General features: G+C 38.9%; 1 protein-coding gene across 1 annotated transcript; it reads right to left on the bottom strand.

Moving 5' to 3' along the window:
- Positions 1–371: 371 nt before the first annotated feature.
- Positions 372–99,906, bottom strand: COBLL1 (cordon-bleu WH2 repeat protein like 1). The gene is made up of 13 exons (XM_068407726.1): positions 99,788–99,906; positions 37,249–37,428; positions 29,945–30,146; positions 28,803–29,031; positions 26,079–26,173; positions 25,711–25,950; positions 16,811–16,955; positions 16,151–16,219; positions 10,535–10,793; positions 7,886–7,971; positions 4,849–6,473; positions 4,040–4,222; positions 372–529 (listed from the first exon to the last, which is right to left on the bottom strand). The coding sequence occupies exons 1-13, from the start codon at positions 99,829–99,831 to the stop codon at positions 443–445; spliced, it is 3,444 nt and encodes a 1,147-aa protein (XP_068263827.1). The 5' UTR covers positions 99,832–99,906; the 3' UTR covers positions 372–442.
- Between the last annotated feature and the right edge of the window lie 21,990 nt (positions 99,907–121,896).

Here is a 121,896-nt window from a genome sequence, read left to right as displayed (position 1 = left end):
ACAAAGTAATATGGAGGCAGCATGTGGTAGATTTAAATTCATACAATCTGTTAAAGTAATACACAATTGAAAATTAATGATCTAAAATTCTTAGATTGCTTTAAATATGTAATTTCAGCATAGTGCTACATATTGTTCAGTCTTGAAGGCTAAAACCAAGAATTTTTGAATCTCATTCTAACATAAGCAAAGCTCATCTGCACCTTCTCTTAAACCTTTTTAGCAGCATAGTCAGCTTTATAAAGAGAAAAAGGCAAAATATTACCATAATTTACATATTCTAATAATCTTTCCAAGGCATCAAAAGACCCATCTTGAAATTCCTATAACAATTGTCAAAAATATATTAACATATACTTGCATTTACACTTTCAAAAATTTGTAGTTAGTATTAAGTTGGCCTATGAAGCAGTAGTAAAGTGCAAAATATTTGGTATAGTATCTAGTGATTAGCTTTTGCTTCTGTGGAATACAAATGAGTAAACCTGGCTCTTCCATTGACAGATATGGTGTTCGATGGAGGACCAACCTGGAGGCAGAGGAAAAAAAGAGGAAAAAAAAAAAAAGAAATATTAACCTAACTTTTCAGATTCTTCTCTCTGTAGTGTGTTACACAGTATTACTTCAAGGAAACAGAAATACTGTTACTTCAGTTAGCATTTTTCTCATCGCAATGAAGGACCTCCTACATGATTTCTGAACAAAGCACATATGCTACAGAAGTGGAAATACAAGAAATTACTTAAAAACATATTTTATCCTATCTAAAAATTCCATGTATAACTATTCAAAACACGCATAATTTTTAGTCCTTCTCCAGACCTGGTTGCAAAGAAATACTTGAAAACACATCACTAAACCAAACACTTTTTATTAAATATTGAAGAGAGCTGATTTCTAACAAAATCTTCTATCACTCCCTTATACCATGGCAATGTTTCTTTTATTAGGAGCAAACTATAACTTCTAGGATAGATAGCAAAGACCTGATTTTCAGGGGAGCTGCATAAACCAACAACTCCAACTGGAGTTAATGGGAGCCGTGGATGCTCCACAGCCATGCGAACCACACACCACAGCACACAGTTTACTAAACACTATGAAAACATTCTGAAGAGAAAAACAGTTAAAAAGAAACCTCACTTGACCCATTTTAGGTTAGTAATTACTGCTGGCCCTATTGAACAGAAAAGACTGCCAACACAAAAGGCCCCAGATCTCAGCATTGCGTACTCATGACATACTAAGTAAAATAGGGGAAAAGATAAAGAATTTCTCTAGTGGTGCCAGCATTTTGGGTTTTTTTAATGATTCTCTCACAGAGCTGAAAGAAGGGAGAGTATGGTAAGAGGTAAAAAGAGAAGCAAGCACCTGACAGACCTCTTTCACAATTCAAATGGATCAGGTTATTACTCCTTTCACTGAGTACAGCACGATAGTGGAAGCTATGAGGTGAATGCATTTCAAAAGTCCTTTCAATACTGGAAATCACTTTTGGGTGCTAGTAAGTTATTGATACAAAAAGCTTCATTTCTGTTCGTCCTACTACTGCCAGTTCTCCATGTCAAACATAAAATGAGACCATGTTTTTATTAAATTTGCCATAGGCCAAAAATCCTCTCTTTCTGCTGTCAGACATACCTGTACCACAGCATACGTGCTCTAGGTAAGAGTGAGAAGAACAGCATGTACAATTTTATGTTTGGCAAAATTTCAGTAGGTTCTTCACTGCATTTTGTGTGTGTATGTTTGAGATTTTTTTGAAGCCTGTTTCAGGTTCCTGTGTTGGAGAATGCTTTTCTTCATCTTACAGCATCTTTGTGTTATAATTTCTCCTTAAAAAGTATATCCCTCTCCTCACGCCCAGCCTCAACAGATCCTATACTGAGAAAGAACATCTCCCACCCACAGAAAAGAAAGGGAGGGGGAAAAAGGACTTCAATCATCATCTCTTTCTTCTTCCCCATGCCATTCATGTACCTAGACTGATAAAGACTATATGGGTCAAACCTACCCTAAGAACATTTCTATTAGAAAATAATGAATAACCACATAATGAAGTTTTTCTTTGTTTCTTTCTAGTAGAAACAGACTTCTTGAATTTTGAAAAGCACAATCTGAACTTTATTTTTTAAAACAGTTACATGCCACTGTGCCAACAGCCATGCGTGTGCATATTTCCCACAGAATCATAAAACAAAGTTCACACACTATGAAAAATAAATAAAGTTCAGTATTATTCAGAATGTAATATGCATTGGAGGAAAAAAAAAAGCCCCTTAATAAAAATATATGCAAACAAAATCCAAACGATATTTCTGGTAGAACAGATAGATTTGACCTTTATGTGACTCTGAACAATACAGCATTTGTTTAATCTTATCCTGTTTTTAAAGTGGCTCTGGTTAGTGACATGTAGTTAGAAGTAATGCTACAGTGTATTATGTACTACTTGCACTGACTAGAGGTCAAAAGCTACTTGAGCATGCTTGTAACCTTTCCAGGAAACTGCATCTTCCTATTCGGTGTAGAAATGATGGGAGGTCTACAAGTCTCAGAGAGGCTGTTGCATGCTACACTGAAACAAAACCTTACATATGAAATGGATTGTTCTAATATCTGACCATCCGCTGAGATTGACCCTAGGGAATCAAAGACTTCCATAAAACCAAAAAAAACCACCTCACATCCACCCACCATGCATCATTTGTTTCTTTCAAGTTTCAAGTGGGAAAGGGAAGAGAAGCGAAAACTACTGAACTTCTTTAACCTTCTGCAGTAAGAAATTATTCCTCTATACAGAACGCAAAATACTAATGCTGGGTCAAGAAAGCTTTGTGTGAGACTGTCATTAAATTGTCTGGTTACAAATTTAAAACAATACAGATTTTTAAAGTGCGCAATGTTTTACCCGAGAGAAGTATAGGTGAATTTCAGGAGAAAGAAAAGTTAAGCCACAGTTTTAGCCTGAGGGGGTGGAGGAAGATGGTCCTACCAAAACTGTTGACAAAACATTGAGAAATATCTTACTAATGATACCAAACAGCAGCAGGAGGCTTGAAGTACATTTAAGAATTAAGGACCTGACAGAGTCTAATAAATAGAAAAATACAATCTTCAGAACTTTCTGTGTGTTATCTGCTTGCAAAAGACTGCAGCTACTTCAGGGTCTAGGGTGAAGCTGCTTAGCATGTGTCTAAAACCGTATCACTTCAAACCATATAAGCACAAACAAATAATTGAATATTATAGAATCATAGAATAGTTTGGGTTGGAAGGGACCTTTAAAGATCATCTAGTCCACCCCCCTGCAATGAGCAGGGACATCTTCAACTAGATCAGGTTGCTCAGAGCCCCATACAACCTAACCTTGAATGTTTCCAGGGATGGGGCATCTACCAGCTCTCGGGGCAACCTGTTCCAGGGTTTCACCATCCTCAACGTAAAAAATTTCTTCCTTATATCTAGTCTGAATCTACCCTCTTTTAGTTTAAAACCATTACCCCTTGTCCTATTGCAACAGTCCCTGCTAAAAAGTTTGCCCCCATCGTTCTTTATAGGTGCCCTTTAAGTACTGAAAAGCCACAATCGGATCTCCCCAGAGCCTTTCTTCTCCAGGCTGAACAACCCCAACTCTCTCAGCTTGTCTTCATAGGAGAGGTGTTCCATCCCTCTGACCATTTTTGTGGCTCTCCTCTGGACCCGTTCCAACTGATCCATGTCTTTCCTGTGCTGAATATGTTCCTGATTTTATGAAAGAAATACTTAATTGATAACTTAAAGATTTCTAACTATTTCAGGAGGATTGCTGATTGGAGTTGTACTTTTTGAAAATATGGACATAAGAACCTTTGCATGTGCGTTCACCAGTTTATTCTACAAAACTGAACTCTTTTCCCCACCTCCCTTCCCATTGTTAAGAGACCTCCTGGCAGCACTTTGTGCCAAAGCTAACTGCTTTTAGTGTCAGGCATTAATATGGTAATTTTGAAGAAAGTACCATGAGTTCATTGTTATGGAGGCAATGATGAAAACTCACCCTTTTCAATTTGGCAGCAGCTTCTCCAGAGCGGATTGCAGCCAGCAAGCTCTGGTGGATCTGTTCTGGGTCAGAGCGCTGAAACATCATTGCAGTTTGTCTCTTAGTGACAGGGGGTGGGTGGTCAGCAGAAGCACCTGACTGCGCCTCACTCTTCTGCTCACTATTCACATTGCTGGCTTTCTATAAAGGGAGGAAGTGGGAGGAAAAACAAAAACCTTTAATCTGAATTAGTCATAATTAGTCATAAATGGAAAACTAAGTCACCCTGGCACAAGGCTGCATATCAAACTGCCACCATTCTGGTGTTCGCTTCATTCAAGATTTCAGAGATCAGCCACATTTCCACTACAGCACATAGTTTCTCCCTCAGAAAATTAGCCAGCAAAATTTTATACCCCTCTTCAAGTGTGTTTGTGCCATGATCACTTGAAGCCAAACCGATCACACTACTCAGAATTAAATTTAAGAAATCAACACACAGAACCATAAAGAACAAATCATAGGCACTCTGAACATAAAAATAGGTATACACAGTATAAATGATTCTAATTAATTTACTGTTCTTTGAAGTAGGGGATGCAAATTATGGCATGAAATAATTATTTCCAATAATCTGAATGAGGTTGTTTTCACTTCAACATTCCCTGTATTCCTGTATTTCATTATGATGCTGTGCTACTGCTAGATACCACACGGTGTTTACACTGTATGAATACAGCACTTTCTATATCAGGAAGCAGTTCAGAGACCAGTCACACTAGGTGACAGTGGATCAACAGTCAACCAATATTAGAAATAAAGTTTACCTTATCCGTTAGACTATTTTGTGACCCCCCTGTCATGGTCTCTAAGGAAGGGTTTTTCACTTGAGGCACGGAGATAGCTGAGGAGAATTCAGCTGCCGAAGCAGCAGAGGAGAGTTCAACGGGAAATTCCTCTCTTGGTGCCTGGCTAGTGATTGTACGTGTCTTATTGAACGATTGTGACCTTTTGACTGCAGATGAGACAGCAAGAGCAAAAGGGGATGGTCTTGAACTGGAGTATGGTATTGGAACTGCAAAAGTTCTTAGAGTTCTTAGGTTCAACGGTGCTGGTGGACAGGAGGAAAAACTTGAAGGTTTATTGCTTTTAACAGGAGAAGTGGAGGATTCAATTTTTTTTCCATCATCAACTTTTTCTTCATCTGCTGGAAGAGAGGAAGTACTTGTTTTATGTAAAGACAGAGAAGCTGGATCAGGTGATGAGATTTTTTTTCCCATCTCTGTATTTTTAGCTTCATTTTGAATGGAATTAGGAGCACAAACAGTAGTTCTGGCAATTGCAGATGTCACATAATGACCTGAAGCCCTTCGCAGCATCTGCAGATAAAAAGAACTAGGCTTTGTTGTAGGACTTAATGCATTTGACTTGTCCTGAGTCTCAGAAGAAGCATTTGTATTATCCAAGCTTAGCATCAGTGGGAGACGCTGTTTGGAAGACTCCATTTCCGTCCAGCTGCTCTCAGTAGTAATCTCAGCTCCAGACATCACAACATGTTCAGAAATGCTGTTCACTCTGTGCAGCAGATCACTTGCTGCTGCACGTTCATTTTGCAAACCAATCTGTAAATGACCCACACTTTTTGGAAGATGAGGAATTTCAGCTTGCTCTATGAACTGTTTGGGGTCTTCATGATTCAGAGAGTTTTCCAAAGGAGTTACTTCTTGATCCTCATAATCTGATGGAATTTCTGAGTCCCAGCTCTTCATTATTTCTAAGGATTTTGGAGGCACTATTTTATAAGTAGTCATTCCAGTTTTTGGTATGTAATCTCTTGTAATTTCATTAGCGGGCTTGGGTTTAGGTTTGGTGTCTGGTCTATAAAGAGGGTAACCTTTTCCAGGAGGGCCATCTGGAGCTTTTGCAGTTGTTTCTGATGAAGCAAAATTACTGCCATTTATACAAATGTGACTCTGATCTTTTATGGGAATTACTTTGCCACGAGTAACTTCTTGTCTCTCAGGATTTTGTTCTGTTGAAGTATCTTTATCCTCTTGTATTCCATGCATCACCTGAAGAAGAGGGTCGTTTGTATCTGTGTTGTGTTGAGCAACCAGTCCTCTGAATGTGGATGATTCACAACCTTGAGGAACAATAATTTCTTTCTGTGTAGTCCTTCCCAAACTGCTATCCGATGGACCTGTCTGGATTGCAACATCCTGAGTTTTTACTGTGTCCAAGCTGGCTTGATTTGTTTTCTGATCTTGCTTTTCTGGAATCCATTCAGGATAATTCCTATGACTTACAGAGATGTCATTTTTACACGCCTGGCAGTTTGATAGTCTGTCAGCTTCAAGCTTGTTATTTTCTCTAAGATCTACTGTTTTAATTTCAGCTGCCTGAAGTTCTTTCCGTTCTTCTGTTGTTGGAAGGAGTTTTGTATCACTGGGATCTTTAAGTTAAAGAGACATTCCAAAATTAATACAAACACCAAAAAGAGTTAACCTTCCCCCTTACATCATGAAGCCCCACACCCAATGTATTTAACTACAAGAACTAGCTCCTCACTGACACTAACATTTTCCTTAACACTTACTTTTAAAGGCTATTTAAAGATACACTTATCTTTGACCAATACTGCCAAATAATAGTATTCTAACTCAGGTATTCTTTCTCAATTACGAGGCTACTGGTGCCATGCATCCACTTAACAGAAAAATCTATTCTCAAATCATTTAAAAAGTGCTAATGAATTTCAGTTGATTATATAGGCATCAGTGACTCAAGAGCTCAAGGACTATTCAATATTAAGTTAGATGCAATTTTTATTTGGTTCCACATTTTTGTGGCTTCTGTTCTTTAGTTTTAACATTACATATTTGTCAACCACACCTTATGTATTTGTACAAGGGAACAATTGGAAAACATATGGACAAAAGCAATCTTCCAACTCTAGTTTTCCAACTGTTTAGCAGGTCTGATAATTCAATTTTCCATCCATGTGGACTAAACACATGTAGCCCTCCCCAAAACACAAGAATATTTGGGTCAAATTGTTTCAAATACAATATTAGGAAAAATTAAATTCTTTAGGAATAATCATTTGGGGTGGTATTTTGCAAAAATAAAAAAGTCTCTCCTCATTTCAAGTAAAAGTCTTTCCTCTTTCAAGTATGTTATAAAATAGTAGTTAAAACTTATGTCACATATAAACAGGACTCATGCAGTATGTTGTTATGATTTATAAACAGTGGTGTAATGAATATAAGATGACTACGGAAGGCCTAATATAGAAATCTGCAAATCAGTGTCACAAAGGGGTTAAAAAAAAAAAAAAAAAAGATCAGTTAGGTCACTAAATCCACAGAAAAAATTTATGATCCGATGTCGTAATTTCTTTTCAAAACACCATGTCACTTTGTTCTATTTGTGTTTAAAAATATTTGCATTTTCATGCAGAAAACTCATGCTAATTTCATAAGCAAAGAATAACTGATGGCCTCTCCTTCCCCGCTGCGGTGCAGTGCCCACGTCACACTACAGGCCAGGATAACCTCTGTGTCCAGCCTTCCCTCTCCTCAGCACAACTCCACCCATACTACCCTACAACAGCACGATGCAGCTTTGACTACTGCTATAGGAAGTAATAAAAAAATATTAAAAATAAAAACCAAAAAAAACCCCAAAACTGCAGACAATTCTTGTCACCTAATCTCAAAGAGGATACACCAGAGCTAGAGAAAGCACGAAGAAAATCCGATTATAGCAATTCAAGAGTTGACTGTATTGTCATTTTTTCAAAGGAATAGAAAAGTTCTCTTCAACCTTGTTTTGAAGTATTAAGAATGAGTGGAAACTACTCACCATCGGTTTTATTTTGATCCAAAATGCTAAGCTTCCCATCTTTTTCAAATGCAGCTTGCTCACTGCTTATCTTAATCTGTAGTCCTCTGCAAAGCACAACAGTACATTAAATATGCTGGTATCATTCATTTCAGTAAACACAAGAAACGATGCAAGAGAACTGGCAATATTCTCCAAACACAGATGGACAAAATAGAATCATTCTGCCAAACACTGGAGTACTCAACAGAGTAGATTATTTTCTTTTTTTTTTTTTTTAAAACAAGAGGAAATGCTGCTATGATATTTTACCAAAATGACATGCAGATTCACTCGCTTCTGTGTAAGCAGATGAACAGTTTTCCTTTCCCTTCCCTTTTTCCCCTCATGCAGTTTGAACAAGCCCCTTTTCGGTAACAACTCAGTTTCAGTGAAGCCACAAAGGTGATGGTTTATGATCCATATAACAGTGTTCTTAGTGTGAAGACTTCTGACATCCCCAACATTTAAAATGTGTCCTTGATTTTGTCCCCGACACGATACACAGGAAGCTGCATGAGACACTGGCTGCATATGAACATATGAACTGTGCAGTACAGACTTTTCAAAATAGTAATGAAAAATTTCCTGTCCCTTTCAAGAAATATCTTGAGAACAACAAAGAAATAGGCATCAAACATGTTACTTGCATACTAAACATTTTGCAAATGCATACAATTTCTGTCCTCAGATCACGGTGGCCAAGAGAACTGCAAAAATGCTAGAAAAAACCCTCCTCTTTGGGGGGAAATATTAAGTACTTGACTTAAAAAGGTAAATGAAAAAGGCCAAAATACTTCAAATTTCTCTTAAAAAATTATTAGAACTTCAAACTTGCATCTCTGTTTAAGACACTTTTATTTTCTGTAGTTAAAAATACTGGCATTATGAAGTTTCCAATTCATTTGCCACATCAAATGTATTAGTTGTCAGGATCCAGTGCCTTGAACAGAAACATCTGCTTTGAATTATTTAAAATGGTAAATTCCTCATATTGCTTGTACAGTCCAAAATATACTGTAAGTGTCCAACAAACCACTAAACAGGAGCGCACACTCTCAAAATTATTGTTGGAAGAAAGTTAAAGCTCAGTCCTGCACTCCATACTCTTGCTTATCTCCATTCCCTTGAAAACAGCTGAGGGACTGACCTACAAGTATTCACAACAGGCTGAACTGTTAAAACAAAAAAAAAAAAACAAAACAAAACAAAAAAAAAACCAACAAAAACCACCAAAACTCAAGAGCCACAGAACACCACAGAGTATCATTACAGAAATCAGTGGTTTTGACTGGAATATTACATGTATCCCTGGTTTGATAAAAAAAACAGTTCTTCAAAGTAACTAGATCTTTTATAAAATATCTGAATTATCAAAAGGTTTCCAGATATATGATGTCAGAGAAACCCTAGACCTCATTCTGGAATCCCTGTGATATTTCAGGAAAGAAAGGATTGCCAGACTCTAAAGTTAGAGCGCAGTGCATGCTAGATGATACTCACCAGGATTATAGGCCATGAAAGGCTATTACAAGTTAGTGGGGGAAAAGAAACATCCCCAGGACAATTGGCCTAACTGGCCCAATAACACAGGTCTGGTAATTTGCTAGTTCAAGACAACTTCAAAATAAAATTTGGATGATCCTCCTCCTCACAGATCCCCATAGAGCAGAAACACCCAAGCAACTGGCACAATTTTTGTCAGGACAGGGCACCAAAGATGTCTGCAAAGCCCCACTTGGCCCTGACCTGACAAAACAGACACCTGAAATACAAGTCAAAGCTCTCCCATGCTACCTTGAAAGTTCTTGGCTATGAGAGCATTCGCACGTTTTGGCTTCAGTACAATAACTGAAATAGTTCTTTCAATTTAAATTGGGAACAGTAGCCAGTTTAGTTGCCCCAGGGAACAGAGAAATAGTGAATTACATTAACACAATGGGACTTCTCTGGACAATCAACATTTATTTCACACAGGCACTAACTCATGTTGGAAACCTGCTGAGTCAGGTAGTTTAACAAACATGCTGAAGGGCAAACATACAGAAGGTAAAAAAGCGGTTAAGAAAAGTAATGTGTGTATTCTTTAAAAAGGAAGCAATAACATGTTTTCCTGAGAGCAGATGGATCGAGACAGGTCAAGACAACTGGCTAACAGATAAGGAAAAGACAAAAGAAAAATTAAAACCAAAACAAGTATGCAAACAATAGATAACTGTGCCCAGAAGAACAGAAATGGCCAATCTACCTGTTTTTCCCCAACTGTAAGAATGAATTTGTAAATTCTCATTTAACTAATCAATCCAAATTTTTTCACAGGATGCTGCTCTAGTAAATACGCTGTGTATTTTAGAGGCAGGTTCAGCTTTTCTGGGGTTTGGCTGTTTGAGTAGTAAGGAAAGGGAGGCTTAAACAGAATAGCCTGCAGAACACTTCATTTGTCATTTTTGTTGAAAAGCTTCATGAATTACTGTGCACAGAAAAGTTCTACAATGAAAGCTAAGCACATTAAGCTCATTCCTCTCTCACAATTCTCTATTCTGTACTCCACAATGAAACAGCACTCTACATTTTATTTGCCTCCCCCATTCCCTCCCCAATGCTCCTTTCTTTGTCACAAAACGTACTTACTTGCCATCTGTGCTCATATTTTCTTGGGTTTCTTCCTTGAAGCTTTGTGAGTTGTCTACAGAAACACTGCCAGGAACTGGAGCTGATGAAGCAGGATCATTTTTTTCAGTTTCCACTGGTACCTCAGCAGAGCTGAAGGCTGCAGTAACCTCTCCTATCCCAAGAGAGGTATTTGTACTTTCACCGTCCTCTCTCTGTTGCACACTGATCTCTTCCCTTTCATCAATTTCTTCCAGATTGTATTCTGAGCCCCTTATACCTACACTCACAGAAAGAAAAAAAAAAACAAAAACACAAAAAAACCCACAACTCTCAGTGCAGGGTGTAGATACAAAGGAACTGGTCAATTCAGCCTAAGTAGTTTGAAGAAGGAAAACTGAGACTTCTCTTCATAATTCAGGTCAAAAAAAAAAAAAAAAGACACTCAATTCAGACTTTTAACTTCACAGTATTTTCTGGTTCTTTCCAATTCTCTCTTTTACATGTGAGAATATGTTCATTGCCATGCTGCTGTCCGTCTGTTTCTGCATCTGTAACTACTACATAACATTTTCCTTGTTTAACCCAAGTACTGGATTAGGATAGATCAAAATATATTTAACAATATCATAATCCCAAATTTCATGGAGGTAGACAATTTATTTCACCCATATTTCTTAATACTTCTATTAGCTCTCCAATGAGGTTTAAAATACAGTTTCTTTATATCAGAGTAGGTATATTAGAGAACTAAAGAGCAAACCAAATCTCAGTTTTGCCCATGGTTTGAACAAGTTTACTCACCACTATAAAAATTCCCCATAATTATCTTAAGTGTATTAAAACATAGTTAGAAGTGTCTTGTGCAGTGCCCTGTACGGTAGAAGTGCACAAAAATAAAGTACACAGAAAAGTGTTAATCCATAAAAATAATTAAGTTTTCAGCTAGAGCATAGTTAAGCTAAAAGGTTTAGTTACTGGATTAGGACACACATAAGTCAGTGTACCTGGAGTTAAACTAGTAAATCCACCTATTTTGATTTCCAGAGGGACTAACCATCTCTAGCTTCACTTCCCTGCCAGGAATCTTCCTACAAGAAGATGATGATTCACATTTTTCAAATATTAGTAAGTAGACAGTACAATTAACCTCTTGGCTGTGCAACTTGTATTCTATAACACCAAGAAAATACTAATTCCATCTATATAGTGCAATATGGTGCCATGGAAAGCTACTGGCAACAACTGAGCAATACAAGCAGTGCACTCTGCCTGACCTGACCAGGGTATTCCTGTCAGCTCTGCATGCACCAATACCTGTTAGGTACAGGTCTTGCACTTGGGCAATTAGGTTTCAGACTTTTCTAAGTTGTATCAGTACACTTCCAAGTGTAAACCAAGGCTAACGATGAAAACAAAATACTGGCTTAAACCAAGCAATGCTGGAAAGTAGCAAGTCCCAGAGTATGAAAAATCTTAGACTGACCTTTTTTGTACAGACTGGTATCCTACAGTGCTTCCAGTACTTCTCTAGAAGTACACAGTTATAGAAATGTAATAGAGGACTATATATATTGGAGAAAATCTCAGTACAGAACAGAAACTTTGATTTTTTCTATAGGGTCATTAGTTAGAGTTCAGTAATACCAAAGTTACTCATTCACAGTTACAGAGCCACTACAAAAGCCAAACATTTTACTATTTAATTCTAGGTTTTTTTATTGTAATAATGCTTTGTAGTTACACGTTAAGCAATGGGATCAACACGTGTCATGGCGTTGAATGCAGGGGTAATTTAGATTCCCAGGGAAAGAGGGAAAAGGCTGCAAAGTGGTGCAGGTGAGCTCCTTCCATGTGATTTAAGCACAGGTACATCCCAATATGCCACACTGGTATTAAAGGGGGTCCTTAAGAATTTAGTATTATTAAGGGCCTTCTTTTCCTTTCCCCCCCTCCCCCGCCAAACCCTTTCATCTCCATCTAGGGAAGAGTCATGCCAGCAACCTAATACTCTGGGAGATGATTTTAGTGATAGCAGTACAATTTTATGCGTGCAAAGATAAATATATGTCACAAGGCACAAACAAAGCATAACAGAATGTGGGCAAACATCAAACCTGCTGAGACTATTCCACAGACCATAACCAGCTCTCAAGAACACTGTCTCCTTCACCAATGAGAACTATTATGCCATGCACCTGAGCTATCAACAGCCACAGGAACAAAGACTAAGACCTTCAGTCTAAATACTCTGTGGAAACCTGAATTATACAACAAAGCACAGCCAGGACTTCTAACAAGACAAATGGAAGTATTCTGGAGTTGCTATGGCTTCACGCCCAGCCCCTACTGTCATCTCTGTCACTTTTACTCTGGAGAGAAGTATAACCAAGCCTGAGTTGTATCTACACTGATGGGATGGAAACTTAGCTTGGGTTCGTAGGAGACATTGCTGACATTCATGCTACGTGAAAGTCTGTCCTTTGCTGTGTTAGGAACACTTGCAGGCTTTGGAGTGGACTAACCTGACCTACAAATGTATAATACCAAACAAAAACAACCCTCACACTTTTTCCGAAGTGCTCTACTTCATTTGTCAGCATAATATCAGCCTTGCTTGGAGTTAATTTCAGTTTGTGGTTTTTCATCTGTTACTAGATCTCGTTCCAGGCCTGGGCCACCACTGCTGCAGCAGAATAAAGCCTGAATACATTTGATACATAAACAACATTTAACAGCCATCCTTCATGTACATCATGTAGTTAACTCCCTAGAAGAACAGTTCAGATTTTATGACTTGTTTCCAAACCCTCAGTTTAGAGTTTTTATATGCAACATATCGCTAGGAAGTATTTATGGCAATACTGGCTAAATACTGTTGACTTATTGCTTATATACTCTATATGTAAGTACATATATAATATAAATTGCATTTTTGTCTGTGTATAATTTCTTCTCTATGAACTTTAGCCATTGAGTTTTAATTAGCCCTATGAGAATATTGTTAAAACCTACAGGATGGTGTTGTGAAGACATACCTGGTAAGATGACTGACAGACCAACTGCAAGTCTCCTTTGAGTCACTAAGAATGCTCTTTGCACAACAGAGAACAGGCTGACACTGCTCTGTGAGCCGTTCTGCTTGTAAGCACCAAAGCCGGAAAGCCTGACTACATCATGCAAATCTGCCAGTGTTTTTGCTCTTGACTCTACAGTCCTTAAAAAGGTTCTTATGAGATACTGTAACCAAGAAGATTATATCAAGAGATTTGTTTGATGTGAAATTATTTTAAAATCTGTAATTTTTTAGTTATTTTCTTTTAAAATACCATTTCACCCTCTTCCCTAGAAAAAAAGACTGAGCATTAATTAAGCTTTGGGAAGGGGAACAAAAATCATAATTGAGAAAAAAAAATGTTGTTTATAATCCCAAATGTTCAAACTAATTCTCTCTAAATGTTTATTCTAGTAGATGTATGCCTTCAAACTAGGGCATTTATTGAACATTTGCAATGGTTCATTGTAGGGCAGAAGGTAACCCTAGATTTGCTAAAGTAGCAATGAGTAACAGAACTCCTTTGGGAATGCCAGTCACAGCTGAACAAAAACTCACAATGCTTCCAGAAGCCTGACAATCAAAGCAGTATTAGTCCAAATGGAAGGAACTACTGAGTTTATGTAAAGTTAAAATTATGTCCAACTTAGCAATTAAAGAGATATTGAACTATTTTATCTATTTAAAACAATACCCAAATGCGCATAATTTTCAGATTAGGAATAGGACAAGTGTACTGCAATTGATTTTGCTGCAGGTGAACATTGGTTCTCACAGCATGATGGGCTTTACTAAAAGGGCCCTTTTAAATAGGCCTCAGGACAGTTTCAGAGGTGCCACCAGAGAGCAGCAGTATCCCATGAGAAAAAGAAAAAAAGGCAGTGTAGCTGTGCTATGTGACTTGTCTCTACATTTTAAAAAATGCATTAAGTCTTCAGCAAAGGACATTGCATGATGACATCAGCAGCAGAACTAGAGAACGAACTGTCACTAACAGCAGAGGTAAATGCCAAGGCTCAACACAGACTGTTCTAAGCCCAGTGAAGATGATTACATTTTTCTATTTCTTTCCATTACAGCTTAAATTAAAATATTTAATTACAAAACTCAAATGCCACAAGCAGAGGTTCCTAAATCTATGGAAGAGTAAACAAGCCATTTGTGTGAAGTTCAGGGCTGTTTATCTATGCAGCACTCAGACATTACAATGATGGGAAATGCAGAAATTCTAGCATGGATCTACAATCTTAAGATAGAAACAAGGTCAAGAAAACAAAAAACCTTGATTTTAAATCATAGTATGATAACTTTGCTCATCATTTTAGACCCATCACATGTAGATAAACAAAGTTTTCAACACAGAAAATTAAGTACTAATAAACATCATTAAGAGCCATTCACTTAGAAGTGACTACACTCCTTCATCTGCTACACCAACTAGGAAAAGGAAAGGTTACAGCTTCATGACACCTTCAACCTCAGGCTGCACAGTATAGGTTCATACTTCCCATTTACTAAGTTACATATTATTTCTATTAAAGGTCTTTTCTGACAATTTACATAAATTGCCCTAAACCAAGGGCAATAAACCAAGCCCAAATTTACTGGTTGTTGATAGTTTTTTTTTCCGCTTTGCCAGAGACTTAGGATGGCAGGTGACTTTTTCAGTTCTTGTTGTGGTACATTTGTGTTTTACCACTCCAACCAAGTTGACCAGCATCCCGAATAAAATAGCTGGAAAATTACTTCCTGTCAACTAGCACAGAAACTGAGTGTTTAGCCTCATATAATGCCAGTGTCACTCCGCATGCTTAGTGTTTATGTATTCCATTCTTAGTGAAATATATTGAAGAGTGATTTTTCCAGACTGCACTGAGTATTCTAAAAGCTTTTACAAATTTTACAAGACTCCTAGATGCCGTATCTTGTATCTGAACCCTACAGTCTGATGCTTACAAACAACAGTACTTAACAGGACAAACTGAATAAATTAAAAAGTATTATGTTCAGCAGCTAAAGAATTGTATTTTAAACAGCTTTACTTTTATATATCACATTTTTTCCACAGCACCCAACAAATGATTTAATGTATAAACAACTATTTATGCATACAGTTAATATTTACAACTTATGTTTTCACAGGCTGTTCAGATGCAAACCAAAAGGCAGGCACAGATTTGCTCCTACCCCTAGGTTATGCAGGTCAAGGGCAGCACAAGGTGGGGTTCTGAAAACAAGACTGGGATTTAGCTTTTGAAAGGCTTGTTCTGAGGTGTACAAAAAACACAGAAGTTCTGGCTTGTCTACAACTTGTGAGGGAGAAGGCAAAACAGGGATAATGTTTAATTTATTAAACATAAAGCACAGACCAGTACAAAATATATTGTATGTGTTTCTGTAGACAGTAAAACATCTTTATTTTAGAAAGCCATATTTGTACTTTAAAGGAAGAGTTAATTAATCTGAATAGTTAAAATTAGTTCTATGCTTAGGACACGTCCATAGTTTAGTAATTTACTAATACAAATTATCATAGCTTCTATGAAGTAGACTTTATCAATGTGTTTGGAAAAAGAACCAACCTGTTTCAGACTGCACTTCGGTGGCTCTTTCCTCCACTTTAGTAGGGGCTGATTCTGTTGACTCTGTTACTGCAAAAAGTCAAGTAACAAAACAAGCTTTTTTACTGCCTCTCAATTTCTGCACCAACAAAAGTTATAGATAAAATGTTAAATTGTGTTCTTACAGATTGGTGAGTTCTTCAAAAAATGCACCTTCTCTTAAGCAACCAGTGCTCGTTGTCACATTTCCCAGACATTTTAATCTCAGCTTTGAGGTATTTTTGAACCAAAGACAATTGAATTTTTTTTCAAACAGAAGAATTACAAAAGATCAATACAAAACTTTCTCTAAAATTATTCTTCTCAGTCCATTTCCTATTAAACTTCCTGTGATCCAGAGAAGGTAATCCTTTCTCCCCACCCCAAGCTGTCCATCTGATTAACACAAACACAATTGCTACAGTTAAACCTAACTATAATTAATTTGGTATTGTCTGCTTTTTTGTGATCTGCATGCCCTAAAACCTGCCTACTTTCTCACACCGCTCCTTACAATCTGAAGATGTTTGGCACTCATACTTTCACTTGAAGTTCTTATCTCATAAGGTGGTATTTCTTTAATGTTTAGCCAAATTGCCATACTTTCTGTGGCCTCCCAATTAAACAGCATAAAAAGATTACCAGTCTTATTACTGCTTTTACTTTGATCTTCTGGTGCTTTAGAGGGTGGTGAGGGTGCTTTGCGCTTCATCCTCCGTAGAGAGGAGTTCATAGAAGTGGTGTCACTGAGTGGCAGAGAACCTTTCCGTACTAATCCCAGAGGGGCCTAAGAAGGGAGACAGGGGAGGAAGAAGATCATTTCCAAAAAAAAAGAAAAACAGCAAAATAGCTCTAGTAATTATTCTCCAAAGGTAATTATAATATACATTTGGGAAGGAGAGAGTATATACCTATTACCAAATGTATTATGTTTCTCATCTTAATTCTTCCAAGGAGTAGTTTTCCAAAAAAAAAAAAAGAGGTATAAGATACAGCAGTAAAAAAAAAAAACAAACAAAAAAACAGTTGTTACATATAGTATAAAACACAATTTGAACTCTTTTATGCCCAAAGGCTATTCTACAAACCCCAAATAATTCTTTTGTAAAAGTAGCTACAAATCATTCTGGAAAGAAGCTTCAAGTACACCCCACTACAATGACATGACACGTTTCCTTCTCCGTTCCTTCAACGGCAGTCCTAATGGGGCTATATACATAATTATTAGGATTTTGTTTCTCTACTTGAAATTTTATAGAAATTTTTTGAATGCCAGCTTTCAAAAGTTATTTTGTAAAGTACAACTGTCTTATAATCATAATACTTACTGAAGAGAAAATTGTAATAAGTTGTAATAGCAACAATTATAATACCTACTGATGTTAAATTATATCTTCAGTATTGTAGCAAAAGACAAAAAGTTTTCTTAATTCACAAATAATCAAAACCATTTAAAAAATGGACAAAGGCTATCTACTGAAGACTTTATTATGATATAGCAGTCCAATTGCATTTTAAATTGTTTTTAAAATACATTCTGTGTCTCAAAAAGACAGCGGCTATAAATTTGCCTGTCACTCTTAACTGCAGTTTGCCTTATGCTGAAGAAACCTCGTATTTCCACATCTGTTAGAACGATAACATTCAGGATCCCAGCAGTAAAGGAGTGTATTTTGGGATTAGACACAGCTGCCTATTTCTGTAGTAGTTCTGATCCCTATCAATTGTCTACTCGACAATATAATAAAATCCAGCAGTGACATTCATTTCGGGCTAGAAGGGTCCACATAGCAACTGGATGTGGGGTCATCTTCAGAGAACTTCTCTGTGCCTCAATTAACCAGCCCACTCACAAAGCAGAATATCAAGAAACAGAAATGTCATAAATACACTTAGTAATTTTTGTTTCACTGACAATCCTTTCAAAAACATCACTGACAACAGAATTGTTGACCGTGTCAATATACATGGAATAAGATGCTTATCATTTAGAAAGCTACCACCAAACAAATACATATCCTACAATAAGGGGGATAATTAAAGACCAAAAGCTAGAGTATTTGGTCGCACAGAATCAAAACTATGAAGAAAATTACTCACAAGATAAAAGATACTGGCACAAGATGTCTGTGAAGCAGTGTTTGGCAGCTCCTGTTAGATCTCAATAGAATACCTGAATGAATGAACTGGGACGGTGAAAACCATCCTCTGAGCTACCCTGGGCACACTCACGTCTTCTGTTTTGTCCCACCTTGATGTCAGGTATGACAGATCCCTTAGATACTTCACTGTGCTGTAAGGAGCAACACTGTCCAAAACGTTCGCATAATTCTTCCACCAATCACTTTAATGCCAAAACAAGCAATACAAACCTTTTACAGTAAAGCAGGAGTCAGAGTTTTAAAGACAAAAAACAAAGCACAAGGTGAAATGTTCCTTCAAGAACAGCAGAGGATATAGGCATAGCACTCTACTCCTAATTAAAAATACTTGCGTGCTTGAATAGTTTTTAAACAAGTCAGTTTCTAGATTAAAATGTCACACAACAAAAATCACTTTACACTGTTATAGTTTCTTATTCACAGTTCCCAGATAAAAAAAAAAAACAAAACAAAAGAAAGAATAGTATTCAGCATCTGAATTTATGCAGGAGGGGATGTCAAATATAATCTTATTTCCCCAAATGAGGCTTTTTTAATTGTTAAATCATTTTCCTCCTTCCTGTTGGGCAGTTCTATTTTTCTCTTCTTTGGTAGCTGCTCGCCAGGCTGCAGCCCTTCCGTTCTGCATACAGACACTGTTTTCTCTGTTCAAAGGTCTGTGCCCTCATCTGCTTTGCACAGGCTCCCTCAGCTGACTTGGCTGGCACAGAGCTCTGCGCATACTCACTCAGCTAAACAGATGTCACCAGAGTTCCCTCCTGCACAGAAAGAGTAGGTGTGTAGGGGGGAAATAACGTTCTCAGCATAAGAGCACAAATGCTACTAGAAGATTTTTATAAGCCTTTCTGCTGCCCTTTGCATCCAAAGAAACAAACAATTTGCAAAGAGAGATTTCGAGAAAGTAATAAATGTTCCAGTAAAGGTTCAAGTGCTGAACAGATTTTCTCAGGAATTATTCAACATATGAATATTAAGAACTTTCAAATCCCAACAAAGGCTATAATGTGAAAATAGTACTTTAAACAGATGGGAAAAAAAATAACGTTATTAAGACATATCCGACAACGTTTTGGAATATACATCTGGGTGCTCATGTGTCATACCAACTGCCAATGATAACCAGTGCTTTATCAGTTACACTTAAATTAAAAATCATGTTAGAATCACTAATTAACCATGCTTGTGCAAAAACACCAGTGAACTCTGTCATAACTTGCACAACGTATGCAGGAGTTGCACTTTTAACACTGTCCTCTTCATCCTGGACCAAGCAAGGGTGGATATGAAGCTTTTTAGCCTCAAATGTGCACAGACAAATTTGGCACCAAATCCCACACCACCTCAAGCAGACACTTGTAGAGGCCAGTGCTTCCCAAGTTCTAGCCTCTGTAAGCAGTGGTAAACATGCTGCCTGGCCCTTCTTATCATTTCAAAAAGCAAAGGAAAGGTAACTAAGCCACAGTAATTTTGCAGCTGGAATGGAAGGCAGAAAAAAAAAAGTACTTGGGAAAGAATGTAGTGGTAGTGAAGCTTTTCAGCGTGCTGGAAAGCTCATCTCACACCAAGGGTCACTACACATGCATTTTCATACCACCAGTACCTACTTCTTTTGCTCCATAGATAACTAGGTTCAATAGAAGATATACAGGTGACTGGGATATCAAAGCACATAGCTAGCCATATTGCTAGTATTTCTTTCTTCGCTTTGTACAAGTATGCAGACAAATGTATGTCCAAGGAGTAACAGGGAAAAAAAAGTATTTGCTCTTACAATGATTAATGCACTCAATTTCTATTACATGACTTAAGCTTCCCAAAATACTTAAACTTAGCCAAAGTACTACAGAGAAAGTAATATACCTCTGGCCTATTGGAAAGAAAGGACATACAGAATATATTTGGAGAAACTCAGCTGATGTTATTCTGTCCAGACACCCAATATTACTATTCTCTCCTATGATTTATCTACATACTTGCTGGTACAGAAGTAAATACAATAAGGGGATAAAATTATGCATTTGGTATACTGAAAAGTGGATGCATGCAATGTTCACCACGAATTGTGAATCATATCAGAATCACATCAAATGATCTTCATGCAAACTTCAGCGAAAGCAAACAGGTAGTCCTGAGCATTGTCTTCTCCCAGGTAACACTGGTTCTGTTCAAGACCTCCCTGATGTTCATAGTGCTCTCTGCATCATTGCCCAACTTCTTTAAAGGGCTGACCATCAAGTTTCCAGCAACTGAGCCTCCGTTGTAACTTCTTAAGCGTGGAACTCATCCTTCCCAGAAATCTTAACTAAGTTGTTCCGTGACAGTGGCTAATAAATCTTTTCAGAAATACTTCATTGTTTGGTTGCATCCCACTCTTCTCCCATTCTCCCTTCTCTTTCTTTTCTAAGGGGAAGACTGGAGATTTAAATTTCTTTAGGAGTTAGAGATGTGTAAATAAAAGCAAGCTACAGTTCTACAGTTGAGAAGTTCTATCCATCATTTAAGACTGTAAATGTTTTGACTAAAAATCTCAACTTAATTGTTCCTACCCAAGCACAGTTTACGTATGCTCCTTTGCAATAACTGAAAACAGTGTAAGGAGACAAACATTCATGGGATAAAGATATCACAATCTAGTTTTTATAAATAAAGCATTAGGAATAAAATCAGCAATGGCATTTTGGAGATAATCAAATGCTTTTCTTTTAAAAGAAATTTTCTTTTGAAGAAATGTTATTACTAGAAAATTGCATCCACTTTTATGAAAACTGTGAAGATACATATACTGTGTTATACAACAGCACTTTGCAAAAACCCTTGAGAGTTCTCCCTACATGCAAGTGTATTTAAACTTGCTAGTTCTAAACTACTTCTGTCAAGAGCCACCTTGCCCAAAATTAGAACTGACAAATAAGTGAGGTATTTCAATATTAGAGACTAACATGCTCATTTCCAATCTGATTTAACATAGAAATTTGCTGGACAAACATTAACTGTTTAAGCTGTACTAGTCATCTTCTGAGTCTCATTAAGAATGAGCAAATCACGCTATGTAATAACTTGTAAAAGCTACCCTTACATCCATTGTACTAACTTCTCCCCTAAAAACAGGAACGTATCTCCAAAGACTAATTCTATAACCACTCTGAAATCGAGGCAGAAAAAATTCCAACCCTTGTACCAGAACGTAACTGCTCATATAAAGAGAAAGCAGTTTCTTTTTTAAGGGAAAAGAAGTGGAGAAGCTGTAGGAGGTAAACATTAAAACCCTTTTTCATACTGTGAGAAACTGGACTACAATACACCGTGAATTTGAAGAAAGACAACAGTAAGAACACTGTTCCCTTAAAGTTGGCTCATTTCACTGTTGTCTGATGTTACTGCTTTGGCATGTTTCTATCCAAACCAGGCAAACAGTTTATCCAGGCAAAACTAACATTTCACTTTGTCTTCCTTGTGGATGTTACAGAAGAGACTTTTCCATAATAAGGCACATGCAGAAGGTCATCCTGGTCCATAGAAGAAATAAAGTATGTATCCAGTCTGCCAAATAAACTGAAGGGCAGGCTTCAGAACTTAAGCAGTCTTAAAAGCAATACGACTTGCAAGGAAACGCTTCTTGTAAGGCAAAAGCGGATAAAAAGCAACCCTTAAAAAAAAAAAAAAAAAAAGATATATCCTAAGTTTTGTAAATTAACTTAGTGGGACACTGCAATAACAGTGAAACTCCCAGATGTACTAAATAGCCCAGCAAACACACCAATCAGCCTGGTGAGCAACCCGAAAGAGACTTTAAATCCTTCCAGCAAGACACACATTTTCAACAGTGGGGAATATGAGACCAAATTCTTATATTGTTTACAATGAAATAATTGTGGTCTAGTGTGACCACTGTACTTGCCTCATTACTGAGAACTGAGTTAGATTAAATGAGTACAAATTGGTCACTTTGGATTGAGAAAACATTAATGCACACGATACAGATGAAGAAATGCTGTGCAACCATCAAAATTCACTTTATTCTACAATGCTTATACGTTTCATTTCAAATTCCATATTTAGGATGTCAGTCCTTGGAATAAAGGCTGATTCTTACTATGAGTTTAAATAGTGCCCATTTTCATTTATAAAGTTGCAAATCCTGTAAATGACATTTTAATTTAAATAACATTACTTTACATTGTCCCTCGCCTAACACCTTCTGTTTTTAAGGGAACTGTCCTTTATTTTACATTTAAGTGAAACCAGAGTCTCAATAGCTAGAGATACCTTTTTGTTTCTTTTAGAGACTTCAGTGGAAGCTCTGAGAAACAAGCTTCCAAATCTTCCCCTTGCCAGCATTACTCAAGCAGTGCTTGATCTCACAGCAAAAACAAGTATTTGTTGGTTTCTGTTAGTGACGGAGCCCTATTATATTTTTTTCTGTTCTAATTATGTGCATACAGTTTTGAAAATCAAGAGTCTGATTCACCTATGTGAAATAGGAAAGTCTAAGTTGGAAGGGATCTTTGGACATCATCTGGTCCAACCTTCTGTTGAACACAAGGTCTTAGATTAGATTATCACAGAGGCCTGTCAATGCATGTCTTGAATATTTCTGGTGAGGGAGCATCTAGCACTTGAAATCTTGAGTGACCTATTCCAATGTTCAGTTCTCACAGTGACAAGTTTTCTTCTTGTATCTGAATGGAATTTCCTCTGAAGCAACTAGTGCCCATTGGTCCTCATCCTGTCACCATGCATCCTTGTGAAGAGTATACCTCTACTTTCCCTGTAACACCTTCTAGGTATCAGAAGAATGCAATTAGATCCCATTGCTTAGACTCTTGCCTGTTTTTAATCTCCATCTTGAACTGCAGGAACAAAATCTGGACATAGTAGTACAGGTGTGGCCTAAAAGGTATTAAGTACACTGGATTCAAGGTGGATCACATAGCCAGACCCCAGCCTGTACTGGTGCTTGGGATTACTCCATTCCAGATAGAGAATTTCACGTGCATCTTTTTTAAACCTCATGCAGTTCCAGCCTGCCATTGTCTCCCTGAATGGTGGCTCTTCTGATATACTTACCGCTCTGCCCAGTTTGGTGTCAACTTCAAGTTTTTTTGAGAGTGCATTCAATTCCATCATCTAGGTTGTTTATAAAGATATTTAACAGTATTGGCCATACTACTAACTCCTCAGGAACTGCACCTGACAACGAGTCTGACTTTGAGCCATTAACCATTACCATTTCAGTTGTTTAGCCAGTTTTTGTCCTATCTTGTGGTTCACCTGTCTAGTCCGTACCTTACTATCTTTTCAACAAGAAATGTAGACTATGACCAAAACCTTGCTAAAATAAAGGTAGATGACCTCATCCTTCATCTTTGGACTTCTGCTTGCAAAAAAAAAAAAAACCCACAAAAAAACAAACAAACAAAAAACCCAAAAAAACCCAAACAAACAAACAAAAAAAACCCTACAAAAGCCTTTCTTGTTACCCTTGACGTCTCCTGCCACTTTAAGCTCCAGGGCTTGCTTTTGCATTCCTAACTGCATCTCTGCATATCCAAGAAGTAGCTCTGTATTTCTTTTTGGGAATTGCACTGTCCCCTTTCCATCCCTCACATGCTTATTTTTGCACTTGAGCTCTCTCAGTAGCACATTTAAATGGGACTGTTTATTTTTATGCCTACTCCTTTTCCCACTTAGGGAAATGGACCACTCTTGTGCTCTAGGAAGGCTGCCTCTGAAAATATCTCAGCACTCTTCCAAGGAGCAGCTTTATCATCCAAGGAAGTCTCTCATAAGATCCCTCCGAAGAGTTCCCTGATCAACTTGAGCAATATGTACTATGCAGTCCAAATTCATTCATTAGATGATATTTATGGGAAAGTAGATACTAAAAAGACAAAATATTTTACATGAATTAATAAAATTCAAAGCACAGAGCAAATATTTACCCACATTTAAGTCTTAAGCTCCATATTATCTGATAAATCACTATGCAATCAAATCAGAATGAAACAGAAGTCATCTTAAAAAACCACATGCCAAAGGCTTCCAAGTTCTAAGGAGCTGCACAAAGTAGTACAAAACAGAAAATACACATAAAAATATAACTTCATGTGGACTTCTGTCCTTTCCTCATGAGCTATTCGACTTCAGTCGAATCACTTTAGATGAATAAGAAATGTCAGTACAAAATAATAAATCAAAGCAATTTTGTTGAGTGACATACCTTAGCCCAGCAGTCATACATTACTGGTAGACATAGTAGGATATTAATCATTTAAAGCACGTTGACATTAATAAATTATTTTCCAAAAATTTGAATCCAATTAAAAGACAAACATGATGAGGTAAAAAAAAAAAAAAAAAATCATGATTTTTTTTTCCCCCTAAAGTTCCTTTTATTAAAATACAGAAAGAAACCTTTGTCTTCAAATGATAAAGCTTTTCAGCAGGACACAATACACAAATTCAGAACTTCTGTTAAACAGTGCTCTCTTGTGGTTCTGTGCATCAACGAAAGAGTAAATCATTGTATAAAGAAAGTCACAGTTTGAAATTTCTTGTCTCTGAGTAACACAAAATTAATCCCTCAGACTTGTATTTCATTTAGTGCTACATTTTATTTTTCTAGCATGCTAATAACCTCATTTATTAAATACCACCTTTAGATACTGCTTTCAAAGCAAAGTATGAAATTAAAAAAAAATTATAATGACAATTTCAGTCTTCATCTTTAATTGGAATTCACAATTGACAATATGTGCAATACCAGGATAATACTTAATGCCTCAATTCTCCCAAATTCTGCTGGTAGACATTCTGCATTGCATGGGATATATAGATTACTTAAATATGTAGCCCACATCTCAGAGCTTCATTTAAATACATCCCTATTTGATTAAAATAAAACCTTACTTTAACTTGCTGGGAACACAGGAATGTTAAGACTACTTCCCAAGATTTCCACCTTTTTCTAGTAATGTCATGTAAAGAACAAACTACTCTTTATCACATGCAACTAAAACATTAAAAATGACTGGAAATATCAAACATCAATTACTAGCTATAATAAAGTGAGACAATGTTCTCACATTTAAATATATAAAATATTCACCAAAAAGAACAAAAGTGTGCTCACTATACCAACTTATATAAGAAGTTGGTTTTGCCTTTTCAAAATACAGCAGCTACTTTGGACACAGGATATAAAGTTTAAAAGGAACACATCTTTCGATTTCTGTAGTTATATTCAAACTAAATTTTTAAAAGCAAGTACTACACTTCTATTTCCCATTTATTTCAAGCCTTAGCAGATATTAACAGGGTTATCAGGATTATTATGTCTAAACTTCTTGATTTAGGAGAAGTGAACCAAATGTAACCAACCTGTTCATTCCTATCAAAGTTGTTAGATTTCACAATATCAGCTGCCGGTCTGACCTGGGCTTGGGCAAGCTCCTGAGGAGCACTCTGAGAATTTGGCATAGGCGGTAAAGGAGCTCTCCGTTTCTTCGGCATTTCAGATGGCAGAGTGTTTGAATCATACTGCTTGCTAACAGTGTTAGATCTCATGATAAATGTTGGCCTTGGCTTGCTCATCAATGGAGTTGCTGGGGCACTGGCAGCCTTGGGGTGTAGGGGGAAGAAAAAAAAAATCCAGGTTACTTAACACTCTCTGGAAAACAATCAACAGTACTGATTGCTCAATATGAATACGTTTCTACAAGTTTCGCTTATACAAAGTTAGATCTCACTTGTTCTCTTTTCTTCTTGCTTCGTTGAAAAAAGCTGAAAAATCCTTTGTTTTCTTTCTCTTTCAGAACATCTAAGTTTTCAGATTGGTAGGAGTCTAAAATAGAAAACAATTGTTCTAGATGTTATTTATTGCACAGATTATTTCTCCTGCATTCTTACTATTTCACTGTCTGTCATAAGCCTCCTGGAAGGATATACAAAACTCACCATAAATCACGTATATTAATAGTTTTTCTAAATGCTGCAAAATGAACAGGTTTCCTACCATCCATGTTCTTCCCATCTTTCTCAGAACTTGGAATAGATGAGTTTCAGGTGCTACTAATACCCCCAGCACTTAATCTAGCCCACCCCACTTGTCATTTGTTGTGGTTCATATCACAAAGGCTGTAAAAGGGAAAAAGAGCATCAGAGTCTCCAGCTCTCAATTCCTAACAGCTTAAATTCATGGCAAAGTGTGAAGTGAGACAAGTCAAGCACAAGCCTGCACATGGTATGACTATGGAGAAAGATCACTGAAACACCTGATCGGTGCTGAAGACGTAACTGCATGGCAGTCACAGTAAAGACAGTCAAGTCCATTCTGGTATCTTGCAGAATTTATCCTCCTTACATAGTCTTATTCATGCAGATGGTTTGTAAATCCAAAGGTTGTCTCTTTTTAATTTTTACTAGATTTGACTTTCTTAAAGAAATCCCACTGAGTGCAAATGCAATAAGCAACAAAAATCAGCAAGGCCACTGCGGGCTCTCGGTACAAGTATCAATATAAACGTGACTGTAGATTTAATCAATCAATCTAGGGTAAAACCATACAGAAATACTTCATATATAGCTGGGTATATCCACTTCTGTATTATCTTTTTAAATATGTATTTATGACAGGACAGAGATAATTACTCATGTCACAATTAAGCGGATGGTAATGTCACTAAAGTGCTACAGTTTCACCGCCTATTGCAGTAAATCGTACCTTGCAAAGATGGTAAATTTAAATCAACTGGTGATGTGGCTACAGAAAGACAAAAAGAAAGACAGAAAATGTGAATTTGAATGAAGGATGCAGTTATAAGTTACAAACACAGAAAGCCAAGCTGAATCTTCAATGTTAGGAAGAAGTAACTGGGTATTTTCCTGAAGTAAAAGGATGTGTATCTTTACTACCTAATGCTATATGCTATTTAAGAACTTGAGCCTAAAGACATGCAACACAGGCTGGAATCTTGTAACTAAGGAGAGAGCATCCACTTATATTTCTGAAGGAAGGGGGAAATCTAGTACATAGAATACTTTGCTCTCTAAGTTATGTATTGTCAGGCAGTCCAAACTTGGAAAACAAAGAGGAATGTATAATTAAAATATAATCTGAATAAAATAAGATTTTAATTTAAATTCTGTTAAGTAAAGGTACACCTCACCATTTACTTTCATAAAGGAAGCTGAAAATTCAGAGCTTTGAAGCTGTCTGCAAAACTATAATGTTGAACTACATTGTGTCAAGAGAACTGAAGTACATCTAAATTTCCTAGCGGGGCACTGCCTTGTAGAAAGTGTATATGCCCTTGAATTCTCCCCTAAGGATTTTTGGCTGTGGATTTAAATGAAGCACACACCATACTATGCAAAAGGTAGGTCTGCCAGTCTGTAGCTGAAAGCAGTAGCCAGACAACAAAAAAGACAACGCACTATAGGCACATGTAGTCCAAGTAGCATGTTTAGGCAAGTAAAAATATGTTGTTTTCCAGTGAAGAAGAGAAAGATATTTCATTTTTGTTTTCCCAATGGGAAAAGGACATGTTTTCCAAATCTGTCATTCTCCTGTTGTTCAAGATAACTGGCCTTTGGGAAGTAATTGCGAGAACTCTTGAAACTGTAACCACCAAACAATAAGGTTACCATATTTAGGTAGAAGGGGGGAAAAGACACAAACAAAAAACTCAACAAAAAGCCCCAAGTTTTAGAGCAGAAAGAAAAAGCAGCAAACAGAACAGTGGTCAAGAACAGGAGTGAGCCAATATTACTGCATTCTATATTGAGGAAAAATTACGTGTGAGAAATGTCTGAAACAGAACAAACCACAGTGTATAGAATTTTTAATCACAGTACAATAAACCCTTAATGAAAAAGACAGGCTTACAGCTAAAGTTAAAACCAGGCAGAGGAATGTCTGTATAAATATAGGGAAGTTAGTTCATAGTGCCCCTGTTGGGCCACAATTAAGAGAATTATTATTCCTTCACAATCTATAAAAGTAGCAAACAGCACTCAAAAATATATATAAACACTATCAGAACACTCTAACACTTTTTAAATTTTAAATAATTTTAAAACAAAACTAAATTTCTCTAATGTTTCTGTTCTTTTCAGCTCATCATCATTCTACGTCTTTTCTATGAGCCAAGGGAAATACAGTGGTGTTGGTCTTTTCGGGGAAGGGCTGGGGGAAGGAAAGGAAGGGGTTGCTCTAAGTAATGATTTGTACTTAGCCACTTTTGCTGGTATCTAACACTTTGTTAGAAAATAAAATCTTTATATAGCACTTCTCAAACACAAGTACAGGTAAACTTGTCCCAGTTTCAATTTTGTGGAAGATTGATGAAATACATACTAAATTGCCAGAAATTTATTTCTTCATATGTAAAAAACCCCAACGAAACGTATACATTATTGAAATACTAAATAATTATCTTTTCTATAATGGTAATCTACAAAAGTTATCTTACCTTGACTGATATCCATGGCATATAATTCTCTTAGTCCAAGGTCATTAAGAGATTTTGTCACATCAAGGGGTTCTTGAGACTGGTAATTCTTCAACAGCAGAGTGTGTGAAGGATCAAACTCACATTTAGTACAGATAATTGGTATGAGTTCTTGAAGGGGTGAATGCGGACTAACTCTTACTACTGTCTTCTGTGTCTTCTTGTAGTTTATCACTACCCTTACTGTTTGCTAAAGAGAAGAAAATTCCAATAAATACCAGCACAATTCTGAAGCAACCGGCATTTTCATAACAGCCTTATAGTAATCACAGGACTTCCCCTTAGGGCCAACTTCAGCAATGTTATAGATTCAGAAACATTACAAGAGAAACCAGGAACTATTTTGTGATTCCCTTCTACTCAAGAAAACAGTCTACTCCTCCTTTAGCATCTGCCGTTTGCCAGTCCAGCAGGGTACATGCCTGGAGCGAGATGCCCTACCAGGTTACATTAGGTAGCTGTAGAAGTCAGCCAACAAGCCATGAATGCACGTGCACACGCGTAGGAGGAAGGTAAAGGGCAGTGGAAGAGCTCTCCTGGCCTTGTGTAAATGCTTTAGAAAAATTAAAAAACAGTGTTGTTCTATACAGCAGAAGGACAAAGGCAGAAGGGAAGATTTAGGCAACACCCAGAAGTTGCTTTAGTACTTCTAAAAGCTCCTGCCTTCTTAAGGGTATATAAAAAAAAGTTGAGGAACAACAAAAAAAGTACCATATGTATTAAAGGAAAATGAACATATAATCAGAAGGGCATATAAATCACAGCATGACAGATGGTACGAGTTACTGATTTTCAGTTTGTGGAAGGCTGTATTCAGCCACACTTCATCTGCAGAATTTGTCAAAAGGACAGTAAGGCGTGGAATTTCAAATAATATTGTAACATTCCCTTCTTTCGGCAGCAAAGATGTTTGCTGCAACAAACTGAGATATATTTTACCTAAGAAGTTATCAAGAACACGTAGCCAAGCATTTCACAGGGGTGCATGGTAAGAGGATGACAGACAACAGGAATAGCCGAAACAAGAGCCTGAGCTACCAGCTAAACTTGTTGAATACAACAGTGATTCTAATTTCTCAACACGCTTTAATTTTAGTTCTCACCTCTGGTATAACTGGAGCAGGTTTCTTCTTATCCATTTGTTTTGGCTTTACAATCACCTTTTCCACTTCAAGCATTCCTATTGGTGTGTTGGGTTTGAATTTAATCTGACTATTTTCTGCTGATACCAACTCTATAGTATAATTTGATGGATTTAAATGATACTGTGCACAGAGAAAGATCAGCAAGTCCATCATGGGCTTCCTGTAAAAGACAAATGGAACTGTCACAACAGATGACAATTAAGCAGGCTATAACAAAACGTGCTGCTAAACATTTAACCCAAGTCATCCTTTCCCTTCCATGAATAAGTAATTACTGCCAGGCACCACCTTTAAATGTCTTCAACATTAAGAAAAAAAAAAAAAAGCCCCCAAAAACACCACTAAAAAGAATATGAAACCAGCTTGCACAAAAGTATGCCAAGTGCTGGAGCAAAGGGGGAAATTTTTGCTTGTGTCAAGTAATGCTTTTCCTTAGGTCAGCAGGGAGATGTGGATTAGCCACCTCATTTGACATTCAATGCCAACTGTAGCAGTGGTGATAAATGCCCTGCTATTCATTAAGAACAGTTTCCTTCCAAAGCTTGAAATTTTTATATGCAGTCTGAGGTTACAAGGGACTTTATTTTCAGAAATTCTGAGCATGAGCCATTTGCAGGAAGCAGGAGAAATTAAGTTAGAAGAAGTCACCTTTTAAGCAGGTCTTGCATTAGGGATTCCAAAATGAGAGCCGAGTGTTTAATACAGACGGAGGGAAACAGGCTAAATGACAATATAGTAGTTGAATGCCATTTCTTGAGAAGCTCTGTGTGATGCAACAGATGTCCTTTTCACAATGAAGTATGGCAAACTGAATTTTTCATAAGTAGTCACTAACTGTATGTCCTTGTTCTCTCAGTGCTCAATGAAGAATATGCAGAACAGCATATTAAGATAGGCTGAACATTCCCAGTTGCTACTGGAATAGATTTATTAAAGCTGTACTTTAACCAGAAGTGTCATAGAAGTTTAAATAGACCAAAGGTAAGGAGAGTATCCTAACTTTGCATGTTACAGCAACTGAATAAGGTTACACTACTATCAGGTCACTGGAACTGGTCATTCCTCAGTAATTTTTAGAGTTGGGTAATCATCTGTAAGGAGCATTTCATTTTGACACCCTCTGCATCTCTCAGTTACAGCTACAAACAGAGAAATCTATCACCAGCTCTGTCTCACAAGCACAATATGAAAGTAATTTAAAAGTCTGTGCAGCAATCGAATGCTATGTTGAAAAGAACACTGAAGTGTCTAAGAGAAAATTAGTACAGGGTTTGGCTGGTATGGCTTTATCAGAAATCTTAAATTCTAGAGGTAATCTCATACCAGATGCAAGTATTCTGGTAGCATAGCCAAATGTGAAAATAATAGCTTCTACAAAGAGCCATCAAACTAAGCAGAATTCTAGATAATATAAAGATGGTGAATACATTTATTAAGTAGGAAGTTAAAATAGACTTTTCCTATGATACGGTTCTGTAAAAAGAATTAAGAATGACCCAATGTTAGAAATTACTGTGAACATTGTTTTTCCCCCCCTTTAATTAGCCCTAGAATATCATTCCTGGTTTCATTTGGTCTGAAGACAGCAAACTCTCTTCTGATTTCTAGAAGCAGGGCTGGACTCTCTGGTGCACATGCTGCACTTCCAGAAGATGGAAACAGTGTGAAAGCTGACAGATACAGTTACTGCAGACCTGGTATGGTTTTTTTCCCCCAGAGGAAAGTTTCTGCGTGCTTAAGTGCAGGAGAATACTTGCTTCAGGAGATAAAGGCAGGAGGAACGATAAAATGAAAAAATATGCAGAAATGATGCTCCAAAGTGTCAGAAAGCAGCTATTGGATGGTCTGAAGAGGTATAGAAGAATGTAATATACTCCCATGCCTTCATCTAGATGACATACATCAGACTCAGGAATACCATGAGAAATGCACTCAGCACTGCAGAAAAATAACTCTACCTCCCTTTTCACAAAGCTAAACCAGAGAGTTTATTGCAATTATTCTCTTGTATATATCACAACCTGCTCTGGTTAGAACTACCGTATTTCTTATACTTCTAACCCATAATAGAACAAGTACATCCATCTCACCCTAGTGAGAAGAGAGTTGCAAATGCAAATCATGTCATTTCCCCATTTCACTGGGGGCAGGGCAGGGGAGGGGAGGATGGAACCACAGGAGACAACAGACACTACTGCTGTAGGGACCTTTCTGGTTATCAGCCTATCCAATAAGTTACCCATTACTTTTTTCCTGGTACATTTTTATACACTGACTGGCTTTAAAAGCTGCCCTTCCTCTGAACTTCAGTTGTTGGAGAAGGGTAAGAACACCGAAGATGACCAGGATGAGAATTCACAAGCAAAGTTCGCAAAAAGACGTCCTGTGGAAGTGCACCACGGTGACAGGAGCAAGCCCTCATGTTAACCAGAGTCACAGGAAGTGACAGAATGGTGAGAAACGTAGCTGCTCACAAACAATAGACAGGTACGTGCCAATTAGCACATGAAAACAGTGATTCAGTGCAAATTCGCTTTCCATTGGTACTTCCAGAAATGTCCTGCTTGACTGGAAGATGCTAGACCTTAAGTCCCCTCCTCCACTGGAAACCAAGACACCTTCAACAACTGCTTCAGACAGATATTCCTACAGTGATAAAAAAAGTAATTTTTTTTGTAATCACATCCTCCAAAATGTGTAAAACTATTGTTTACTAAAGCCTTCAAGGATTGCAGTTAGAGGAACACATATCACAGTAAATTTAACAGCTTCCATAAATAATATTTAGTAAAACTCCAAGAAGTGGCCATCAGCTGTCTCAGAGTACATCACCTGCTTGTCCTCCTTTACCTAATGTCTGTAAAACCTTTATTTGCAATTTATTTAACTTCTTTACGTTACTTAGTTTTCTGGAAATCTCTGATCATTAATTTATTTACATATACCTGCACGCCTTCACCTCTCATCTGTTTTCCTCAGGTTATCCCTACCTGACTAAATAACAATAAAAAGTGGCTAATAGCAGCCTCTCATTACATCACATAACTGATAGTTAAACGATGACCTTCACGAGGGCTAGAAAGTTGCCGCTTTAAAAAAAAAAAAAAAACAAACAAACACGGTTGAGGTTCTTATATGATCAAACTTTAGGAACAAGGTCTTCCCATCATGAGACTCACAGTAAGCACCACTGAACAAATAAAACTCTGTCAGTAACCACCAAAAGTATTGGGGGGAAAAAAAGGGGGGGGGGAAAAAAAGGGGGGGGAAAAAAAGGGGGGGGGAAAAAAGGGGGGGGGGAAAAAAGGGGGGGGGGAAAAAAGGGGGGGGAAAAAAGGGGGGGGGAAAAGGGGGGGGGGGAAAAAAGGGGGGGGGGAAAAAGGGGGGGGGGAAAAAGGGGGGGGGGAAAAGGGGGGGGGAAAAAAGGGGGGGAAAAAAAAGGGGGGGAAAAAAAGGGGGGGAAAAAAAGGGGGGGAAAACAAGGGGGGGGGGAAAAGGGGGGGGAAAAAGGGGGGGGGAAAAGGGGGGGGGAAAGGGGGGGGGAAAAGGGGGGGGGGAAAGGGGGGGGGAAAAGGGGGGGGAAAAGGGGGGGGAAAAGGGGGGGGGAAAAGGGGGGGGGAAAAGGGGGGGGAAAAGGGGGGGGAAAAAAGGGGGGGGGGAAAAAAAGGGGGGGGAAAAAGGGGGGGTGAAAAAAGGGGGGTGAAAAAGGTGGGGTGAAAAAAGGGGGGGGAAAAAGGGGGGGGAAAAGGGGGGGGAAAAAAGGGGGGAAAGGGGGGGGACAAGGGGGGGGGAAAAAGGGGGGGGAAAAAAAGGGGGGAAAGGGGGGGGAAGGGGGGGGAAAGGGGGGGGAAAGGGGGGGAAAGGGGGGGAAGGGGGGGGAAAGGGGGGAAAAGGGGGGGAAAAGGGGGGGAAAAGGGGGGGAAAAGGGGGGGGGGAAAGGGGGGGGAAAGGGGGGGGAAAGGGGGGGGGAAAAGGGGGGGGAAAAGGGGGGGAAAAGGGGGGGGAAAAGGGGGGGGAAAGGGGGGGAAAGGGGGGGAAAAAAGGGGGGGAAAAAAAGGGGGGGAAAAAAGGGGGGGAAAAAAAGGGGGGGAAAAAAGGGGGGGGAAAAAAAGGGGGGGAAAAAAAGGGGGACATACATACAGTTTGGCTTTCTATAGATCTGTGATTACTTAAGCCTATGACTCCATGGCCTTCCTTGCAAAAATATTTACTAATGCTATTCTCTAAAGAGAAAAGGACATTTGTTTTAATGGAGAACAACAAAAAAAAAAACCACCAAAAACCCCAAAATTTGTTACTAACAAACGTTAAGTACAATGGGTTTTGAAAAGTAGGGCAACACTACAAAGCTTGTTATTCACTAGCTAGCTATACGGAGTAAACCAAGTTTATTAAGAATACCCTAATGACTGAAAATACTCAAGAACGGATCAAATGGAGACTCACAAAGGACTCTAAGAAAACAAGTTCAGCAAAGCTAAGGTCTCTCTGAAAGGCATCTGGAACTGAAGCCCTAAACATGCTACCCTGCAAAACTATTTGTTTGACACACCATTTCCAAATAAAATGCATGTCACTATGATACTGGCCCTTGAAATCTCTAAGTTAATTTACTGATGCATACAACTGAAACTCATTATTCAATTTCAAGAAAACTTTCTCAAACTCTGCATTTCTTCTTTGTGGGAGAAGAAAAAACACACTTAAAATAATCAGGCTGCTAAATAAAATAGTTCAAGTTATTTTTTTTCTTCTTTGGCTTCAGAAAATTCTTCAGTCCTATGCTGTATTTAGAACCAGTGGAGAAGATTCAGAAACTTCACTCTGAAAAACATTCCAATAAAAAAAAAAAAAAAGCAGCCCAAACCACAAAAGCTTCATTTATTCCTTCCCCTGAACAGTGTACCTTCACTGCCTACCACTCATTGCTCTTACCATCTTTTTGGGGGTTTTGTTTGTTTGTTTGTTTTTAAATAGCTGTTTGCCTGGACCACCCCTGCAGGAACCCTAGTGATAAGAACGCGCAAATGCCACCATCTGATTCTGTACAGATGAACTGAATCACCGTCACCAACTACTACAAAATACAAATTGGCATCTAGGCTTAAATAAGAGAATCCACCCCTGCCTGAAGTTTCAGAACAAGGAATGAGCTATTTCAGTCCTCCTTCCTTTCCTCAGTCTCTCAGTTTTTTGCTTTAGTTGCCCATAAAACAACTCAAGGATCAAAAATTATTCTCTCTTGTGATCTTTTTCTCTAAAACCCCTTTTGGATTTCATTCTCATCCTCTTCTGCCTACTTCTACTCACTCATGATATTTATCTATACAACACCTTGCTTTGTTCTACATAGTTCTTGCTATCCACTATGCCCTTTGGTGAGCAAACCAACGCAGATTCATCTGAGAACAGTAGGGAAGTTTCTTCTAGTGGACTATGGCATTTGAGCACTTGGGTCTACAAACACAGTTTTGCTTTTCCTAGTATGAGACTTAAAAGGTATTCTCTCCTCGGGAGCTTTGAAACGGCTTATCTCTGATTATGAACAGGAAAGAGACAAATTAGCAATTTACCTGTTTAAGTAATTTCTAGAGGATCCTGCCTATTTGTCCACAAAATATGACTATCAAGACAGAGCAAAACTAGAATAAAAGGTAGTTTAGAGGAGGTTTCACAGTGGACTGCAGGTCCTGCACAGCATCTCCCCTCATTCTGAGTGAGCCCAACAGTGCTAACAGAGGTTCTTGTTTGTGAGAGAGCCATTTACGAAATCAATCACGTACAGTATCTTGATTGAAAAGAAAAAACAGTGACTGTGGGATAACAAAACTGATTGGGAAATATGTGTGCTTCCTGGTAAGCCTGTGAGGCCTGTCTTGAACACTGAGTAATTATACACAATGTAACTTGACCGAATGAAGATACATGCAACATTCCTTTCTGGCATTTTGTTCTGAGCAAAGCAAGACAGAGGGCACACGGTACTCACATGTGTGGACAAAGGGAGCAAAAAGAACAGACAGAAGTGCCTGACCGTGTACACACAGAGTCTCACCTTTAAGAAATTTTAAAAACAGAGGAAGGCATCGCATTTACAGACAGCAACATTCCTTGCTGTAAACACACTAGCAAGAACACCATAAAGCATCATAGTAGTCACCAATTATTTCAGAAAATTCCTTCTGAGGAATATAACCTCAGATGTAAGTTATCCTGAAAGGGGAGGCAGCAGGGGAAGAAATCCACAGAAGTTCATCCACGGCAGCTCTGGTGAACAAGCTGCTATTCGATGTCTAAGCAATGACCTCAGGAACTCTAGCAAATAACAAAGTGTGCAAACAGACTCGAGGCACGAAAGTCTCTATCTCTCATCAAGAAGTGAAGTAGGCTCAACTACAGATTTACATTACTTGGTTTAAATAAATAAATCCACTTGCTTGCTTTCCATAGCGAAGACGCTGGCAATACACTAACACAAGCACAATATACAAATAGTTTATTTCAGCTTAGGATGGCAACAAACTGGCATCCTAATTGCTCTGATCCATACAAGGCCTTGCATAGGAGCCTTCTTAGTAGACCTGCTATGATAATTAATGTAACCATTTTATGTCCCAGAATGTATGATTTCGACTCACCAGTCAATGTTCAGGTCTTTCTGAACTAAAGGTGACTTGAGAGTTATACACACACTCTATACTACCAATTAGCAGACTAAAATATGTATTTCAAATTAAAACCAGCTTAAGCAAAATATATTTTATTCTAAAAAAAAAAAAGTTTTCCAAAGCAGTAGCTAGAAACTATTTCTTTGAAGCATTATAGATTTTGTCTGAAGCAATGACAATTTTTTTTTAGGACTGCTAGTAGTCTATAGATAGTAGTGCTGAGAAAGTGCTGAGCACATGACTTTCTACCCAAACAGGATGCAGGAACTCATCTTTAGGTCTAACAAGGAAAAATTATGTGGGAAAATTCAGTGACTCACACAAACCAGTATTTTTCTAGAGGTCTGCAGTGACTAGAAAGAACAAGAGGTATGGCTACACATCCTGATAGGTGCCGTACAGAATTTCTAAATCTCAAATAACAGTCTTCCCAAAAGGCAGGTAAATGTATAAAGTATATGTTTCCACACCTACCCAAAAATGTTCAGGCTTACACAACTCATGTATTTGACTGAGTGATTAAAACCTGTATGATTGAAGTAAACTAGAGCAAGAAAATAAAATTAAACAAAAATGTAATTTTGAGTAACTTACCTCCCGTTAACTGTAGTATACTTGACCACATCTCCTGGCAGGACCACCGATAGTTCAATGTCTTTATCGATTACATTCTCTTTCTGTTCCATGATGACGTTGGCTGATTCTGTGTCATCAAATGGAGAAACAGCAATGGGTTTTGTTTCAGATGGAGGAGGCGGTGCTTTAGATTTTCTTCTGAAATAAATGGATAAAAATTAAAAGTCAAGTATGTATTTATACATATGATTCCATACTGGCAACATAAGTCTCAGAACAGGAATGAACCACACTTAATTCTTTTCACCCAGACTGTGTAAGTATGTGCAAGGAAGGCATGAGAGAATATTTTAAACATATGATCAGTGATGATAGAAGATACAACAGGCTAAGGTATCTATCATTTAAAAAAAAAAAAACCCAAACCAATAAACATCAAGCCCAAAACAAAAAGGGATTTTTAAATATACATTAAAAAGAGTAAATTAATTACCTTTTTCCTCTCTTGGGTTACACGAAGAACCCTATTTTTGCATTCTCCAAACAGATTTACTGGGTTAGTATAAACAGAGATACTGTACTATGCAGTACGAAGCCAAATTGCACTGACAGTATGTTTAATATATAGGATAGATAGGCAAGGGAATAATCACACTTTTCCTCTCCAAATTTTTCTTTTGATGATCGAAATCATTCAAACAAATCCTACCAGCTCTAGTTTATTTACTTCTATACAATAATAAGATAGCAGTATAATGAGTACTACTGTGTTGTAATATTTCTTGACATTTCAGTCACAACACGCTTTCATGGTTTCCCCTCACCTATGCTGATTTTCTATTTTAATTTTCTCGTTGTCCCTTCCCATCTTACTGACAAGGCAGTGTACTCTTGAATGCAAAGAGTGATCACTAAATAAGTCTCACTTATTTCACTTTTTAAAATATCCAAAATGGTATAAAAGGAAAACTCTCTACATCTCAATATATTTATGTTACAGTAAATTCTGAAGGCAGGACTCTCATGTCCTACAACATATAGTCTAGTATCCCCTTTTATTCAAATAACTTCCCACGATTCACCAATACTGTCACAAGGAAAAGGCAGTATTATTAAGAATTTCACCATTAGAAACAAAACCGAAACACACTGCGGAGACGCATTACCTCATGAGAACTTTTTCATTTCTTATAAACATTCTTTTAAAAAGCTTGAATGGAGTCACATTCACAGAAAGTTAAAATACATTTAAAACATAATACACAAAGGTTCCAAAAATACGCTTGCGATTAAGATTCTGGAGCAGTACCAAAGTTTGTTTACTTTAAACACAACCAAAGAAATTAACGTCTATAACTGTCCTATAGAATTAAAACAAAATATCTAGCATACAACAATTAGAAACACACATCTTTCTTGGGAAAGCGAAGTTTAAAGTCACTCACAAGGAAGAGCAAACAAGGTCCAGAGCAGCACTGCAAGAGACGACTGTGCAATGAGACTTCACATGACCGATCTGTTGCTGAAAGTGCTTAAGAGTTTTGAACTTCAGAACTCCGTGCTGAATAATTAACTATTCACAGCCTCTCAGAGCTAATCAGGAGTACTCACAGCCCTCCAAACACGCTCCATGAGGATTCGTCACCAAAATTTATACCTCCTTTCTGTTAATGTTTTAAATTAGTTTTGGCATCCTCCACATACAATTTGAGACGTGTTAGCTGTAAATTTAACTTCAGTCTCTGCAGCAACTTGCCTGGGTTGTTTCTGAGTTATGTGAACATTGCAAAATGTATGAATCAAACTTTTTATTCCTCCTTCACTTTTTTTTTTTTTTTGGCATGATTTTTAGCTTTCATATAACTGTCAGAAAGAAATTATTAGCCAATACAGAACATCAATACAACTATTTCATAAAAAAAAACCCAACACAACAAAAACCTCACCCTATGACATGTTATTAATACCAAAAAAAACCCCAAACCCAAAGTGAAGCAGTACTTCTTTTCATTTTCTATACTCATTCTTACAACTTTAAGTGACTTCAAATGACCGTTAAATGATATTTGTCGCAACTGAACTCAGAATTTTATCCTTGAAGACTACATGCCACAGAATGATTGGTTTGCAAATGCTAGTGGATTCTACTTTCCATTAAGCAGACAAATGCAATTGCATAGCTGGAACTCTGCTATCACTAGAGAGTGCTTAATCACACACAGCAATAAATGCACGGTTCACATCAGTAAAATGCGGCTTTATTTATACAGTGTCTAACTTACACTGCAGAGAGCTAGAAGTGATAAAATACTCTTGTCAAACCTTGTGTGTAATAGCTATACAGATCAAGTTGCATGTATTTATAAAGAACACACACACATGTGGGGTCAGGCGGTCTAACAAGGTCAGCTGAATCTCCACTTACACCACCGCAGAGCTAGGTACCCTACCCATCTCCAGCACACCTTCATGTTCTTTATGGTTAGTTATGCTTACGCTTCCTACCCCACAGAAAGGAGGAAAAATCTCCAAGCATACTTTCTGAGAAGTTATGCTGAGTTTTTGGCAACCTCTTATTAAAGAACAGAGACCCCAATACTTTCATTTTCTGTTTCTAGATGCCATCTCTCTTTTTTCCCTTCATTTTTCACCTATTCTCTCATCTGTCATTCTTAGCCCAAAGTATTTACATTTGGTCTTACAGCTTTTTCTTCTCTTGAGTTTGTGTCTCTGCCTTGCCCTGGGAGAGGCTGCCTGCCTGACAGGTACCAGACACCCTGCACTCCCAGCACCCCACAGCTCATATTGGGCAGCAAGAACAAGTCAAGTTACTGTGATTACATCTATAGGTGCAAATCAAGTGCAGCAAGTGACAAGATGGTGGAAATACACTTGCAGGGGTAGTTTTAATCTACAAACCCTCCTCTCTTCTTTTGCACTATGGGGCCTCCAAGAAGCTGACACAGGGGTTTTCTCTCCCAAAGGCATCATCCTCCACACACCATTTTAGTCAAGCACTAAAAAGTAAAACCAGCATTATTCAAGTAACTCCAAGTCTACGCCATCATTTCCAACACTTATCCATCATAAAAAAACAAACAAAAGCCCAGTTCTCTCATGCCTCTTCACCTCTACCAGGTACTCAGCAAACTGGGAGAGCTGCTGGTTTTTAATGAATTTGCTAAAAAGACAGAGAGAATGGTTAAGGTAGTTTCTTCTCCTGAAAAGAAGAAAATGCTTGATTTTTAGTAAGACAAAATGCAACCATAACAAAGAGAATAAATTCCCAAACATACAAAACCAACACTTTAGGTCAGAAAAAAGGTGTTCAGTAAATGGTCTCACTCACAGCACCTTTCATGTTCAGCTGGCTTCCAGATGCGCCAGGAGCTAAGCAGATCGGCTCTAATTTTCAAAGTAAACATTAGAAGGAGTTAGAACAATCAAAAACATACTCTTTATTTTCATGGCTATTATAGAACTAAAGGAAAGCTGTAGGAAGGATCAAAGCACAGCTTATTTAGCTATGACAGGGAGTTAAAAGAGAAATTTTAACAAAATAAGGCCACAATTCATAATAAAAACTCCTCTGGAAATTGTACTGCAGTATCCTACACAATGCAAGTCCTCACTCCTTCCTTGTCTCCATAGGTCCCAGCCCCATCAACTGACCAACTTTCACTACACCACACATTAAAACTGCCAATCTCAACTCACCTGAAGGGATGTGCTCCCCACTGTTTATCACCAAATAAACAATTCCAACTACCTATTATGCTGCAACAGCTTGAATGTCATCTTCTGTTTAATCAATTGCTTAAGACAAAGTAGAAAAAAACCCAACCAAACAAACAAACTTTCTTCTCTGATTCTTCCCAGCCCTGGAACAGGCAGCCAGAGGGACACTCACAATGCTCTCCCCAGCTTTCTCCAAACAGCCTCGTGCCACTTGGGCAGAGTTTGTATCTGCCTTGTTACCAGTGCACCTGGAGCCCACTGCTTATGCCAAGTCTTTCAGCTAGCCCTCATCTTGTGAGATTATATTGTTCCCAAGAGAATTTGTTCATATCTCTTTTAGAAATTTAAATTTCTGAAGTCCCACCTGACCAGCCTTTGTGACAGAGTACAGCTCCTGTAAAGACATTAAAGAATTCTTTCAGCAAAATGCAGATAGAAGATTTCATCATTTTGTTAAGAAAAACAGTGTCTTTTAAAATCAAGTACAAGGCCACAAAGTCAACATTTTATGTGTTTCAGATCCCTCTTCTACAAAATAAAGCGTCACTGCTGTATCTCAACCTATTTCCTCCTTGCCAAAAAAAAATACTAGTGTCAATAATCTGAATGTGCAGAAGCCCTTTTCAAAAACAAATAAATAAATACATAAAGCATCTATTTATTTGATGTTACCTTTTTAAAAACCAATAAGCTTTCAATTCCTGTTAGAAAGGTACAAGCAATATATTTTTAACTATCAGTAACTAGAGAATGGCACTTAAAATAATGAGAAATACTTGAACTCAGAGTGACCTGGATATTCCAGTTATCACTAGCATTTCCTCTTGATAAGCATCACTTTCCCCCAAAAAAATGGAGGAAAAAAGAGGAAATCTAACTGCTAGATTTGTATACAACCAAAGGCTACAGCATAAACAATCCAAATCTTGATATCAAGGAATATTAATGTTTATAGCACTTCACTTCCCATCTTGAACACAATTACATGAGACACTATACAAAGCTTGACAGCTGAACTTATTTTGGATCTTGCCTCCAACATCAGAACCATCTCTCAAGTTTTCTATAGCAATCACCTAAGACAGGAAAGGTCATAAGGGACCTCACCTGCAAATCAGTCATCTCCCAGGTACATTAAACATAGTACAATAAAAGTTTTCTACTATACAACAGATAGACTTAAGTTTGTTAATTTGACTTATGGCACCATGAAGAATACTGGTTTATACAAAGAGCAACTACACACTTTTTTATATCAAACTTTACAAAATTATATATGCGAAAAGTACAAGCAGCACTTCATTTTATTTTCACTCAAAGTCAGAAAAAGATCTGTCTCTATTAAGATCATGTTATAAGAAGAAAAAAGCCACTGAAATAAAGCTTCTCCTAGAGCTTTTCTTACCTTTGACCTCTCAACCCAAGCAATTATTATAATGCTTTCTTGATCATGACAATAATGCTGCTCCACTGCTCCACTGCAGTAGGAGATAGCCGAAACCTTGCACGTCATCTGCTCAACCAAGGAACGGTTGAACAAGAGTTCAGGCCTACAGTAAGTACATCAGTTTGTTTTGTTTACAATGCTACATCAGTTTTGGCCAACAGGTATACAAAATATTTAAGCCACTAATTTTGGCTACAAGCATTCCCAGCCCAATACTCATCTTTAATACTCACAGAACAAATTTGTCTTCTACACTAAGTAAAGACCATGAAAGTACCAACTTTCCTCCTGTTTATCCCATTCCCTCTTCAGGGATTATGGTTTCACAGCATCACCACCGCACATCTTCAAGATCAAACACTACTTGCTAGGAAAAAGCCTGGAGACAACTGCAGCCTTACTATCTGACCTGCTCATCATAGTCCAGCAAATGACTGAAGTTATCGATGAAAGTCACTCCAACAATCACTGCTATATGTTTCAAGGCATATATATAGATAACCTTTTTTAAAAAAAAAAAAAAGGAGGGGAAGTATTTCATAAGACATAAGTGTTCAGTAATCCACATTTTAAGTTAGTTTGCAAGTCTGAGCTCCCAAATTGGGACTTGATAATTACATAATCAAACACATGAAAAACGGAGTATTTTACAATAGCGTCTATTGTCCATGCGCCAGTCTGAAAGGCCAGTTTCATCTGCAGTATAATTATGGATGGTATTTTTGTTTTCTTTCTTTTAGTGAAAAGCAGGTCGATTTTCATTTTTATTGTTCTTAATCTGAATGCCAACAATCGCATTGACAGATCTATTCCACATGGAGTATTTTTCTTTTAGCCTGAGAACTGGAATACGTGGCTTTTCTTGTTATAGTAGCTACAGAGATGTTGTAAAGACACTCTGCATAACCTTGCATAACCAAAAGCATCACAACCACTCCCAGCTTTGACTTATCTTTTTATAATACATGAAATAGGTATAGAATGATTAGACTCAGCACAAATCTTTACCTTTACTTAAGATGTATGGCTATATGTATACACCATCAAACTTCATTTTTCCTCCCTTCTTCCATAAAGCAGTCTCTAAATTTTTCTTATGCAAGGAAATTAAACACTGAAGGTAGTCTTGAATGGCACATTCAACTTTTGCTTTCAATTCCAACACTGCTTGCCAAGCATCTCAGATAAAAAGGTCACCAAATTGATAATATTGTGTCTTCCTCCGGACATTGATCACTTTGTTTTCACATAACTGCATTTGGATCGCAGAAAAGAGACTCCTCAGCAGTACACTGAATTCTTCTCTAATGCTGCAATACATTGTCCACATTCATCTTTTAATGAAAGTCTTAAAACAATATAGTTTTGTTAATCACAATCCTTAAAACCATACAACTTCTGCTGCATGACAGAAAAGCTATTCCAAAACACTAAGCTTTATTCTGCATATTAGAAGACTTACAATTTTGGTTTTAAAGTATCAGCAGACCATAATGAGCAGTTTCTAAAGTGGAAACACTTCTTCTCACCCTCTCACTGAAGGTCTGAACTTCCTGCTTAGCTCTGTGGCTGATGTTTTGTAAGGATAGAGACCCACACGGGACTGTAAACGTAAAATTCATCCAAGAACTATTCTCATTTCATTCTTAATGGAGCTTTTTCACTATGTCTGGCATTCTCGCACTAAGATTAACCTGAAAACATTTAACATTTTTCTGAAGACTTCCACAGAGTCTCTAACTTGCCATCACCTCTACTTCTACCTAAGGTTTTTAAGGTTTAGTAGGCCTACTGATTTTTGATCCCAGCTCAATAAATGAGCATTTAGATAGAATTTATTTCCCTACAGCTCCTGAAAATTACTAGGTTTTTAATTTTAGAGCTAACTGGATATATAACAAGGTAATGTTTAAAAATCATGCTCAAAGAACAGTTTGCTGTTGCTCATGAAAAGCACCTCTCTTTTTGGTTGAACTTAAAATAGTAATTTTAAACTGGAGTTTGGCTAGTTGAAATGTCACATTTTATTCATCTTAAGTTACTACCAGGCACACAGGTTTCTACGCAAAATTTGTGTTGCCAGAAGTGCTGCAAAAAAGGTTACTTTTAAGTTAGTTTTAACATACTGTAGTATTCTAATATTTTTCCTTAACATTAAGCAGCCCAAGTATTTGCTGTACCAGCCTCATAGCATCTATATAACATGCTTATCAGCCTTGATACTAGGCTTCCATCTCTAGATCAATATCACTGTTTGATACACAGTCTGTCTCTTTATTTCTACTGTAAAAGCACCAGCTGGATGTTAAGATCAAGGTATGGATCAATGAGAGTCAAGCACTGTCCATTCTTAGGTTATCCCTTCAAGCCAGGCTTATGATACATGTAGGACAGAATAAAGGAAAAATATTTGCTGTACCTGCTCCATAGAGAAATATGAGCTTTCAGGTTCTAAACTCATCTGCTCAGTTATTTGCGGAAGATTCTGAGATTGTATTGTATGGATATTGTGTCTAGCAGGTGGGTCAACAGGTACCAAAAAAAAACAAAGTTCAAAACCACATTTTAAATTCAATTTCCAGGTAGAGGAACAAACATGAACGATTTGTAAATCTTTTGTGATAATGGGGTATTTCACAGTGCACCACGCTATACAGATTGCCAAGGCTGAAAGGAGACTGATATTTTAAAAATACTACATAAGAACAGGATGGTACTAGAAATGAAGCACTGGGTAAATAGCTCTCCCAACACAAAAACATGTTGTGCAACTGATACACCAACTGACATGGCAGTAGTAATGCTACGAGTAATAAGATTATTAATAAACTGATCTTTGAAGATTATCCCTATGGGTTTACTCAGTGAGGTTCCAGCAAACAACAAATCATCTGCAGATGTTCTCTTACTTATGCCTATATTCAGATGATTGCTACAACAAAAGCAAAAAATGTAAAATACCTATGCTTCCACTCTCTTTCCATAGATAAATTGGATCCAGACAAAAAGGCATCCCTGGAATCAAAACATGTTTTCAAAGCTCTTTCTAGGGAAAAGTTTTTCCTAGTCAATGGGATGTGTGGAACACCCCCCCACCCCCGTAACTAGCCTCATAGCTATGAAGAAAAGAATTTTTCAAAAAAAGTCTTATCCTAGAGAGAAATAAGTCACAGGACTGGGACGGTAACCATGACAGTAAGGTGAAAGCTTAATGGAATCTTCAGACGTCTGGTTCACACTAAAAGCAAGAAACAGCGAATGAACTCTCCAGTTCCCCTCAGACCATTTGGAACAGACACTTGCCCATCTGATTGTCTGTCCCCATGGCAGTGGCAGTCTTGAAAACAGAAGAGGCTGTATTCAAGCCATAATTCATGCAATGTTTTCTCTTATTACAAGGAAAAAGGGGAGATTCAGAGGCAACGTAAACACAAATCTCTATGGTATGGGCATGTTTTTCATTGTGCCCCTCTTAGCATTAAAGGGGCACCAACTCCAGTATAAGTTTATGTTAAAGTAATTAAGTCAAGTATGAATTTAAAACTTTTCTTAAAAAATGATTCATTCATTGCCCTTCAAAGTCAAATCATAACTATTATTACGATGACCTTTTCAAGCTCACTTAAAACATATGAAAGACTACCCAACTCCTGAGCATAGACAGCCACTGACTTAGTGTTGTCTTACACCATCCAAAAAAACAGTTAGCTCCTCTCTAGGCATAAGAATTGCCTCGCTGTTAGGAAGACAGCCAATAGCTCAGAACTCCAGCAGAGGATAAAAAAGACTTTAGGCTATAAATTAGCATAACATTTATTATTATTACTGAGGAATTATAGATAAGTGTTCTGATTCAAAAGTTCCTTTACAGCACATTCTGTTGTGCCAAAAGAAATATTTTTCTCCTAAAAAAAAATATTTTTTTTTAAAAAAAAGAGGTGTAATGGAAAATTAGTTCAACGGAGTTACTTCTAAGGAGGTTAAGAACTTAGACTTCTGAAGTAAATAGGGCTAAACTAAGTACAAATACAAACTGGGCATATCCATGTGCAACATACCTGTGCAGTAAGCAGACACTTGTATTTGCAACCTCTTCACAAAGTATCAAATGCAAAAAATAACCCAGATTTACTACCAAAAGAAAGTACAAAAAACTTGAATGACATTTAAAACTTCATATGACTCACTTAGCCTTTATTATATTTACAGTTATGAAAACAGCCTGACAGAAATGAAGGAGAGCAGGGAAGAGAAAGCAGTAAATCTGTAACAGTAATTGAGTAATATGTAACTGGCTGAATAAACAGGAAAAGAAAACAAAGAGCAGCTTGAACTGAAAGGGGGAGCTTAACCTTTGATACACTAATAAATCTAACAAATGCTTAAAACTCAAGCAAACGTATGTTACCGTCACCAGGAACAAACCCTCAAATCTTTTTTCAAGAACTGCTACATAAGGATGCTCATACAGATGTTTTTCTCCCATGACCAGTAAGAACAGTTCAATTAAGGGCTCTCAAATAGAGCAAAACCTGAATCTGCCCTTCTGGCCATTATCTCCTAGTCATGAAATCAGGTATAACACCACTGTCTTTTCAAAGCCTGCAGATGAAACACCTGGCTCTGCTCATGGCTTTTTCAGCTGCTATTCTGAACATCAATAGAGGCAAGAACTGTCAATTTATCTGAGCTTTCCTCCTGCTGCTTTTCTCTCCTGTTCAAAATCATGTTTTAGAAGTAACACTGGAGGCAGGCACTGGATGGATTTAGAGGCTGGAAAAGGTAAGGAAAAGAAAAGCATCACCACACACTATCACAGCAGCCAGGAAAGAGGCTAATACAGACCCTTCCCTTTTTCCTCACATACACACATGCCTCAAATATAGGTACGTGGGTGTAGGTGTGTAAAAGATAAAATAATGCACAACATCAGCTAGGAAGCTCTGCAGTAACAACAGGGAAGACAAACTTTACTCCCTCTTTCTTTTAACTGCTATAGAATGTTGGGTTCAACTGTGACAGTCTCATTTCCCATCTGAAGGTTCAGATACAGGAAAAACAATTGAGCCAAGCACAGCGATGTGACTTTGAAAAGCACTGCAGCTAATTTCTGGTTTTTATGCAGGTGTTTGGAACAGAACAAGCTTTCTCCCTTGTAGAAAGCTCTTCAGCCATCAGGAGCCTTCTCTTAGCAGTTATGTCCTTTAGCTACCTAAGTTTGGTAAAACTCCAAAATGCTTTGTACATTTGCATAACCAAGAAATAGGAGGGTTTAGTAAATTGGAGAGCAGACATGATATTAAGCATTGGAAGAAAATGGGAAACAGAGAGTTTCCTATCCTGAGCAAGAGGTTAAAAAAAAAAGAGAGAGATACATACACACACACACAGATGCTATGTGACACATGAAGCCTGGACCAAGAGCTCCTACACAGACAACCATGTCAGCAAACAAGGCACCCTAGTTCATTACAGGAGAGAAAATGAAAGAGAAAAAAGTTAAACTCAGGCTAAGAAATTGTATTAAAACAAGCATTTCCTTTACTAGATTGCAAGAGAAACATCTTGGCAGTGAATTATCCTGAAAGCTAGGATGTAATAAAGAGGTTTCTCCCAAAGTATGAACAACGTAGCTTTAGTTCCCCCAACAGAAGCACCGAGCATCTCGGGCTAACACTCCTCGCAAAACTAAGAAATGCCTGGAGTACCCACCAGCCACCAGATTCTTCATCTTTCACAGCTTCTTCCTCAACACTCACTCCCCTCCCCGCATCCTCCTCAGAAAGCAAGTGGGAAACCCTCTTACCTTCAGGAACAAGGTCGCATTTACTGCCTCCTCAAACATCAGTGCTGCTGCTGGAGCCCAAGCCTGATCTCACATGCACTGTGTGAGGGAAGATGGATGGTACGAAGCACAGCCAGAAGTCCTGTCCCAGCTCTCTTCACAGGGTAAGCCCAACCAGCAGTTTTCACAGCCACCTTTGCTGCTGCTGACAGCAACAGCTCCCTCCCCTTTGCCCTACTTTAAGTTAAACTCCCCCATTGGTTGGCAATTCTGAGCCCCAAATGAATGCTGTTATTTCCTCCCACAAACTCATCCCCATCTACAGACAAGAGCTGTCATTAGGCCCCTTCTCCTCTTTCTTCTGCACATTCAAAATCCCCCAGATCCATTTCTTACTGGATTCTTGCAACAGGCAAGGAAGTAAGAAGGTATTTTTTCAAAGAAAGCTGGCGCCCTGCATGATGGTGCTAACACCAGAGCTGTTTTGGATGCCCCAACTACTTCCATTAGAAAGCCTCTGCTCTTTCTGAAAAAGAGTACAGGGCTTCAGCATTAACTATAAAGTAGAAAAAAATTCTTTAGGAAAGGGAGAAGCACACTTCTTACTAACATTTACAATGATTATAATCATCAGCAGCAGTCTGCTCTGGGGAATGTAGAGAAACTTTCCTATACAACTATGCTGATGAATAATTTGCTGTAACTACTGTGCTTCACTCCTGTATCCACCCCCTCATCCTTTTCAACTTTCAATATCACAAGTTTACACCCAAGTTCAACTCAACAAGATTTCTCAAATTCTTTCTTTGTTGCTGTAAGCAAAGTGCGTCTTGGCATTGTGCAGTTATTTAGGTATTTAGTCTATTTAGGTATTACAAAATTGCATTAATGCTATCCATGGTAAGTGAAAGTGATTTATAGCATTCAAGGAATACACAGAATACACAGCAAGGGCTCTACTATATTAAACACTAAAGGCATTGACTTTTACAAGTTATTACAAACAAGTGTTTTTCTTCCAAACAAAATTTTAGATCAAAATCAGATGAAAGACAAAGTCAGAAAAGTCTTACAGTCTGCATGAAATAACAACATTCCTCATTTAAAATAATCTCAATAACCTCACTTCAACTTCTAGGACCCAATCATCAACTTAAAATAAAACACGGAACAGTTTCTATACCAAAAATGCATCACTGAAATTTCAGCAGTCCATCCACACGGATAAATTTACAGGTCTTCATACACGCTCGTCTTTGAGCCAGAAGTGGGATAAAAAAAAAGCGCCTTTGTACCTTGGACTGGAAGAATTACATACTTTCACTGAAAACAGGACAAAAGACATAAATAATTCATTCTTTTTACAGGCCTGTGTTTGAGTTCTGGCAATTTATGTACTTCTCTATACCTGACTCTGCCTTCCCTCAAAGAGCAATGACTTAAATGCTGCTGCAGATATATAATTATTGGTAAATATTTTTTCCTCACAGCAGGTGTTAGGAAAGTTTGGCTAAGTTTAACCAAACAAGCAAGGAAATGCTGTGTAAATACCAAAATTTGCATCCTTAGTCTTGCAAAATATGTGTCACTTTACATCAACAAACACTTCCAGAATTCCCACTTACATCAACCAGAACAGTTCTGTGGGTCAAAGTTTTATCCGTGTACAGCAAGCAAAATTATTGTTACTATAATACTCCCCAGTAAGATAATACAAGTATGACTTTGAAGCCATTCTGCTGATCAGCTGAACAAGGAGAGGGAAGAAGAATAGCTAAAATTGATTAAACTACTTTTCTGCTTACCTCCAAGGTAACACAGGTTTTTCTTCTCCATTAAAATCAAGTGAATTTCTTTCAATAGTGTACGTAGGTAGAAGGGACGGAGTGTGTGTGTGCATGGCAAGCTCACTGTTGTTCCTGGTGTCATCAGTAAGCCTACCTATTTATAATCCCACCACCTGACCAAAGAGCCTACAGAGTACAGCTAGAGATTTGTATAGCCATTAATCCTGACGCATCTACTTCAGCCAATTCAAAACAGGGTATTAAGTAGCTTTGTTATGTCTTCTGTGGCTTTATACCATAAAAAGAATCCAATCCTGTTTTCCGTGCCCCTTTTATTTTACCAAGACAAGTTTAATGGGAAGTTTTAGAATTAGGACGCTTCCTTCCCTCCACGCTTTTTAGCCTTCCCTATTTCTCTGTAAGATACCTGACTAAACAGCTCAGGTGAGCAAATTTTAGTCGATCAGTGGAATACTTAGGCAGCAGAGGCAAATACCCATATATATCCAGTTAATTTGATCATCAGTACTACCTACAAAATTACTGAAGCTGAGGATCCCGGCGAATCAATGTCATGAACAAAAGTACAATATTTATGCTATCAGGAAAGGAAAAAACAACTTTGCAGTGTTTGAAGTGGGATAATTTACAGTCAGATCAATTGCTGGTTGTGTTTCAAGGCAACTGCACTACACAACCAAACTTCAAGAGTTAACAATATGAAGAACAGAAATCCTTTGAAGCAATTTTAATTGCTTTGAAAATCTCGTGGACAGCGATAATGCAGACACAGCCAGACTTGCAGGTCTAGACCATCAGTAGTAAGAGTTTCAGTGCAAACAGGGTATCAATATTGTCTAAAATACCAATGCATTCTCTATGGCTAGTATGCTCTATACAGTACAAAACATTTGGGAATTCCACTTGGAGGCATTAATTACTATCTGGGTCTAAGGGCTGTAGCTAGAAATATTCAATCAATATTCACAATAATAAAATATCTGAATTTTTTTTTTTAATCCTACTGGTATCTTGCGGTCCTAAATTTTACTTACTGTTTATCTACTTAGCAATTCCCTTATGACTTTGACATATTAAGCAGTAAATTTATCACTGTTGAAAAATCATGTGGTTTTCATTCAGGGAGTCACCAAGGGAACTTAGTACTATCGACCATGATAAGCAAGTGCCCAGGATATCAGATCACCTGAAAGAGAAGAAAGGAAAGGTTTTCCATTTCTACAAGTATGTGCCTGGCTATTTCCCCTGCATCTCACAGAGGTTACTTTTCCTTTTTCCCCCACTGATATCACTCAGCATAGGCTACTAGTAATTTTTTTTGTAAGTTCTTAGAACACTTGTGAAAGGTAAAGTGTTCAGAATTTTAAAAGACAGGGTGGGAGAAGAGGTATTTTTGACAGGGTATTTTTGAGAAAAAACAAAACAAAACAAAACAAAACATCTAAGGGAATGGAATTAAAATGTTTTGTTAGAATTTCTTTAGAATTAGAATTTTAAAGTGCTTCTCATTTTTCCATAAAGCGTCTACTTCAACTATGCATCTTAGCATTGCTGTATTAGCAAACATTCCCTAAAAATGAAACATCAGCTGACTAGTATCAGCAGCAAAAGGGAATGCACATGAATGGATCCTAAACATGGAATTTATTTTATATCTTGTGTGTGTGCTTTAAAGGAAGTAAACAATCTAATTTTGCTAAATGCAATGACACTATAGTGCTAAAGACACAACACTTTCTAAAGAGGTCCCTGTATAGGTCACATTTTTAGTACAGATGTTTCATGCTCTTTAATCCACAGAATTGTTTCCAAGACCAAAAAGATATGAAGACTTGCATATACTACTAAGGGCAGTAAAACAAAAGCTTCCCAATATTCGTGTGTAGATCTTTAATATCTTCAGATTCACTTGTCTGTAATTACTCAGAGTACTGAATATTTCTGCAGTGGATGAAAAAAAACCAAACAAACAAACAAAAAAACCAACAGGCTGTTAGAACCCAACGGATCTGTATCATTTATCTGCATATGGAAAAGTTGGTCAGAATTATTATCTGTTTTTTAAAAATCCCCAACAGGGATATATCTGTGAAGCTGGGAGCTCTTTGAACCTATTGTCTCTATTGTTACAAACAAAAGACTGTTTTTTAAAACTATCTGATATTTCATCTAACCCTGAAATAGTAATGATTATTTTTTTTAAATAATATCCATGAGAAACTAAAGTCTGAAAGCAGCAAGAATAGCAGGAAACCTGGATTACTAGGCTAAGAATAGGCATTCTTCCAGATGAAATTCCTGCTTTATTAAATACACTATTTCTTCATTTGCTTTGTACCTACTGAGATGACATTGCATCTGTGATGGATCAACACAGTCAAGTCTCCAGGGAAAGGCAAATAGTTTTGTTCTATCAAAAAGAACTGGAGAAGAGAGCATAGACAAGAGGTTTCCAAATGGCTTGGAAGCAGACCAAGAACTTGTTTTTCTTATGCAAGTCACACATCAACAAGGAAAGTTGATTATAGATTGTATAACAACATTAAGGGGGACTCAATTATTTTTCCATTATTAACATTTGGTTTAAGGATTTTATGCAGCAACATTAGACAATTCTGTTGCATGTTCTCTTTTCACTTACTTGGAACAGTTAGAACGCAAAAAATTTGTACATCTACAAATGGTAAACATAAGAACGCGAGAGCAGAAAGACCACATAGAATCACACAGAATCACAGAATCAATCAGGTTGGAAGAGACCTCTGGGATCATCGAGTCCAACCACTGCCCTGACACCACCATGTCAACTAGACCATGGCACTAAGTGCCATGTCCAGTCTTTTCTTAAACACATCCAGAGACGAATTATATGAAAGCCATATCATACCTTTGACCATCCCTGTTGATCCTCTCTGAACCTTCTTCAGTTCTACTATATCCTTTTGGAGATGACAGAAACCAGAACTATGCACGATATTGTCATTATAGATTTATACAGTAGCATATTCATGTCTTCTCTTTTCATCTCTATTCCTTTACTAATACACATGGCAAACTGATTTATATTATATTTATCTAAAGAGAATTTAATCTAATTTTATTATCCATTTATTTTTGTAAAAATCCTTCTGCAAGTCTTGAGTCATGTCTCCTCTCATTACTACAAATAATAGCTTTTTACTGCCACCAAACTGCTATCTCACTATTCAGTCACTTTTCTACATTATTAACATGTTGAACTAAAAGTTCCAGCACAGATCCCTGTGGAAGTCCAAGGTAGCCTCCCTTCACCTTCATAGTAGACTATTCCCATACCTCTGTTCTTATTTTTGAGCAAATTATTTAGCCATGCAAAGCCTACTGTCTTATGCCATGTTTGTTTAGTTTTCCTAAAAGGCTTTAGGTTAGAGACTAGCAGAAGCCTTTTGAAAGACCAGAAAGACGACATCAGCTGGCTTCTCCTCAACCATTTGGTCAGCACAGCACTTCGATTCTTTTTATATTTTTCAGCATTAAGACGTTTACATTGTAGACATACTACTATAGCGAAGAGTTCCTCATTTTATCCTGTGCTTGTTGCATCACAGTCTGCAGAGAAACAGATTTTGTTTGTATGTTCAGCCACCAAATTTATAGTTTGTCTTGAATATTAAGGCAGTACTTAAGAGCCCTCACCAAAGCTGTGCTAGCTGCTGTGTAAATTCCGGACAAAAAGAGAGTGCCTACTCAGAAAACTGTTGGGGACAAAAGGACAAACCCATATTTTGGGCTGCCTGTCCACAGCGTGACTTGCCTTAAACTGGTGTGTGACCCTTCCACCTCTCTATCTCAGTTACAACCTTTTATCCTCATTTTTGCATTATAGATCACTCTTCTCTTTACTCAGCACAAAAGGTAATATGCAAACATTAGCACATTTTATAACCTTACTGAATCATATTTCATCTCAGCTGCTAAGGATCTGCCTCACTATCCCACAGTTGTTCTAGTATTTTCTTCTGTGCCAAATCTCTTCCTGAGAGCCATTTTTGTAACTTTTTCCATGGGACCACCACCTCCCTCTCACCTACAGCTCTACTTACATTACACCTACAAACATCTGACAATTAAGAATCCATAATATTTCTTGGTAAGTGTGTGGTAATACATTACAACTTTCCTCCTTTTTAAGGTCAAAGGGACCTGGGAAATCAAGGGACTTGGGACAGTTTGTATGGATGAAGCTCTATAGAAGAACACAAGGAAATACTGGAGAAAAAGACCGGTAAAAAAAGAGCATACAAGGGTTAGGGTAAAAGGGGCAGCAAAACCCCCAGCATCTAATGACAGCAAAATGTTTCAATTCATGCTCACTATTCAGAGAAAGAGAGAATACTAATAAATGTTATTCAGAAATGTTTATTTACTTCAAACCTGTAAATTGTAAGACAATCCCCAGCTTCTGAGTTTTGGTGATTCAGACATATTTGAGAGAATATAACACTGAAATTGAGGGGTCATTAATTGCCCAGAAATTACTATTTCGGAAAGTCAGCACCTCTTCCTCACCAAATATTGAAGTTATAATATAGAAATTGTAAACTAAACAAAATACATTATTTAAGGCATAAATGACACATTACTACAGTAGTGGTAGCGCCATGGCACTAGCGGTTGCCACAAATAAAATATAAGAAATAAGACAAAACTAGGGTTGCAAATTTGGAATATTTTTTCTAATATTTTTCACGTCAACTTGATATGGCTAGGCAACAGATGGTATATTCTGGTTTTCCTGCTTTGACACAATTTAAAAACAAGCTACAGATGGCTATAATGAAATCCTCATTAACACACTTATACTTTCACAGTTTAGTATAGCAATAATGAAACTTTCAGGTCTGGAATTTCCTGTTGGTTAATTGGTGGTTAGGTTGATAGCCTGAGGAAGTGCACAACCCAAAAAGTTTCCTTATTGTTTAATCATATAATCACTATATTCATATTTCTGGGAAAGCTCTCAAGACAGATTTAATGTCACAGTAAAGCTACCTTTATAACCTTCCCTCTGTTTGTGAAACAACTGCATTTTATTTAGTAGAGTGTGTAGGCAGGAAAGCCATGAAGAGGCCTAATTCAGCTGCCTCTGGGAAGTTTCAGCTTTTTTTTTATTTCAGAGATACCAACTTACACTTACAGAATCCTTCAAATACACACTACACCAAACACTCAACTCTTGGTCTATTGCTACAATGTTACCATAAGATTGTTGATTAACAAATAATTCCCTTTTTTTAAAAATCTCAGTTCATAATCCTCCACAAAAGCTTGAAATACGATATACACTTTGTAGCACACCAAGATATCACTAAATCAGGGATCTAGAAAGAGGAAAAAAAAAGAATGACCACAAATCTTGTACTCAGGTTATTTCCATAAACGAAGCTGTTGCTGTAACACAAACAGGCAGAACACTAGCTGTAAGTTAAACAATATGATTAATATAGTAGTGCAGGATGTGGTAATCACAGCTAAACGCCCTCTGGGGTTTAGTAATCCACACACCGGTTACTCACTGATGGCAGTGCGCCTTCATTACCGCATTACTTAGGCTACCAGATGAAAGCTTCAGCGAACAGCCATACCCACACCCCAGCCATGCCTTCCCTGGGCGGTACAGGCGCATCCCCAAATAACCGATACCTGCGCTGCTGCAATGGCACAAGAAAACTGGTAGCTTGGCAGAACCAGGTCCCACAATATTATTGACTGCTGTTGTTGGGTTTTTTTTGGTTTTTTTTTTTTTTTGAACTGCCATCACCAAAAATCTACACTGAGAAAAATGCAGCACTCCTGGACAAGCAGTAACATACTGAGTTACGAGGCAAACACCAACGGAAAAAAACGTTCCGCTTTTTGAAGTGCTAGAGGTTCAAAAGAGGATAGGTACTGCCAAGCCATCATAAAAGGAACATAATGTGGAAAACTTGACTTGTGACTGACGTTACATAGTTAAAAAGAGACAGTATCCAACTACTTAAAAGTTGTAATGCTAAAAATATCTTTTAAGACCTCAAACTCACTTATGACAGAGAACTGCAGGGAAAGAGAATTTGGATTTTCTAAGAAACACCTTATTATTTAACAAACACATTATTATTATGACTATTCTGTAAGATTCTGGAGCCCTCCCATTTCTTCACAATTTATTTAGGCAACATTAAGGAGAACTGAAACAGTATTATCTTCCTTAACCAGCAGAAGCAGTTACACACACAACAAAGTCTTTCTGGAACACAAAATGTCACTATGGGATTCAATAATCAAATGTACCCAAAACCAAACAACTGAAAAAAGCCCACAGTGTTTTTTGAGATCTGAGAATTACAGCTCCAAACAGAGTTACTGTGCTTCCTTAAATCACTCTCAGAGGCCTCGAAAGTTAATCAAAAAATGACAGACAAAATAAAGCTCCCACAGTGATTTTCTTCCGGAAAATTCCATGCTTTAATTCAGAAACTTTCAGATCCAGTTTCACATACCAGCTTTCATAATCATATCCATTCCTTGACAGAATAGTCTGTACTTCGATAGATCTTTTTATGGCACTATTACTGTAAGGAATTTAGATGTAGCTTTAATAAGAAGTTGAACAAGTTTCTTGTTCTGAATGTTTACATGTAGTATAATGCTGTTTTTAAAAGCCTGGACCTCTTGTCAAGTTTAGTAACACTCACTCTTCTCCTCCCAAAACAAAAAGGTAAAAATAATTGCAATGTTTCAATGCAGTCTGTGAAGCAAGGACACCTTGTGTTTGCTTCATCCAGCACTCACTCACTCAGTTCTTCAGAACTGCCTATCTGGTGGTGTTGTCTTAAATCTTTTGAGTTCCTGTGCTTATCAGATGCTAAATTAGAAAGAAAGAAAAAAAGAAAAAAAAAAAAAGAACAAAAGCAAACATTATACTACAGTCATAAACTTTGTCAGGTTTCAGATACTTCCTCAAAGTGACGTAAACAGGAGACAATGGAAAGATTACACACTTAATCACACTGGGATCAGTACTACAATTTGTAATGAAAAGCCCTCCTCTTTTTAATGACAACATCAAATAATTCAGATCAGAGTTTGCTTTACAGGAGCTGAAACTGATTTACAGGAGGGCCCTCATTCAAAAGGGGTAAGAAGCCATCTGGGGAGCAAAAGCCCACAGTTGCAAAGATGGCACGTGGGAAGGCAGGTTCCCTGCTACCCGTAAGACAGGAATGAGGAAGAAAAATACAGTGTTCCTTCTTACTTAATATGCACACACACAAGCTCCTTGATTCAGATAAACGTGTATCTTTGGAATCAGTATCACGACACCTAAACTGTGAGTGTACCACGCCAGCTTCTGGAAGGGGCAGCTAGTCATGCTTGGGGATTCTCTCTAGCATTCAAAAGAAGAAAGCTCAAGTCAACAAAGTTGGAAAAAAGAGAAGAAAATAGGCCTTCCAAAATACTGACTTCATTCTAGATATAGTAGAGATGGTATGGAACCATTAACAAAACAGTTTAAAATATCTCCAAGAAGATCAAACAGGTTAGCACTCTGAAAGTGCTATTTGCATCATTATTATTTACAATCTAAACAAGCAAGTCCTTCAGTCATACTCAATCTCTATGACATGTTACAGTACTGGGAAATTTACTTTTTTATTTTGTTTTTAGAAAACCTACAGTATTATCCTAGAAAAATGCTCCTGCCATGAGCTATCATGTTTGGGAGGCGGGGGGGAAAGTATTTTACATTGACAAAAGTTGACAGCGCTCCTCCTGACAGCACAGCTTCTCCTGGCACCCCGATTACCAGTACTAGGCTGGATGTTCAAGGGTAAGGTTCCTACTACTCATCATGCAACTGATGCTACATGGAGTAAATGGATTGCATTAATTACACAGAGGGCTCGAATAGGAAACCCTAATCGCCCAGGAATCTTAGAAGTGATCATGGACTGGCCAGAAGGCAAAGACTTCGGAATGCCACCAGAAAAGGAGGTGACACGTGCTGAAGAAGCCCCACCATATAATGAACTACCAGAGGATGAGAAGCAGTATGTCCTGTTCACCGATGCATCCTGCCGTCTTGTAGGAAAGCATCGGAAGTGGAAAGCTGCTGTATGGAGTCCCATACGACGAATCACAGAAGCCACAGAAGGACAAGGTGAATCAAGTCAATTCGCAGAGGTAAAAGCCATCCAGCTGGCTTTAGACATTGCTGAACGAGAAAAGTGGCCAAGGCTGTATCTTTATACTGACTCATGGATGGTGGCAAATGCCTTGTGGGGGTGGTTAAAACAGTGGAAGCAAAGCAACTGGCAGCGTAAAGGTAAACCTATTTGGGCTGTTGAACTGTGGCAAGATATTGCTGCTCGGCTAGAGAAACTAGTCGTGAAGGTACGTCATGTAGATGCTCACGTACCTAAAAGTCGGGCAACTGAGGAACATCAAAACAACCAACAAGCAGATCAGGCTGCTAAAGTGTTCCAAATAAATTTGGACTGGGAACATAAAGGTGAACTATTTTTAGCTCGGTGGGCTCATGACACTTCAGGTCATCAAGGGAGAGATGCAACATACAGATGGGTTCGTGACCGAGGGGTGGACTTAACTATGGACTCTATTGCACAGGTTATCCATGATTGTGAAACATGCGCCGCAATTAAGCAAGCCAAACGGTTAAAACCTTTGTGGTATGGGGGACGGTGGTTGAAATATAAATATGGGGAGGCCTGGCAAATTGACTACATCACACTCCCTCAAACCCGCCAGGGTAAACGTTATGTGCTTACCATGGTGGAGGCGACCACCGGATGGCTGGAAACATACTCTGTGCCCCATGCCACTGCCCGGAACACTATTCTGGGCCTTGAAAAGCAAATTTTGTGGCGACATGGCACACCAGAGAGAATTGAGTCGGACAATGGTACTCATTTCAAAAACAGTCTCATAGATAACTGGGCCAAAGAGCATGGCATCGAATGGGTATATCACATCCCCTATCATGCACCAGCATCTGGGAAAATTGAACGGTATAATGGGCTGTTAAAAACTACCCTGAAAGCAATGGGGGGTGGAACCTTTAAAAACTGGGATAAGCATTTGGCACAAGCTACCTGGCTAGTCAACACCAGAGGATCTATCAACCGAGCTGGCCCTGCTCAGTCAGACCTTCTACATACAGTAGAAGGGGATAAAGTCCCTGTGGTGCATGAAAGGAATCTGTTGGGAAAAACTGTCTGGGTTCTTCCTGCTACGGGCAAAGGTAAACCCATTCATGGGATTGCTTTTGCTCAAGGACCTGGATGTACTTGGTGGGTGATGCTGCAGGATGGTGGAGTCCGATGTGTCCCTGAAGGTGATCTGATCTTGGGTGAGAATACTTAATTCTGAACTGCATGATGTTAATTGCTGCATAATACTAACAGTGTTCATAAGTGTCTTTCAGGTTGAAGCAGTGGTGATGAGACCGGAGCTAGCTGCAGGTGGCGTCCAGTAACCTCCTCGAGACTGACATCTTTAACCTGCAACCCGTGGGCACGAACTGTGACAAAGCTCATATCATCTCTCCTACCCTGGGAGACTCCTAGCCAGATGGAAACCCACAATCCTGAACTAAATGAACTTGATGAACTTTTTTCTTCTGTATAGAGATGAATCATAAACTAATGTTATCTGTATATATTTTAAAATGAAAAGTTAGTGGTGATCTGAGTATGACGTGAATGGTATGGAATAAGGGGTGGAATGTCCTGGTTTGGCCTAAACCAGGCCGATTTTCCTTTCAGTGATTTTTGCTTTCAGCTAAGTCTCCTCTAAGTAACTGCATGTTTGCAGACAGTGTCTGCCTCCAAGACTGATAACGCCCGAAGTTTGTAGTTATCGCTGAGGCACCGGTAGGGATGTTGTGCAGTAAGGCTCTTGCTGTACTTATTCTTAGAGAAACCAAGGTCACTGATGAATTCCTCACTGCTTACAAGTGAAAAGCCGAAGGGGGGGGTCGCAGCTGCAGGGGGGAGCAGACAGGGCAGGTGACCCAAAATTGACCAACGAGGGTATTCCATTCCACACACGTCATTCTCGGTATAAAGGGGGGGGATCACGAGGGTCGCGCCCTTTTTTCTGCTATGGCCGGTGTCCAAGGAGGACTCCGTCTGTTTTCCTGCTGCCCCCGATCCCGATCCGTGCATCCCTGAATCCAGCTCTCGACCGTTGCTAGGCCCAGCCTGGGCCTTCCCGGAGCCTGCCCTGCAGTGCCGGTGGTGACGTGGCTGACTTCAGGGGAGCTCAATCTTGGTTTTGTATATATATTTGTATATATTTGATTATTTCTATTATTATTTTTTTTTTTTTTTTTTAATTATTATAGTTTATTAAAACTGTTTTAACTTTCCAACCCGGAAGCCTCTCTCCCTTTTCCCTTTCCCTTTCCCTCTGGGGGGAGGGGGGGGGGGGATAACAGAGGGCATCTGCCACAGGTTTAATAACTGGCCCAGCTTTAAACCGTGACACTACTAGATAAACAAGATAGTCTAGAAACTAGGTACAACACCCTATATTGCATAGGCGTACAGCTCATCACACAGTGCTATACTACTTGTGCAGACTGTCTCCTCTGTGCAATAGTACAAAACAGACGCTTAAGAAAACTTTGTATGTTAAAACATCACAAGTTCTTATAAGCTCTTCACAGTGCAGGACTGTCAGCTTGATTTTCTACCTACTCAGAAAAGATTAAAAAAAAAAAAGTGATATAAGCATTCAAACACTTATTTTTGTGTGGAGTACAAATACTGAAATCCTATCAAATGAAAAGGCTTACAAGAAACAACATGAATGAAAGCAGAAGGAAAGAAGAAAAGCAAACAGTACACAGTTAGATGAAGCTGAGTTCTGCTGGACAACAGAAAAAAAAAAAAAACACAACAAAAATAACCCCCAAAAAAAACAGAGAGAGAAAAAGAAAAATATTTACTCATCCAGTCACAGTAAGTTCACAAATGTTTCTAGGTGTCTTGTCTTGATGTGCTGCTGAAAAAAATTGCACTATTGTAGAGTGATACACCAGCCACAGAACACTTGGTCTGCTTACCTGATATTATCTACTTAAACTTAGGCACACAATACACAATTTTATGATTCAGTGTTTTACTTTCACCTTGTAAATTTTGCAAACCTTCAACAGAAAGGCAAACAGTTATGGTAGGTGGCTATTTCTGGCAAATTTTTTCTATCAAACATCAAACAGTCCAGACACAGCATATCACAGAACTGAAGGAACAGCATGTATAAACACTGGTTTGTTGTTGTGGTGTTTTTTTTCTTGTGGACTATTTCTAAAACAAAAAAAACATCTTTTCATAAAGGTTCCTAAAGACAGAGCGTTTTATAGATGAGCTCATGTGACAATTTTTTAAATTTTATTTTAAAGAAAGATATTTTTAAAAAAAGGTATCTATTAAAAAAATATGGACAGGCAGACAGCACAGTCATGAATGCCACTTTCACAACAGCTAGCACAGATTTTCCTTCCCAATGAAATAAGGTGCCATCAAAGACACTAACAGGCTTTTATTCACAATGCTGAAGTTTTACCACAACTTGGATCACACAGTATACAAATTTTTAAATGTATTTTCTTAAAATATAACTGCAGCCTTTTTGTGATCTAGAGTATGAAATCTTGCTAGCCCAGATTTCTAATACAGGAAGGACTCAAGCCAGGACCTGTGATACACAAGAATGTACCTGCATGTGTGCATTTCAATATTCTGTTTCAAGAAAGAGCAATCAGAATTCTCCATGACTTACATTTGAGTCATTTGCAAGTCATCCGTTGAACAAAAAACAAGATCTAAAGTACAATGAAGTTGTTCCTTACGTTGCAACTTATAGCAGCCCAAAGAGATTCTGCAATAACTCCCTTAAATCACAGACTCTAGTTTACACATCCCCAATACTGCAGAAGCATGATGTGTGGTAGAAAGAGCGAACAACCTTCCTAAACGAAAACAAGTAATCAAAAAGTTCTCCATGACTTTACTTCACATCCACTTCTTCTACCTTTGGTTGTTACTACCTGGAAATCCAGGCTTCCAAAAGGATGTATTTAACAGCAAGTACTAAACTACTCAAAATAGTTTTATGAAAGTAAAGTACAGTCTTTTAACTGTTTCTTTTTAAGCCTTTTGTTCATCATTTTTCTTAGCTACACACTGCATTTATATTAAACATATTTTTTTAAAAATGCTACACTTCTTGTAAAGGAATGGAAATCCTTCTGCCAACACTAGAAGAAGAAAACTCTGCATTTTTAATTATCACTATTTAAGACTTTCCAACTCCACATAACAAACAGTACAACCTACAGGTACGGACTGTAGTATCAGGTATTTCTACTGCTAGCTTTAAGATTCTGCAAGAACTCAGACACTACATTCACACACCTCTACCTACAGTTTACAAGTAAGATATGTGAATTCAGAACAAGAAACATTTGCTTTCCAGAAGAGGTAAAGTATAATTAGGACACAAATGTGAATGTAAGCACCTGCTTATCAGAGAAAGCCTATACACATTAAATATACAGTGTGATACTTACCATGCTCTCGCATTTTACATTTCTGTTACAGAAAAACACAAAGCCCTCAATTAGGATGCTGAAGCCCAGAGGTGTCTGAATAACACATGCCAAGGCTTTGCTAGCCCAGGCTCAATCTGTCCCCTTAGTCACTCGTCCTGCCTCTGCACAGCGCGAGTAGCTCTGGGGCAGGCAGCGAGCACCCTGTGAAAGCAAGGAAACTGAGGCAGAGCCATCAGGCCAACAGCAGAGCAATGCAAGCATGGGAAGTTCATTTCATTAAAATAAGTGATTACCTTTGTAGCAAGAAAATACTGAAAGTACATTCAAAGCATTACAATAAAACCTCTTACAACATTGTTCCCTGCCAGAATGGCAGGAAGAAAATACAGATAGGTAAAAGCCTGCCTTTCATCCCGAGATCACAGTAGGACTAAGCTGGCTGTGAGAAAGAAAACCGGTTCTGCTCTCCGAGGCAGGCCAGGCAGGTGAAGTGCTGAAAAGTTCCTTCCTATATGCTTGCTTGGTGTAAAATATCCTCAACATTGTATTACTTCCTATACATCAAAACAACAGTCTTAAATCTGCAGGTACTTACCCCACCAAGATTTGAGCGACTCTTTAAAATGGTGCAAGGCAAAGTACAACGTATCCCTCAAAGCATAATGCTGCTTTTAAGAACAAAGTCTCTCTGACATTCCTCAATTAAAGTCAACAAAAATGCAGATGTCTTGAATGCAAAATAATATCAACTATCTCCATAAGAAATGCTCTGACTACCTAGACAATCTAATTCTAAAATGGAACCATCTTCCTAGAAAACTGACTACCTGGAAATAAACTATATGCATACATAGCATTGCTGGAACAGGTGAGACCAATTAACATGCTCCTTCAAGTTTTTGCTGTGAATTGACACAGGTTTTGCTTTCCAGCTCCAATGTGATCTTTCCTTTTCAATGACGAAACCAGCCATTGCTTAGCAATTTGATGCGGTATGTGAATGAACCGATATTGCTCAGAAATCCTCTTTTCTGGTTCTCCATCTAAGGAGGTTTCAGCAGGGACAAATCATGCTGCCTCACAGAAGTCAGGCAAAGAAATGTGCTGTACTATCCTGGTTAGACCACGTCTGCAGCCAGGAATACAGACATTTTAGAAGTTTACAAGTAATCTTCCTGCTGGGGATGAGGGAACAGAAACTGGTTAGTTTAAAGAGAGGCCATGAAAAAAAAAGCCACAGGGTGGCACTGCAGGTAGGCTGTATTTTGAAACTACTTGGCTTGTTGCTCTTTTCTAGACAAATCAGAGCATATATAACCCCATCTGTATAAAACAGACGACTGGTTCATCAGTTTTTCTTCAAGCATCGTATTGTCCAGCAACAAATATCCCTAGAATATAAATCACATCTTAAAAGAGGTATCTACAGCAGCTATATCAGGGTATTTTACAAATTCATTAAATGGTGCTTAAGAGCATAACACACGAATGCTATTATAAATATACTCTAAGAATCAATACATATTCTGGGTTTGTCAGTTCATTTTGAAATAATTTAAGAAAAAAACTTCATAAAGCATGTGCACTTTCATACAAAGAATTTTCTTCATACCGTAACTTTTTATCAATATTGAGATGGCAAAATCTCTAAACAGTTCTCTCTTCCTCTAAAAGGAAGGACAGTATTAACTTCTGAGAAAGTGAATGAAAGTCTGGGAAAAGTCTCAATACAGTATTCAACACTATCACATCCTTTTAAAACATTTTCCTTCTCATGTATAAAAGAATCATACATCATTTCATCCAAAATAGAAGACTTAGGTACAGAAGTATTTCAAAGCTAGACTTAGGAGTCTATTTAATCTGCTTTGTTGGCTGCTTCTCCCCCAAATTTCAAATCCCTGCCATTTGAGTTAACAGCCAAAAGATTTGCAAGAAAAGCTATTCCTCTTCGTTTAGTGAAGAAACTGATTTTCAAAGGAGATCTGGAGGTCATCCAGGATCACAACAGTTACTTTCCACTCTATAAAACAAGAGGTTCCTTCAAGGTATAAACCTGATATTTCAGTAGATTCGAAACTAACAGATATGACTATGCACAACCATTTTAGTCACCTGAAGTTCTAGATCATTTTAAGTTTTCCGTTTGAAAGTATGATCAGCAGCAGCAGTCTTCCTTGCCAATGTTTCTAGTAATAAATGAAAATAAGCAAAAAGCTGTAGTATAGTTCAGTTGCATCATATTATAAACTAAAACACCAATTCATCTGCTGTCATTTTGCTCACCCCAGAGAGCAAGAATTCTGAAAAACAGAAAAGTTTTATTCCCTCAGACAGAAGCTCAAGAGCGGACTGGTAATTGTTTCAACTGCCAAGTAACTATAAACCATTCTTTCTGCTACAAGATTGCTCCTTGTATTTCTTAAACTGTTTGTATACAGAGATTATTTTGCTATTAGTTAACATGACATTAATATATTGGCAAAGAAATACGTCAGTATAGCAGTGACTTTAATATTGGTTAAGGCAGATGATTATGTAACAGTATTGATTTCTGAAGCTATGGAAGTTTGATTTGAGCATATTATTTACCCGTTTCACTGATGCTTATACTAAAGCACTCTACATTGTAATAAACAGTTTCAGAACATGTGCCTGATAAATACTAAATTAACGAGTTAGTGACCTGGTAAAATAACTTGATTTTGGTACCAAAAACTCAGGGCCTGGAGTCAGTATTTCTTAAAAAACATATTTAATAGAAAAGTATTTAAGACCCCCCCCAAAAAACCCCACCAACCAACAAGAAAACACAAAGGAAAATACTTATTACTGAAAAGCTCTAGCTATTATTATTTCCTCTTCTTGGGTTTGCAGAGCAAGGGCTTCTGCTGAAGTGTTTGCCTGTAGACACTGAGTAACTACACTTACAACACTTCATACAATAACTTCCCAGTTCATCAATTACGTAAACTATAATATTGTTTACATATAACACAGCAAGGTCATGTGCTGATGCAATTAATGGAAGTGAGCTCCATTAATTCTAAATAAAATAAACTGTTTAAGCTAAAAATAGACACACTGGATGCAATCTAATAATGCTTCAAACAGGTTTCCTGTCCACCTCTATTGCCACCTATACCTTTATTAATAGAAAGCAAAATGGAACTGTACAAATTTGGGAAGTAGGTACTTTGCTCATCAAGGCTGTACCCTTAAAAGTATGGGCTCTGAGAAAGCTGTGAATGAGATACATGGGGGAAGTAACTAGCATGTCTTCTGTTCAAGTTTTGTTTTCTTCTGCTTTTTATTTTCCTTACTTAAGGCAGAGAAGTGTTCACAGTTAATTTGTACGTATTATGCACAGGTTTGGAATAATGCCTCAGGATGGCACTAGGAACCCTATGCAATGAAATTGCTAATTTTGCTAATCATATTCCTAATAATCAAATTGCTAATCATAATTTCAAAACTAGCCAATGCACTAAGCTTCCATAGTTGGTCATTAGTAACTTGAACAGCATTTGGTCTATGAGATGGCATTACAGAACTTTTCCATTCTAGATGAGAGGTTACACACACACTCACCCCCCAAGGAAAAAAAAAAAAAATAAAATCAAATACTAAAATTTTAACTGACAAAAATCAAATACCAAAAAAAGTATTCTGCCAATCCTGGTCCTGTCTCACACACTTTAGAACAAAAAAAAAAAAAAAAAGAAGCTATGTTTTCACGTCTCAGGTATCCGAGAACTTCATATCTATTTATTTATGCAGATGACTAAGAAGTTCCCTTCATTTTTTCAAATATCCTAGAAGAGAAGTATTTGTTCAAGAACATAAAGAACAGAAATTAAATGACTGCATACCTTTTGTCACTGCAACGCAAAACATTTATGTCCAATTCTTAACAACTGCAGTATCACACAATTTTACTCACTTCCTCAAAAGTGCAATCAAAACATAGCCCAAACTTCTATACAACCCACAGGTATTTAGATATAAGAAAACAAATTTAACAAAGAAAAACAAACACACACACACCACCTCCCTCAACTATTCCTAGCCAGCACTGTGAGACACATTCTTACATTCCCATGGAAAGCTACCAGTACAAGGAGCACGGCCACACGTTCCCTTGAGGCCAGGCACAACTGAACTATTGGACAAAGAACAAGTTCTGGTCCCCATCACTTGCACATACACGTAGATCATGGGAACTCATTTTCTCTGGGTCACTTGGCTACACAGCATTGTGTGTGTCATTTGTTTTCAGAACACAAATGTCTTCCTTTAAAGGAACAACCAATTACTGCAAGATCAAAAAAAAAAAATCCAGAAAAGACAAAAATATCTGTATTGCTAGTGTGGTATGCTTGACAGCATAAGCTAAAAACATATGCAAAGCTCTTATTTCACTGAACAGTACAAGAGCATCTTATGAGCACAAATTCTGCCAAATTAAAAAACTTAACAGTTTAGACAAGTGACTATTATCATCAGATCACTCCCAGAAGGAGTCCAAAAACTACATTGCACAAGCCCCATCACACTATGACAATCTTGTCTCTGTCTCTTGCTGACATATGACTAAAACTTATGCTAACTTTCTGCATTTTTCTAGGAGAAATAAATTTATTTTATCATCTACTTAAAAGAGAGATCAATAACAGCTATCAAGATTATCTAATGGCACAAAAAGGTATTTCCACTCCTGGATTTCTACTCAGTTTTAAAATGTAGCCTGCATACATGAAGATTTCTTTAACAATTTCAGTAGAACTGGGGAGTGAATGTGCATGAAAAACAGATATAATCATGTAACTGCAGCTACCATAATACATAAGTGGTTTTGTATTGAAAGTGCTGGGACAGCCACAAATTAAGTTTGTTAGACAAAGTTGGTCTAGTATTGACTCACACATACAGATAGGGATCAGAAAAACAGGCCACAGTTTTATTTGTCACTTCAAATATGTACAGAGGACCAAACAAGCTGCAACTTACTGCTAGGAGATACCAGAATTTACCTGTCAAATTAGAGATTATAGCAGGTAAAGACAGAGGAAACCATCTGTGTGACTCTGGATGCCTTCACCCTCCTCCTCCTCTTCATAAGATCCACCAACCTTTCACCATCTTCTATATCTAAGGACCTGCCATTGGCTACAAACAGTCACTGGATCCCACTGCTAATCACAGTATGAATAACTACACCACATCTTCTAACTACTCACCAACAGCCTGGCTGAATCTCTTTTCTAAACAAAAAAGAAAACTTAACATGGCTAATTGTCTCCATTTAGCCTGCACCCAAGGCTAAACAATTACCAGTTGTTCTATCACCCAAGACTCCTCCCCAGCTGAGAAAGGGAATTGGAAAAAGGAGGGAGACTCATGGATTGAAATTTAAACAGATTTAATAAAACAAGAAAACCAATATCGATACTAATACAAAAGACACAAAATTACACTTAGCTCACAGAGTGGTGGCAAGTCCCTCCAGGGATAGTAACTGTTGAGAGGAGAAGGAGAAATAGGGAGAACAGAGCAGAGCAAAGAGTCCCCCCCATCCCCAGCAGCTTTCCCATTTATAGTGAACCTGACGTTAATGTTACAGAATATACCTGTGGGCCAGCCTGGGTCAGCTGCCCTGGCCCTCACTGCTAATGGCCTTGATCACCGTACCACAGCTGGCCACAAACTGAAACAAAATGTAACAGAAAAGCAATTCTACATATTTTATCCCCATGAAGCCAGGACACTAATAATGGTTGTTCATAAAACACCTCGCACCAGTGCGCTATTTCTGTGTGTCCAGTCACATGGTTTCTCAAGCATCACCATCAACTTTTAGTCTCATAATTCTATTTTCTGAATATTTGCTGATGTGAAACAACAGGGATGAATGGGGGATACATCTGTCACAGTAACACTGCAGACTACACGATACACTTTTTTAGACTGGAAGTTTAGATATGATGCAGCAGCATTTAAAAATATCTATACCTTTAGCTTTCTGGGGTCAAAGGTGGCTAATAAGGGTACCAGGTGGCTGTCAAAAGCAAAGAATCATAACAATGACGTAAGCTTCTGAGAAAATTGCAAGACAAATTTTACAGCTATGCCAAGCTATCATTTCTTTATCTTTTTACTGGTCTTTTTTAGCCCCAATTACATGGCTGCATAACTCTATCACAACTGATGCTAAGTGATGCAGCTAAGTGACTGGTGAAGGAAAAGACAATTATAGAATCACTTACGCTGGAAAACACTTTTAAGATCGAGTCCAACCATAAACCTAACACTGCCAAGTCCTCACCTTCCTCATCAGAGGGGTGAAACTACCTCTTCAGGTTGTCCACTCCTATTCATATTCTTTTTTTTTTTTTTTAATAAGAAAAAGAAGAAAGGAAATCATCCCCACTTGCTCATAGTGGGCAAACCCACAACATCCTGCTGGGTAACACTGGCTACAAGTCCGAGCCTTCCACGCTTCTTACATGAGGGGGCTGGAAGTGAAAAAGAACACAAAATGAAACTATAAAGAACAATCTTTCTGCTCGTCTTGAGCTTATGTGAAGCTCCACGCTGTGGTCAATGACAGCTGTCAGTACAGATTCCTAAGGAAGAATATGCATTTTGAGCGTACTAGTTTGTGTACTTGGAATTCAAGACACTTAGCTTTTTTTAGAAACTGTATTTAAGAAAGTGTGTAATCTCAATTAATTAACTTTTGGTAGATTTCTACTGTTGGCAACTACCAACAGTGACAATATATGCAACATTGTTATCTGAAAATATGCAGAACTTGTAAGATTAAGCTCTGAGAAACAAAGGAAAACACTTGAACACAAACACTGTCAGTGAGTATACATATATAAGTATGTGTAAACATACGTAAGCCAACAGAACGAGCCAAATGAGTAAACAGCAATTCTAGTAGTATTTGGAGTTAGATCCTTTCACCTGCAAAACATACTCTTGCTTTTATACCACAAACAAATATGGATGGATGAATGGATAGCTTAATTTCATCAGGACAATGAAAGACAATTCCATATATTCACCAATGCTAAGGCTTGGTATTGTTATGTCTGGCCTTCTAACCAGAATTTAAGATGAGTCCAAGCTAGTAGCAGTAGAGCCCCGTCTCAAGATGTACAGCAGAACTTGTTTGTGATACTAGCCTGAAGTTTTTTGGCTTTTTTAAACATGTAAGTACATTGCAAAACTCACAACAGTAGAAACTGAGACAAGCTGACTGTTTGTCCTACATTTTGGAAAAGGTACAGTTACAAACCTTGGTACGCCATCCTGTTTTATCATGTAGCTCTTTCCGAAAAATCTGAATATTTTATAGCCAAATTCAGATCTGAAACTCCCACTTATAGAAGCTCAAGGGATGTAAATCATCTCCTTCCTTTCTTGGTATCCTCTGCCTTCGAATGTGACCCTGTTATGTTCATATCAGACCAAATTAGCAAGTCTAGATATTTAAAGTGACATTAAGCAGAAAACATTGCAATCAACCCTTTCAATTCTTTGATATGCCAGTTTTATCTCTCACCAGACTTCTTTATTTCCAACAAAATTATAATAATATAATACAATATAAAGAAACAAACAAAGCAGATCTCAGAACTATTACTGTTATTTCACTGGATTTGCTGTATGTGATTAAGCTTAAAAGCAAGTTGAGTGATCTCTCATATTTACTGCTATTTCAGTATTGCACTAATTGAAGCAAGAATCCTTACACCAGCACGCCAATTTAAAACAGAAGTCAGGGCATATCAGCTGGGACTATGAAAGGCTACGGTATAACGCAAATGTTCTACTTAAAAGGCAATTAGCCAAAACAGATCAGCTAAATAAAAACTGGCTCAGGCCAGGTTAGAGTACCTTCCAGCAAATATACTTGAACATTTTCTGATGACAAAGCCAACATTTAGTAGCAGGAACCAGTGGTATCCCTGACTGTTGTAGTTTAAAGCTTTCCATAAAGCACCAGAGACACTGTGGAAAAACATGCTCCTTGTGCATTTTTTTAATCTTTTTATTTTTATTACTGAGGATCTTTGCATGTCCAAATGGAAGCTTCATTTCAACAGAATTTATCAGGTCCTTCTACTTAATTTCTTCTTGATTTAATTCCCAAGATATCAGTTATTTTTCTGTTAATTGTAAGGTCAAAGAGGACTCCATGGAACCAATAAGCAGCAGGAACTAAATAAACAGAAGACCGGATCTTTAATGCAAATGTGTTTCCTGGAGGAAAGGAGTAAATCAGTGCAGATAATGTAATAGAGAAGCAGGAAAAAAAGTTTAAAAAAAAAATAAAAATCACATGTTCTAAAACAATCTGTTCAAAAGATTTCTCACTGGAACATAAGTAGCTCTTCAAAACCAGTGCCCTGCTGGGGAATTTACATACTTGCCAAGGTTTAAGTTACTAATCAAAAGCAACAGCTATTTGCTTTGAGGATGAAAAATTGTGATACTTGCTTAAAAATTTTAAAAACAAACAAACAAAAAAATCACAATCATTTTAAGGTACAATACAACCTGGACAGTGAGAACTGTCTGAGTGCACAACTGAGACAAGAACTCCAGAATAAAATTTCTAATGAAGGAGGATGTAAGTAAAAAAATACTGGCACTACAATTAAGAGGCCTCCAGAGTACTGGACCAGTTCAAATAATGCTTAATGGTTTTCAAATCCACCAGTCACAAGGTCACACGATGGCAATTCCACGGCATGCCTCCTGATAACCACGCTTCTGGCCTATTAAGGAACACCATGTGCTTATATGAACAGCTGGAATTTCAAATTTTTAATGACTATAGGGCACGACTACTTAAAAGTTTATATGCATTTTCCAAAATCACTGGTCTACCCTAAATCATTACCTACCCTTATTTGATGAACCGCTCCTACAGACACTAAGACGTCTGATAAGTGAAAAATATGTTTTCAAATAAATTAGTTTCTGGCCCCGGAAAAGGTTCTCCCTCCATAGAAAGTAGGTATCTCTACACATAATGTGGTATCCTCCCAAGTACATCCAAATAACATCCAATCAATCCGTACTACAGAACTCACTGTGTTTCAACAAAGACTTCACTCCTGCTTAATTCCTACAACTGTTTAGTACAGACATGAAACAAATTCAAGATTTTGAGACTTCTTCCTCCTATTCTACCCCTGTGAAAAAGAAGAAAGAAGCAGATTAGTAAGGCCTTAATTCTTCAGAAATACATCCATTAATTGATACTGCCATACGGTCTCACCTCCAGTACTTTTGACTGAATAGTTTTTCACCGTATACAAATAGTGCAGCAACTGAAGTGTGATTTAGAAAACAGCTCAAACACCAGGTACGCAGCTTGTTTAACCTAATACAACCAGTTCTCTCAACTGTGAAAATTTGTAAGAGCAATGAGTAATGTTCCAAAATAACAGCACTATTTAGCCCTTTAAAGAAGTTGCTATTTCAAATGTGTTACTGTCTGAACAACAAGACTGAAATGTCTTTTGGAACATTGTATTATAGACATATTTTTCCTTAGGTATTATGAAGACTTGTCACATAAGCCCAAACAGCTCCTACATCATCCTTGTCTCACAGGCCTTCAGAGAAATGTAGACAAGCAATGGTAAATAATAGAGAAGTCATTCTGAATATCAAACTTCGTGAAAACTATAAATCTGAAAGATGAATTTATAATTCAATATAAAGTAAAACCAATATTAAAACAATATTAAGTTTATGCTGTAAAGCCTTCAAGAGTGAAGATTCTTTCAAGAGTGAAGCATACCTGCTTTCCCTTACAGTTCTGCATAACTGACTCACCAGTGCTGCCTTCTCACTTACTTATCAGACTCTTTGTTCCTCTACAGTGTAGGCATCAGCAGCACGGACTGGGTTCAAATCTGATTCACAGTCAGGAGTCTTACTGCAGGGAGGCTAACTCTGCACTTAAGTACACATACTAAGAGGCTGACAACTCCCTACTAACTAGTGTAAACCGCTATGCTCACCAAACTGCTGTCACTCTACCAAAACAGTTCTCGTTTTGAGGACTTATCCCAAAAAATTTTCTATAAAAACACCAATTTAAGCGTTATCCATATATTTATTGTTGTCTCAGATTCAGCTACTTCTTCCTAAGAGAAACTTACTTATATTTCTTAAATAACAATCTAGGCTATCCTACAGTATACTACAGATCTATCATGAGGGTTGGACTAGATGATCTTCAAAGGTCCCTTCCAACCCAAACAATTCTATGATTCTATGATTTCCCTGAAGAGAAAAATAAACTGGTGGAAATTAAAAGCAGAAAGTAATTTGACATACTTCCTTCCTAAAGAGAGAAAGAGTATTTGGATCTAGTGCTTAGAGGCATAAAAATTATTGAATTCATTTTAAAAACAAAATTAAAGGCAAGACCATTCTAGTTGGCATTGAGGAACAGGAGAACAGTACACTGGGTGGAACAGGGGCAGAGAAGTGCTTTAAAAGACCTTATGAGAATAAACAAAAAACGACTTAGCCTATGAAATAAAAATTCAAAAGGGCTGTTAAAAAAACAAAACAAAACAAAACCAGTTAGGAGAAGGAAAGGTCAGACATTGGCAAGCGGAGAAAGCCACCTGGCTGTTTCCAGATGACATGGCTAAGTGGACACAGCTTGAACTGGCAGGGTTTAACAGGCACTGGGGAAACAATCCACATCCCCCTCAGTAAACCACCTTTGGCTTGAATATAGGAAAGGGGGTTTCTATTTACATAATCTAAGGAACCATAAAGAGATAAAAATAACCACATTCTGTTTGTCCTATTGAATAGGGAATTAAAATAACTGGCAACGTTTTGTTTTAAGTCATGCACTAGAGGTGGATTCACCAGGTCACAATTGGAAAAGGAGAACTGCCAGTCCTTGATAAGCATGGCAATTACCATTCTTTTATATACGGAACTACTCCAAGGGAGTACAGCTTCCTTACGCAGCAATAACAGCATATCCTTTGATTTATACAGCAGTCCTCCAGCAATACAACCAACATCCTGTTTTCATCTTAAAGTACAGCTGGGCAGTTTCTCTACAGGCTTTATTTATCAGAGTTGCTATAACTGAGTGCCTTCTCATTAGGAGAAACAGCACTCTCCAATATAGCAGCATTTTATCTTCCTGGTTCTTTTCTTCTGAAAATTCTAATATGGTACCTACCTGACCTACAGAGTATATAGATGTATACTAAGTGCTTTGAAACAATGTGACTTAAGTTTATAAATATTAACTAAAAAAAGTAGCACTCTTCTTCCACCCAGGAAGTCATGTAAAAAGACCCAAGAAAATTCAGAGAAAAAGGATTTTCTTACTTTATGGCTTTCAGAGGAAAAGACAGAAATAGTGCTCGAATGACTTAAGTTGTAAGATCTCATAAAGCCCTTAAAACACACACATACAAATTCCTGAGATCTGAAACCATCACTGTAAGCTCTCTCTAGATTTAGAAGTTTTCCACGAATATAACAGAGAATCTCTGTAAAATGCCTTAAAGAATATACGTATAAAAAATTCTGATTAGACACCTCTCAGATTATTTTAAGTACTAAATAATTCTGTATCCTGTGTTACACATCAGTCAGAATGCTGTCAGAAATACAGCATTTTCCACATTCCTACCCACGAAAGTAACCAGCCAAATAGCATTTTGAATTATTTACATGCTCATACTCTGTAACCATGCAGTAACTCATAAACATGCCATTCACATGTTGTCACGCTTTAGAAAGACCAAGAGTGCTTAACTGTTAACCACTGCACTTGCTCAAAACAGTTTTAGAAGAAATCGTTGCTTGTTGAATACATGAAATCACTAAAAACTTATGAGGAATGTATTGCCAGTTGTATCTACAAGACATCCACATTTTTTACCAATTTATCTTCATGCAAGTGGTAAGCAGCACGCCAACAGAACGCCAGTGGAAACAAAAAGGCAATTAATAATACCAATATAGGGCAAACTTCTTAATTAGAAACTAATGAGCCTGATTCAAGACCACTAGAGAACCTTGAATTTGCCTACACTAGCCAAAAAAGGTCTGGGGTGGGGTGGGCAGTGGAGGGTGAAGAGGGAAGGATAAGTAAAATTACCACCAACGCAGCTACAGTAATAGAAGCTTCAGTGATAAAGTGTGGAGATCAGAGCATCACCTAGACCAGAGCTGCTACTCTTGTGCATAGTGGTAGCAGCTAGGTCAGGGACAAGCTGCAGATAGTTCATTTGCTAAAATCTCTCCAAATTTGTCCCAATTTGCCCAAACTTAACTGCAGTAGATCAGTGCTTCACAGAATGTTGTTATAAAACTAAAGTTAACATGCTGAAAAACAGAGCACTGAATCAATCTGGAAAAAAAGTTCATGGGCAGCTATCTACACAGATGAGAGAAGCAGAGTCACAAGCAAGAGAGTGTTAAAATTCATCTGCAAACTCTGTGAAATTGAAAAGTTCATCCTCACTCTACCGAGTAAAACTCTTAAGTGCCAGTAACATAAACTCCATGGACCTCTCCTGGGTGCCACATTTTCTCTCTCCCAGTAAGTAAGGGTGGGGTTTCGAACACTGCCCAAAGGAGGAAATCCATGGAAAGAACTCTGGCTTCATATCAGAGAAGAGATTCAAGTTGTGGCTAATGGCCATCCGGCTGCTCTTTTGACACACGTAAAAACGACAATGACCAGAATTTTTGGAATTTTTATTACACAGATATAAAGTCACTACCATAGTGCTGCTACCTTAAAGCAGAGTGGCTCGCTTTGGATCCAGAAATTCAAAGCCGACACTTCAAAAACATCCCCAGACTAAAAGAATATCCTAAGATGAATACAGGCAAGGGAAGAGGGCCTAAAGCAACAAAAGCCTTGCCTAATCTTAAAAAGAGAAAAAGGAATTACCTCAGACTTTTGTGATTACAAACAGCTTATCACTTACTTCTAACTGAAGAAAAGGACATAAAGAAGCTGCAACAAAATTACTCCACCAGCTCAACAGCAGCAGCAAACCTACTCAGTTCAGAAGAAGACACTGAAACCTCCTTCCACCTAGACTGTCCATAAGGGAGGGAGACAGGTATGCAACCTCTGTTAATTATTCGACTACTATGGGGCAGGGGGGTGGGGGGGGGAAGGAAGGAGAAGAGTGAATCTCCATATTCAACGCCAGACCTCTGAATAAATACAATACTCGTCTTTCTCGCTGTCACTTAAATATTTAACTGAAAATATTTGTTAATCAAAGCCACAGCTAAACACAATGGCACACAATGCTAGTACAGCTACACTAGTTTGAAGATGTGATTTACGTTTTCTGACAGATCTCATTTTACTGTCAGAAGCCAAAAGTTTTTTAATGGGTTGAGCTTAATGACTGAATTTTTACAATTTCAACAAATGCTATGCCATGCTTAGTTATCCCTTCCTGTCTAAAGTATCTTCCTATAAAGTATCACATGCTCTTTTACAAACAGACTGAAGATCTTTCTACCACGTTGAGCATTTATTCACGTGATATCACAAACCGACTGAAGGAAACACACTCAGTGTATGAGAGAGATGAGAAACATGATGTGTCAGGATGTGGGGGAGGCCAATAACTGTAGACAGAGTTTGCCAGATCTCATAGTTTTTTCATTTTATTTTTAAATGGAAGTTAAAAACTCATCAAATGATTACTTCTAATCTTGGACCTTTTGCTTACATGTAAGAGAAGAACTCTTTACATAGTCAACTATTTTCCTTTGTTGTTGGCAAATGAATTGCACACTTCTCAATTAACCAAGGTAGGATTTTGCAAGGGTAGTTCTATCTAAAGTTGCTAAAGTTCTTCCAAGAGGCTCTGACAAACATTTGTTCACAAAACAAACAATTTCCTGGGCACTTCATTTCCTACTACAGATCTCTGCACCATGTACAGAAAGAGGCAGCATCAGCTTGTCGGAGTCTAGACGGGTTTCATTCAGGAAATGTGAAGGAAAATCCAGAAGTTCTTCTCTAGTGAAGACAGCGTGCAGGACATCTGTCTCTTCTGCAGAGGGGTAGAGCTTTGACTGACACCACATAGATCTTTCCATGAGACCACTCAGTCAGGGTACCAAGTAATTTTAAAATCTCCATCTACAGCCAACACATATAAAATACTGCTTGGCATTGTATGGGATGAAATCTCAGCATTTATGTTATGTGTCATTATTTCCAAACATTCTCAGTTCTACCATAAAAACTTATTCTGGATTAAGTGCTGGCAAGCAGTCTTTAAAAAAAAAAAAAAAAGAACCCATAAACACGTTAGCTGGCAGGCTTTACATATTGGAGCTACAGAATCCAGGAAAATTTTTCAGTAAGTAAAAGCAGGAAGAAAAGAATAAAAAAACACCACAGAAGCCTATAAGCAGCATCTTAAAGAACACCACCAGAAAGAAAAAATAAGAACCGATTGATTTGTTTGAATATTTCTAAAACTATCATCACACCAAACCCCATTTTTTTTCTATTGTAAATAATAAATAATTGTATATTTTTAAGGTTTCATTTAACATTTACAATTTATTGCATTTCCCTCCTTCTCCTTTATTCATTTGAATTTTACGGATAAAGAGGCATTACAGCAGCATATTTTGGGAGGAAGACTGGAAAGTTTGTAAGAACGTTTGGGCAGTGGAAACATGAGAATAGTCAAAGAAAGATGCTTGAAATAAGACAGAGATTCCAACAGTTCAGACAATGATGTCAGACCCTTATTACTTTTCCAAAATAAGCTGCTTCAGATTCTCTCCTATCCCCCTCATTACTGACAATCATCTCTGAAGGAGTGCTTATAAAATGCTTTGGTTTTCCGTACCTTCTAGATTTTCTCCTTGCTTTCAATAAAAGTGAACAAGCACTGCCTGGTGTGTTGAGACTAGCTCAATAATACCTACCCAGGGGAGGAGGGGGGGATGGGATACAATCAAAACAAAACCCAAAAGTTACCTAGATTTCAAAATCCTCTGATCCCTGAACATATCACTTGGAAGAAAACCAGATCCCTCTCCCCACCCCCCAACAAACCCAACAGGAAACAAAAGAGAAGCATTAAGGAGCTGAAGGAATAGAGACACATCTGATCCAGTTCCATCAGCTCATTTCTACAACAAATGTCCTGATAACCTGTCATGCAGACATCAAATTAAATATATCTAATTCTGAGGAAGGACGGCATGTAACACATTAGGAAAGGCACTGCTACTGGCCAAACAAAGTCGTAAGTAAACTCTTAGTTGAAAGGAGAAAAATAATAAAATAAATCCTATTTCATGTCTCTAGCTATCACTGCTGCCTTAAGATCTCAGCTCCAAATCCAGCAATGTCTAAGGCATTACTCAGCTGTAGATAAGTGAGCAGCTGAGAACAGCAACTGCAAAGACAGCCAATGACCTCTCTTTAAAGTGAGGTATGAAAGGGCCTGGGAAGCTCTTCTCCCCTTAAACACTGTAGCGAAAATAGTCTCTGTGCCCATTTAAGTAGAAAGGAATAAGATGCATTAACCTAGGTAAAATGTGATACATAATATTTAAAGACAAAGTCACATTTAGAAAAAGGAGAATCTATAGTTTCAGGGTGAAGTCAGGGGAAGAGAAATCAGGTACAGGCAGAATGGGACACAGGCAAAAAAAATAACAGATGGGAGAACCAAGCTGAAGGGCCAGGTTCTTTTTAAATCTCAAAATTTAAAAGAACACACAAAAAACAAATCCAAAAAGCTAACAGAAGAAGGAGTCTATGAAAGAGTTTAAGGTCAGGGTCATACATTGCAAAACAGCTTAAGGTAATAGGAGGAAGGAATCTCCTCCCTCCATAAAGGACAAAAAAAAACCCAAAACACCCAAAACCCAAGTGTTGTCTTCAAGAGCATGTGTCACCAATAAAAGCAGATGGGGAAAGACCACTTTAGCTTCCAAATGTTAAAAACCACAATAGTTAAGGTGCCTTAGGAATTGTTACAGGTCTTCAAAGTTCCTAAGCATGATCTATGAAAAAGGCTTTTAGAAAAGAAGCTGTAGCGTATAGACGTTTAAGATTCAGCAAAACAGGACTTTCTCCAAGTAGCGAATACTTTAAAAACTGAATGAGGTAAAAATAGCTCAAGGGGGGTGCCAAGGATGGAATTAGTGAGGCTGCTTTGTAGTGTGGGTGGAAGGAGAGGGTCAAAATTGCAGCCAAGGGGAAGTGAGAGACCGTGAATCAGAGACTAGCAGAGGATACAGAAAAGTTGATGGCTGGAGACTTCATAGAATAGGTGGAGAAAGCAATAACTTAAGAAATGAAAGTTTGGGAACCTATGGACAACTTTCAACACATAGCGGTACCTGATTTTTGAAGAATTAAAGTTTCTGAATTAAAAAAACAAAACAAAACAAAGCCCAGATTTCTGTCATGGCTTGAATTTCCGATTTTACACAAACTCCTGAAAATCATCACAAATTCTACCTCTGGAAATTCCACCTACTACACAATCATCATCAACTAACGTCTTGTTTGTCTTACAAACTAAAGAACTAAAAAAATCATCCATCCATGCAAATAGTTTCTATGCTCTCAAAGCCAGCATGGTTTCATATTTAATTCTGCACACCATACATTTTTAATGACAGGAACAAAAGGTGTAAGTCCGCAGCTAGTCGTGAAGAAAGATGTACTTGATTGTGGCCTGAAGGGGTTACAACCCAGTATGATGAGTTGTAAACATTTGTTTTCTTAACTTAGTTACTAACAGACATTTTGGCTCCTCTGTTTTTTTCACTAGATCTAGAGACAAAACATTGTTCCTCCCAAGTAAAAATTGCTTTCAACATTGCTGTGACAAGGACAGTTAAACAACAGACACCTCAGTAGATTACCTTCCACCGGCAGTATTATGTCCAGTTGTTTTGTCAGTCTAGTTTGACAGTACAGAAGGACTGCACTAGGTTTTACAAAGGTCAAGAGCAATACAATGACACTTAAACACATGGTAAAATAGTAAATGACAAAACTGAAACTTGACGCACTGTATTCCTCCTAATTACCTTGATACCTACACATAAAAAGTATCAGGGCAATAGCATCACAAGGTTTCCAGTGCTACCCTACTGATGGTCCCATATCCTGGCACATTCTTATTTAACCCACTTTGTTCAGCAAAGCTCCCAGCATGTCAAACTGGGGGGAAAACCAAAAAAGTCAAATTGGATGCAACATATAATAAAAAAACAATTCATTTTATGAAAAGAATAGAAAAAGTAGTCCCTCCAGGCAACTTTGTCAATAATAAGTTTGTATTATAGGGACAACTGAAAGAGATGCTTATGCCTTTCCCATAGCAAAACATTTAAGAGTTACCTGCTAAAACCCCATGTACAGAGCCTTAGTCTTTGTAAGAAAATGCATCTGAAGGTCTGACATGAAAGGCAGGTAAAATACCAAAAGGGAAAACTAATTCCTGACAGGAAACCAATGCCCACGAAAAGAACAAGATTTTTAAAACAATAAATCAACATTCAGGAATATTAAATTGAAAAGGGATTTGATTTTAAAGAAAAATACCCATGTTTCTAATGCTGTTATTTTGATAGAGTGATGTGGGTTTTTTTTTAATTAAGACAGTATCACTTTGTAGAGAGATGCAGGGCAAAGAACAAAACCTGCACCATTGTTGGTATTTGAGAAAAAGTCAAGCTCACAACATTGCCTTCTTGTTTAGCACAGAGGAATCATGTGCATCGTTTGGGAAGGAGGAGAGGTTTGTTTGTCTGTTTTTAAATGAGATTGATCTATATTTTCCAAACCAAGTAGCTATATTTCCAAAACAGAAATAAAATTCAAAGAAATGTGCGAAAAGGATTTTTAAAATACAGCTAAGAAAGTACAGTTTGGAAGCTATTTCTTCAATGAAAACTTCTGTAGAACTAAAGCTTCCAACAAAACCAATGCTTTCTCACAGAAGAAAGCTTATGCTGAAACAGTTGGGGTCCCAGAGCAAGGGATGTTGAAAATACCTTAGACACTTGATTAACATAGATATACAAAACAAAGGGAAGCTTTTACAATTTGAAGAGTGGTAATGGCTGTAAGATAAGGAGACTCCAGGATGGTCTCACTTCAGATGGCTGGGCCATAGGATGGGCAATGCATGAGATAAGGGAATTGCAACAGCTACCCGAAGGATGTGGCCTACGTGATCCTCAGACTGAGTTTGCGCAGAAGCAGGGGTCAATCAGCGAACACAGTGAGGAAGACTACCGGCCTTCATCTGAAGACCCCCGACGACCACCAGGGTAAACAACTGCGCATGCGAACGGACATTTGCATATCTCATGGCTATGTAAATGACTTCTCGGAAATCCTATGACTATGTATAACGTTATGGTATATATTCTCTGAAAATTTGCCAAACCGGCGGAGCACTCATGGTGGATAATCCCCAGTGCTGCCCAGCGCTGCAATAAAGAATGCCTGCTTAATAACACACTCTGGTGTTATTGAGTTTTCTTTCGGACTCCTTACCCAGCCGCACCTAGCTTCCCACTTCGGTGAGGAAAGTTAGAAAGCAAGGGGGTTTGGAGATCTCCGATTTTTGTATCAGTTTTGGCGAGCCAGGCAGGAGACTCTCTGTCCGGCTGCAGGACCCCTGGGTCGGAGACTCCCTTGGCCGGCCCCGGAGACTTCTCTGGAGGGACTCTCCGATTCGGCGGATCCATGTGGGGACAGACAAGGACCACTGGTAAGAAAAGGCATTCTTTCTGTGTTTGTTTTGTTTTGTTTTTGTTTCTGTTTTTGGGACCGGTCATTTGGAGCTACTCATAAGTCGCGGTTCGTGAGAACCCCGCCGGGTGGCATACATTTGCATGTACGATTTGTATTAATCATACGGTTAGTGCAGTCGTTTGTTTGTGCATTTGTATTTGATTTTGACATTTGCATGTACGATTCGTATTAATCTTCTGGTTAGTGCGATCGTTTGTTTGTGCATTTGTATTTGGGGCTACTCATAAGTCGCGGTTCGTGAGAACCCCGCCGGGTGGCATTTGGTTACATATGCGTAGTAATACGTATGTGTTTGGTATACGCGTATTTGAAAATCTTTGAATAACCTGTGTCGACATTTGTCATCTGAGGAGTAGCAGCTGCTGTTGTTCACTTTGTGATCTCTGTACCTTTGTTGGTCTCCCCGAGGTTTTGGTGGGGGGGGCGAGTGAATGTTCAGAGGAAAATGTGTTTATTGTAACTTGACTTTGTATCTGAACTTGTATGATTGTGTGAGTGAGACGTACAAATACGTACGAAGTGAATGAAATGTGTGCTATAGTAATTGTTAATCGTTGTCTCTGTGTGTGTAAGTGTTCGGGCCCCAGTCCCTGTCTTTGTGTGTTATAAATTTTTGAATGGGAAACCAACAGGGTAGAGTTTTGAAAAAGAGCCCTTTGGGCTGCATTCTGAGTCACTGGAAAGATATTGGGGGACCACCTGGAGAAAGTGCGAGTTGTAAGACTCTGATAAAATATTGTAATCAGTGGTGGCCTTTATACAAGTTATATGATGGAGAAAAATGGCCTGTTAACAGAACTTTAGATTACAATACTTTGTTACAACTTATGTTATTTTTAAGAAGGGAAAGAAAATGGGATGAAGTGGGTTATGCAGATATGTTCTTTACTCTGTGGAATCACCCAGAGTGGCAAAAGGAATGTGGAATTAATTTAGCACCCCAGGACCCTATGGTCCTGGTGATAGGAAAAAAAAAAAAAAAAAAAAAAAAAAAAAAAAGGCAAAATGGGAGGTTAAAAGGATGTTGCTTGGCTTGTAGTATTGTACAAAAGTGTTTAAGGGTTGGTGCACAGAATGAAAGATTAGATAGAGAAGGAGATGCTGCTGGGAATTATCAGGATGATCCTGAAAAGGTTGCGAAAGGATCTGAACTAATTGTGAAAACCCAGGAGCCTGACTGGGAGGATGTGGACGCAATGTTGAATACTGCGGGGAATGCGGTGTTTGTGAAAGTGGCCAGAGCCCAGGTGCAGGCTCTGAATCTGCCTGGAATTCTGCCGGGAACGGTGGATCTCTGTTTTTGGGACAATCGGCAGATGATATTAGGAGAAAGCTACAGAAAGTGCAAGGAATGGATGTGAGAGATTTAGAGAGGTTGCTGGAGACTGCATGGCAGGCGTGTCAGAATAGGGAGACTCGGAGGGTGAGAGCGAGGGCGGAGCGGCTGCCGGTGCTGCAGCGGCTGCTCTGCGCACCGCGGGGGGGCCAGAGACCCTCTTGGAACTTACCGGGAAATAACACTAACGCTGTGAGACGAAGTGCAAGTGCTCCACCGAGGGGAAACCAACCCCTCCTGAAAGATCAGTGTGTGTATGTAAACAGATGGGGCACTGGAAAAGGATTGTCCGAAACTGAAATCGGTAATGGTGTCTGGTATAGGAGATGACTGACTGGAACCAGGGGAATCTTCCCTAGCAGAACCCTTGGTAAAAATGCAGCTTGGGAAAGGAGAGAAAACTGTAGAATTTCTAGTAGATACATGTGCCACCTTTTTCAGTATTGAATCAGACCTTATTGTCAATAAGCAAACAAAATATTAACATTGTGGGAGCAACTGGGCAGGTTGAGAAAGCTTTCTTTTGAAACCATTAGAATTCAAAATTGGAAAAAGTGTAGGAATTCATAAATTTCTCTACCTGCCTGATGCTCCTAGACCACTTTTGGGAAGAGACTTGTTAGAACAATTGAATGCTGAAGTAAAATTTAAAAATGGAGAGATTGAGTTTAAAGTACCAGAAAAGAATCACATTGAAATTTTGTTTGGCTGTCACTGAACCCCAAATTAAGGAAGAAATTATACACGAAATAAAGAACCAGGTATATCCAGGAGTGTGGGCCTCAGGAATGCCTGGAAAAGCTAAAAATGCAGAATGGATTGTTGTTAAACTTAGACAGAACACGGCCTGTTAGGATAAAACAATATCCCCTGAAATTGGAAGATAGGCGAGGAGTGAAAAGTGTTATAGAGGACTTGCGTACTCGGCAGGCTCCCTTAAAGAGACAGTGTCGCCCTCCAGCCCGCTTTAAACTTCAGCTTGCGCCCTTCGCCTGCTTTAACTTTGGCTTGCGCTTCTAATCTGCTTTAACTTTGCCTCTTTTCTCCTGTGTACCCCGGATAGTTCTGATCTGTATCACGTGTCTGTATTACGTGTTCACCTCTCAGGGATGTACGGGGTGGGAGTTCTTGTGTGTGGAGTTCCGGTTTTCTGTGTGTGCCTCTCAGGGACGATTGGGGTGGGGGTTGTGTGACGAAAATCCCTGTTTAGCCAGAGCCTTGTGAAGATTTACGTGCCGCCACCCTGAGACGATTACCACCCCCTCCCCGGCTTGTTGTGTTTGTAGACCAGAACTTCATCAGAACTTTGTGGCTTGTGTGCCTGGATTGTGTAACTGGTGCATCCGAATTCTGTGTGGAAAATTACTTGGTAACTAGGATCTTGTGTGAAACCTGTTTGTGCATCCTGATTGTCAGGGTCCTATACTTACTTGCAAGTATCCTTGGTGATCAAAATAACATTGCTAGACATAAAATACATATCTTAAAGAATATATCTGTTAGATCTCATTGCACACGTTTTTCCCCAAACCACGCATGCGCCTTCCAGCTCTTCTGGGAGAAGGTGCTGGAACATTCCTTATTGGGTTGGGGGTGTGGAAATCCATTTTCCTACTGCGTATGCAGACCCCAACTCCAGCAGACCAGGGCAGCGTGACCACCAGTCTCTCGGTCGCAACGCAGGCAGCGAACTCATCTGCGAATAGCCAAACGAATTGTAAGAATTAAAAAGGACAGAATGTGGCTGTCACCAGGAGCTGCAATTACGCTTTTGGTTGCACTCTTCCTTTCAACTTTTATTTTAATCATTCTTGGAATACTTAATCTTCTGGCTTTTTATGGTTATGATTTATCCTGTAATTGTCATTGGCCTTGTGTTTGCAATTGTGGACAAACACCTCCTTCTTCTGATCCCCCAGAGCCATAAACCTCCAACATGGCTTGAGATACTTTCTATTCTCTTTCAATTGTTGAGATATTAAGTTTCTGTTCTCTTTAAACTGTTGCTCTTTAGATTGTTAAGATATTGTTAAAAATTTGCCAAGATTGTTAAGATATTGTTAAGATAATTATGTACATATCAAGACGGTGGACAAAGCTGTCCACCCGGTATGTAAGTGTGTCCTGTTTTATTTGTTATGTGGAACAATATTTTAAGTTTGCTTTATTGTTAAAATACAAATTTCCATATGAGGGCTGCCACATTTTTCAATATAACTTTCATGAGAGAGATAATTATGTTTGCCTACAACTTTCTGTTTGAAAAAGCGATAAGCAGTATTTTAACTAAGGTCTGAAGACTAATTTTGTTTGAATTTATTTCTGTCTGACAAATTGTCGATTGACATATTTAAGTTGTTAAACAATGAAACAAAGAGGCATTGCCTTCGTGTAGTATTCCTTTCATGACTTCCAAGTGCCCAGTGAATTAAGCACATTCTGTTTTAACAACATTATGTGGTTGTGTAATGTTGTTGTCCTTATTGTGTATTGTCACCGTTAATACTGTACAACTCGTACCTACCTCATCACCGGGTGGCATCGAATACACCAACCAAAGCCATCCGTTGTACAAAGTGTTTGAATCTGTTGATTGTTTGCATTTTAGGATTATAGCCAACTGATTGATTGTAAAAAAGTTCAAATGCTCTTTTCCTACTTTGCTATCCTTTTCTTCTCCCACCACCACGGGATCCCGAAGACAGCGATCTGGGACAACATAACAAACTTTGAGCCACGGGGTGGTGTGGAGGACCATAAAATGGACTCTTTGGGGCAGGCAGCAGGTGCGTTTAGTTATTTCGGGATAAGTGCGCATGTTCTATCTGCCAGCGACAAGCTCTGTTACCAAGGCCTGTGGACACGTATCCATTGGAGGAGACCTACATGGAGACACATGCCCACTGGACAACACGACTCCATGGACTAGCCGCAGGATCCTTACAGCCTCCCTGCTTCCCCCCCTGCTGCTGCTGCTGCTGCTGCTGCTCCCTGCCGCCACCCGCCTTCTCCTCCAGGCGGTGCCTACTTCTACTTCTTCGTCTGTACACCCCCCCACCACCGAGGAAAGAAGACCGACGGCACACCCTTGGATCTGTGGTGGTGACTAACCCTGCTGCTCTCTCCACTCTCCTGCTTAGTTTTCTCCTCTCGCTTCCTACCTTTCCTATTGCTTTGTTTTCTCTCTGCCCTCTCGTTCAATAAAGCGGTCTGAGTGGCAGCATCTGATCTCATTTATGCCTTAATGTCGTTCTCTCTTCAGAGTATAACACACCTATTTTACCTGTTAAAAAATCTGATGGCAAAACTTATCGATGGGTGCAGGATTTGCGAGCAATAAATTAGATACTTAAGGGTTTGTATCCAGTAGTGGAAAACCCATATACTTTGCTGACCAGTTTAAAGGAAACCTATGAATGGCTTATGGTCACCAGTGCATTTGTTTAAACCTGGGAACTGGGTTTACGTTAAAAATATTTCAGGTAACCCTCTCGAAGAGAAATGGAGCAGTCCTTTTCAAGTTTTGCGGTCAAGCTTGAGAAGCACATTGCCTGGATGTACTACTTGAGAATCAAGAAGGCACCCGAAGGACCATGGAAATCCCAGCTCACAGAACCCACATCTGTAAAGTTAACTCGAGACTGTTAATGATTATATTGTGTTTCTGTTTTTGACACCACCTCTGATATTGTTAGTGTTTGTCATTATACTAACAGCTTTAAATTGCCTTTTATGGTATAAATTGAAGAAATTAGCTATGGAAATTTGGATCCTACCTAAGGTAATGAACTATGAAAACTTGGAACCTTTGTAAAAGAATTTACAAGTAACAAGTAAAGGGGGGAATGAAACAGTTGGGGTCCCAGAGCAAGGGATGTTGAAAATACCTTAGACACTTGATTAACATAGATATACAAAACAAAGGGAAGCTTTTACAATTTGAAGAGTGGTAATGGCTGTAAGATAAGGAGACTCCAGGATGGTCTCACTTCAGATGGCTGGGCCATAGGATGGGCAATGCATGAGATAAGGGAATTGCAACAGCTACCCGAAGGATGTGGCCTACGTGATCCTCAGACTGAGTTTGCGCAGAAGCAGGGGTCAATCAGCGAACACAGTGAGGAAGACTACCGGCCTTCATCTGAAGACCCCCGACGACCACCAGGGTAAACAACTGCGCATGCGAACGGACATTTGCATATCTCATGGCTATGTAAATGACTTCTCGGAAATCCTATGACTATGTATAACGTTATGGTATATATTCTCTGAAAATTTGCCAAACCGGCGGAGCACTCATGGTGGATAATCCCCAGTGCTGCCCAGCGCTGCAATAAAGAATGCCTGCTTAATAACACACTCTGGTGTTATTGAGTTTTCTTTCGGACTCCTTACCCAGCCGCACCTAGCTTCCCACTTCGGTGAGGAAAGTTAGAAAGCAAGGGGGTTTGGAGATCTCCGATTTTTGTATCAGTTTTGGCGAGCCAGGCAGGAGACTCTCTGTCCGGCTGCAGGACCCCTGGGTCGGAGACTCCCTTGGCCGGCCCCGGAGACTTCTCTGGAGGGACTCTCCGATTCGGCGGATCCATGTGGGGACAGACAAGGACCACTGGTAAGAAAAGGCATTCTTTCTGTGTTTGTTTTGTTTTGTTTTTGTTTCTGTTTTTGGGACCGGTCATTTGGAGCTACTCATAAGTCGCGGTTCGTGAGAACCCCGCCGGGTGGCATACATTTGCATGTACGATTTGTATTAATCATACGGTTAGTGCAGTCGTTTGTTTGTGCATTTGTATTTGATTTTGACATTTGCATGTACGATTCGTATTAATCTTCTGGTTAGTGCGATCGTTTGTTTGTGCATTTGTATTTGGGGCTACTCATAAGTCGCGGTTCGTGAGAACCCCGCCGGGTGGCATTTGGTTACATATGCGTAGTAATACGTATGTGTTTGGTATACGCGTATTTGAAAATCTTTGAATAACCTGTGTCGACATTTGTCATCTGAGGAGTAGCAGCTGCTGTTGTTCACTTTGTGATCTCTGTACCTTTGTTGGTCTCCCCGAGGTTTTGGTGGGGGGGGCGAGTGAATGTTCAGAGGAAAATGTGTTTATTGTAACTTGACTTTGTATCTGAACTTGTATGATTGTGTGAGTGAGACGTACAAATACGTACGAAGTGAATGAAATGTGTGCTATAGTAATTGTTAATCGTTGTCTCTGTGTGTGTAAGTGTTCGGGCCCCAGTCCCTGTCTTTGTGTGTTATAAATTTTTGAATGGGAAACCAACAGGGTAGAGTTTTGAAAAAGAGCCCTTTGGGCTGCATTCTGAGTCACTGGAAAGATATTGGGGGACCACCTGGAGAAAGTGCGAGTTGTAAGACTCTGATAAAATATTGTAATCAGTGGTGGCCTTTATACAAGTTATATGATGGAGAAAAATGGCCTGTTAACAGAACTTTAGATTACAATACTTTGTTACAACTTATGTTATTTTTAAGAAGGGAAAGAAAATGGGATGAAGTGGGTTATGCAGATATGTTCTTTACTCTGTGGAATCACCCAGAGTGGCAAAAGGAATGTGGAATTAATTTAGCACCCCAGGACCCTATGGTCCTGGTGATAGGAAAAAAAAAAAAAAAAAAAAAAAAAAAAGGGCAAAATGGGAGGTTAAAAGGATGTTGCTTGGCTTGTAGTATTGTACAAAAGTGTTTAAGGGTTGGTGCACAGAATGAAAGATTAGATAGAGAAGGAGATGCTGCTGGGAATTATCAGGATGATCCTGAAAAGGTTGCGAAAGGATCTGAACTAATTGTGAAAACCCAGGAGCCTGACTGGGAGGATGTGGACGCAATGTTGAATACTGCGGGGAATGCGGTGTTTGTGAAAGTGGCCAGAGCCCAGGTGCAGGCTCTGAATCTGCCTGGAATTCTGCCGGGAACGGTGGATCTCTGTTTTTGGGACAATCGGCAGATGATATTAGGAGAAAGCTACAGAAAGTGCAAGGAATGGATGTGAGAGATTTAGAGAGGTTGCTGGAGACTGCATGGCAGGCGTGTCAGAATAGGGAGACTCGGAGGGTGAGAGCGAGGGCGGAGCGGCTGCCGGTGCTGCAGCGGCTGCTCTGCGCACCGCGGGGGGGGCCAGAGACCCTCTTGGAACTTACCGGGAAATAACACTAACGCTGTGAGACGAAGTGCAAGTGCTCCACCGAGGGGAAACCAACCCCTCCTGAAAGATCAGTGTGTGTATGTAAACAGATGGGGCACTGGAAAAGGATTGTCCGAAACTGAAATCGGTAATGGTGTCTGGTATAGGAGATGACTGACTGGAACCAGGGGAATCTTCCCTAGCAGAACCCTTGGTAAAAATGCAGCTTGGGAAAGGAGAGAAAACTGTAGAATTTCTAGTAGATACATGTGCCACCTTTTTCAGTATTGAATCAGACCTTATTGTCAATAAGCAAACAAAATATTAACATTGTGGGAGCAACTGGGCAGGTTGAGAAAGCTTTCTTTTGAAACCATTAGAATTCAAAATTGGAAAAAGTGTAGGAATTCATAAATTTCTCTACCTGCCTGATGCTCCTAGACCACTTTTGGGAAGAGACTTGTTAGAACAATTGAATGCTGAAGTAAAATTTAAAAATGGAGAGATTGAGTTTAAAGTACCAGAAAAGAATCACATTGAAATTTTGTTTGGCTGTCACTGAACCCCAAATTAAGGAAGAAATTATACACGAAATAAAGAACCAGGTATATCCAGGAGTGTGGGCCTCAGGAATGCCTGGAAAAGCTAAAAATGCAGAATGGATTGTTGTTAAACTTAGACAGAACACGGCCTGTTAGGATAAAACAATATCCCCTGAAATTGGAAGATAGGCGAGGAGTGAAAAGTGTTATAGAGGACTTGCGTACTCGGCAGGCTCCCTTAAAGAGACAGTGTCGCCCTCCAGCCCGCTTTAAACTTCAGCTTGCGCCCTTCGCCTGCTTTAACTTTGGCTTGCGCTTCTAATCTGCTTTAACTTTGCCTCTTTTCTCCTGTGTACCCCGGATAGTTCTGATCTGTATCACGTGTCTGTATTACGTGTTCACCTCTCAGGGATGTACGGGGTGGGAGTTCTTGTGTGTGGAGTTCCGGTTTTCTGTGTGTGCCTCTCAGGGACGATTGGGGTGGGGGTTGTGTGACGAAAATCCCTGTTTAGCCAGAGCCTTGTGAAGATTTACGTGCCGCCACCCTGAGACGATTACCACCCCCTCCCCGGCTTGTTGTGTTTGTAGACCAGAACTTCATCAGAACTTTGTGGCTTGTGTGCCTGGATTGTGTAACTGGTGCATCCGAATTCTGTGTGGAAAATTACTTGGTAACTAGGATCTTGTGTGAAACCTGTTTGTGCATCCTGATTGTCAGGGTCCTATACTTACTTGCAAGTATCCTTGGTGATCAAAATAACATTGCTAGACATAAAATACATATCTTAAAGAATATATCTGTTAGATCTCATTGCACACGTTTTTCCCCAAACCACGCATGCGCCTTCCAGCTCTTCTGGGAGAAGGTGCTGGAACATTCCTTATTGGGTTGGGGGTGTGGAAATCCATTTTCCTACTGCGTATGCAGACCCCAACTCCAGCAGACCAGGGCAGCGTGACCACCAGTCTCTCGGTCGCAACGCAGGCAGCGAACTCATCTGCGAATAGCCAAACGAATTGTAAGAATTAAAAAGGACAGAATGTGGCTGTCACCAGGAGCTGCAATTACGCTTTTGGTTGCACTCTTCCTTTCAACTTTTATTTTAATCATTCTTGGAATACTTAATCTTCTGGCTTTTTATGGTTATGATTTATCCTGTAATTGTCATTGGCCTTGTGTTTGCAATTGTGGACAAACACCTCCTTCTTCTGATCCCCCAGAGCCATAAACCTCCAACATGGCTTGAGATACTTTCTATTCTCTTTCAATTGTTGAGATATTAAGTTTCTGTTCTCTTTAAACTGTTGCTCTTTAGATTGTTAAGATATTGTTAAAAATTTGCCAAGATTGTTAAGATATTGTTAAGATAATTATGTACATATCAAGACGGTGGACAAAGCTGTCCACCCGGTATGTAAGTGTGTCCTGTTTTATTTGTTATGTGGAACAATATTTTAAGTTTGCTTTATTGTTAAAATACAAATTTCCATATGAGGGCTGCCACATTTTTCAATATAACTTTCATGAGAGAGATAATTATGTTTGCCTACAACTTTCTGTTTGAAAAAGCGATAAGCAGTATTTTTAACTAAGGTCTGAAGACTAATTTTGTTTGAATTTATTTCTGTCTGACAAATTGTCGATTGACATATTTAAGTTGTTAAACAATGAAACAAAGAGGCATTGCCTTCGTGTAGTATTCCTTTCATGACTTCCAAGTGCCCAGTGAATTAAGCACATTCTGTTTTAACAACATTATGTGGTTGTGTAATGTTGTTGTCCTTATTGTGTATTGTCACCGTTAATACTGTACAACTCGTACCTACCTCATCACCGGGTGGCATCGAATACACCAACCAAAGCCATCCGTTGTACAAAGTGTTTGAATCTGTTGATTGTTTGCATTTTAGGATTATAGCCAACTGATTGATTGTAAAAAAGTTCAAATGCTCTTTTCCTACTTTGCTATCCTTTTCTTCTCCCACCACCACGGGATCCCGAAGACAGCGATCTGGGACAACATAACAAACTTTGAGCCACGGGGTGGTGTGGAGGACCATAAAATGGACTCTTTGGGGCAGGCAGCAGGTGCGTTTAGTTATTTCGGGATAAGTGCGCATGTTCTATCTGCCAGCGACAAGCTCTGTTACCAAGGCCTGTGGACACGTATCCATTGGAGGAGACCTACATGGAGACACATGCCCACTGGACAACACGACTCCATGGACTAGCCGCAGGATCCTTACAGCCTCCCTGCTTCCCCCCCTGCTGCTGCTGCTGCTGCTGCTGCTCCCTGCCGCCACCCGCCTTCTCCTCCAGGCGGTGCCTACTTCTACTTCTTCGTCTGTACACCCCCCCACCACCGAGGAAAGAAGACCGACGGCACACCCTTGGATCTGTGGTGGTGACTAACCCTGCTGCTCTCTCCACTCTCCTGCTTAGTTTTCTCCTCTCGCTTCCTACCTTTCCTATTGCTTTGTTTTCTCTCTGCCCTCTCGTTCAATAAAGCGGTCTGAGTGGCAGCATCTGATCTCATTTATGCCTTAATGTCGTTCTCTCTTCAGAGTATAACACACCTATTTTACCTGTTAAAAATCTGATGGCAAAACTTATCGATGGGTGCAGGATTTGCGAGCAATAAATTAGATACTTAAGGGTTTGTATCCAGTAGTGGAAAACCCATATACTTTGCTGACCAGTTTAAAGGAAACCTATGAATGGCTTATGGTCACCAGTGCATTTGTTTAAACCTGGGAACTGGGTTTACGTTAAAAATATTTCAGGTAACCCTCTCGAAGAGAAATGGAGCAGTCCTTTTCAAGTTTTGCGGTCAAGCTTGAGAAGCACATTGCCTGGATGTACTACTTGAGAATCAAGAAGGCACCCGAAGGACCATGGAAATCCCAGCTCACAGAACCCACATCTGTAAAGTTAACTCGAGACTGTTAATGATTATATTGTGTTTCTGTTTTTGACACCACCTCTGATATTGTTAGTGTTTGTCATTATACTAACAGCTTTAAATTGCCTTTTATGGTATAAATTGAAGAAATTAGCTATGGAAATTTGGATCCTACCTAAGGTAATGAACTATGAAAACTTGGAACCTTTGTAAAAGAATTTACAAGTAACAAGTAAAGGGGGGAATGAAACAGTTGGGGTCCCAGAGCAAGGGATGTTGAAAATACCTTAGACACTTGATTAACATAGATATACAAAACAAAGGGAAGCTTTTACAATTTGAAGAGTGGTAATGGCTGTAAGATAAGGAGACTCCAGGATGGTCTCACTTCAGATGGCTGGGCCATAGGATGGGCAATGCATGAGATAAGGGAATTGCAACAGCTACCCGAAGGATGTGGCCTACGTGATCCTCAGACTGAGTTTGCGCAGAAGCAGGGGTCAATCAGCGAACACAGTGAGGAAGACTACCGGCCTTCATCTGAAGACCCCCGACGACCACCAGGGTAAACAACTGCGCATGCGAACGGACATTTGCATATCTCATGGCTATGTAAATGACTTCTCGGAAATCCTATGACTATGTATAACGTTATGGTATATATTCTCTGAAAATTTGCCAAACCGGCGGAGCACTCATGGTGGATAATCCCCAGTGCTGCCCAGCGCTGCAATAAAGAATGCCTGCTTAATAACACACTCTGGTGTTATTGAGTTTTCTTTCGGACTCCTTACCCAGCCGCACCTAGCTTCCCACTTCGGTGAGGAAAGTTAGAAAGCAAGGGGGTTTGGAGATCTCCGATTTTTGTATCAATGCCTAGCTAAAAATATTCACATGCTCTATTCTCTTTAACTGCAAACAGCAATCCTGATAACCCTAGTCTTGCAGCTCAGTCAACATATATGCAAGCTCCCCAGGGAGACATTTCATAGACGGATTAGGGATCCATCCTTCAACCATCTACAGCACTTCGATCATTTACAACCACAAAAAGATACGTATAAATGTACACGCCCCTTTTGAACTGGATAACCTCCTAGTAAATAAACAAATCCAGGAACTCTCAATTCTGTAAAGACTCCCATGATATCCCATTTCTGATGCATAAAAAATGTTTCTCAAACTAGGAAAAAAATGCACTTTTATCCACTAGTCCATCACCATGCAGATTTTAAGTCAGAACACACCTACTGGAACTCCAGTGAGTAAATGTTTACGTTTACTTTCATACAAAGAGCTGCATTTTTAATTGTGGGACCTTACCTTAGGAGAGAATTCAGGCGAAACCTCAAGTTTTTAATTGCTTGTTACAGCTCAAAACCGCAGGGGGTGGTTTTCCCCCTTGAACTCTCCATTGTCCCAGGCTGCACAGTCAGAGTTTCCTCTTCATTGTGCTAATGCTGGGCATGGCCACAGAACTCTACAGGAGTCTAGGAGCCAACATCTTGGCTTCTTGTCACCCTCTAATGCCCTGACGTCAGCTCTCTGAGTTTGAGAGCAGTACATAGTGACAGCAAATACTCACAGTAAAGAGCAACTCTTTCTCAAACAGCAGGCAGCAACGTGAACTTAACTCAGAGTAGGAGTTCAGCTGATGGGGAAGCAAGCGAGAGCCAGGTGAAAAGGAAAGCAAGCACACAATCAGATCTGTTTTAACTTGCAAGCAGCCATAAAAAAGAACACCCAGCATTCCTTGTATCCACTCCATTAACAGAGCAACTCACCATGTTGACTTGTTAATTTCTAGGAAAAAAAAATATTTAGTTCAGCAGGCGCTAATATTGTTACAATTCCAATGGCTGGCTGGATAATTTGGCACCTGTTGCTCCCCAGCACACACAAAACTACAACAGTGGTAGCCAGAAACAACAGCAGCCAAGCTAGAAAAACTTGCATTCTTAGAAACTTTCTTCCAAGCTACAGCCAAGAAAGTCAGAAGTAGTACTGGACTTCATGAAGGGAGACCTATTTAGATGTTGTCAGATTACAGGAGAAACCATTTATTTGTGACTTTAAAATATCCCTAGTGAGTTAATTTATCTGTCAGATGACAGGAATCCTGTAAAGATCTCCAGTTTCCTCTGGAATCCAAGCTTTTGGTCCCCTACAATGGGCTCTTTTCTTCTTCCACAACACAGATGATGCACCTACTCAACATAAACAGTGATCTTCAGGTTTACATAAACACTGTAATCTCCTTTAAAGTTCACAAGAAAAAATCCAGTAACAACAGAAAGAACCTAACATAAAATAACACTGAAATGCACCTTCCAGTCTCAAGCACTTTTTCCCCTCACATGCTTTTGATACCTCACTAAAAACTAGCTCTCACTTTCCTTTTCACAGGATACCATCACACTTGGACAAAGTTTTGAAATAACTCTGCTGATTTCTCTATTTGTGTATTACCCTCCCACACATTTTTCCACCCTAGTATCCACATTCCTCAACCCCCTAATGCTTCCTTGATCTCATTCCCACAGCAACACACTCCAACAGTGAACATTACCACTGACTACTCAATAGGCACCCAGCTATGACTTCGGGCTTGACAAAGTTCGAGTAATCAAACCAGCTTTTAAATACAACATTCAGTTCATGGCACCACCGTGTCATGCAACTATTTGACATTGCCTTGGTTAAGGCAGATACATCACAAAAAACAACATAATCACCTCAAGAAGTATTACATGTATGTTCAGAACTCAGCTGGCAAATTACCCCCTGGAATGATTAGCATTCAAGTGGCTCCTGATGGGGATCGACCCACAAAGTAGCTAACTCCCTGTTTCAAATATCCAGCAAACTCTGTGGGCACAAATTCTCAAAGTTCTTTCCATTTTGTTATTGCTCAATTAGTTGATATTCATCAGGGTCATGGGGGTGAGAAAAAAATGAGCTGATTATTTATCTTGAAGTCTTCAGTGTAAGAGATAAAGCACATCTAACATCAGACTACTTGTTAGACCCATGCCAGCCTAACTTCTGATCCTAGACAGTGCTGCCATTTAGTAGCACAAGGGTAAAAGGTCTTGCATTTATTCATAAATATATGTATACAATAATGTAGTATACAGAGCAATAGCAACAGCTAATTCATTGCAAGATAAAAAAGTAGTTTCAGCCCTGACCTAAATTTCACCAAACTGAGCAAATTTAGACACCACAACCTCCCTCCCAGTCTCCTGCTGTGGCTTGGCAATAGAACGCTTGGTTTGAAGCTTTTGCTACACTTTCTGTCCCACCCCACACTCCACAACAGGGAGGACTTTCATTTACACTTAAATAAACCTGTGGCTATGTTGTCAACTGACACAACCTACGAGAAAGGAAGGGAGCTCATATCAGTATTCTAAGCTTGATGCCAGACACTTCTCAACACTGAGCCACAGCTGAAGTCTCCAGAGATCCGTAATCTGATTGAAATGATTTGATAAAAACTCAATGGTTACACACACAAGAGTAAAGCTATATCTCCTGCGCTTTCTGAAAACATCTCTCACTTCCTCAGACAGTCCTAACCATGCGAAAAAGACTTCTCCCCTGTTCTTCTTATTAAACTGTTCAAATACATTCACTAGGCCAAGCAACCAGGGAATGGGAGCATGAAGACACACGTGAGCAGCGCTTCTGTCAGCAAGCGAACCAAAGCTCAGTTTGGCTCTGCCTATCCGCCCCCATACAACCATCTCTATCTTCAGCCCCTGGAGAGCAGCTGTATCTCCTAAGCATGTTTTCATTACACACACAAGAAGAAAATGACAAAACAAAGGGGATTTGCTTAGGTAAAGCAGGTCAGAAGCTGTTATTTTTAAAGTAAGCATATAGCTTTAAATATGATTTAAGGGAACAAATGAAATAATGTAAAATTATCAGAAACTGCTTAGAATTGAATTAAAGGTGGACCTCAATGTGCATTCTAATATTTCAAAGGAAATCAATCTTACACTTACTGAAATCCAAATCAGCTCCAATATTTTAACATCATATTAACTTACAGTAGAGTTCTTCATGGCAAAAGCCTGTGTCAACTAGTGAAATCTACTTTGTAATGTAAAAATTTATTTACTCCAGGGTACAGGATTGCTATCCAGCAACAGCAGGAAAACTGTGTTCAAGAGGCGGGATACCAACCACAGCCACTTTTTTTTTTTTTTTTTAAGTATTAAGCCACACATTTTCCTATCATCCCATAACGCAGCCAATACACAAAGCCAATTCAGCTCTGTGATGAACAGGAGCGGACTGTGTCAACTGGCCTGGCAGGAGCACACTGTCATGAGTGCTGCTCGGACTCAAGGCAAGATAGATGAGCTAAAAAATGACTTAAAAGTAGGTCCAGCCAAATTTCTTGCTACCAGAAGAAACTATGTGTCACGTCCAGCCAGTTGCTGCGCACACCTCCTATTCACCATATTCCAAAAAATTCCAGCCAGTTACTGGGCACACCTTCTATTTACCACACTAAAAAAAAAATTCTAGCAGAGGCTATTTTTTAAAAATCTTTACTGATTTACCCTGATTGTACGGTAAGAATAACACTGGCATATTTTCCCCCAAATCCAAGCAAACGTTTGTACCCACAACCAGTTTTAATAAACAATTTTTCAATAGGAAAGCATAACCCTGCATGCAAAAAAATTGTCTTCCAGGATATAATTACAGGATCCTTTCCCAAAGCTTGTCCCCATAGAACTGATAACAAAATTCTATATTGAAGAGACACCAATGATTAAGTTATATACAAAGCTCCAAGGCTAAACAAACACCAATGCTTGAAAACTCACACACCACCTTTAACACCCCAGCCTTCCTGGCAGTCAGCATCAATAGACCTTCTAAGCTGTGAAGAGTTATCAGTAATGACACCACACAACTTCAAACAGTGATTTAAGAACACATTTACTGGTAAACGGTTTTCAGCTGCAGATTAACAACATTCTTCACCTGACTAGACAGGTTAAGAAGACAGATAATGCAGTATCTATCTTTTGGTAATTCATTTAAAGAAAACTGCTATTTCAACAGAAATTCTTCCCAGATTGCACAATTTTTCCTATCATGTCAGAGAGGGAACCGCAGTACTGCTTACTATTAAAAAACATATCTGTGGATCGTTTTCAGTAAACTGGGAGTTGCCATTTTTACTGCTATATCCAGATTTTTTCCTCAAATCCGGTGTTTGGATAAGCAAATGAGACCATCTTCAGGAAATAATTAAGACTGCCAATAACGAACTCTTGTTGTAACAAGAAAGGAATGGTAAATTGATTTCCTAAGTACCAAATTATACGGGAACAGCTGATAAAAGGCCTGAAAATGTATCTGCAGGGCTAACCCAAATGAGCGCTGCTGTTAGCTACATGTTATTCAAAACTGACACGTGAATTCTGACAGTCACATTAAGGGAACAGACTACTTTTCCCGACTTAGAAAGTCAAGCAGTAGCCAAAATCCAGAATAATCAACAGCTTTATTGCAGGCGACAGGCCCAGAGAAGTTGTCAGAACAACCAACATTTTAATTGTACCTTTTTGCTTGTTTTCATGTGTCTGCCCACAAGTAAAACTGAGGACCTTCAAGACATATTATTTTAGTCACTTCCTAACTCGGTATCATGCTCTATTACCACACGCTCCGTCCTTTCAACTGTGCTTACATACCCGAAGTCTTAAAAATGCAGTAATTATCTATACTGTGATTATACCTTCTACACCGATTAACAATATAAACTTTGTTTCTCAATGACCATATGTAAATGTGGAATTGCCACAAGGCTCTAAGTGAATAAATACCCCTCCTCTATGAGTCTTCTGTATTCACTACGGCCATGACTTCAAACCGATCTGACTGCTACTGCAAATACTACAATAACTTACCATCATCTGCACCTGTTTATCTTGTATTCACTTGGTCAGAAATCCAATTAATACATTTTTGCATATAATATGGAAGTTTCAAGAAAGTCTTGGTATTAAAAAACACACTCACCATGTATTTTGTCACTTCTATTTACAGGTAACTCCCAGCAGTCTTGTCAGTATTTTGAATCCCCCAAATTTCTACTGAAGTTATCGAGTGAATTAATTTTTTTCAAACATACCTGACTAATAAGAAGTCCTCCTTCTGATCTATAACGGGTAGTTTCACTTAAAATTACATTCTTTAAAGCTACCTTCTCTGACAGATTATAAGCAATTCGTCAGAGAAGACTAACATTAAAAAAAAAAAACAAAAACAAAACAAACCCTTTTACGTCTCCCAACAGACGCTGCTTGTTTAGTTTTTTTCTCTTCCAACGTGGGCAGTTACCAAAGCACTGGGAAGTGCCCAGCTCTCCCACACCGCTGCCGCCGCTTAGACACAGCGCGTTGGGAGCTGACACCCGCACACCTTAAGGATGTGTCCGACTGGTCAATTTTGCATTTCAGAGATTTCGCAGCGGAAAATGAGGAGAAACTTCTTTACTTTGAGGGTGACAGAGCACTGGAACACGCTGCCCAGAGAGGCTGTGGAGTCTCCGTCTCTGGAGATATTCAAAACCCGCCTGTGCTCTAGGGGTACCTGCCTTGGCAGGGGGTTTTACTGGATGATCTCCAGAGGTCCCTTCCAACCCCAACCAGTCTGTGATTCTGTGAGTCGATCGCGATAACGAAGCGCTCCCCGACAGGTATCGCACCAGCGGTTTCTGGCAATACCGCAGCCCGGCAGAGGCACCCGGACAGAGCAAGCCGGCAGGCAGGTCACGGCTCGTCCCTGCGGCAATGCCCCGGCGAGGGCCGAGGGCTGGCGGCGCAGCCCGCACACGGACGCCGCTGCTCACGCAGGCACCGCCGAGGAAGGCGCCGGCGCCCGAGGGCCCGACGGACTCGTGCCGCAGCCCCGTCCCGCCGCAGAGCCCGTCTTCAGGCAGGGGAACCCGCCGAGCTGCCGTGGAGGCGCGGGGGCTGGCGCTCTGTCCTCCCCCCGCGCCGGCAGCCGTTTAACGGTCGCGCTGCTCCCTTTGCCTCCGCCTCCCCGCTCCCGGCTCGGCTCGGCCGGGCCGAGGCGCTGCGATCCCGCGCGGAGCTTCCGCCTCCCCCCCTCCGCCGCCGAAGCCCGGGGACGGGACACACACACTCGGCCCCCGGCGCTGGGGAGCCGCCTCTCGCCCCTGGCCGCACCTCACAGCCGGGCGCGCACAGCACCGGCCTCCCCGCCCCGAGCTGCCCCCTCGCACCTCACCTCACCCGGGCTCACACACGGCCCGGCATGACCGCGGCTCCCCGCCAGCTACCCCTCGGGAGCCGGGGGGCGCCTGAGCCTCCCACCCGTGCGGTGAGCGGTGCTTACCCTGAGGGCGCCGAGGCGGCCGCCTGCTGAGCGCGGCCGTCCATGCCGGCGGCTGGGTGAGCGCAGGTCGGCTCTCGGGGTCAGGGCGGGCGCAGCCGCTGGGATCCGCCCGCACAGCGCCTCGGCTCCCCGCCTCACCTGCTCGGGGCGGGCTGAGGAAGGCGGCCCCGCTCTGCTGCCCCCAGCGCCGCCTTGCCCCCGAGCCCAGGCATTCCCCGCTGTTTACAGCGCGAGCAGGGGGCGCCTTCCCGGGGCGGCGGCCGCGGCCACGCACGCGGCTCCGCGGGGCTGCCTGCGCCGGGACGGCTGCTCGCTGCACCACACCTTGGGCGGAGGGGGAAAAAACACAGAAGCAAAAGAAAAAGAAAACAAACAACTTCGCGGCATGAAACTTGAAACGCGGAACCTTCCCGGCTCCGGCACCCGCGGAGAAACAGAGACTCCCTGTTCCCGTCCCAGCTCCTCCCTCCCTCTCTCGCTTGCCTGCCCGCCTCCACACACCCGGCTCTCCTTCCAGTGGCCGCCCGGCCAGTGCGAGGAGTCGGCTCGGCCCCGGCCGCGGGCTGTCAGCGGCTAGCGGGGGCAGGGCCGCTCCTCTCGGCTGGAATTTTCCTCTCCCGAGCACAGCGTCCCGGCGGTCGCGCCGGGCTCAGCCCTTCCCCATTCCTCCGCCAGGCGCGGGGCGAAGTCCTTACAGGTGGGGAGAGCCCGGCGGGGAGCCCGGGGCCGCGGCGGCGGGAAGACCCCGCGGTGGGACCGCGCGCCCCCCGTCACACTGTTCAGAGCTGGGTCGCCCTCTGCCCGCTCCGAGCGCGCCGGGGACTTCTCCCGGGTGTGTGCGTTGGAGTTCCCTTGCACTTGTCCCCCCACCCCTCATCCCCGGCGGGCGGTCTCGGCCCCGGGGGGCAGCGGCGCGCCCCGCGAGTGCCCGGGGCCGCCGAGCTGGCTGCAGCGGCTGGAGTACGGCGTGACCTATCCCTGTCACGGGTAACTAACTACCGGTGTTAAGAGTGGTTTCGGCTGGATTGTCAGTTTGCTCTTCGGGCATGACGGCACGTCAGTCTTCTCTGTGCGACAAGCTGCTCCTGTGCAGTATCTCATGAGCAGCTCTGGCACTACGTGCTACTGATCCGTGTGAGCACAGAGCCCCTTTCCAGCTGTGCCGTGTGATCAGGACATGATACTGCACAGTAAAATACAACTCTTTATGCAGGTAGTATTTTGGCCAGTGCTAAACAGAAGTTGAAAAACAGCCAACAACAAAGCATTTATACATTTTTTTTTATAGGGATAAAGTAGAACATGGCATTCTAGTGTAAATGTCCTTTTTATGACTAGTTCTAAGATCATATATCTGGAAAAAATATAATTGACCATTCTATATTAATATTATTCATAATATGGACATTGTCTAGTATAACACTGTATATAGTATAATACAGATACTGTACTTCAATAACATTTTGGTTCTCCCTATATGCCCCTCTCATTTGTACTGTGCTTCAATAAAGATTTTCTCCTGCTTTTATTTTCTGCTTCTCCAATAGAGATTAAATAACCCTGAAGCTGCCTGTTTTGACAGACCCTAGAGGTTGTTCACACCCTGAATAACCACATGCCATTATCAGGCACGCCCCTTAATCTGTGTACATTTCTTAAACCAAAAAATTAATCACTGATGAGTCAGATGGATTTTCCATGGTCCCATTTTCAAAGAGACGGTGTTCAACAAATTGATCAATAAGAAGAATCTCAAGAACCATCCCACTGAAGACCTTCTGTAAGTCTCTGACCCTTTTTCTCTTTTGACAGTCCACTTTCTTCTCTCATGATCCTCACATTGTTTGCCCACTGCCTATGTTAGGGTGAAGGTTGACAAATAATTCCTTTGTATGTTGACTGTTCCTGCAGTAAGGGCAGGGTAACTTTCTGCATTCAGAGTGTAGCCCCATTTTAGGTACAAAAGAACTTCATGTTTCCAACCAGCTGCTTCTTGGGCAAAACCACTAAGTGACTGCATCTTCTAAACGGTAATGAAACTCACATGTTGCAAAGGTATGAGATGATTCAACACACTACAGGGCTGTTTCAGCTAACTGAAGACCATGGTAACTGATTGTGTATGAGTTAGAATAATTAAATAAGTTGGTGTGATGTTGTCATCCCTTGTAATAAACTTTGCTGGACCACCAACAGATAAGGTACTGTTGTACCATTGTCTTTAAAATCTCATCTGAAAACCACTATACACTATAGTCTAATTCTTTTGGCAAGTATTAATGCCACAAAGATTGCAATCTATTGAATAGCTCACATGGGCTAATAATAGAAACTTGGCAGTGCCAGGGAGAAAAGTGACATCAGGGAAATAATAATCTAAAAAAAATGTGTTGGTGGCAATTTCCAGTAGAAACTGGGGAATTATCTAAAAAAAGCAGTTCACGGAATAATGCCAATCTCACTTAAGAGGGGAGAGGTTATGCTTATCTTCTTACACTACCACTTCTCTTATTCAAATCTCAGTTGTTAACTAAGCATGTCTGAAATGGTGATCACTAGATGCACTGTGGGCTCTAAACTTGCGTGCCTGCAGGTCATGTTCTACAGTGACAGTTTCATGATGACTAGACTAGTTGGTTTTATGAGATACCATTTGTCCTAGGGAATCTCAGTTTTTAAAAACAAATTCTGGACTCCTATGGCACTTTGTTTTTTTAACAGTAGAAAATCAGTTTGGTGTTTGAGTTTCAAAAGATGTTGACAGAGTTAAACGCTCTTTTTTATTTTTCTATTTTTATAAAGTTCCCACTTTTGTCCTGAACTCAAAACGTTGCTCATATAAAGCAAATGTAACTCTCATACACAATAAACAGAGGTCTGCAACAGAGAATACCAAGTAGGTCGGCTATTAACACACTATTCATATCTCTCCTATTCATTAGTTGAAAGAAAGAACATTTAAAGAAGAGTTCCCTAGCTTTTTCGAGCTGATCTGTGAAGATATCATTGTAGCAGTTAATGAAGTGGCAGGTTATTAATTGCACAGTTGCAATAATGTCATCCTTTGTCTATGGTTTGAGGTAAAACAATCATTTAGCTGGAGACATTAAGCCATGTGACAAGTCGCCACCCGCTGCACTCTGTGAATGTACTTGGTGCCATTGTATATTCAGTATAAATGTTTGCAGATTAATATCCAGTTCTGATTACTGTTAGCATAACCTTCAAGTTATGCTTGTCGTGAGAACTGTTAATTCCCACTGCTGTTTAAAGGAGAACCTCTATCTTAAGTAGAGACCTGGAGTTCCAGGCAGCTTCCTAAGTATGGGTTTTTCATATGAGTTAAATTACTAAAAACGAAGTCCTGCCTGTTCTGAAAAAGCAGTAATATCCCATGGCATTTTTCATAACAGTCAGGAGTTGTCCTAGATGGCTTTGGGAAAATCTCCATGCCTTCACCCACACGGTAGGATAGTGCTGGTGGTTGCTGTCCTCTGTTCAAGAGGGTGCCAGAAATGTGGAATACAAATATTTTGGGATGAAAGATGCTGTAGAAATTTAATAGACCGTATGTTTTTCAAACAGGTATGCCCATTATTGCCTATGGTGAAAGCTATTAGAAGTGTTAAACAGACCACAGGAGTCTTACGATATTTTTCACTAATGTAAAGGTCTGTTTACAAGGTCTTTCTTTTAAAATTTATTCACATATAACAGCGTATTAGTGGCATTTCGTGATTTAAGGAGGTAACCTGAATGCTCTCTTAATGTAGTTTTGTAGAAAGAAAATGATACTGTATCACAGTAGTAGTTTTGAATAATATTGTGCAATGTAGGTATGAAATAGAATATGGAATTGAATGGTGTTTTCCTTGTTAAATTAATTTTATGATGCATAATTAAAATATATTAGAAAGCTGAGCTGTTTTATTCTGCAGTATAGCAGACATGATAAAAATAATTTTTTTACTCTTATAGCATAAGCATAAAACAAGGAATTATCATATGACTCTTGCTTTTGTTTAAATGAAAACTAAATCTGCATGTATTTTTTTTCTACAGAGCAGGCAATCAGCTTACATTGCATCCTGTTGAATGGTTGCCTTTTCTGTGTTTGCATTCCAGCATGTGGGTGAGGTTTGGGGAAGCATGTACACACATGCATATAGCCACTGAGCGTACTGCTGTAGGCATGGGGACAGGTTTCTGTGCCCACCTAAACTGTGCGCTTAATTGAAGAACACTATGCACATCTCACCTATAAATACACAAGAGGAATAGTAAGCATTTTGTTAACACCTTTTTTCTAAGGAGCTTGGGGAGCATTTCCAAATAGTAAAATATTACCACCATAAAGAAGTTGAAATTATTATTTCTATTTCTCATGTTAAATAACCTTAGTGCCTGGAGATTACGCAATTTGCTAAAATCACAGCCACTTAACAGCACAACTGGGATAGCACTACTTTATATTGCAACTAGTTGTATTGTCTACTCTCATCAGCAGATGATCGTAAAGAAAACTGGATGACAGTAATAAAAGGCATCTGCCTGGTGGACCCTATATGTTTAAGTACATGGAAAATGATAAAACTAGTTTTAAAATGAGTCGGCTCAAAACTTGCATCAGAGATTTACCAAGTAGGGCACTGATATATGGATTTGGTAAACATTTGAGCATAAAGATATCCTATGCACTATGTTCATGGGTTTATATTCAGTTTATGGTAGGGCTACTGCTTTTTTAAATAGAATGGAATGGAATGGAATGGAATGGAATAGAATAGAATAGAATAGAATAGAATAGAATAGAATAGAATAGAATAGAATAGAATAGAATAGTTGGGAGGGACCTACAATGATCATCTAGTCCAACTGCCTGACCACTTGGACTAGATGATTGTTGAAGTGCAATGGAATTTATAAAAGAACAATTTATCTCCTCTTACACAAGGGAAAAGTAGAAAATAGTTCAAGTTAGGCCTGGCCCATCTATGTCACCCAAAGTAGTATTAAAATTACCCTACAGCTGGGTTTGTACTGGTGTACTGCTTTGCAATGGAGTCCAATTACAGTAACTAAAGTGTCACATTCTCTGCTAACCTAAACAGGATTACACAGATAGTACCATTTAGTCTTTGTGTTTAACATTATATTTTACTAATTTATATGTAGGTCATATCTATGCTGGCCATCTACACAAAGGCAGGTTTCACCCTGAGATGGAGATGGATCACATTATTCTAAATTGTAAGCAATGCAGTTGCCTGTTTAATGGTTTGGCCTGATAGATGAACTACAAATAAGACTACAGAAAGGTACCCCATATACTGTCAGATCTAGGACTAAGTAATTTTTGCCTTTTATAGAGGGTTTTCCCAATAGTTGCTACTACATATAATATTAAAAGCAGGTTCAGATCTAAAAATACTTTTTTTCTTTAATACTGTCCTAAATGTATTTTGCTCCTAATGTGTACCTTTACAGGCATTTACTTTCTTAAGAGATACATTGTCCTTTTGGGTCATACTTGAGATTAGCATGATGCTATGATGCATTCCCACTGCTATCATTATGTGTTTACTCTGCTAGCGTTTTACTTTTGCCTTTGGATCATCAAGGTGAATGTTTTATCACATTACATGTCATGATTTGTAAGTTATTTTGCTTGTTGAACAGTATTTCTGGGAATGCATTAAATAACAATTAGTGAGGCATTCATGTGGAATAACTTTGCACTTGAGTAATATTAGAAAGGTTCAGATGATGCGGAGTAGTGAGTGATTTAAGATATAGAATCACATATGCCCTGAAGTATTTTGTTGCAATGTTAATTATTTTTCAAAACAGCTTTGTCTAATGCTTTCAAATCATGTTAACCACAACACTTGCAATGAAGGATAGATAAGAGTGAATTTAAATGTTAATCTTACCTAGGGTGTAGAAGAAACTACAAGTTCACTAAATTGCTATCATGCACTAAATTTACAAATTATGTTTGTATATAACTAGGCAAGTATGCTGTGCAAAAATCCTCAACACTGAAGTCTGTAAAGTCTAAACACTGAAAAATGTTTATGAAGAAAAACACCTTTGGAAAAAAATACATTCATAAATTCATTCAAGTGATTAGTAATGCATTAGCTTATGTCTTATTGTATCACGAAATAACACTACAAGAAACATAATCTTTTTCTATTAGAAAAATACACTTAGATCCAAAAGAGATTTGGGAATTTCCTCAGAAGAGATACAGAAAATGCAGCAAAAGCTAAGCTATCAGTAGAGGCGTTATCTTAGGTCCTGAAAGCTATATTGCTATGGTTATACTGTATCATGAAAGCAAGATATATTAGCCCAGGAGAAGCTCTATGCTGTATAAATTTTATCCCTTGGTACTTTAGCTAGCTCGCTCAGAACTAGCCTGGGTAACTTTACAGGGCTTACACTTTCTGGACCTCTTCTGAGGCACTACATACATTTAGGTGGAATCTAGTGCTATATGTTAAGATGCTTTTGAAGCACGGAGAGGGAGTGAAATACTTAACTCAGATGTTATGAAATGCATGCTCTGATTAGACAACTGAATAAATGGGGAGGAGAGAGGGAAGAGGTGCTTCTCCTCTGGAACACTAAGAAGAGAAGAGACACTGCTCTGTGTGCAGAACGCTTATTCAGGTATGCTTTAGGGACCTACTCCTGGAATGGATCCCACAAAAGAGCTCCAAAGGGAAGTATTTATCTTGCCTATTTTAAACACAAGATGGTACTGAGACGTTCAGCGCTGACAAATCTAAGATAATTCTGGTCACGTATGTGCCTACAGTGAATTCTAGGGACCTGGAGAAATCTAGTTGTTGAAAAAAAGGCTCATCCTACCTTCAAATGGTGGCAGTTTCAAGAATACCACACTGCACCAAGTTCTATTGAAGTCACACTGTAGGCACATATGCTGCTTCATAGATCCAGAAATTATTAGTGCTCTAAGCTTTTAGAAAACTGGATTTTTTTTTCCAATAAACATTTGAATAGAAGTCATGAAAAGATACTTATATAAAGGTTTCAACCAGAGTATCTGGCTGAGTTTACCAACTGTGATAATTCCCACAACCTTTTCAAACACATTTTCCAAGTTTATCACTTATCACTATGATTCTAAGAATCAAGAATGAACATGAACGGGAGATCAAGGCTGTGTAGTACAGCTGAATTTGGCTTCATGTCTAGTATTTGCTTCATCAGGGGGAGATGAAACATTGGTTACAGAAATTCTTTGAGGTCTTCAGCTGAAAATGATTACTGATCTGAGTTTGACAGTTTGCATAAATAATTTCAAGTTATTTCAAAGCTCAGCTTTGACTCAGTTTTTTTTTTCTGCAGTTTGCCGGTGTCTCCTTACAGAATTACCTCGTTAGTGAGCATCTATGTGTAGTCAACACAGCTTGTGCAGACATGTCAAAGACAGTTTGAAACTAGCAGTTGTGTGAAGTTCAGCATGGGCTAACAACTCATTTTCAGAGCCAGGTTTCCTGGAAAATGTAGAAGCTAATTCTTTGTCTCCTTGGCTATGCTTAGCAGCAGTACACAGGACAGGATAGCTCAAGGGTAGCACAAGTATATTCTCTTGTGTGTATGCACCAGTATATATATCATTGTATCTGCCCTGTAATCAAAAAATGGTAATTAAGCAGCAAAGTAGTCTCACACATAACAATAAGCCCATGGAACATGGACTGAGAAAGCTGTCTAACCTTTGTGTGTGTTGTATAGAAACATAACTTGTGTGCATACCTATTTCCTATTGATTTACCAAACGGCAGTGTATATATTCATGATCTTGAAATGCTTCTAATTTAAGCAGTTAAGTTTTAGCTAAGTTTGATTTTATTTAAGAAATATATGGAGCATTTTCTAGCACTAGTTTTCCCATTTTTTTAATTGAGGGATTGTGTCCATACACCATGGGAAGCACTCTTCCTGGCATCAGGAAGAGTGATGCTGTTATTTCATTCTTCCTTCCCTACAAACTGCTATGCTAAAGTCAGTGCTTACTATCCAGTGAGTATGGCATGGCCTGGAAAGCTTCATTCATACCTTGACACAGTCAGGAGGGAAAAAAAGGCTTAACAATCTAGTTTGGTTTTGTTCTGTTTAGTATGGCATAAAAACAAATACAATGATGCTTAGAATTCTCACATGCTAATTACTATGTATACATGCAGCAGTTTACGTTGCTTTTTACTGTACATTAATATCTATTAATTCACTCTAGTTAAGTACTGTGTAGTAATCAGAGACAAAGGTTGCACAAAATTGTCCAGATATTTTCATTAAAGTAAAAAAATAAACAAGCTAGGCTAGAGCTTTAAATGCTCCATATGGAACCGGCAAACAGAAATGCCCTTAGTTCAACCAACTGGAGTTGGGCATTAGACCAGATTTAGAAGACTGTGCAATGTTTTATACATAGCAGTACAATTGAGCAATTAAAAGATCTGGAGATTCAACTTTTAAGTAACTCATTAAAGGTATTTTTAACCTTTTCGTTTGAAAAGAAAAATCCAACTAAATACAGCAAAAAGATTTTGAACGCATCAGTCAGTCCCACTCCATGACCCACGTGTAGCTCCAGTGTCACACGTTTATGCCAGAAGACGTGAAATTGCTATCATCATTCTATACTGGAGCTATAGGCCACTCAGCTGCTATAACACTACAGCTATTTCTGACTTTGTGGAATGGGGACAATATTTTTCCCAGAAATAAAGGTTAGAAAATTAAAAGAGCACCAGTTTTATCTCCCCTATCTCTTCCTGGAGAAGACTGGGCAAGTCAATGGAAAAGAAATCCATCCAGAGTTATTAAATATAAAGCATTACCTCTGGTTCAGGCACAGATTGCTTGATGGTAGGAATATTTGTGGAAGTGTATATGCTTTCCCTTCATTTGTAGTGTTCCCTCAACATATTTTTGGACATTGTCTGAGACAGGATACCAGGCTAGATAAGACATTTGGTCTGACAGAGAGAGGCCATTCTTAAGTTCTGAGGTTCTTTAGATATATTTGGAGGTCTGACTTTAAAACAGAAAGGCCTCATTTTTTTAATAAAGGTAAAGGAGTGCTATAGATGTCTGTGGTTTCTTTGAACCTACTGTAATTACTATGTCAAAATTCTGCCTTCAGTCCTCTTTTTCACATTGTAATGCACCACACCTTTCAAGCATTAGGCATTCAAAGAGCTGGTAAAAGCAGTTTGGTGGTGTTAGAAGGTAAATTACAGCTCTGCTGAATGGCTTGCTTGGGTATTGACTTTAAAAGCTCTATGTAAAGTGGCGATGCTGAATGGCCTTATAAACAACTCTGAGGCCAGCATGTGTGAAAGTGACAGCAGTGGGACAAGGAGATGTTTTGTCTCTCCCTAGCAGTGTATGAAATGCTTATTGACCTGGTTGAACCTTAAAAGTCAGCCCATTATAGTCAGATACAAGTTTTTGGGCTTCATTCCAGGCTAAGATTTACAAAGATAAACATGTATATGCTAATTAAATGCATCAGAGTCTATTTAGACCAAACAATTGAAGAGAAGAGACTGAAACAGGGTTGAGCTGCCCAGATGCAGAAGCAGGAGAAAATAAGGGGAAAAAAGTGTCACCCTGAATCGTTTGTACTCGTTTTATTTTACTACTTGTGAAACTGCATTTGAGAACTAAGCAGCTGTAGACTCTGTCAACATGATACCAATTTGGGTTGTCATGCAACCATTTTTCAAGTGAACTAACTCTTGTCTCTTGATTTTACAGACAGAACCTTGCTGCGTAACCCATTTTAAGTAATTCAAGACGCACCTTAGAAAATCCTTGGCCCAAGGGCAGAAAATTTTTGAAACATTTAAAGTCAATGAAAAAGAACAGGGAGATAAAGCTGCACGGTGGCTCAGGAGATAGATTCCTGTGAGGGCAGAAGGAAATTGTTTTAAAACATAGACTGTGATTATCAACGTTAAAAGAAAACATGACAGTTTTCAGCATAAAATGTGAAGACTGAGATGAGAGGAAGAGAACCAAGAGGTAAAAATGTCTGACAAGGCCAGACTCCATGGTTAAAGAACATGAAGGTACAGGAACAGATTCATGACACAAATAAAAATAACATTTTTGGGCTGGACAGATGGTTAACCTGGCATACTGAGGCTTTAATCCCCAAGTCACTCTGTCCTCTCAAGATCAGAGTGACTGTTAGGCTAGACTGTATAACTATTTGTCATAATTTCTAGCGAATAAACTATTCCTTTTTTTTTTTTTTTACTTTTTCAAGCCACCTTTTTTCTACTTCACATGCCACTGATGAAAAAAATGCGGAGTGCATAAAGAAAAATGCAGTGCAAATTTTGCCATGATTTCATCCTTAGTCAAGAGTAAAGAGAGCTTAATGCTGGTACTCTTCAAGGTTTGCGCTCCGATGAGTTTGATCAACTGTCTAAGACTGAGTCAGGAAATCAGATTTGTTACTGTTTTAATGTATGAAAAGAACAGAAGCAAAATGATGCAGCCTCATCAAGCAGCTATCATTCCTATGTAAACCTGAAAGGTAGTGAATGTGAATCTGAATTTAGCTCTTTCAAACTGAAATGGCAGTGACAACTAAATTTCTAATTACCTAGACTACTGCAATTTTTGATTGGAATTACTGAATATAAAATGAAATTATTTTTGCCTATGTTTTTCAACAAAATAACAGATTTTTAATCCTTCTTATGATAAAAATTATATGTTACAGAATAAATTTGTAGCTGACAAAAGGTAAATTCTAGTTCATAAATATTTAAAACACAGATAGTTAACCTGAATAATATCTTTATTCAGTTAATATGATGCTTATGAATTGCAAATCAGACTAAATATATGTTCTGGTGACAACAAAGCAAACAAGAAAAGCGCATCTGTTGTATTCTAAGAGTCAATGAGTCACAAAACCATGTACTGTTTCTCCAGTAAGACATAACAGAAATTACTCTTTACTAAGAGAACCTATTCTACTGATTCACCAATGCAGAACAATCGGACACCATGGATGAAGTCCAGCCTACTGGCTTTCAAGGGCAAGATCTTTTGTGACTTTTAGGGGTGCAAATTTACCTGGTGTTTCAAGGTTCAAGCATAGGTATTTTCAAGGTTTTCTTCTTCCTACCATTCAGGCTAAGGCGGCTAATTTTTCAAAGGTCACAGATACTTAAGTCCCTCTTAAGTTTCTCTTTAAATTTTTTTCTTTAAAGTTTCTCTTTAAATTAGTTCACAAAGCAGGTAAAAACAGGACTTAGATAGGAATCACTTAGATGGGGAATAATGAGGAAGGGGGAATTATCTTAAACTATTTTAAATATACGTGGAAGCTTTTTCATTTTTTTTTCTTTCTTTTTCCTAATAAATTTTATTATTGTGGACATGTACCTTGCTTTATACATGACATAATACTATCTTGTATACTTTTCCTTTTATTAAGACTTCTAATCTTGATGCTACTTACAGGAGTTTTTTCATGCATAGTTTATGACTGAGACTTTAATCAGAAGCCTGTTCACCTGCATGAGGCAGACAGCTGGAAACTGCTGTCTGATCTTCTGAGTGAATTTGTACCAGGATTTCCATCTGTGCTGTATACATGCCTGGAAGGATACCAATAACAATTACTGATCATTGCAAGGATCATCCCTAACTGATGGCTCTTTCAGTCTCATTTTTGAACACATTCCACAGTTTTCTCTAAGTTCAGAGAAAGATTTCTCCTTCAAATGCTGAAGGAGAAAAAAAGCCAGGAGGCAGATTTCAGAGCAACAATTTTATAATATATTGAAGTTCTATCCTTACACATGTGCATTTTTCTAGTTTTAACTGAGTTTCTCTCTTAACTCCAAATTAAATCACAAGATATATTCTGAAAGTTACTTGAAAAGAAGCACTTTGCAATCTTCAGCAAAATAGAAAATGGGGGAGATAGTGAAAGCAGTGTTCAGAATTCATTATCGCAGCCACTGTGAAGAGAATCTTCTCTTAAGAGCTGTAGCAATTATGTGTAGCTAACTGTTACAAACAGGAATCTTAAGTTGTATACAGTTCCTTAAAAAAAGACTAAAAGCTGGAAGCTTTCTCTGATGACTGTGCAAGTCAAATATCATCCAGGTAAAAAACAACAGTACAGCACAGAAAAGGTATCCAAGTTCAGTATGATATGACAGAGAACACCAGGAATCTGTAATGTGCTTAAGTCATGACAAATTTAACCTGATGCTGAGAAGAAGAAAGTGAAATAATATTTCTTAAATACTTCCATGCAATACAGCTTACTCCTTATGTTTATCCAGCAAACCTGCCTTTCCAGAGATCTCTCCATGTTGCACCAGATACCAGTGAGTATCACACACTGCAAAATGCAACAGTAGACAGCAATCTGATTAGAACTGTAGCGTTTCATTTGCAAACAGTCTACTTCAGTTACAGATTAACAGAAAGGTTTTAATTTATTGAAGGAGAAAATTAATAGCTGGTAAAAGAAAGGTATGAAAAAAGGCATGCTGGAAATTACAGGAAAACCTCAGGACCTGATTGTAGTATGTGTTTTAGCTTTTGCATGCAGCTTATCATTTTTATGTGAGAAGTCTCATCAAGACCAAATATACTTTCCAGCGATTATTAATGTTTTCACCTTGTCCAATAAAAAACCACAGCGATTCTACTGATTTGTAAAAGTCAGCTCAGCACCTCTTAAGTCAGGCCTCAAATTTACATAGTAGGCATGACAGAAAATGGGACCTATTGGGAACAGTGGAATTATAATCTGATCTATTAAACTTTTTATGATTGCCACGATGGAACTGGTGGTAAAGGAATGGGGTGTTAATGCTTTTTCCCACTTCTGCTAGAAGCCTTGCTCCTTGTCTCCTTCAAATTCTATCTCACCAGCAGATCCTGCTTGAATAGTACTCATGTTTAATCTGCAGTACATGAAACAGAAAAGAGGAGTAATAAGATGGGTGGAATCCCCTGCCAAACTTACAACAAACAGCAAGTTCCAACAACTCCTCCAGTCCTACCTTTCAATACCCAGAGGCATACAAAAGTCAGGTAACTGTTGCGATTTAATCTCTTCAGCAACATCTGACCCGGCAGACCTGACTATTTTTTGTATTCCCAAACATAGAAACATGCACTAGGCAGCAGAAGCCTAATTTCCTGGAATATTATAGAGTCCATTGTAAGGATGGGGGGATTCTACAGAAAGACATCTCTGTGTCAGCCAGCAAGAAAAGCTTTCCTGAATTTCTTCCACCTGGCAATCACTGTAACCCTAGTCACTATTCAAATTGTTAAGGCTCATAAACTATTTTACTGGAAGTGTAAATAAGTAGAAAGGCCTCTGTATCAAAAATATGATTGAGAGCAGCAAGTCTTAGCACACCATCTGCAGTGATTGCACTCAAGTATTTATTATGTAAGTTCCACTAAGGAATCATCAAAAAGCTTTGTCAGAGAGCTGATGAGAGTTCAGAGGAGAAAGCTGCGTGTCAAGCAGCTTGTGACAGTACAAAGCGACTACAGAAATATATGCATCCAAGGGGAGAGCTGTCAGGCACTTCGAAGTTGGAATGTAGCATTCAGTCACTCTCAGTTTCATGAATACGCGCTGCATTGTTACATGAAAGGAAACTGCAGCTCTAGCGGTACTGTGCTCTGCAATACAGGTGTGTCTGCTGCCAAGGATGACCTTCCTGACAAGCACCTGATCCTCATCTCAGTGCCCTGGATTCTCAGTGATATACTTCACAGTCACTTTGACATAATGAATACAGACTTCCTCAGAATATTGTCTTATGGCTTGTCATAACAATGAATGCCCAAAAGTAGAATGACTAGTCTCGAAAAGAGGCAGAAACTCCTCTTGTTCCACTTTCTCAGTTTCTTAGAGCTCTATTTTCAGCTGTTACAGACTGCTAACTTTCTAACAGTCATCTTCTCTTCCAGAGGCATCTAAGGATCAACAACTCTCTCATGAATAGGATCTCAAGTGTTCTATGCTTCAGCTCGTCTCTTGTGCAGGCGAATACTGCCCTGCCAGTGTTTGTTCAGCAGTTGCCATTGTCTGATACAATGGGCCTGGGTTACCATTTATCAGACCTGTTCTTCCAGCTAGTCTACATTCCTTGCCCTCACCACTTCCAGGATGGGGAGATCCTTTATGAAGATACTTCCTGAGCCTCCCAAAGGGGCATGCTCCCTCTTCAAGAAAACAACAATAATCACTTTCATAATAAATTTAAAACTGAAACAAATGCTTTGAAAAATATTTTGATTAATAGACCTGATATAATGATCTTTCCTCTTATGCTTCTTAGTTCCAAGAAAATAAAATACCATCTTTCTACACTCTAGCTTGATTTCATTATGTCTTTTCCAAAATGTTTGTATTTGCAACTTTTGCTGCTCTCTGCAAGTTCAGTGCAGGCTCTGTGGAGTAGATTTGTTGAAAAGAAGTTGAAGAGTTTAGCACTGTGCACAAACTAAGTGTAAAAAAATATTAAAGTGCAAAGGGTTAGAAATTAGTAATAACAATAATTTTTAAAACTTTATCACTAAAAAGTAGTACAGCAAGCAAAAAGGTATTTTTGCTTACAAAAATTTCTGCCCATCTCTTACAACTCTTTGCACAACCACATTTTTCAGCTGTTTCACATATCCCTAGCTATACGTCCTTTACAGTCTTTACAGAAGGTAGGTATGCTCAGTAAACCAAGCATCACAAAGCTCCTGATTCATGCACTCTTAGCTGAGATAATCATAAATAATCCCTTGAATTCACTGTCAACTGGAGAGGAATGATGTACTGAACAGTACGAATGCCCTCTGCAGGTAGAACAAGAAACCGCTATAATTCTGGGATTCATTTCAGTTTGTCTATTTATTTAAGTAGGTACTTAACAAATAAGTCTGTATTAGTCCTTATTAGCCTGTACTGACATTGAAAATTGCAAGTGGTACAGTGGTATCTCCTGATATCATTGATACGCAGTTGATAATCTATCACAGACTTTTCACCAGTCATAAAGGCAGGCTGCGCCTATACTGCTGAATTACATAGGAGCATGGAGCAAGGTTGAACCCTGCACCTTTGTTCATCAAGGCTGCTTAATTGTTACAACACTCCTGGCGTGGTTTGGCTGTACCAGCTAGCATTCTTTCCTACACCCTCTGTATAATGCTATCTATGAGTGTTAACCAGTCCCATGAGCTGCTGCACATCCTTCACATAATTTTAAACATTTTGAACTGAAAAAAACATCTCTCTCACACACAAACGCATGCACACACAAATTATGCCTAGAGCCAGAGCAGTACTCTATTTTGTCCAGAGGACATCAAGGGCCAACTGATATATATTGTGGACATAACCAGTTCTGTGCCATTTGGCCTCTGATCTACAGACCAGTCCCCTCTCTCTAAAGCCTCAATAACCTACTGCAAGAGCCAGGTTTTGAGGTAATCACTACTGCATTTTCCTGAATGGCCAATTTAGTGTGGGGGACACCATATGTTAGGTAGCCCACAAGCATCAGCTGAAAATAGCTTCCTGTTAAAGCTATTATCAAAACAGATGCTAAACCATCAGGTTTATATAGGCCTGCTCTGAGCCTACTGCTGTCTCTTCCACATACATGTTGCCAGAGGTTTCAGAGCCTGTGTCACAGTGATCTCCTATTCTCCACAGAAAAAACAGCAGTCAGCAACTACTGCATGCCTGAACTCTGTGACATTCATCCCCATGACCTCCATCTCAGCATATCCATGCTGGTTTTCTGATTGGCCAAGTCTACTGTGGATGAGATCAACAAAAATAGAAATGTATGCACTCAGTTTAAGAGAAGAATGATCTCATCCCCTAGCCAAAGATGAATGTGACTAAAACTGTTTGAAGACTATTATGAATTCAGAGCAGGAAACAAGGCTTTGAAACAGAGCCTTTACTGGAATAAGAGGACTGATGGACACGATGTGGAGTGCAATAAATGTCATATGCAACAAGACCAACAAAGTAACAAAAGTACTAAAAATAAAAAAAAAGAAAGGATGGCAGTGTGACAAAGAAAAATCTACAGCTGTGGTTAATTTCAACAGTCACCATCAACCTTGTTATTTCCAAAGGAGCTCCTGACCACTTTCATGAGAACAGGCCCAAAACATGTTGCTTTGGGGTAGATAGATACACTCGAATGAATGGCCTTGATTTCAAGCTGCATATGAGCTGCAGTTCTAACTTCATATGCAGTACAGAGTAACAGCTGCATTCAAAGACTCTAGCTGTATAGATAAATGACTTGCTTGTATTTGTCCCAAACTCTGCCATGGAAGTTCAGGTAATGCACACAGTCCACAAAATCAATATATACCATTACAATGCTTGTCTATTCACTAAAAACATGAACAAATGACTTCATTCCTATATTTGAGAAAGCAAAGAGAGGTGTTCTACATACAGGAGCCTAAGCTGCCAGCAGAATAAGAACTGAGGAGCAGAAAACTGTTTGATCAGCTTTGAGTTCAAAGACATGTCACAGCATACATAACTTCCAAACTGGATTATTGTGACACTGGCAGTTACAAAAATACCTTTATTGTCCTGTTCATGCCTATAGCATACTTGAAAGTCAGTCAGTCTCCACATATATGGCTTTGGACTTGGCTGCATAGTCTGATCCATTCTGAGTCTATCAAAGATCTGAAGTCATATTTAAGGTTCATGAAAATCCCATTGTATCTATGCATACACAGTTTTGAATTGAATCTTAATTACATTTTAGTAATTTTTTTTTTTCTGCTGGAAATGCAGCAATCTCAGTAGTTTACAGCAGAAACCTAACACAGAAACATGCTTCTCATGGATGCTGCAGCTGTGCCAAGCACTGAGGATTATACAGAGCAACTATAAGAGCTGTGATAATTTGAAAATGCTTTTTTTGATGGTCCTATAGTAATGTCTCTCCTTTTACATGCAACCTAACACAGAGCAGATAAATCCTTACTTTTTTCCCCTGATGCATCTGTTGAAACACTAATGGAAAGTACATCTTTAAAAGTCTATAACAATGGGCTTAGCAGCAAGAGACGAAGACCGGTACCTTGTTTTATTTGCATGCTGTGTAAATTATCTGTTTTGCAAGTTTTTCCTGTTTCTAAATTGCATTTTCTCCTTTCCAAAGAATGTATGGCTGGTTTTGGTTCTGTTTTGTCTGTGTATCCATACATATAATTTCTGCTTCCTAAACTCCACTGTAGTGCACACTCTACTTGCATTTTCCTGGAATTTATGTAACCCAAAATTTGTTACTTGACATGTAGTTCTTACATTAACTGTGAGTTCTGTAGCTGTCTCTGCTGATACGCCTGCTAGCACTGTATACATCCCTGTCCTGACAGAGACCAGTCTAATTCAGTCTTCCTTCACAAAATGCTACTACCAGTATACCATGTCACATTTTTGATTCTTTGTCAAATCTCTCTCTTCTTCCCAGTACAGCTACCTCAAGCCAGTTACTGCCAATGATAAGCTTTTACTAATCAAACAAACTAGCTTCATTAACTTGCCAATACATTTAATTAAAAACAGTCTATACACCTTCAGTGGAGTTTACCAAAGCTCCCAAGCTAGGTTCTTTTTCACACTCCGTTGCATAAACTGAAGTGGGTATTTATCAAGGTGTCTGCAAGTGAAATATCCAAGAAAGCAGGGACTGTAAACCTGCCAGCTTTCAAAGTACCTGGGTATATCATTTGCAGCTTCTAGAATATAGCATGTCAACAGGTTGTCACAGCCATAGACTGAGACTTAGCAGGATGACAGAGCATGTTAAATTTACTGCATTTTAACACAGACCAATGCTTGCTTTGTGAATATGAAACTATCATTGAAGTTTATGATTTGCAGAAGGTTTTATGGTTACTATACTGTGTATAAAATTCCTAAGGCTTTTAAGATTACTGGTGTAATCTTTGCAGCTTAACTTCAATTCAAGCAGACACTTTTTCTATTTTTTTTTTTACTTCAATAACTATTATCTGCCACTTCCATCACCCCTCCAAATATCATTACAATTACTTTTAAATCTACAAGGCAAACCATCTCGGTCTGATTAGGAGGAAAGCTAGAGTTTTAAGATAAAACTGCTAACAATTGAACTGAAATTAAGTAATATAATAAGATAAATGATGAAATTAAAACCAACAATTATTGCTAGAAGAAAACTAGTAAGGATTCAGAGATTGATTTCCAAGAAGTGTTGGGTATTCTGTTCTTCCATTCTTATTCACATTTCCATTTAATTAAGAAATGTGTGTAACAACAATTCTATAAAGAACAAAAAAGAAAAATAAAATAATTGAAAATGCACCATCACAACTCAGTTATGCTCTGATTAGTTTTTGAGCACCATCTGCTGGTCTGCTTCTAAAACAACAACCAAATTTCTCAACTGCTGGTAACATCTAGATACATATCAGGTCTGTATTGACTTACCACTTATTTTGTTACTATTCATTAAAAGTTCCCACGAGTTATGTATTATCATCACATTAGAGGAAATAACAGAATTCATGTAATAGTGGATGGCTACCGAGGAGATGTGTTGGAAGGGTTAAAATAGCTGCTATAACAGAGACTGAGATAAGCCTGTCACAGTGATGTTTTTAAGCTGAAAAGGTTTCTAAAGCACACTGAAAATGAAAGCAACTTGGCCACTGTTTTCATCTTAACGTACCATATGTCACCCCTACCACAACTCTTGTCAGCAAGGAAAGAAGAGATATCACTGCCATCTTTATTTCTTGCAGATTCTCAGATACTACTGGAAAGAGTTGTAGAGAAATCTACAAAGACAGAACCTCATCCTCAAATATATCATCATGATTACTTCTTGCTTGCCTCTTGCTCCTAGCAGTACAGTGCCATCTGCTTTTCCTGTCTTTCTCCTTACTCCATTTCAGAAAGAGAAAGACCTAACATTTCCTCCAGGACAAAATGGTAAGGTCCCATGTTAGGAGCCTGGATTCTGAGAGGGTTAACTATTAGCAAATCTGGAGCCTTATTCTTTTCACCTTCTGCCTAGAACACTAAATAAATACTTGCTTAATTTGCACTTACCAAAACATGTTGTAATATAAGAAATCTGTACTTGCTTTCTGTTAAAGATAATTTATTTCCAGTTTGAATTGCCTTGTAATGTCTAGTTTAGAAGACAGCATTTGAATCTTGCCACTTTCTTCCCACACTTCTGACAAATATACTTAAAAACCACAAACACATAGAATGAACTAAAGCGGTTTTTTAATATCACATAATTTAAAAATTACTTTCAGTATCAAACTGAAGGTACAACCTGCAAGGCCTAGATATAAAATACTGGTCTGTTGATATGCTGAACAGTTATTTAATTGAGTATTGAATTATTGAATAGTCACTAACAATTATCAATTGAATTATTAATTTATTCATATTCCACAATTGCTTTGTCCCCTGCCCACAATATTGTAGTCAATCTGGGTATATTCTGTGCAATGGTCAATATTTCACAGTAGACTGCTGTCAGAGTAAAATCTTGGTTCCTACAATATTCTAACACTTAAACCTTTTTTCTTTTTTCATGTTGAAGTAAATAGGACTGCTTCTTATTTTTAGTTGACCATATATGTTCAAATTTGAGAATTTGGAGCCCCATGAAGGCTCACAAAAAAGTTAAATCCAAGTAAAAGAGCATGCAGAAGGCTACTGTTCATGAATGGAGTCTTTTCAGAATTGAAATATGCTTAATACTTCAAGGAACACTAACACTTCATACAGAAGGAAAAAATCCGAGTTGTTAGTCTGGAGCAAGATGGTTCTAAAAAGAGAAAGTGCAATTAATTCTTAATACCCATTAGTAATTTGCAGGAATTGCAAGGGCATTGATACAGAGTTTCATTTACAAGAATACTGATAGTAGAGTTAGTCCAAAAGTGAAGATCCTGGAATAACATAAATAGAAATGTTTCTGCAATCCCTTTAATATTCCAATTAAGAAGTTTAAAGGTTTGTTTTGTGCTGGTTTATTTTTTCTGAAAGGGGTAGGTATACTATGATGAAAATATATAAACAACTTTTTATTTATTACTGTTCTATAGAGAAGGAAAGTTAAGTAAAAATTTTAACACAACAGTTTATCTAGTTGCCTGGTTGTATCTAGTTCTCTTAATCTTTTCACACTAACAACTTCTTTCTCTTGGGTCACAGTGATATTCTTCATAAACTTGTATCAGTCCCGTGATACTCAGTCTAGCACCTAGTGACATCCTGATACATGGGATCTGTTATTTTATAATTCTACATTGGCACCATCCCACTTATTCTAGGAAATGGCTAGAAGCTGTTGCACAAATTACTAAATCTCATCATAAGCAATAATTACTTGCAAAACATTCTGATCTCAACTACGTAAAAATAAGAGTCCAATGAAACGCAGTTTACGTTGTTAAAATACTGATGCTACAAGAGAGTTCCAAGTGACCTCCCAGCTTATATCTAACTATAGCACAACAAGCACAATGTTGGGGTTTTTTTGGCTTCAGTTTTGGAAGCATTAACTAACCATCAGTTGGAAGTATTTGCAAATTTTCAAGAAAGTTCCTTCCTCAGTTCCAGGAGGCTCCTCTTTTGATGCCCTACTAAAGTTTCAGGATGTTTTTCTTGTTGCATCCTGCTTTAGTTCCAAGATATAAGCCCTCTTGGAAGCCCCCTACAAGTTTCACAGTCTTCCAGGGAAAAAGATTACAAGAGAATGTCCATATAAGGAAGAACTGCATCCTAATAAAAGAAGGTGGGAACAGACTACCAGCAATTAATACAAAGTAGCACGCCACACAACTCAGAGAACCTTTTAGAGCTAATTCTGCTCTAGGAAGTCCACAGTTCTTTGCTGTTACAGATTTAGTTGTCTGTGTATTAGAGGAAACAGTATTCCTATCTATTGAAGAAGACTTGCATTTTAAATGCTTATATTGATTTCGTGGTTCAGCTGTCCTTTAATAAAAGCAGATGTTGCCAAAGTGAAAGACTAGTTTCAAGTTTCCTTCCATCTTTCTGCATTTCCCTGGCTTTTTAGTCAATAGTTGCAGTGGGCTTCGGAGTAGACAGTGGTGACTAAATCAATTCCAAAAGCTTGAATTTGTTTACAGCAAGCAGAATTGTTAGTATCTTTACTGTTGGTATTCTTAGGCAATACCAGATTGGGGATTTGCAGAAAGCAGATAAAAGTATCAGTTCTTAATTTAAAATAATAAGTCTTCCTGTGCCATGTTATCTGTATTTTAAATGTGCAAGATATGAAATCGTGTGTCTTGTCCAGTTTCACAATAACTTCTCCTTGAAGTATAATGGCATGGGTCTTCAGTGCCCCTGCAGATCCACAGGATCAACAGCTACACCACGTTAAAGCTTCTCACACTCTCATCTCTCTACCTACAAAGTTAGAATACTGATCCAGCTCACTCACTCTCACGGACTTTTCCTGTTACAGTGCCCTGTAAACCACTTAATGTAATAGACTGGGAAGACAGGGCTGAAGGGAGGAATTATGAGGAAGAAATGTGTATTATGCCACTGATTCCCACTGCTTTTGTAGCTGAACGTAAATTGAGAAAATTGGCGGTGCTTCACACCTCTAGGGTCTAGCTCCGCTTCCTCTCTCCAGCGTGCTGGTTTAAGACTGCTGCATCCATGTGCTTTTCCCATAGTTGGGACAAGTCCAACAGAGCCTACCAGCAATGATTTGATATGCCACCAATTATATATTTGCATTTCACCATTGAGGCCTACCCTGCTTTTATAAAACTTGGATTAAATTACATCTGATTTCTGAAAGACTGAAAACGTCAATTATCCTGTGATAACTGGATAACTTCACACTTGTCCCACCTCTCCAGGCAGGCTTCATGATGGTTTATGAAGCCTCTGGAAGGACCAGCACACTATAAACTGTTCTTTGATAATCAGATTTCTGCACAAAATGGGCCATACCATGATTTTTTTATATAGT

Source organism: Nyctibius grandis, chromosome 9 (genome assembly GCF_013368605.1).
Source record: "Nyctibius grandis isolate bNycGra1 chromosome 9, bNycGra1.pri, whole genome shotgun sequence".
NCBI classification, from domain to species: domain Eukaryota; kingdom Metazoa; phylum Chordata; class Aves; order Nyctibiiformes; family Nyctibiidae; genus Nyctibius; species Nyctibius grandis.
This window is presented reverse-complemented; position numbering and strand designations above follow the sequence as displayed.

Excerpts from the sequence above, each read along its gene's own strand:
- COBLL1 (XM_068407726.1), bottom strand. The coding sequence starts at position 99,831 with ATGGACGGCCGCGCTCAGCAGGCGGCCGCCTCGGCGCCCTCAGG. Across the intron at positions 30,147-37,248 it reads TATACTACAGTTAACGGGAG|GAAGCCCATGATGGACTTGC; the intron begins GTAAGTTACTCA and ends TGTCTTTTACAG. Across the intron at positions 6,474-7,885 it reads GGATCAAAATAAAACCGATG|ATCCCAGTGATACAAAACTC; the intron begins GTGAGTAGTTTC and ends TTTAACTTAAAG.